The sequence below is a fragment of the Lissotriton helveticus genome, chromosome 5_1 (assembly GCF_964261635.1).
Source record: "Lissotriton helveticus chromosome 5_1, aLisHel1.1, whole genome shotgun sequence".
NCBI classification, from domain to species: Eukaryota; Metazoa; Chordata; class Amphibia; order Caudata; family Salamandridae; genus Lissotriton; species Lissotriton helveticus.
The window spans coordinates 1,093,900,838-1,094,045,016 of record NC_136065.1 but is presented as its reverse complement, the minus strand read 5'-3'; the positions used below and the strand labels follow the sequence as shown (position 1 = coordinate 1,094,045,016).

General features: G+C 44.6%; 1 protein-coding gene across 1 annotated transcript; it reads left to right on the top strand.

Moving 5' to 3' along the window:
* Window positions 1-41,049: 41,049 nt before the first annotated feature.
* On the top strand, window positions 41,050-128,520 carry LOC144753509 (calcium homeostasis modulator protein 3-like). Its single transcript, XM_078641174.1, has 4 exons — window positions 41,050-41,295; window positions 44,646-44,929; window positions 74,558-74,813; window positions 127,858-128,520. Exons 2-4 carry the CDS (start codon window positions 44,652-44,654, stop codon window positions 128,287-128,289), a joined length of 966 nt encoding a protein of 321 aa, XP_078497300.1. The 5' UTR covers window positions 41,050-41,295; window positions 44,646-44,651; the 3' UTR covers window positions 128,290-128,520.
* Window positions 128,521-144,179: the final 15,659 nt, after the last annotated feature.

Genomic DNA, 144,179 nt, shown 5'->3' with positions numbered 1-144,179 from the left:
TCCATCGGTGGTGACCGACAATTCATCGCAGACATGCCGGAATGCTTGTATCTCTTGCCGGACTGTGGGGTCTATGTCTTCTTCTTGTGGGTCATGTCTCCACCGATTGGTTTGAATCCGGCGGAGTACTATCTGCAAGACGGCGTCTTGGGCGGTGACCTCCCGGATGACGTTCATGGGAATGGCAGGTGGCAGTGCTTGATCAGCCACAAAGTGGATATACTCCTCAGCAATCGATGGTTTGGATTCTGATGATGGCTGAGGATGACGGGACATGTAGTCAGCCGGGTTCTCCGCCTTCCCCGGTTTATGAACAATGGTGAACGTGTACTCTTGAAGTCTGAGAACCCATCTCTCAATTCTCTGAGGCATCTTGGATCCTTGGTTGCCATAGATGGTGACCAGCGCCTGATGATCGGTGATCAAGGTAAAGTGCTTGCCATATACAAAAACATGAAAGTGTTCACATGCCCAGACCACCGCAAGACTTTCCTTTTCCGGCTGCAAATACTTCTTCTCGGGATCAGACAGGCTGCGACTTGCATAGGCAACAATCCGTCTCTGGTCAGAGTCATTCTCATATTGCGCCAAGATGGCCCCCAAGCCAACGGGGCTGGCGTCTACGGTGATCTCAGTCTTCCGTTGAGGGTTGAAGTATGAGAGGCTGTCGGCCGACCCTACAGCGCGCTTGAAGTCTTTGAACGCTTGTTCGCATTGAGGGGTCCAGTCGAACGGTTGACCCAGCTTGGTGAGGATCCGAAGGGGGTGACTGATGGTCGCATAGTCACGGATGTAGCGGGCACAGTAGCTGGCCATCCCCAAGAACGATCTCAAGTCGTTGACGTCCTGCGGGCTCTTGGTATTGTTCAGGGTTGCAATCTTGTCCGGATTAGGCTTCATGCCCTCATCTGAGAAAATATGGCCAAAGATTTTTAGAGTAGCCTGGTGAAACTCACATTTCTCCTTGTTCAACGTCAGATTTGCATCCAATAGGGCATGACAAACACGATCAAGAGCGATGTCGTGCTCACGAACATCGGACCCAAAGACCAGGATGTCATCGCTGTAGTTTAAGGTGTTGGGGATGTGTTGAATGAGTTGCCGGATCGCCTCCTGAAAAATTTCTGCGACAGAGGAGACACCAAAGCTCAGCCTTTTGTACCTAAAAAGTCCTAGGTGGGTTGCAAACGTTGTGATGTAGCGAGATTTGGTGTCTAATTCGAGCTGGTGATAGCCTTTGTTTAAGTCCAGCTTCGAGAATACCCTTGCACCATTCAGTGCAGCGATCATGTCGCTCAGATGCGGTCCAGGGTGTCGCTCCCTTTCAATCGCAGTGTTGGGTAGGCGCATGTCAACGCACAGTCTCACCTTGTTGGGAGTCCCTTTCTTAGGTACGATGACCACTGGCGACACCCATGGGGTTGGGCCATCCGTGCGCTCTATGATGTCCGCAGATAGGAGTTCTTGAAGTTCGTCCTCGGCGGCACTTTGAAGATGAAATGGAACACGTCGTGGGTGCTGAGCAACGGGTTTGATCTGTTCGTTAATGTGCAGATGAATTTGACACCCTTTCAGCTTACCCAGGCCCTGAAATAGCTTGGGGAACTTGCTGACACAGTTCTGGTCGTCATTGACTTTGAATAAGATAGCCACCAGACGAAGACGCTCTGCAGTGGGGAGACTGAGTAGGCAGTCGACTTCAGGTTCTTTGATGACATGGATGACCGCTGGTATGGTAATGGAGTCATGAGTGAGTGTCGTGTGGAATTTGCCCAGACAAGGGAGTGGCTTTTTGGACATCCACGTGAAGACACGGACTGGTGCAAAAGTGAATGGGGGCTTCGGGGTCATTTTCTCGTATTCCGTAACAGGAATGTAGTTTAGCGAAGCTCCGCTGTCCTCTACAAATTTGGTGTCGTGATTCCCCACTTTAATGTCCAGGCGTGGATACCTTTTGAGTTGATCAGGATCTGCAATCATGTTTAAGTATTCAACGGTGTACGCCGAGTCCCTGGATGATGATGATCTCGAGTCCCTAGACGGGGATCTGCGTTCCCATCGTGACCTGCGTGATTCTCGGCTGGAATGTGATGAGCCTGGGGACCGCATGGACTCACCTTGAACAGCTCGTATGTGATGTTTTCTTGTGTCTGAGCGAGACGATCTCGTTGTTTCACTTCACCTCTCCTTGTGATAGTCTCCACACATTGCTTCAAAGTGGTTCAACCGCCCACATTTCCTGCATCGCTGACCCGTGGCAGGGCAGGTGTCTACATGGGGATAGTCATATCCACATCGGTAACATCGTTTAGTCCCTTCTGGCTTTCGGTCCCTTCGCCCGGGTTCTCTCTTCCTGTATTCCGGGCGTTGTTGGCGAGAGGACGGTCTCGGTCTCCTTTGTTTCTCTTGAGAGTACTTTCGTCTGTTACTGGGTTGTTCTTGAACACGGTGCGCTTTCTCATGACTTACACTGTGTCCTGTTTCAATGGTGGCAGCGTGTTCTTCAGCTTGGTCATAGACACAAGTCATTTCTTCGATCTCTTCTAGTTCATGGGGTTTTCTCAGCAGCCACCTTCTGGGTGCTTCTGAGTGACAGCCGGTAATGATTTGCGATTTGATGGCAGCGTCAGGCGAAAAGGTTTCAAATTCACAGTGTCTCGACAGCCGCCGTAACCGGGTGATGAATGCACTCATCGCTTCCTCTTTTCCTTGACGCGCTTGATGAAATGCATGGCGCACGTAGTCCACATTTCTTTTATGGAGGAATTTCTTGTTTAATGCCTCACGTACTTTGTCATAGGTTCCAGCATCTGCAGGTGGAAGGTTCTTGATTATTTTGCTTATTTCTCGGCCTGCTAGGGCAATTAACTTTTCTTTGTCTACCGTCACTTTGGACCCCTCAATATAATCCTTGAAGTCTTCTAGCCATTCTTGCCACTTGGGGCTCATGCTCCCTCCCGTGGTCAGGGTCAGGGGTTCTGGGGCTCGCAGGTGTGATCCTCCCGCAATGATGGGCTTGGCTTCATTACGCTGCGGTGAAGTGGTGGGGGTCACCATTGCGTCGTTGTTTGCTTCTCACTCTTTCTTTTGCATGTGCTTGTTTTCTTGCTACACTGCTTCCGTTTGTCAATGTTAGTTTTTGTAGTTCACTCACATTTATTACTGTTTGTTGATTTGATTTTGTCAATGCTTGTTTTATTTGCTCTTGTCAATGCTTGTTTGTTTTTTCTTCGTCAATGCTTGTTTAATTGCTTCTGCCAATGCTTCTTGATATTGCTGTGTGCCTGACTTCAAAATGGCCGCTCCACAAAGATCAAGGGGTCTGTCTTCAAAGTTGCCTGACTCCAAGATGGCCGCCGCTGCTACATGCACACGAGGCTTTCTCTCTCTCTGCTCACTCGGTCCCAGTTCACTCAGGACTCACCGGCAGGCGACTTCAGGAGGCAGCATACCTCCGGATTCACTTCTCCCCAGCCACTGCTACCACCAGGTGAGGTTGGGGTGGGCTCCCGCCTTGCTTTGCGAGGTCCCGCGCTTCTTCGGCGACAGCGTGCCGAAGCTCACGCATCGGGCGTGAGATTTTCCGACGTCGAAGGGCACTCGAGCTCCGACGTCCACGCGCTCGGCGGCGCTTGCCAGCGGACCTTCGGGGGACAGCGTCCTCCACGCCGGGGCACTTCTTCTTCGCTCTTGGGGGCTAGGCAGGGTCGGAGTGGGCTCCCGACTTCTGCGCTTACAGCACTCACCCAATGCACACGCTTCCAGCGTGAGTCGCGCTTCGACGCGACCAGCTTCCTTTTCCTCGAGCGGTTCAGCGCTCGTTCCTTCGGCCCCTCTTGGCTCCCTCACGGTCTCTGGAGGGGCAGGGTCACCTGCTGGCCACTCTGCTCAGGCGGCAGCTCGGCTTCACTCGGCAGCGTTCTCCTCGACGCTGCCTGGGACAGGGTGCTCTCGTGGGGTTATGTGGACAGTGGGCTTAGTCATCCCACCCTCGTCGCCAGTTGTAGCATCGCGCTACTAATAATCACAGACACAGCTTGTGGTTTGAATGGAGCTTTATTCCTCACATCCAGTGTCAACCCTGTCCCTACTCTAACTGCCCCATCCTGTCCTGACTCCTCCTCTTCCCCTCAACCCGACTAGCTCTGCCCCCAACTACTAGACTGTCAACTACATTACATGCCTGTGCAGGGGAATCATACCACACAGATATGCAAGCTTGACTCATCCCCAAGTCTAACTGCGGCCTGAGGTGCTTCATAAACTCCCTATCTAATGCAAAGGTGTTTGACGGTGTCGGTGCCCTTGAGTTCAGGGGATATGTATGTTCGCCGGCTGCCCTCGCGAACTGTGTCAAACTTGGTGAAGGGAGAGTTCATGCCACAAAAGTAGTAATTATTGCAGCCATGTAGCTAGGGCGTGCCACAACACAGGGCCTTCTTAGGATAACGGATGGTCGGACTGCCGCCCGCCATCACGTCAGTCAGGGGACCGACCGAGAAGCAGGCGGTGGTCTGACTATTCAATTATGATGCGACCGCTGGGCTGGCAGTCTGAAAGGTGCTCTTTAACACTGGGGTTTATGCACTGCGGCCTCTTATGCACAAGCCGCAGTGTAAAAGAGCACTGTGCACATTTATGCACTGTGTGCCATGCGCCATATAGTACACAGTGCATGGGTGTGCATGGGCCCCTGGGCCACTTTGCAGTGGCTTACGAGGGATGGGGGCCCTGTGTGTGACCCCCAAGTCCCATTCAGTGAGACCGCCAGGAAAAGGCTGTCAGAAAGCACCATCATAATCCCGACAGTGGTGCCTGCCTCAGCACCTCTTCTTGTCAGGTCTATGATTCCAACCGCCACCCCGTTGGGATCAGATGATCCTGTCGGAGGTGGTGACCTTTCCCCCCCACCTCTGCGGTCGGACCCCCCCCCACATTGTAATGCGAGGGTCGGATCGCCACCAATGAGCCATCCACCTGAAATCGTAATTAGACCCACAGCGAGCGTGGCGGATAATTAACTAAAGCACACAATCGCATCTGGTCTGGTGCGGAACTGCTGAACTCCGGCCCTGCCCATTTATTTAATGGCTTGGGTCACGTAAACCACTGCTCATTCTGAGGCTGGGGGCACTCACGGAACACCCCTTTGCCTGTAAAATTACATTCTTCCATTACCTACATCAAAACAAAACAGATAACATGAAACACTAGACTCAAACACATAACTCCACTTATTTGCATCTCCGGGAGGAGTATAGGGCAAAAACACTGTCTCTGTGAGCTGAAGGATACTAGCTGTCCTAATCAGTAGCAGCTCCGATCTGGCCTCTTGTATCACAGGTCCATCACATAGACCCAGAATTTCTGGGCCGGAGTGGTTTTCCTCCATAGATTGTACCAGGGTAAATCACGCCCTTACCCACCTGCCTGGTAGTGGGATCCCCAGTGTCTTCTACTGCTTCTGAGTGGGTAGCCTGTGTTCTTAGTCGGGGACCAGAAGTGAGGTGCTGGGGTGAAAATGGGCATTCGGGGTCAAGTATGGGTAGATTGGCCTCACCCTTCAGGCCGTCAAGGCTCTGATGAGGTTTCTTGTACGCAAGGTCAAAGTTCTTGTGTTTTGGTTGGTCCCAATGGCTATGGCGTTTGAAACAAGAACCATTCTTGGTGAAAGTCTTTCAACCTCGTGTTGCTGACACTATGGTTCCCTGGATCTTCATGACTTGCCACGGTTGTCGTTCGAAAGGAAGTGAGAACTGGTGCCTATCTTTTACCAGCACCCAGTCCCCTACACAGATGCTTGCGGTCTTGGCTCTCATGCGTTGCAACGTCCTTCGGTTCTGTGCTTGCCGTTGGAAATGTACTTGGCTACTTAGAACCAGGGCCTTTTCTTCCCATGTAGGGTGATGTGGAGTGGCATCTTCAACCGTTCATTCAAAACTGAGGATGCTGGGTGCTACCCCCAGGGTGCTGTGATGGGTCAGGCAACAGTCCCCTAGATATGCATAGATGGCTTTTTCAACACACTGCTGTTCTGCTTGTTCTATGTGGATTGGTTTGGTGATGGTCCTCATGAATCTCTCAACTTTCCTGTTGGCTTGAGGTCATACTAGTTGGATCTTGTGGTGCTTGGTCTTTCAGGAAGAGAGATAGTTGGTGAGGTACTGATCATTGAAGGGGGGGCTACTGTCCATATGGAGCTCTTGTATTAGGCCGTGAGTGGCCATGATCTTCTCTAGTTTTGTTATGGTCTCCTCTGCGGAGGTGGACTTCACTATCTCCACATCGGTATACTTAGAGAAATTGTCCATGACCACGAACAAATGCTCGCCGTCTGGGAGACTGCAGAAATCTGCACTGGTGCGGTGCCACAGAACCTCTGGAATTGGTTCAGTGATGATGGGCGACGGGGCGTCTGGGTCTCTGGTGGCTTGACATAGACCACACAGTCTGTCGGTCTGCTTAATTTGATCATCTAGCCCAAGAAACGACACTCTGCTGCACAGTCTATTTCTCTTGACGATCCCTTGATGGGACCCGTGGGCAAGGTCTACCATCTGTTTGGTCAGGTTGGTGTTAATGATAAGTCTGACCCCCTTAGCAGACACCCATCCACTGTGACTGTCATTTCAACCCCATGTTGTGCAGGGATACAAGCATGCTTCGGACTTCTGAGGCTTCTTGGCTAGCTCAACGGTGATGGCATTCCACTTTCCCAAATGGGTCGCTGCAATGGCGTGTTCGAGGCAGTAGTCCGCTTTGGTGGCTTCTGTGATGTGGGTCAAAGATACAGGGATTGGGAACAATTGTTCTATGACCATCTTCATGAACTCTTCTGTGTCGGCTGCTTCCTGTTTTTAAGGCGTGATTAGTCTGGCATGTCGAGACAGCTAGACTGTGGGCTCCTAGTTTATACTCAACTGAGCAGTGGTATTCTTGTAACGGGAGTATCCACCTTTCAATTCATGGTGGAAACTTTGATGCAGACCCCTTAAACAGAGGGATCAGTAGTTTGTGATCAGTGCTTACAGTGAATGGATGGCAGTACAGGTAAATGTGGGAATGCAGACACCCTCAATGAATCGTAATGGTGATGTATTCAGAAAGATGATATATACTTCATATAGATTATTTAAGTTACTTTATTGAGTTAAGTTGTTAAGTTATAAAGATAAGCCCCATCAGGAGCAGTTGTCCTGCTGCTCAGCCCTCACCCAACTGACATTCACAAACCACTAACATTCCATTCATCCAACATTCTACATCACATGCATTCTAGCTGAGCAGCAGGAAGACTCAAGATACAACAAATGGCTTCTTTTTTGATGTGAGAATATTGTTGCTTGGTAGGAGTCAGTGCTTGGCTAGCATACGAGATGATGGCCAATTCTCTGCTTTGCAGTTTTTGGGACAGGACTGCCCCAGGTTGGTAGGCTGGCATCTACTACCAGCTCAGTGCCTTTGTGCGGGTCTAAGTATGCAAGCGTGATATTCTCTGACAGTGCACTCTAGGTGTTCTGAAAAGATTGCTGTTGCTTGGCACCCTATTGCCATGGGGCCGACACCTTTGTGTGATCACACAGCGGTCTGGTGAGGTGGGTGAGGTTTGGCATGAAGCAGCTGCAGTTGGAGACCATACCTAGAAAACTTCTAACACCAGTGAGGGTGATAGGTGCTGGTGCTGAGTGAATCTTGCGGACCTTGACCATGTTTGGAGTTATCCCTTTGGCAGAGAAACTGTAGCTGAATAAGCATATTTCTACTTTGAGAAACTCACATTTCTCTTTGTTAGGATAAGCCAGCAGTCTTGGAGGCATATGAATATAGATCACAGTCTGTGGAGGTGTTCATCAAGAGTGGGTGCATGGACCAGGATGTTATCACTAACATTTAGGACTCCCTGGAGTACGGCCAACACTCCCTGACAATGTCCTGAACTACCTTGGAGGCACTGGAAATGCTGGAATATCACTTCAAACCAAGGTGGGTGGAGAAGGTTGTCACATGACGGGACTCAGGCACTAGGAGGATCTAATGGTAGCCCTACCTCAGGTCTATTTTTGAGAACTTGTGGGAGCCAGAGAGTTCCCCTACAATGTTCTCCACAGTCAGGGTTATGCATATTCTGACTTTATGACTGTGCTCGGGGGCCTCATGTTGACACATATTCTTACTTCTACAAGCTGCTTCGGCTTTCTGGATACCACAATGGGTGAGACCCAGGGGGCTGGCCCCTCTACTTTTTCAATTATGTCTGCCATCTTGAGCTTCATAGTTCCACCTTTACCTTTGGTCAGAGGTGAAATGCCACTCACCAGTGATGCAGAGCGATGGGTCGCACATACTGGTCGATGTGCAGGTGAACTACTCAGTCTTTCAGATAGCTGATCCCTTTGAAGATGTGTTTGAATTTATTGAGGATGAGAGTCCACTGGGCTGGCATGTATGTCAAATGCAAATTGAGCTAGTCTCAGGCATTCAGCCGTGTGACAGCTGATGAGCATATCTGACCCATCTCAAGTGGCATATACTGTCGCCCATGTGGACTGGTGTCGGTGTCCAATTGTGGTTGTGAAGACTCCACTGTGAGGGAGGTATGTGGTGGTGCCAAATGTATACACACTGGTGGTAGGGGGCAAAGTTCTGGTAGGGTGCCCGTCTTCTGATGTAGCATTAGAAGCAGTATGCTGATTGATACTACTGTGTCCACGAGGGCCATGAGCGGTTGTCCTTCTACCATAAAAATGCCAGAGGGGGGCATGTGGTGCTCGATTTTGGGTCTGTTTGAATGCATGGATGATTTTTACAGTTCCCTCCGACGTCTCAGCATCCATGTCATCGTCATCTGCAAGTACTGATTCCGTTTCCACTCGGTTAGCTGCTTTTTTCTTGAAACCAATCGTCAGGAGTGCAGAACGACATACTTTGGAAACATGGTTAATCTTCTGACACCTGGAGCATTTCTTCCCTTTTACCGGCCAGTCCTCATGTGTGGTGTGGTGTAGTTTGTGATGTCCTCAGGCAGTCATGTTTACCGTGAGGCGATGTGGCACTGGCAACTTAGTTGACTGGCTCTGATTTGCCGTAAGCGATGTTGTGTATTAGTTATAACACTAATCACGACCCTACTTCCTATACAGTGCCCTACCCTACAGTGGAGGCTCTATTGGTTCTATTACTGGGACTTGGTAAGCTATCTAATTGGCATCCACAATGTTTGGGAATCTTGTGGCCCTTGGTATTTAATATGGTCACCTTTTAATCACTAACCTTTCTGATACAGGCTTTCCGAATTATTCAGGCTATCGGCTTGTATACTAGATTTGCAGGTACACTTACGCCCTTGCCATTCTTGTCCGTCTATGGTGATGGTTGTATTTTATTGTTGGTGGACTTCCCGGTGTTGGGCATAACCACTGTTCCTTTGTGCACTGTGTCATGCGAATTTGAATTCACGGTGGTCTATTATCGGTTTTAGGTCACCTTGGACACGGTTTTCACATTGTCTATTTTTAATGAAGAAATTTTGGTTGGTCAGTAATGATTATTAAATCGTTTAATAATACTAAATGTGTGATACCAACATGTTTTGGAAAATGCCCTAATCCTTGTATTTTGTTTTGTTTTCTTCCTTCTTCCCTTGAATTCTTCCTTGGTGTAATGAATATGTGTTATGGCAATAGTGCTCATATCATGGGCAAAGAAAGTTAAACTGTGACTCTTTCTGATAAAAAGACAAGGCATAGAATTGATGTCCTGAAGATGAACCTTTAAGTTACTATAGGTTCGAAACGTCGTCGACTGTGTCACACTATATGTGTTTGAATTTTGCTACTGTATGCCAACAATAGTGTGTAATCAATATTGTCTGATTGTGAATTGTACTACACAGTCTGTTTATATTGCCTGAAACTCTTGTTTGTCTTTTTCTTAGTGTGTTAGTCGGACATCGGCTGGTGTCCTGCTGTCATTTTTTGCAATTTGTTATAATCTTTATTATTCAAATAAAAACTGTCCGGCTGGACAAGGAATATAGTACTCATTCGGTCTATATTTATCATTCATAAATTATGTTTGTCTAGGGACCATTGTCCTGTGTAAAAATAATGGCTCTGATTTGATGGCGCACTGGTGAGTTGCTTCCATATGGGCTGGGCATGACTTTGAAAGTTCTTTCAATCTTCCCAGCGTGAGGATGTCCACCATAGTCATTAGGGGAACTTGAAGTATCTGCTCTCGTAGCTTGCTAGAGGAACAGCCCCATATGAACTAAGCTTGGGTTTCATCTTGCTCATCTGGGAGTAAGTGCTTGCGAGTTCTCAGAGAGTGGTATAGAACTCATCTATGGATTCTTCTAGTATTTGACGGGTCTTACGTAGGAAGAAACACTAGTAATCCGGGTTGGCCAGGGACTCACAATGGACTGTCATGGCGGCTTTGATCGTAGCATACGTATAGAGTGGGCCATCTTTGCCCACTGTCTGGGAGAGTTTATGTATGGTTGCACCACCTAGATGTAGGAGCATAGACCGGCGCCTGTATGCCTCCAGTCACCACTGCTGTGAAGTATGTTTCATCTACCCAAGTTGCCTACTTTGCTGCTTGAGATGAGGCAGCGCCGGATACAACAAAATGTTCTATGGTCTGTATAGACGCCATGTTGCTGCCTCTCAGTCTGCAAACATGATGTCTGCTGGGAGGGACAACTGGATGTGCCCTCACACTTGGGGCAGGTGGTGGGAGCAGGCTGTGTCGTGGCAGTGTCTTTCACACTATTGTTCACCAGTGCGTGGGAGAGCAGAGCAACAAGAGCCATACTGGATGGGGATCAGGAGTCTTAGGTGGGACGCCTCGCCCACATGCTGCAGCAGGTGCATGACAGATGGACCCTCCTGCTGGTGATGCAGAATTTAGGGTCCATGTATGCCAAACCTGTTGCCCAATGGGATCACACTGAGGAAGCCTATATGAGGTCCGTGAAGTGGGGCTTAACAAGGGGCCAGGGTGCAGCCTTGAAGTGGGCTTCACTCTGAGAGTCAATCAATCAATCAATTCTTTCTTTATTCGGGTATTGAACATGAATATCCATAAAAGCACAATTAAAAATACAAAAATATATAGTCATATAAAAAAGAAGAACAATCAGTAAAAACCACAAATATATGTACACAAACATCATTATCTTTCTTCTATTATATTAAACAGTATTAAGAATTGATTTACGCAGTCTAAAAACATTCTTAAAAAAGACAGAAACTGAAGCAACAGTTAAGACATTGTCTAGTTTCTGAATTTCTAAAAAAGCTGGGTGACACTGATTAAAACCCATTATCCTTAATAGTGGCAAAATCCATCTTTTCCTAAGGGCAGCATAATTTTTACAAAATAGCAAGATATGCATATCCGATTGTATGGACAGGTCATCACAGGGGCATTTATAAAGGTCCTTTGTCCAATCATTCATTTTAGGATAGCTAAAAAATCTAAATAAGATTTTCATTCTGAAGCGTATTAATAAGAACTTTTCTGAGAGTCAATCTGTCCACTAACTGGCGTGGAGGAGAGGGCACTTCCCCATGCCAGGGCAGGGGGCACTGTAAGTAGCCTGGGACTCATGTACCAAAATGGTACACAGAGGGGGCAGGAACTGAAGGGAGGCGCAGGCAGCCGACAGTGCAGGGAAGGAGCCTGCCTGGAGCTGGGAGGTGTGGGCCGGGCATCACTGCGCACCTTGGGCGCTCAGCCGGAGCAGGTGTGGAGCTGAGTTGTGGCGTCTGTCAGCACTGCAGGCAGGTGAGGAGGGTGCAGGAGAGCCATCCTTGTTTCCAGTTGTTGTAGAGCTGGGTTGCGGCCATGTAACTAGGTCGCTCCAGAACACGGTGTGCAGGGCGAGCGCTGATAAGTAACTGAAGCACACACTCACTCTCTTTCTGATGCAGGACTGCCGAACTCTGACCCACTCAGTAATTTAATGGCTCAAGTCGGGTGACCCTTGAATAAACCATTGCTCACTTAGAGGTCGGGGGCACTCACAGAACACCCCAGGATTATAGCATCAGTCATGCGGCTATAGCAAATGTTATCTCAAGAGAGGTGTGTAAGCAGGGAATTGGTTTTGTCTGCCCCCCAGAACTCGTGCTCATGGCTTTTTGTAATTTGTTCACCTTCTTCAAACCCTATGGGTCATCTCATTGCATGGGGGAAATGTACCCTTGTGTGGGGGGCATTGTTTTGAATGACGGTAGTTGTTTGCCTTTTAGAACTTTGGTGCCACCATCTACAAGTGAAGAGGCAATCTCCATTGCTCTCTCTCCCCCACTTTGATGGAATCCTAGAAAAAAGCAGATGATCAAAAAATGACACTTTTCTTTTTAAAGAATAGATTTCTGAGTTGACCTGAATTGGTAGCACTGCTCCAGATTTTCAAAAACTAGGCGATTAACCCCTTGGGCGCTGCGCACATTTTCGCCCTGTGCGGGCGATTTAAATAGTGGGCGGGATTCGGACGGCCCCCGGCCGTCCTCCCCACACGCCCACCATGACGCATGATGGCCGGGGGCCGTCATGCGCACCGAAGGGGTTTAGGATTCCACCAGGTCCTACAACCATCCAGTAATAAATGAAGAGAGAAAGGAATCTATACCCAATTAATTAAAGTTCGAGATGATCCAAAAATTAAGCTAATTTTATTCATTCGATAATATATGACATAGTACAACAGAATGTGTTTCACTCTGCTGACCAACCAAGAAAGGGTGATCGAAACCCAAATGTGATTATTATTCCTGGGAACATCTAAGAGGGACTACAATGACTTTATATAATGTGGCACAATATGTTATATGTGTTGCATCTTGATAGCCTTGAAAAAGCTCCATGGTGAACCACCAGAGTCAGCTGTGAATGGTGTTTGGACAAAAATAGGGAATAAAAAATATTGTGAAACCAAAATATCATGCCAAGAATATCGGAATGTCAAAAATATTGTGGATAGTAATATTGAGGATAGGATCATCATCGTAAGTGTTGTTTTTAATATTGTTGTAAAAATATTTTTAGATAAAGTACCATTGTATAGAATACCATTCTCATATGTTATTTTGTGGGTATTTCGTTTTATTTTAGTTGCTTTTTATTTTTTTAGTGTGTTTGATAAAAAAAAAAAAATTGTGACTTTTAAAGATTTATTAATGTGTGTAATTCATTTTTATGTTGTTGTTAGATAATAGCATGATTTGGTTTTTTTTGTGGATAATGGTGGTGATTTTTGTAAAAGTGTGCACATTATATTTTGATTTCATGTATAATTTTTATTAATATGCAAATTAATAATTTAACATTTTGGAAATTGTTGTTTTTATTTGAAATATGTTAAGAATTTAATAAATATGTTCTTAATTTAAAAGTATTGATAATTTTTAAAAAAACACAAAATGTGCATTTAATTAATATTTTATAATAATTCTCACTTAATAATAAACATACAATTACAATATTTTTATTTTAAATTATATAAAGTAAATATTTATGTAAACTTTATTTTATTAAATATGTTAACATATAAAGGTGATAATTGTAATTTTATAAAATGAAGTGTATTATATTTGTCTTGCTTTTTCTTTTGAAATTGGGGGAACATGGCGTTGAGCTGAAACCGGTCATGGGAGATCTCGCGCCGCGGAAGGCTCGTAATTTGGCCTTCAATTTGGCCACATTACGAGTTGCTTAATCATGCATAACAGTGTAAAAAAATAAACATGGACAAGTCCAAGTGACTTTTCTCACCTTTTGACGGCTGTTTCAGTGGTGTTTGGATTCCTGGTGAGGCTGGGCATCGGCCTACTGCGACGCTCAGGTGCTGCTGCCGCCCAGGCTGGCTACCGGGTGGACTCTGGCAGAGTCAGCACAGTTGGGGGCACAGCAGGCGGTCAGCAGCTCCTTGCAGAGGTGGAGCAGAAGGGAAGCTGTGTGTTTTCGGAGGAGCGCAGGAGCTGCTTGATGCAATTCAGTCCTAGGAGGCATAGGAACGTGTGTGAGAAGTGCATTGGCAGTGTACTGGAGCAGCAAACATCAATGGAAAGGGATGTTTCTCCACAGGTACTATTAGTCTCTCAGGAGCATTCTGTGGTGGCTGAAGGGGAAGGAAGCAGTGTGGGAGGAGGTGCTTTTCAGCAATGCTCTGAGCGTGTAGTAAAAAGGGTTATCCGCAACGGATGCACTACCCCCATCACAAGCAAAAAACAGATGCCAATTAAGATCTGCACCTGAGAAGAAGGTAAAGAGTCCAAGGCCTAAAGAGCGGCTTGCGAATGAAGCGGTCGCAGAGGTTCCTATCAAAAAGTAATTTAAAAAAGTTCTGGAAGACGCAAACGCTGTGGGCCAAGAGAAGGTTCTGCTTTTCTCAAACCCACACCTTTGCTTAATTCTTATTTTAAAATCACGGAGAAGGCTAAATCTGCTGTAGAGAACCATGCTAAAACTGCTGTAGAGATGTGATGGGACAGGAGGACAAGACCAAGATGCCTTCCTGGGGACTAGACCGCCCTCTATTTCTATCAGTAATCGTTTTACTCCACTGGTAAACCTAGATGTAGGGGGGGGCAGGAACCAGGTAGGCCAAATGGAGGGTGCTGTTGCCACAGATGCCCCATTGAGGAAAGCCCGCGTCCCTAGGAGGCTAGCCCTCACACCTGCGAGAGAGCTGAAGCTCCATTGGAATAAATAATTCTGAACTTAAGGTCGGACATCCTTAAGACATTTTAGATTTCAGAGGTAAACCAGAAAAGCATACAGGAGAAATGTGTTGTGTTAGAGGAAAAACTTGATAGTTTTGCCAAGCGTACTGCAACCTTAGAGAAGGATGTGAAAGATCTGCTAGCCTTGAAGGTGCAAAATAAGATATTGCAAGATGACCTTGAAAGATTGGAAACCCATTCTAGGCAAAACAATCTGAGGTTACTAAATACCCCAGAAGGGACAGAAAAAGGAGATATGAAGGACTTTGTTTGTAAAATGTTAAGAAAGGGGGTCTTGCTAGACAGGACGGATGTCAATCTCAAAAAGGAGATCCAAATAGTGCAGAGAGATCCTTTCAAGTAAACTGCCAATAGAAAGTCTCCTAGGAAAATTCTCATTAATTTTCTAACCTATGCAGTTAAAGAATTGATTCTAGGTCATGCACTGAAAGAGAAAACCTTGAAGTAGGAAGATTTTACCTATCATGTGAGGTCCGACATAGGTAAGAGGATGGCGCAGAGACAATGGGAGCTTGGCACTAGAAGAAACGGCCTACAGAGAAAAGGAGCTCAGGTCCAGATGAAATTCCCTGGGATGCTAAGGATTTGTGGAGGAATAAGATGTATAACATGCGTGACCCAGAGGAGGTGCATATTTTCTTGGCTCAAATGGAGGGAACCACAGCTGTTGCATTTAGTTCTGAGGAGCCCATCTTCGAAAAAAGCACAAAAGTAATATAGATTTGAAATGTTATATATAGGGCTAGTTTGATTTAAGTATGTGTGATAGATTTTCTGTATATGCTTCCACAGGGGGAGTTCGCCAATGGTGGAATATATCGCCTAAGAATAGGAGGGGGGTTCCCCAATGGAAAAGGGAAAGGGGGTGCACAGGGTGTTGAGCACATATGGGGGAAACATAAAAAAAATGTCCTCATCTCAAAAGTTTGTAGTAACAGCATAACTTTTCCAGGAAAGCTCCCACCATATAAGGCTATGCAAGACAGCTTGCGGCGAGGTTTTGCGTGGCTACAAGACAATGAATAAGGAAAGAAAAGTCCAAATTATAACCTGGAATGTGAATTGACTGAGATCTAGGAGAAAGCAGGCAATGGTGGCAGAGTATCTCAGGGACAGCAGGGAACACATTATAATGCTTCAGGAGACTCATTTGGAGCAGGAAGAGAGTAGATCCTGTTTTTATAAATTACGATGGGTGCAGGATGAATTGTGTGTTCGGATCAGAGAGGTAGCACTAGAAGGGTGGCCTTAGTCATAAGAAAAAAATCAAGAATAAAACTAATGAAGTGTGACTCGGATAGCACTGGTATATGGTTGGTGACCAACCTGGGTTTTCGAGACAGGCAGGTTGCGTGTGCAACTTATTATGGTTCAAATAGCGATCATTCAGATGCGCTGGAGAAGATGCAATCCTGCCTCTTGGAGGTTAAGATTCCCATCATCCTTGGAGTACATTTTAATATCATTTTAAATAAAGATCTGAATAGAACATCAATGGCAAAATGCATAAGCTCCCCCAAGATATCTCATATGTTAAAAAACATGATGGTCAAATTGAAATTACTAGACATCTGGCGCAGGAGGATGGGTGTAGCCAGATGTCTTACCTTCTATAGCAAAAAGTAAGGCCATCATTCACGCTTAGACTGCTTTTTGTTTGACCAAGCTCTATGCGATGAGGTGGAGTCAGTCGTTCATGTCCCTGCGGTGTTGTCAGACCACTCTCCCATGGCCTTACATTTAAAGGTTCGCAAACAGCAGGGGCAGAGAAGGTGGACCCTTGATAGAACCATATTGCTCGATTAGGAGGTGGTAGTCGGCCTGGCAGATAAGACTGCTGACTTCTTTCATTTTAATAAAGATTCTGCTAAATTACAAGTAATCAGTGATTCAAACAAGGCGTATGTAAGGGCAGTAATAAGCGCTATAATGATAGGTACAAGGTGTGTTACGCGGGTGAGGGATGAGGGGCTTTTAGCAGAAATTAAGATGAAAGAAACAGATCTCCAGAAGGCCTTATTAGAGGGATCATCTAGGATAACAAACCTCCGAGGAGAACTGGAGAATCTGCAGGCTCAGCTCGCAAAGAGAATCCAGGAAAGATGGAAAGTCAGTAAGCTGCAGCATTTCTCCTATGGTGAGAGGTGTGGCTTGCTATTGGCTTGGAAAGTTAAGGTAGATGGAGCCAGGAAGTCGATACTGGGTCTGATGGATATCAAGACCGGGGTGTGCTTAAAGACGAATGCAGATATAAGAGCAGAAGCTTGAAGATAAATGAGCAACCTATATGAAGAAAATGTGCAGCCAGGAAAGGAGTGTATAGTGGCCTGGTTAAGGGAGGTAGATCTTTCAAAAATAACAAGGGCGTAAGTGGACCTATTAGGGTCGGAGATCAATGAGGAGGAGATAATGGCTCAGTGTTGGAATATGAGCGGCGGGAAAGCTGAAGGCCCAGATGGTCTTCCAGTAGAGTTATATAAACTAATCATAGAGAAGCAAACCCCCTTTGTAAAGGGAGTGTTTAATGCTATATATATATATAAAGGGAGAAGATGCACCAGCATCTTGGTAAGAGGCAACTGTGGTCCTCATTCTGAAACTGGATAAAGACCCTGCAAAAAGAGAATCCAATATTCCTATTGAATTTGGATTATAAGATCTTTTCTGGGATATTGGCCTCAAGGGTGGCCCGGGTTATCAAGAGAATTATCCCTACTGATCAGAGGGGTTTTATCCCGGGGTGGCAGTTAAACAAACTTACTAATTTGATAATGGGGGCCATTGACATGCCGTAAGCTCAGAAATCTCCTTTCATGGTAGCGGCATAGATGCGGCTAAAGACTTTGACAGGGTTAATTGGGAATACCTTTGGGAAGCGCTTAAGAGCTTTGGATTTGCGCAAAACATAATAAGTTCAATACAAAATATGGCAAGTATCTTTTTCCACATTACATGCGGTGGTGAAACCTGCCTCACATAAGAGAAATCATTTGTTTAACACACACAGGGTGTACTAGTCACCAAGCAAGCTCTCTAAAGTCACTGGGAGAGAAATCGGATGTCCGAAGTGTAAGTTCCTAGCGGCGGATGACATACATATGTTTATGCAATGCCCGATGATTGCCCCTTTTGGTATGCAATTTTATCAATGAGTTGACAGGATACCAGATAGAGGTAAGCCTTCAAATTATATTTGTTGGGCTTAACCCTGATGCGGGTCTGGGGGTGAGCTCTCCTATAAAAAAGTGTATTTTATGTGGTTTTGCTGGCACGTAAAAAGAGATATGTAGGCTCTGGAAATCTGCAAAGGCCCATATTCTTACTTACTGTGTTAAAAACATCAAGCATACAAGCCAAATGGAAACGGATTCTGGGGGCCCCAAAAAGGGCCCATTCCTAAATGGGCCACTGTAAAGTGGCCCAGGGGGCACATGTAGTGCCCTCAAGCACCTCAATGCACTGTGTGCCATGCATCACATAGTGCATGGCACAAGGTGCATGGAGGAGCAGGAAGTGCTACTTACACTGTGGCTTGTGCTGCAGCCCTTTCTCTGAGCCGCAGTGTAAGGAACCGTGTTAAAGACACCTTTGTGACCACCAGTCCGGCAGTTGCATCATAATCGGGCGGTCAGACTGCCAGATGCTTGTTGAGCTGTCTCCTGACCGCCGCGATAGCAGTCGGCGGTCCGACCAACCAATATCGTCATCAGGGCAATAGTGTAATTGATTGGTTAGACAAAAGGACCAAAGCAGCAGACCTGGTCATGCACAACAATTCATTTGTTTCCCAATTAATGGTGGTGCAAACACTTCTAACATCCGCTGCCGTAGGATGCGTAATTTACAAGAATATTGAAACAGAAAAAGAAGGTGCACTCTAAGAAAAATCAATATCCGAAGTTGCTATTTTTGTATAAATTCTTCTTTATTTTGGATTTCTTTCAAACATCAAAGGCACAGCCAACGCGTTTCGTTCCACTCTTTGCCTTTTGGAACTTCGTCAGGGCTGTAATAATTATAAACATATATACACACATAAATATTCAATTGGCAAAACCAACAAAAAGATAAAAGTACAAAAAAAATTTTTACAAAAAGAAAAAGATAACATTTATACAAATGTATTACACATACAACAAACCCAAGGAGATACAAACTCAAAATAATACACCATATTTAAAAAAAGGGGAGCTAAAATCGGTTATACCATTTCTAATGTTGCCATAACATCTTTACAGTATAGCCAGAACAAGTGACTGCCATGATTGCATTGATATAATTTTTAGAAAGCATCATATATGTTGAAAAGACTGTCATGGTTTAATGCCTTTCTACTGATGTTAATTGAAAGGAAAGAACGGACAAGTGTCATAATAACCGTTTACAAAACCTGAAATTTCTTTTTAATATAAGACATACATAATATATACAAGGTATATACAATAGAGCAAGTCAAGACAAAGTCATGATTACATTGAGTTAATGTGAACAAAAATAAATACATAAAGGAGAACAGTCTTCGGAGAACGGACTTCGGAGAACGGACTTAAACAAACAGAGGGTTTGGATATTCCGTCCTAGGTCTTAGAGCGCCAAAGTCACAAGAAGTGACGTGTTGCCCTAATTGGATCCCCTTTGCCCAAAATGTGATTTAGGAGTACTAGGTTAGGGGAGCCCCAACACAACATTAGTGAGAAGTGGGGGAAGATCAATGTAGGTCTGCCTACGACCACCAAGATGTAAAGGATAAAAAAGCCAATTCAGCTTACCAATAGACAATAAACTTGCGACTTCAAAGCAGTGAAATTCGGACTGCCACATAGGTCCACATATTGCGCTGTGTAGGCCGAAAGTGCGTTCTAAACAGAAAGGAGCGAAATTGTATAGTGATTAATTCATAGAAAAATCAACCCATTAGCGGCTCGTAAAGATAAAACCATGAGCCAGGGGATCTCGCGTCCATGTGACAATAAATGTTAGTGACCATCCTTTTCGGACATTATATTTGAACACCCGTCCCTAGTCCGCACTTAAGGTAAATTAGCTGTTTTACGGCTCCATGGTCCTACACCGGGAATCATATAGCGACTATACAGTACTAATGCTCCCGCTCAATGTTTATGTACCTCATAAGTAAGGATAGCGTTAGTCAGTCTGTGGTTCCTGAGATGATCATATATTTTACGCAGGAAAAATGGGGAACCTATAAGAATCGCAGAAAACTCAAATCAATATAAAGTTAAACAAACAAACACCTTTAATTTTCAGGACGTGGAAGAGGCGGAAATTTAAATAACCAAGGATTCCACCGATTGTTATTATTAGTTTTAAGGAGCCTACTACGAGGAGTTTATGCTGTAATAAGTAAAAACTCACAATGAGAGACTGCAACGCCGGAACCTGGTGAATAGTTTTTATAGTATGTATTTAATGGCTCCGTACTCTAGATATACCGAATTTAGCATAGGGAGTTTGATAACAGCAAGTAAAGTGCAACTGTACCCGTTTGCAAATAGTGCCAGCCTCTGTTCGTTTTAACAGCTGTCGAGGTTCTCCCGAGATAAAAACACAGACCAGATACTTGTGAGCAGTTAGCGAAATTTGATATATAACGTACCGAACCTAGAAAAACAATTAAAACCCCCGTTAAGGAATATAGTCAGAATGGTTAAACTATGAAGACCAAAAAAAAAAATAAAAAAAAATAAATGCAACCGTACCCGTTTTTCAAATAGTGACAGCTTGTATTTGTTTTGCAAGCGTCGAGGTTCCCCGAAGTAAAGTCACCGACCAAGTGCTTATCAGCAGTTCAAAAACTTTCAGTACAGCATGCCGAACCTAGGATAACCATTAAAAAACCCCATATAGTTAAAATATCAATATATAACGAGGCGTTCCCTCCCATGTCCATGTCTTTAGAACATACCTGTAATAGGGTGTCGGCTCTCAGACCTTCGGCGTGTGCGGCGTTCAGCGAAGCAAACGTGTGAGCCCTTTGTTTATAAAGGGATATATTAATTGCACACACCTGTGCACCTAGTGGCGGACGACCTCCGCACGTGATAGGGTCCTGGTCGGAATCAAGACGGCGAGTGGGCGACATCTTAGAGTGGTGATTCTAACCATAGGCCCAATGCCAGAAAAGTAAAGTTGTTTATGGAAATTAAAAAAAGATACATTGAAGAGTTCGCGGGACGCACTAGTGCCGGGAAGTTCACTTAAGTCGTTCACTAAGTTCAATCGGTTATAAAATGCTCGTTTCCGCCCATGACAGAGTCCATGTCGGATTTAGAGTTTATAAAAGCGCCATCTTGAGGTGGTGTTAATAATCTAAACATACCGCCGAAACGAGAGAATTACTCTTAGGGAATAAGATATGGTACATTCCAGAATTCTTATTATTTAATACCACAAGCAAGGCAATTTTGTTAAGAAAGTTCCCGGGACACACTAATGCTAAGGATATTTTTATAATACATGTATAATACCTGTAACGATTTGTTAAGGCAATTCCCGGGGTACTCTGATGCTAGAAATATTCGTATAATACATGTAGCAGATCGCATTCGTTGTAAAAAATGCTCACCAATTATTCCCTAAGTATGGGGAATATTTAAAGGGTATGCAGAAAGTGTTCCTTTTAAGTATTTCAAGAATAGATATAGCAAACTTAAAAGGATGAGCTTAACATAACACAAGCTATTGTAGCTCCCAGAATTTTAAGGGAAAGGCATATCCGATCCCACCAAATATTTCTATTATTGTTATTTTTATTATTATTAAGGCCATCCTACTACAGTAAGTGAGAAGAGCCTAGAAACTGCCCCATGACAAAGACAATAACTTTATCACAACACATGAATTGAAAACATAAAAAAGATACAACTGTCACATGATAAAGACAATGACATATTATCACAACACATAAATTAACGAACAACATATGGGCGTATCATAACATATATGGTGGGTTGCCATCCAGTATCTATATTAAGAATGGCACCATTTTACAGTTTAGGTGGTATCTATATATGTTAATCATATGAAACCTTTCCGGTACAAACAGCACTATTCCAGAAAGAAATGAAGTTCCCTGTCCGTATTATGCCCCATCTGAGTGGCCCTAAGACGACAAATCCATTTTGCCTCCCTTTGTCGTAGTGCCAACTCACGGTCCCCACCTCGGTTATCCTGTGGGATGTGATCGATTCCCAAAAACCAGAAAGTTGAGTCTTCTGGGTGGTAATCTTTGTAGTGCATACTGACCGGGTAGCGGCTGTCCTTATTGATAATCGCCCTACGATGTTCCTGGATTCTGATCTTTAATGGGCGTGCTGTGCTACCCACATATATTTTGTCGCAACTGCAACCTAAAATGTATACTACGTAGGGTGTGTTGCAATTGATGAAGGCATCAATCTTATATTTCTTAGATGAAATATGTGAAAACTCACTGGTTCTGTGTCGACCAAAGGGACATATGTTGCAAGTCCCACAGGTGAAAAAGCCCGGAGGCTTCGGTGGGAACCATACTTTCTTATCACTTGTGACATAACTTTTGCATAAGGTATCCCTTAGTGATCTACCCTTGCGGTATGTTATCTGCGGCTGATTCGTGATGACACCAGATAAGCTATTGATGTTCTTTAGAGTACCCCAATTTTTTCTGAGAATGTTGTGCACCTTCTTACTGTTGGTATTAAACTGGGTCACAAATCTAACCGGACCATCCTTTTTGCTGGATGACTTTGGATTTCTGTTTTTAGTGCGAAGGGTGTCTTCCCTATCAAGTTTGATTGCTCTTTCAACTGCTGTCTGCACTGTTTTCTTTTTATACCCCCTTCTGAGGAATCTGTTGTTTGCTTCCTTGATGTTAGTGATAAACTTATCCTCCTGGCTACAATTTCTACGTATCCTTACCATCTCGCCATAGGGGATATTGTTAATCACTGACTGCGGATGAGCACTGTCAGCTTGCAACACAGCATTACAAGCTGTCTCCTTCCTGAACAGTGTGCTCTGGACACTGTTGTTGTCGATGTAAACATTAATGTCCAAAAAGTCAATACTGTCCTTTACGTGTTTCATTGTCAGTTTGACATTACAGTTGTTGTCATTAAGATAACCATGAAACGCCTGCAGTTGTTCATCTGTACCAGACCATATGACTATAATGCCATCTATATACCTCCCCCAGAACACGATATGATCGGTCCAGGGGGAGGCATAGTTGCACCATACATGCGACCGCTCATACCAGCCCATGAATAAGCAGGCATACGAATTTAGAACCCATGGCTGTCCCACGGGTCAGGTGGTACCAGGTACCATCGTGCAAAAAGTAGTTGTTCTCCAAAATGATATTTATCATTTCGAGGAGCATTTCATTGAAATCATGTAGTTCTGCTCTCTCTTTATCGAGAAAAGATCGTACCGCAGTTATGCCAAATTTGCTATGGATGCACGTGTACAAGCTTTCCACGTCAAAAGTGACAAAAGACAATTCTTCCGACCATTGTAGGCCATTGAATTTTGCTAGAATGTCAGAGCTGTCGCGAATATAGGATGGAAGGTTAGTGACGTACTTCTGTAGATTAAGGTCAACGAATTCTGAAATTTTTTCAGTCACCGAGCCAATGCCAGAGATTATGGGGCGCCCTGGTGGGAAGGCGCCCCCCTACCCGTAAGTATCTAAATTCATCCTCCGAAATGAGGCAAGTCTCTCGCCACTTGGTGAGCTTGCCAATGATCAAACTGCTGATCTTATTGACAGGATTCGCAGGGATGCGTCGGTAGCAGCTGGTATCATTAAGTTGCCTGAGGATTTCAGCCATATAATCTTGATGGTCCATCACCACCACATTACCGCCTTTATCGGCTTCTTTGATGACGATAGTGGTGTCAGTTCTCAGACTCTCGAGGGCAATTCTCTCCCTAGTAGTGATATTATGTGCAATAGTATTATTACGCTGCACTGAGGTTTCCAGTTTGTATAGATCACTTGTCACTTGATCGTAAAAGGTATCAATGCTAGGATGGTAGTTGTATGAAGGGGTGAATTTTGATCTTGGTTTTAAATCGCTATTGGTTCCAAGATCTTGTTGTATACCCAATTCATTCAGTAACGCCCCCATATCACATGGATCCTCATCATCTAAGTTAAGCAACAAATGTATGCCTCTGATGTCGGCTACTGTATGTGTCCCCGCACTTCCCGTTATGGTATTGTCTTGGGCCTTTGGTGTCTGGCGTGAGAAAAAGTCCTTCAGTTTTAACACTTTTACAAACTTGTACAAGTCTATGTGTACATTCACGAGATCCCCTCCCTGGGTAGGACAAAAATTGAGGCCCTTACTCAAGACAGACATCTCATCATTGTTCAGCATTTTATTAGACAGATTGATGACCTTTAAATCAGAAGCACAATGCATTTCACAATTAGACATTTCAGTACATACAGCATTCATTGTTTTGGTTTCGTCCCCATATTGGGTTTGTTTACTGGATTGTTCACCTGGTTCTTTCCTGTGCCTGTACCTGTACCTACCCTTGCCCCTCCTCCCCCCCCTCCTTGTTTTGTTTGGTTTCCCTGGGGGCGAGTCGTTTCTCTTTTTTGTTGCAGTCTGTTGCTCATACGTAACGTGGCCAACTCCTTCTGAAAAGGAGTGGCTGCTTCGGCTAAAGGGATCTCCCGTGTTATGTTAGAGGTTGTACTGCAGGAAGAGGCAGAAGTTATACTGCTTCCAGATCTTGCATCATCATTATCATCCCTCTCTTCCCGTTGTCTTTTTTTATCCTCATTACCCTGGATATTATCGAATTTCTTGGCGAATGTGTATATTCGGCCATCCTGATAGTCTCTATCGTCTCTTCTTATTTTCCTCATTTTTTTCTCTTTTAGATATACTTGATGTTCATTTATTACTTTTTTAAGAATGACAAAGTTTTTATCAATCAGGTCTTTCTGTTCCATCCCGTTAATTTCCAAAATGAGGGCCTCAATCTCCTCTCGTAATTTATCACCCTTTTCCCGGGCATGTTTGATCAATATTTGCATCATGATCTTCGATGCATGCTCCAGATTGCCCTCCCATTCAGTAAGAAGGACATCACTTAGGTCCTCAAATGTTGGAAAGATCAGGATTCTGAGTCCCCTCGGTACCTTCTTATTATTGAGATATTGTTCTAAAGTAACCCCATCCCACCATCGGGTTAGCTCAAGTTTTTTGAGGCGCTCTAGTTTTAGAAGCAGAGCCTTTAGGCTAAGTTTTCCAGTGTCAGTTTGCGGTATTGGGTCCTTGGGTTTGTTAGAGCCAAATAAATTGAGGGCCAACTCCTCCCTCCCATCATCGAATGAAGCCATATCTTTTAGTATGTACAAGTAAAGGAAAGAACCGGTGCAAGACGGTCGAATTTAAACAGTTAGACAAAAGGACCAAAGCAGCAGACCTGGTCATGCACAACAATTCATTTGTTTCCCAATTAATGGTGGTGCAAACACTTCTAACATCCGCTGCCGTAGGATGCGTAATTTACAAGAATATTGAAACAGAAAAAGAAGGTGCACTTTACTTGCTGTTATCAAACTCCCTATGCTAAATTCGGTATATCTAGAGTACGGAGCCATTAAATACATACTATAAAAACTATTCACCAGGTTCCGGCGTTGCAGTCTCTCATTGTGAGTTTTTACTTATTACAGCATAAACTCCTCGTAGTAGGCTCCTTAAAACTAATAATAACAATCGGTGGAATCCATGGTTATTTAAATTTCCGCCTCTTCCACGTCCTGAAAATTAAAGGTGTTTGTTCGTTTAACTTTATATTGATTTGAGTTTTCTGCGATTCTTATAGGTTCCCCATTTTTCCTGCGTAAAATATATGATCATCTCAGGAACCACAGACTGACTAACGCTATCCTTACTTATGAGGTACATAAACATTGAGCGGGAGCATTAGTACTGTATAGTCGCTATATGATTCCCGGTGTAGGACCATGGAGCCGTAAAACAGCTAATTTACCTTAAGTGCGGACTAGGGACGGGTGTTCAAATATAATGTCCGAAAAGGATGGTCACTAACATTTATTGTCACATGGACGCGAGATCCCCTGGCTCATGGTTTTATCTTTACGAGCCGCTAATGGGTTGATTTTTCTATGAATTAATCACTATACAATTTCGCTCCTTTCTGTTTAGAACGCACTTTCGGCCTACACAGCGCAATATGTGGACCTATGTGGCAGTCCGAATTTCACTGCTTTGAAGTCGCAAGTTTATTGTCTATTGGTAAGCTGAATTGGCTTTTTTATCCTTTACATCTTGGTGGTCGTAGGCAGACCTACATTGATCTTCCCCCACTTCTCACTAATGTTGTGTTGGGGCTCCCCTAACCTAGTACTCCTAAATCACATTTTGGGCAAAGGGGATCCAATTAGGGCAACACGTCACTTCTTGTGACTTTGGCGCTCTAAGACCTAGGACGGAATATCCAAACCCTCTGTTTGTTTAAGTCCGTTCTCCGAAGTCCGTTCTCCGAAGACTGTTCTCCTTTATGTATTTATTTTTGTTCACATTAACTCAATGTAATCATGACTTTGTCTTGACTTGCTCTATTGTATATACCTTGTATATATTATGTATGTCTTATATTAAAAAGAAATTTCAGGTTTTGTAATTGGTTTTAACAGGTACCCACTAGCAGGGTATCATCTACGGTTATTATGACACTTGTCCGTTCTTTCCTTTCAATTAACATCAGTAGAAAGGCATTAAACCATGACAGTCTTTTCAACATATATGATGCTTTCTAAAAATTATATCAATGCAATCATGGCAGTCACTTGTTCTGGCTACACTGTAAAGATGTTATGGCAACATTAGAAATGGTATAACCGATTTTAGCTCCCCTTTTTTTAAATATGGTGTATTATTTTGAGTTTGTATCTCCTTGGGTTTGTTGTATGTGTAATACATTTGTATAAATGTTATCTTTTTCTTTTTGTAAAAATTTTTTTTTAACTTTTATCTTTTTGTTGGTTTTGCCAATTGAATATTTATGTGTGTATATATGTTTATAATTATTACAGCCCTGACGAAGTTCCAAAAGACAAAGAGTGGAACGAAACGCGTTGGCTGTGCCTTTGATGTTTGAAAGAAATCCAAAATAAAGAAGAATTTATACAAAAAAAGCAACTTCGGATATTGATTTTTCTTAGAGTGCACCTTCTTTTTCTGTTTCAAAAATAGTGTAATTGATCCTGGTGAATGTGTCAGTAGATGGCAATAAGTGCATGGTGCATGTGTTGTACGGATGCATCATGACAGCTCTGTGAATGCATAAACATTTATTAGTGCATGGGGCAAACCAAATGAGAGAGGTATTATGAGAGTTCTGCAGATGTCTGAGAACTAAGACGTTCAATCATTTTAAACACAGAGCAGCGAGCTATGAGAGCTCAGTGGCTATTTTAGTTGAAGACTATTGAAGGTCACAGTACAGGGGCTTTGTAAGAGAGTTGCAGATATGCTAATACTTACACAGTGGTGTGTGGCATGTCTAGATAGGCTTCTGGATAGAGATGCAATTTCAAAGCTCTTATGATATCACAGTCCTGAGGTGGAAGTGCATGATTATGATGAAGTCCTATTAGTGACTGTCTCTCAGCTGTATATACGTATAATACCTCCACCTTCAAAAAAGAAGCCAAATATTTTCTAATGACTATGTTTTTACCCTAAGACAATATATTGTCGACATTGAAAATGTATAGCTACCAAACTCTTATGGGGATTGACCTTCCTATTACTGACTTTATTCAAGAGCAATCCGTGTTATCCTATTTTACTTTCTGATTTGTTTGGTTCTCATGCAGGGCAGCAGAAATCTCTAAATACGGTGAGCGGAGTACCATCGCCATGACGGAAGTTAAGTACTCTATAATGGGGACAGTAATTTTACCTCCTCTTTCTCAGTCTTGATTTGTAGTACAAAATAAAATCCCAGAAAAGAAAGAAAAAACTTCACTGCATGTTTTTATGCATTTAGGTGTCTGAAGAATTACAATACAGAACACTCTCCTCAAGAAGAGTAGTCACCAACACCGAAGTTAGGGGGTCATTACGATAGCGGGTGGACTTGAGTCCGCCTGCCATCGATGCGGAGACTGGGACCGCCCGCCTGTAAAGAGGCGGTCCCGCAACCCTGATTACGATGCGACCGCCACCTTGGTGGTCGCATCCTACAAACTTAATGTTGCTGTGGGTGCTGCTGGCTGCAGCACCCGCCTCAATGTCAAAAACCCATGTTGCTTGTTTCCCTGCTCTACGTGGCAGGCACCAAGCAGTGCCTGCCACCTGGTGCAGAGAAATGATCCCCCCAGTGCACAACCACCTCCCCCCAACACAAGGAGGGCCCTCAACGGGCCCCAAATCCAATCCTCACCAGCCTTTCTATGGCAGATTCACCGTCATGGAAAGGCTGGTTTTCAGCAGCATCGTAATTTGGAGGACAGTGCCTGCTAGGCACTGCCACCATTCTACGCATGCTGACCGCTCTGCCAGGCAATCAGTACAATTGCCTGTGGCGGAACTGTGGCAGGCGGTCTTTGCGACTTCCACGGTATTAGAACACTTCCCCCCACCATCGTAATTTGGGGGGGGGGGGGTTGCTGTCAGATGGTGGAGGGCCCGCCACCGCACGTCTGGCGGTGTCGGGCCTTCCACTATCGTAATTAAATTAAATTAAATTAAATGTCCAAACAGGATCTTCCCACTAGAGGGAACTGAGTTTTCTGCGCCAACCAATGGTTGAACATGCATGAGCGATGGCCAATACTTTCTTTTCACATCTGGTTTTTACAGTCCACTCGGGTTCAAATAGTCAAGAAGCTTTATAACAGTTGATAAAGTAACGTGGTTGCTTGTAGCTGGGCCTAGAGACATCTACCTTTAACCTGAAAGTTAAAGATGTTTTGAGGCACTAAATGGTGGCAGATTCAGACTTTCATAAAGTCAAAGTTCATAAAATGGCTACGGTTAATTTAGGTAACACTAACTGCTGATATCTCAAACACCTAATTTCTGTGCCTTCATTCAGGCAAAAACACTCTAGCCAGCAACAGAAAAGTGCTGAGATGCATACATTGGTTCATAAAACAAAAAAAAACACTTCGCCCTCACAGTTCATTAAATTTATAGAGGCAAATTGCCAAGTTAAGCGTTAAATCTCCCTGAACACTGGTTTTCGATGCCTAAATGGCCGACAAACTGGTGCTCATGTTAAATGAAATCCTTAACACTCCTTGCTCAAGTTGCAGAGCGCGGTATCAAGACCTTGCTGAGGGGATAAGAAGGATGACGCAGGAAGCTATAATTAAAATATAAATGATGCCCGCTCGATTATTAAATCTTCTTTCAAATACACATATACGCTCAAATACACAAATAACAGAGACATGTTCTGACAGTTGGTTATGCCCACAGGTTTATCTTATTTGATGCACGAGTTGTCTCGTGCGCCAGGGGCACCCTCTGTGGTGGCTTTAATGCTGCCTGAAGCTGCCGTGTGAGCCTCTCAAGCATGTTTTCAAATCACACGGCATTATTAAAGTTATTTTATTAGCGTAACATGGAAGCAAATACAATGTGCAAGAACACTATTGATCGTGTTTATTTCAACCTTCTGGGATGTTTTAGGCACCTGTGGCATTTGGCACATTTATGTCTCTGCAACAATTTACACAGACTTGATGTCTTAAAAAAAGTACCATATGGAATGTTATGGTTACCTTAAAATGGCATTCGTAATGTCAATGCAGGAGTCTGCAAATTCGAAAGTGCACAATTTCCACCCAATATAGGTGGGAATGGGAAATACCTCCTCTAATGGCTGGTGGAAGACCACATTCCAACGTATGTAAACATCACACGTGCGCCATTTGCTCCTATAATTTGTGCCACAAATTGAGGGCACACGCAGACATACTTTGCGCACACTGGTTTGTACATACAACGGGATTAGTGACCTGATTCTGACTGGGACCACACATTGCTTAAAACAGGGTACTAAACTGTCTCTTAAGGAGACAAGAGGCAACGCCCAGTGCGAGATCCGGGGGTGGAGGGGGGCTGGGGGGGGCGAGGAACAGGGTGAAGAACCGGAGTAACCCTGAGAGCTTGGAGCAGGACCGACATTACACACTTCTCCCGGTGAACGCTGTAACTAAATGTGCAGATTATTCCCCACTAATCTTCCCAATACTCCCTCCCCTTACCCTGACTCCTCCTTCTATCCAAGAAGTCCTTAAAGGGGGCTCTTCCCATTAGGAGGATCTAAGGCAAATTATTACCTAGGAGGGATGGAGCGATGCAAGCATTGGGAACAGGAAAAGGAATAAGGAAGAATGTTTGTGGCACACTACCTCCATTGTTTTCCCTAAATATAGACTCAAAACTATCATTTGACCTTAATATGGTGGTCATGATATAATGGCTAATATATTGTGGACAAAAATATTGGTGATAACTATAGCATTTCATTACTTTTTTTACAATTACATTGAAGTTTAAAATATATTTTACTATTATATTGTTTTTTATTATATTTTATTGAATTTCATTTTAATGTAATTACTTAAGTTAGTGTGCAAGTTATATTTAATTATTTGGAAACACTATTATAGTAATGGATAATTTTGTTTTCTGGTTGCTGGGCGTATTGGTGGATTGAGTGGACAGTGGTTTTTGTAAGTATATATTTATTTATGTTTAATTGATTAATATGATATTTTAATTGGTTTACATGTTTAATACAGTTTTTAATTGTTTATTAAATTTTCATTTGGGGCTGTGTAGTTTAGTGAGGGTTTGGATGGGTTGTTTTTTGTGTAATTATTTATTAATTATTTTAATTTATTAAGGTTTTTAATTGTTATTTCTTTGTTTACTTGTTTAATAAATGTTAAATCATGTAATAGATTTTAATTTCATGTTATAGGGTTGGGGAATTAGGTTGGGAGTGTTTAAATAAAATATGTTTCAATTGGTAAGAGCTGATTAATGCATTAATCATGCAAATAAGGTTTGCATGTGTTTGTAAACTGCTATTTTATGTATTTTTATGGCTAATGTGTTTTGGGCTTGTTTGAGTATCGTTATTTTGATGACTATATTAATTATTGTTACTTGTTTAATATTTCACAATTTTAATGTTTTTATATATATTAACATTTCAGATATATTCTGTTCTGTGGTTTATATTGGTGAATGAGTGCTTTGTGGGTCCTATTCACAAACTGAATTTTGAAGTACATTAGCAGTACAACAGTAGTGCTACAAAATGCTATTCATAAACTTCCGCCTCCCATCTTTTTCTGCGTCGATATCTTTGCCCCCAACAGCGGAGTCTCCAGGAACGTAAGTATACATGTTAGTAGTATATGTGGGAGGGGCTAAAATATGAGGAATACTTACTACAAAATGGGAGCCGTTAAGGGAGAAGTAATGAGGGATTTAGAGAGGGACGTGCATTCAAACACAAAAGAGTGCATCCATTCCTCTTCATCATCAGCAAAATAAATGTATTTTGATCTAATCATAGGCTGTTGGAAGTTGGGTTATTGGAATAAAACCCCACAGAAGCGGCAACCGCAATTTCTACTAGAGCGAAGTCAGAGTAACCCCAAATTAGACTATTAGACTATTGAATGTCACAGTACAGGGGCTTTGTAAGAGCGTTGCAGATATGCTAATACTTATACAGCGGTGTGTGGCATGACAAGATAGGCTTCAGGATAGAGATGCAATTTCAAAGCTCTTATGATATCTCAGTCCTGAGGTGGAAGTGCATGATTATGATGAAGTCCTATTAGTGACTGTCTCTCAGCAGTATATACGTATAATACCTCCGCCTTCAAAAAAGAAGCCAAATATTTTCTTCTGACTATGTTTTTACCCTAAGACAATATATTGTCGACATTGAAAATGTTTAGCTACCAAACTCTTATTGGGATTGACCTTCCTATTACTGACTTTATTCAAGACCAATCCGTGTTATCCTATTTTACTTTCTGATATGTTTGGTTCTCATGCAGGGCAGCAGAAATCTCTAAATACGGCGAGCGGAGTAACATCGCCGTGACGGAAGTTAAGTACTCTACCATGGGGACAGTAATTTAACCTCCTCTTTCTCAGTCTCGATTTGTAGTACAAAATAAAATCTCAGAAAAGAAAAAAAAACTTCACTGCATGTCTTTATGCATTTAGGTGTCTGAAGAATTAGAACACAGAAACTCTCCTCAAAAAGAGCAGGGCCGGACTGGCTGCCGGGCATTTTAGCATTCTGCAGAGCTCAGGGCTGATGTCACTGCGGTGGGGTCTAATTTCGTAGATGGAGACCTGCGTGTGCTTCGAAATCAACAATGCAAAACGAATTTCGTTTTGCACACGCAGGTCCCCATCAACGAAATCGGCCCCTAGCTCTGCAGAATGCTAAAATGCCCGGTAGCCAGTCCGGCCCTGAAAAAGAGTAGTCACCAACACCGAAGTTAGGGGGTCATTACAATGGCGGGCAGACTTGAGACCGCCTGCCATCGATGCGGGGACTGGGACCACCCGCCTGTAAAGAGGCGGTCCTGCAACCCTGATTACGATGGGACCGCCACCTTGGTGGTCGCATCCTACAACCTTAATGTTGCTGTGGGTGCTTCAATGTCAAAAACGCATGTGGTGTGTTTCCCTGCACTACGTGGCAGGCACCATGCGCTGTCTGCCACCTGGTGCAGGGAAATGATCCCCCAGTGCACAACCACCTCCCCCTCAACGGGCCCCGAATCCAATCCCCATCAGCCTTTCCATGGCAGATTCACTGTCCTGGAAAGGCTGTTTTTCAGCAGCATCGTAATTTGGAGGACAGTGCCTGCTAGGCACCGCCACCATTCTACGCATGCTGACCGCTCTGCCAGGCAATCAGTACAATTGCCTGTGGCGGAACTGTGGCAGGCGGTCTTTGCGACTGCCACGGTACTAGGACGATTCCCCCCGCCATTGTAATTTGGCAGGGGGGAAATTGCTGTCAGCTGGAGGAGGGCTCCCACCGCACGGCTGGCGTAATGACTCCCTTAGTGTTTGTAAAACTTCAGACTTGTGAGAAGTCCAAGTAAGGATTAAAAGCAGGTCCAAAGTGGTCACCAATGACTTACATAAGAATACTGACCATTTCCAAAGTTTTAAAATGCTAGTGTCTCTTTAATGTCCAAACAGGATCTTTCCGCTAGAGGCTGTTGGAAATTGGGTTATTGGTATGAAACCCCACAGAAGAGGCAACCGCAATTTCTATTAGAGTGAAGTCAGAGTAACCCCAAATTAACCTGTGCTTAAACCTCTGGTACCTTGGCAGTCAGGCTTAAGTAAGAGGTAACATACAGAGTATTTATGCATCACTTCAAGCAGTAAAAAAGTGAACACACTCTACAAGAAAAAATCCTAGCCAATTTTGAAAGGTAGAGAAAAATGTAATAAATTATTTGAGACCAAAACAACAGAAATCCAATCAGTAGAACAGGAGAAATGTAATGTCATACATTTAGAGAAAAAAGCTGTTCCTTGAAGCACAAAGCACAAAGTGTGGTTATCTGGTTGTGCTGGACAGGGTCAAACTCACAATTTCTGGTCAACCACGATGGAGCATGGGCTGGATACTGGGACCATGTTAGGCCCGCTAAACAACATTTAAAAAATTCGGGTTGAGGCATGTTGTGAGATCCCGTGTCAAGGATGTGTCACAAAGTCACTGTATTGAGGAGCAGCGATGCGAGGTCCTGCGTCATCATCGAGGATGCCATAAATGAGGGGGTTGTAATGCAAATTCTTGTGTCGAAGTTGTGTTGTGCACCAGCGGATCCGAGATATCTGCAAGGCTGAAAAGCATTGTCCTGCTTCGTCAATGGGTTCTTCTAGGCCCATAATCATGCCCTTCAAGGTCCGGTTCAACCAGTCAACCAGACCATTACATTGGGGGTGATAAGGAGTGGGGAACTTATAAGTTACCCCACACTCCTCCCACAGAGACTTCATATACTGGGAGATGAAGTTGGTCCCCCTGTCAGGCACCACCTTTCTGGGGAACCCCACACGGGAGAAAATCCCCATCAGTGCAGGACCCACCCCAGGGGCCGTCACTGTCCTGGACGGAACGGCTTCAGGGTACCAGGTGGCATGGTCCACCAAGACCAGGATGAACCTGTTGCCCATGGCTGTCTTGGGATCCAGAGGCCCCACAATGTCAATGCCCACTCGCTCAAATGGGGTACTGACAACTGGAAAGGGCTGGAGTGGGGCCTTGATCTTCTCACTTGCCTGGCAAGTCTCACATGTCCTGCAATGAGCGTCTGAGCTCTTGCGCATCTGGGGCCAATAAAAGTGTCTTGGTCTGGCCCAGATGTCCTGCCAATGGAATGTCATGAGCCAACCCCAGCAGGAAGGCTCTGAAACACTCGGGTACCACCAGCACACGGGCTGACCCCGGCTCAGTAGCCTTAGGCTCGCTATACAGGAGACTGGTCTCCCAATATATCAGATGTGAACCAGACTTGTCACCTGCTGCCTGGGCTGCAGCCTGTCGCCGCATACCCTCAAGAGAAGGGCAAACTCTTTGCTGCTCACAAAACTCCTACCTGGTGGGCCCCCCTTCCTGCTGCCAATGGGTCAGCTCAGGCAGGTCCCTCAGTTCGGAGACCTGCTCCCCGGTAGGCTCCAGGGCACCCCCCTCCGATTCCGCTCCATCCTGGGCCATGGGAACCAAGGGGGCCGGCTTCCCACGCCCCTGTCCCTTCTCTCTAAGGCAGGGATCTGGGCCATACTCTCAGGCTCCAGGTCCTTCTCATCACCCTCCTTGGCTGCCATGGACCGAGTGGTAGCACACGCCCACTCAGGCAGACCCAACATCTCCAAGTGAGATCTCCTCTCCACCGTAGCCCACGGGGAGTTCTCCAAATCATTGCCCAACAGACAGTCTAGAGGCATGGCAGGCCTCACAGCCACCTGAAGAGTTGGTGAGACCCCCCACTCAAAGGGAACCTGAGCCACCTCACATTGGCTCTCTGAGTGGTCTGCGGACACTACTGAGCAGAATGCATTGGGGACAACCTGCTCTTTGGACACCAACTGGGAGCTGACAGCAGTTATACTGCCTCCTGTGTCTCTTAGAGCCTCCATCCTATAGCCATTGATGGTCACCCACTGCCTGTACTTTTTAGTGAATCAGGCAGTGTAGGCTTAGGGACCACCTCAAAGTCTCCTAATGAGACCAGGTCAACTCTACGGGATCCCACCCACCTTGGGCACCCATCTCCTCCCCTCCCAGGGCTACACTAGAAAGCTGACGGGGTGGTGCATTAGCATCCCTTTGAGGACACTGGGGATCAAAGTATCTGTGGCCCACCTGACCACACTTAAAACACGTAAGGGGCCCCCTTTGAACAGGCCTACCTGTCGGTGGCACTGGCTTCTTCTCCGCGGGAGGCTGGGACACCACTGCTTGGTACCCATGGGAATTACTTTGGGACCCTCTTTGGAACTCCCTCGATTTACCCCTGTCCCCCCACTTCTCTGCTGGGGACCCTGCCCATCTTTGGCCAAGTCTCCCACTGGACCCTTGCAAACCCGGATGCTTACCCAGTGATCCGCCTCCTCAGCAAGCTTCCTAGGGTTAGTCAGCTTGCAATCAATCAGGTGCTGGCTTAGCTCAGGGAAACAGTTACTAGATAAATGCTCCCATGCAATCAAATCATAAAGCTGCTCAAAAGATTCTACTTTGCTACCTTTTACCCAGCGTTCCATTGCTCTGTAAACAAAGACACATATTCAACCCAAGTGGTACCCTCTAACTTCTTGCAGGTCCTAAACCTCTGCCTATACATCTCAAGGGTCAAACCATAGCGGGTCATCAAAGTTTCCTTCATGTGGGCTTAAACCATCCTACTTTCCTGGGGCAGGTCCAACAAGGTATCCCTCCCCTCACTCACAAAGCGTTCCCACAACCCGCTCCCCAATCCTTCTAAGGGACCCGATGGGACACCATGGCTAATTCGTAGGCTGCAAACCATTGCCCAATATCTTCACTCTTGTGGAAGTCCTTAATGTCCTCCTTGGGTATATACACTCTACTCTCAGTATGCACTATAGGTGTGCTGCCACCAGAGGGGGAGATCGCTACACTCTTTGCTTTAATCTCCAACTCTCTCACTATTCTCTCATGCTCAAGTTTCATTGTCATTATCTCAAACTCTAACTTCTTGTTCTCTAAATCCATTTGACCATCCATTTTAAGCTTAGCCATCTCCATGTTATGCCGCCTAACTCTCTCCCTGTCCTCCAGCTCCTCTGGAGACAGGCCTTTTGAGGACACACTAGTGCCCGGTTTGGCAACTGCTTTACCTCCCACCAAATCTACTACTTCCACCTGCTGCTCTCCTGCATCCTGTTCCCTCTTCACAGACTCTCCCAAATCCTTAGGGGCATCCCTGGCTTCTAGCCAGGCCTTCAGCGCCTTTTCATAGTCCTCCTTTTTAGAGAGACCTGTAATAGGGACAGTGAATTGATTGCAGAAATATTTGAGCTGCTTGGCATTGTAGGTTTCTAATTCCTCTTCTTCCCAGGAGAGATCCTCCGAGGCATTGGATCTGGGCTTGCCCATTGTAGCAATAACTGGCGATATCAATCGAAAATAGAGAAACCCTCAAAAAACGTATGCAGTTGCGTTATGGTCTGCACTCACTAGTAGTGTACACTATAATTACTGTATGTGGATCACAAATGCAAGTCCAGTTCCTCACCGCTGACCACCAATGTTAGAAATGGGGGTCTCTAGTTGGCAATGGCTGGTCACTGTCCAAGTAGGGACCCTTCTTCCCAAGTCAAAGTAAGGGGGCTACACCCTTTGATAACCCCTGCATAACCCTGTGGTAACGTAGCACGAGCAGTTAGGCTTATCTCAGAGGCAGTGTGTGAATTTATGACCGTAAACAGTAACACAGTGAAAAACACTACAAAGGGACACCACACAAGTAGTTATAGAAAATAAGTATCTTTATATATAGACTTAACACAAGACAAATAACGGTAAAAAGCCACAATACTGTAAAATAGGATTATTCTTGAAATGCTGCAAAAATAGTTCAAAGTGTGCAAAAAGGAGTTCAGTTCATAGCAGTGGTCCCTGCGACCCTCTTACTTACAAAGTACCTGGATTTCAGAGCAAAACGAACAAAATGTCGCAATGGAGCTGTAGCAATGGTTTTCTGCACACGAGGCCGGTGATGCGATGAATCCTTGCCGCGAGGGACGAGACAATGCGCCGATCTGCTGATGCGTGCGAGGACTAGGCGACAACTTCTTCACGCTAGGCCGTTGCTGCGATGAATCCTTGCCGCGAGGGAGGAAACAAGGCTATGATCCTGTTGCGTGTGCGAGTAGGTTGCGATGCAAAGAAATGGCGCTGCGCCGGGGAGTGACGATCCTGGTGCGATGCGATGGAACTGATGTTGCGAGCACTCAGCGGCAGCAGCGCGATGGTCCTTGGTGGCGCTCTCAGCTGCAGCGGCACGCAAGTGTGCGTTAGCGATGATCTCAATGTTGCGAGCACTTGGCGGCAGCAGGGCGATTCCCAAAACGGCGTTCTCGGCTGCCGCGGCTCGCAAGCGCGCGTTAGCGACGATTTCAGCACTCTCTTCTCTGTAGTAGAACTAGAGGTCCTGGAACTCACAGGAGCCGCACCTGCAGATAGGAATCCTCGCTGGGAGGAATCAGGAGGCTGTTGGTGAAGTCTGATGTGCCTTAGACTTCAACAAGAGGCTAGCTCGCTTCTAGCCCTTGGGTGATTGCGTTGCAAGATCTGTGAAAGTTTTCTCCAAACTCCTTTCCCCTCTTCTTCCAGTCCACTGGTAACCACTGCAGGCCAACCCAAGAAACAGTACAGAAGCACAAGGGCAGTCCAACTCCTGCAGATTCCTTAGTTACACGGACATAGGTTTGTCTTGACACTCAGGAGCAATACAAATTGTGGGGGCATTGGGCACAGGTATTTATACCCCAAAAGTCTTTGTTCTAAAGAGTCACAAGTCACTAAACCCAGCCAGAACCAGTCTGCTCAATCCTGGAGCACTTTGTTTACCAGGCTGCATCCTTCCTTTCAGAAAGAGGGGGTCTGCCATCAGACGCACAGTAGGAGGTGGTGGTAGCATTCACCTTGCCAGGCACAGCCCTATTCAGGTCAAGGAGCTACCCCTCCCCATACTCCAAATGCAGATCTCTCTATTCAACCTAGGTCTGACTCAACCTGTACTGTCCCTCCAAAACCAGACAGCCATTACACATAACAGCAGATCACACTGGAAGGCTTAGGCAAGAAAATACCTACTTTCTGAAAGGGGTATTTTCAAACACAGAATAGAAAAATAAACTTTACTAAAATATGTATTTTAATATTCTGAGCTCAGGCATACTAGATTCGTCTTTCTAAAATGTTCCTTGGGTCAGTTAGGATTATAGAATGTAATAATCAAACTGCCCATACTGGCCTATGGAGAACAGATAGCCTTGCAGTAGTGAAAAACGGAATTGGGTGTAATTCACTACCAGGACATGCTACACACACCAAGGTATGTCCAACCTTACACATACAATGCACCCTTCCATAGGGGTGACTTACATGATGCCATGGGAAGGTTCAGGGGCTGGGCAGTGTGTGCACTTCACAGCCAAGATGGCAGTTGTGGACTGCACGCAGACTCCACAGTGGCAGGTCTGAGACACGCTTTACAGCTGCATCTGTGGGTGGCGCAAAACAGCGCTGCAGGTCCACAAGCAGTATTTGGTTTACCAGACGTGGGCACACACAGGCCCCACTACTAGGGACTAACGGACAAACCAAATGAGCCAATCATGGGCATACCAATTCACATAGACATATTCACACAGTTAGCATTCACACTGTGGCACTGAATGGCAGTGGCACAACGCCCAGAGAATCTAACACCAGCAAAAACAGAGGACGCAAAAGCGAAAAATGGAAGGGAGACCCACGCCAATGGTGCCATATCTAACAATACCTAATTGTCATGGTCTTACACTCTTGGATTAAGTGCGTTCTCTGGAAACATAATTTTTTTTTAATTTATTCATTAATATTTGTGCAACTGTGTTGTATATAGGGGCCCTATCATCTCCACTTCCCAATGCAACTTCTTGCTTTGTAGCCACAAAACTCGAATTTACACTTAAATATAGGATAAAGTACCTGAGCAGTATATTATATGCAAATTGCAAGTCACTGTGGAGTTCCATGACCATTTAGAGGAACGAGGCCTAAGCCTGAGTTTTTATACAATGTGATGGAACTCTGAGATGATTTGAAATATAATTTTAATATTCAGCAAAAGGTATGTTATCCCTTATAATCCATGATCACTCTATCACCTTTCCCACAAACCGCTTAATTCTTAATGTCTTTCTTTTTCATGCTCATTCCAAATACCAATCTGAAAATCAGAAACGTAACACTCCAAAAATAAATTCGCAATTTTTGACAAAACATATCAGGATCAGTTTCACATAAATCTGATTTAAAAAATGGTCTGTTAAAACATGCAGAGATGTTAACTTTCCTGTACTGACCTATAGCATAGAAAACATAAATGTGTTTCCATAAACATCTCATTTCTGCTGATCATTTTTTATTTTAGAAAAACATGTCAGAGAATGCAGTGTGTGTTTTCCTTGTTTAGACTACAGCTGTAGTGATGCTCCTTGGCCTGCCTTTAGCCCTGGATGCTGGGTGTGGCAGCAGGCATTGTGATATCAGAACTCAACTGCAATAACTTATTACAGGTGAACAGATACGTCGTTTATTACAGGCGACTAGATGCATCACACGTCGTCTGTAATAAAGAATTTATAAATGGGCTTTTATATAAAGATTACAGGCTTTAATTGATTTCAAAGGATTGTACCCACATATAATATTACACTAATATTGTGTTATTTTACATCTGAGCAAATCTGGTCACAGGTGTGTGTTGTGAGGATCTTAGGGGGAATGCCTACCTAGGTATGTGTGCACAGCAAACACGAATTTTTGAGTCTTCACAAATTCTCAGCCACGGCCGCTGCAGGTAAAAGCGGTAGGGTGTTAGGGCCGGCTGGGGGGGATTTCGAGAGACGACCACGAGGGAAAATGTATTATTTATTTAATTTTCCCTTGTGGTCGTCTCTCGAAATCCCCCCCAGCCGGCCCCACCGCTCTTCTTGCAGTCACCAGTAGCGTTCTGTGCAGGGAGTTCTGTGGGACGGTGAGGCGGGCGGGGGAGGGACAGGGTGGGGGGTAGTAAACACTGGAATATGGGTGCACGGAGGTAAGTAAACATTTAAATGAATAAAACTAATTTTGATGCGCGCGCTGCATTGCAAAATACTGGCAGACACATTCTTTTCATGAAAGCAAATTGGTATTTCCTTATTTGAAGGGCAGAAGTAAAGTTGTATTGAGCATGGGAATAGAGGAAAAAATGTCTAATATTGGTGGTTTGTGCCAAGAAATTCCTCCACAGGAAAAAATATTTTCCAGCAGTAAGAAAAAAGTTAGCAAGAACACTTTCATTTTGGCATTTAGTTCATGTAGGAACAAAGTATCATTTGCTACATCAAAACATGAACATTCTCATTTGATCCACTTTGAATCCAGAATACACTCCAGAACTACTTATGGGAATCTGCAACTTTCACAGCCTTCCTGAAGAACTCCTGGAATTATGTGTGAATTCCAAAAATGTCATATAAGCAGACTTTGTTCCAACAAGGTGTCCACTGGTAATAGTTTCAGTGGAAACATTATTGATTAGGTTTAAATCATAGGATTACAATGGCGAGGTACAGATTAGATTTCAAGAAATCTAAACATTTGTGCTAAAGGTTCGAATGCTTATAAGAAGCTAATAATGAACTGTATATTTGAGATGTTACGCTTTCCAAAATATGAAAGGTGGCGGGTGCTACTCTTTAATTTTTAACCAAATATAGGGTGTAATGGTAAGAATAGCTGTGTAGGAAAAACGTGACACGAAGCTTAATATTTATCCAGTCAAAAAAGCAAACAAAAACTTTTGAATTGTAGATTACATATACGGCACACTGTAAAATGCTTCTTAAATTCCTCCTTTTGTGCTTCTGACAGCTTCACTTGAGAAAGAAAACCTGTTAGACCTATAAGAAAAGGGTGGGACTGAGGCTCGCCTGACAGGAACGTCTTCACACTGAACCGGCCTGGGTTCTCGCGCCTCAGAACTCTCGACTATCAGCCTCTCGTGAAGGATCACGGAACAAAGGAACGCCTAACACGGTTTTCTTCACTAATGTGGAGAGCAATCGAGTTCTACAACCGACCCTGGCCCGTGTCGCGGTAAAGAGGAAATAGAACTTTCGGAGTTGGGAGTTGAAAGCCTTCTGCGCAGTGTAACCGTCGACGTTTTCCATCCGGATTGCACAGGGTAATGTACCACGTTTTATATTTTACGAATAAATCGGCAGAGGCACATTCATTAGCTAAAATACATTAATATAAGCATTTATCATGGAGAGAAACAGTACCTGGGTTTAGCCAAATTGAACAGAGACCAATGTACTTAAGCAATCAAACAAATACGAACATATGCACTCTCTAAGGTCAATTTCTTGTGCATGTTTGGATATTGTTATTGCAATGTTTTCAAAAAACGTAGTTTGAAGGAGTGGCGTCATTCATGTGAATTATGATTTTCTAGAGAATGTGACCATATGTGCCTATGTGGTACAGTTGGTGATAGTGACTCTGTCAGGTTAAATCCGTTAGTTCAGGAGAATGGTGTTTTGGGGTAATGATAACTATGGCTATTTGGTTAAACACATTTACATTATCCAGAAGTAATGTTTGTTCACTTAAGTTTGATCTTGGCATGTTTAGTGAAGGTTGGTCAGGGGGGCAAATATACAATGCGTATGGAGAGTTCCAAATGTTGGGGCATATTTACAACAAATTGGCGAAGCGTGTCGCTAAGCCAAAAAGGCTAACAACACGCTTAATCACTTTAGAAACGCAGGACTGCACCAGATTTACTAGATTATGGTGAGTTTCCCCCTGCGCTGGCACTAACTTTAGCTGCATAGCGACAACGCAGGCACCCTTGCACCATAGTACAAGGGGGCCTGTGTTAAGGGGCACATAAACAATCTTTAAATGCTGTTTTCTAACTTCTAAGTATGCTGCTTAATGCAGCACACATAAAAGTTATAAAACAGAATTATTTTTTTTAATGATTGTCTATGTACAGGAAGGGGGACCTTCCTGCACATTCACAATCATAGACAATTTTAATTTCTCCTCATTTCGCCTGTTTAAGACCGGGTTTTCCCTTGTCTTATTTTGGCCATGCCTCCGATTTACGCTGCCCTAGTAAATAGGAGGCCGCGTCAAAATCAATAGGTGTTGCGGTTGAAAGCCCAACACAACACCCACTGTCCTCCCCTTTCATGCTAAATTCAGCGTCAAAGGGTGCCTTATTTACAAGGCAGTGTGAAGCCACGTTAAGTGGCTTAATGCTGCCTTGTAAATAAGCTGAGGCGCCTATCGCCATCACAACGTCACTAAAAGTGACGTTGTGGTGGCGATAGGGGCTTGTTAATATGCCCCGTAGGGTTTTAGCCTTCTAAAGGGAACATGTTATCAAGAAGAGCACAATGCACTCTGATCTGGAGGCAGACATGAATCTAGAAAGTCTGCTAACTTTGGGTTGGTGTAAATCTACTCAAGGGATTATTGAGCTATCTTAATTTTACACATACATTATTGATGATTGTCTGCCGACATGACTGTGAACCTAAAATGAGCTTGAACTTGTGCTCTGGTTCCCTAAAGTTAGATGAAACTTTTAACTTCAGCCACCACGTCGGGCCATCGTACTTCAATGGGAAATTATGCATATTAGAAAATTGGAATGTTGAGTGCTCCTTTGAAGACAATAGAGTGCTCCATGTTTCTAATGGTCGGTAGAAGCCCGGAGCATCAACATTCCAATGTCTGCCCACAGCTGTTGCTTTGAATAAAGGCCTCACGGAGCCCGAGGGGATTTCAACATGTGAGGCCTTTGTTTTACTATTTAGAACATTCTGCCCTCTAGGGGCAGAATGTTCTAACAGCCTTAGAGCCCTCCATAGTGGGCTCTACCAGCCATTAAAGGCCCACTCCTGTGTTAAAGTCCGGAGCCAAAGGCTGGAGCGGTCTTTTAACGACCGGTAGTGCCCGCTACAACGGGCTCTAATGTTATATTGAAGGGGAAACATCCATTATAACGCAGTCATTACATCGCACGGCTATTACAACGCAAGTGCCTCTACATTGCATGCCATTACAACGCATGCCATTACAACGCATATCACTACAATGCATGCCATTACAACGCATATCACTACAACGCATGCCATTACAACGCATACCATTACACTGCATGCCTTTACAACGCATTATAAGGTAAGTAATGGAGATTTTTTAGTTTCGGGTGGGTATGGAAATTGGGGTGGATGGGAATAGTAATTTTTACCCCTACACTATCCAACACTTACCCTAGTGTTGCACTCACTGGAATGGGAATAGTAATTTTTACTCCTACACTATCCAACACTTACTCTACCGTTGCCCTAAAAGTATTGTGCGTTGCAATGGTATGGGTTGTAATGGTATTCGTTGTAATGAATTGCGCTGTAATGGTAGTTTTTAAAAATCTGTTGTAATGGCATGCGCTGTAAAATCATGCGATGTGATGTAGTTGCGATGTAAAAACTGTGTTGTAAAAGCATGCGTTGGAATTATTTGTGTTGTAACATCATATATTCATATTGAAGCACAGTAGACACCACATACTAGGGTGGCCATGTATTCCCAAAATTTGTTTGTGGGGTCAACGCAAACTTGGGAATGTAGGTCCTTAGAATAGGGGTCATTTACATTTTAGATTGTTTTATAACTCATTAGCACCTTCAAACTACTCCAGTTAAACCGACAAACGTAGGTCCCGGTCCACGAAAACAGACTAAAGTCCACCAACCCAAAATGCAAGGTACAGGCATGGTGTAATATGCATATAGCGTCTGTAAAGCTCATAGTACACAGCATCAGCCCAGGCCCTGTGCTCCGTACTGTAACCTGGTGAAATGAGCACAGGACATGGCCGAAGGATATCTCTCTGCTTATACCTTACAAATTATGGTCAGAGGGAATGCCCTGTTTGTACTAGACTCATTATGCATTACACATAGGACAAGGCCAGCAGCCATGCAACAAGCTGCAGAATGTATTCATTTAACTATTACATTGCTCTGCATCATGCTGGTATGGCACCTAATGGCCTCTTTGTAACACTAATACTACTTGAAGACTAGTACCAGTAGGTGTTGTGCAAAATGCAGGACTATTGTGCAAAGGTTCGAGCATCTACTATGTGCTGGGAAAGCACTATGAAAACAAATGCAGGCATGGTATTTGGCCATGCACTATGGGTACCCCACTCAGTCTGTGTTGTGTACATGGTATTGCCCAACGTATTTCGTGCACAAACTTGAGTTATTGGTATCTTAAGGTTCTGTGGGTTACAAAACCTAAGAAGATCCTAAATTCCCCGGTTAAGATTAGCTATACAACGTTAACTCCTCAAAGCATTGGTCATGGAGCCACACATAACATCAGAGTTGACTTCATAAATTGTATCATTGATGACATCACTGGTATTTTCAAGAGAACTCTCATATCGTTTAATAAAATGATGCTTCATTCTTGTTCTTATTGCATGTCTGTTTACCTTTTTCACAGTAAAACATGGAGCGAGTCTTGAAATATTTGCAGTCCACGTCAGAGGCCACCATGAACGTAATTTGTGGGATTATCATACTAATAAGTATGAGGATATTTGTGATCTTTGAATTCCACTGTCCCTGCATACCAGGCTATAACAAGATCTATGCTCTGGGAGTCATGTTTTTTCCACCACTGGTGTTCTTCCTTATTGGGGTCCTTGTTAACAAATACACCATAATGATCCTGGAGGAGATGGCCAGACCCAGTGGCGGACGAGAGAAAAACAAGGACATTACAAAGTAAGACAGTTTATAGTTAGATTTTGTGTCAGTAATAATTTTTATGTTCATGACTTAACTGCATTAAAATACAATTCGACCTACCTTTTGGATATGGTGGATAAAGAAGGTAAAGTATTTGGGAAAATATATCTGTAACATAATATGGTATGTGTTAAGCTAATCACTAGGTGCGCAGTTGGTTAGAAAATGTTGCATGCACCTTGTGGTGTATATTAGATGTCCTTAACATGGATAAACATTTGGATGGTTTCATTGGGAGAATTTGAGAACAGTTGTTGAAAAAAGGAAAAGGTAACATCAGTAACAAAGGGAGTTTGTGTTACAATGCTACACAGCACTGATGAAGCCTCATCAGAAACCCTGTAGGGTTCTCAATATCAATCATTCAATCAATCAATCAGGGGTTTGTTAAGTGCAGCTACTCACCCGGAAGGGTCTCAAGACGCTGGAGGGGGAGAAGAGGCCGCACAGCTCCTAGGCACTTACAGAGTTTTTTCGAAGGCCAAGTGGGTCCAGAAGTCTTTCAAGGCCCATCAGGGTACGTGCGGTACCGGACGTTCATGGTGATTCCTTGAAGAGCCAGGTCTTGAGGTCCTTCAGGAACTTGGAGAGTGTTGGTGTCTGGCGGAGGTGGAGAGGGAGGCTGTTCCATGCCTTGGCTGCGAGTAAGGAGAAGGAAAGGCCTCCTGTTCTGGTCTTCTTGATGTGCGGTACCGTGGCGAGGGAAAGCTGGGCCGAGCGGAGGGATCTTTGAGTTGAATGGAACAAGAGGCTGTGGTTTATGAAGGCAGGGCCGGTGTTGTGGAGGGCTTTGTGGGCATGGTATCGCATCTCTAGAGCGGTGATGCCAAAGTGGAGACAACCTGCTAAATTATGCAAGGTTTAAATCACATTTCCCATTGGACATTTAACTGTATACTATGTTGGGAAGGGAAATGTGTGCCAATATCTCATTAGCTTTAAAAAGCTAGTAAACCCTCAGAAAGATGATACTCAGCATCAGACATCGAATAGCTTTTTGCATGCCCATAAACAAAGACGGCTGTCTAGAAAATACTGAGCACAGTGAACTGGTGATGTGGGCAAAAAGTAGCGTTGTGATATACTTAGGGATAAAGGGATAGTATTATCAAATGGTCAGCATAAAATACATGTATTTTGTAAGGGCAGCAAAGGATGTTATGATTCAGATAAAAGAGAACATTGTATTCGGATGAAGTTAAGACCTGGAGCTGATGAGAGAAGCGAATGAGGCGCTTTAAGAATAAAACTTTACATTACTATTAAGGGGGCGTGGCCAAGATGGCGACGGAGCTGATCTCCAAGACCCTCAGCTCCCTGCACCCCTCCCAAGCCCTGCAAAAAATTGATCTGGATAGATGCGCCAAGTCGACCCTTTTGAAGACTGTGAGACTGGCAGGTACCCCCGGGGCAGAGAGGAGGCTGAACAGCGCACTGCTGCTTCATGAGCTGCCTTTAAGGCAGACCCGACCTCATTCTATGGGCCAGGGGGATATGCAGCCTGGAACAAGCACAGTTTGATCATCATCAGAATGGTGATATACAAGAAAGGCTTTCGGGCACCAAAGTGGCCACAAGGAAGCAGTACCGGGTTTCTGGCACGAGCCTGGGGCGAGCTGCAGTGCACCCCACTAAGTGGCAGAGGAAGCATTGGCATACTGACAAGAATCTATGGTGGTGGTGACATTGGAAAGTGAAGCTACACCACAAGCCCTGCACTAGTGTCCAGACCTTCCATGTGGCCCACAAGATAAGGTGATCACAGTGGGGTTCTGGGGAGAGTAAACATTTTAAGAGACTGTTGCGTGGTGGCACCTGGAACCGCATCAATTTGCACTCTCTGAGAAGTCTGACACTTATATGGGGGACTCCTGGACTTTATAACAGGGGTTGAGGCTTCCTCCCTACGATTTTCAATTGGGTGGCATCCTTGCCATATTTTGAGATGCTGCATCATAGACGTGTAATTGAACCCATCCCTGTAGGAAGTTGCCCTTCTTTCACAAAGTAACCATGCACTGAAGGACTGCATAGGTATTTGGAAAGTGCATTGTAAGGTGGGCCTGTGCTAAATCTGATCCATCACTGAGTGGAAGATAAAGAAAGTTTCAAGGCTGCACTTTTGGCCTCAGGGACACACCCTGGTGTTAAGGTCCTATCCCCTGGCACAAGCTGACCTATCGCTGCCACCTACTGGTTAAACCTATTGCAAGACTTTCCATGGGACACCCACATCCTATGGAACACTCCCTTAAAGCACAATACACCATGCACTGTGCCTGCATCAAAGCTACTGATGGAAGACTTGCACCCTTCGCCACAGCACTAGTTAATTCTAAAAGTGTACAGCTCATAGCGACTGAGGGACTGTTTGATGTGATGACTCAGTCCGCTAACATGAAGGACCCCATATCACAAGTGGCTCAACATTGAGAGACGAACATTTGAGGAAATTTAAGCAGATGCTCCAGTTGAGATGGATTGTAAAACTATGCTTTAAACCAATATTGTCTTGATGGTGCTGGATAGAAAACTGGTCGACAGAGTGGAAAATAACGAGTCTACACTTACACCAATGCACATGACTGTTAAGGAACCACAAACTCAAATGGCGGACCTAAAATAAACGGTCCGTACCCTTAAGACCAGAGCTGAGGATGTAGAAGGGCGTTCTGGATGCAAAAACATACAAATTATTGGCATGCATGAACTAGTAGAAATTCCCAGCATGGAACTTTTCCTGGAGAAGTGGCCATTCGATACAGCACTGAGTGGCGAACCCCAAATTTCCTCTCTTTCGAGAGGGCACACTGAGTATCGGGACACTTCTCTGAGGCCAGTGGTAGCACGCCTTTCCACCACTGGGACAGTCCAAGATCCTTTCCATGCACACCCTGTTGGTCTCAATTCCGCAATGCAGCTTTCTATCAAACCAATTTTTAGTATGAGGAGGGGCCATTTATAAAAAAAGAAAAAAATAGAAAGAGGACTTTCCAAACTGTGTTTTCAAGGAGGCCCTCCTCATATAGTATGGACTGGGATGGGAAGGACTGAGGTTTCAGGTAATGAAGATTACCGGTAAGTAATGTATTCATTATCAATGCGCCTATTAGGTCCGGAAGTTTTTAATCACTTGACAAAGTTATCTAAGGAAGAAGCACAGTGATATAAAGAATTTAAAATGTGCTGAAAAAAACGTGATATACACTAACTAGTAGGCACCATCGTTAAAAGGTTTCATTTTGGTGAAAGGGCTCAAAGAGAAGGAGTAATTATTGAAGAGTTTCTAGGGATTAATCCCTTGGCAACCATATTCATCCATACATAGTTCACAAATCTCTTATATATGCATTCCAATATATATGTGGCTCACAACAATATAAAGAATAAAATATATTTTATTTGATATTTTTCCTTTTTCTTTTCATCATTTATTTATCCGAAATTTCAAAGATTCACTCAACAATTGTTTATGAAATCCATAATTTTAAGCAATATTAAAGAAAATATACACATAACTTGTTCACTCATAAACACTTAGGGCCCGATTATGAGTTTGGCAGTGTGGGAGCGGACCGCCATGCCGGCGGCCCTATCCCGCACCGCCAAACCCATGGTTGCCTGGTGTCTTCATGTCTGGCAGGCTATTTTTGGTGGTCCCACAGCATGTATTTGAAAATGGGAACCACCATGGAAACATCAAATACAGTTCCTGCACGGCACATACTATAAAGTCCATGCCGTTCAGGAACTTGGGTGCATCATCCCCATGCACATGGGCTACGTTTCAGGACCACAGGCCTTTTCATGGCAGAAAGACCTCCATGACACTGCTGGTGGTCCTGAAAATCATAATATGCATAGCGGTGCCGCAGTGGCACCATCAGCATATTACTGAGGCCTTGACTGTCATGCCAGCACCAGGGAACAGCGGCTCCCTGGCGGTTGTGGCGGTGCAATGGCGGCCTGACTGCCCAACTTGTAATGGGGTTGTCGGACCGCTGGTGCCTGAACCACCATCACTGCGCCCTCCCGTGAGTCTGGCGGTCCTCAAACTGCCAGACTCATAATGAGGTCCTTTGCGTAGGTCTAAATTGAGAAGTAACATAAATTCATTTTGTTTAAAAAATAACCCCCTATTTATTCATACATATCCTCGTCAATCATACTTCATTTGCTCCGCATGCAACTGAATGCATGCTTCCAGTTCATATAAAATATTGGCCCTTGACAATTCAGAAAAAGGTCTTGAAAAGTCACATTAATTTCTACAGTTTGTATGCACTTCTTGTTTACTTTCTTTTCATGAGTCCACTAATAGGGAATCCAATTATTTCTCCTATTACAAACATTCTATCTTCCTTGTTATTCCTTTTGCGTCAATTTATAAATATGGACTGGGAGTTTGGATTCGGTTGCATGTGGAGCAAATGAAGTATGAGTGAAGAGGATATGTATGAATGAAAAGGGGGTTATGTTCAATTTAGCAGTATGCATTTCCACAAGCTTATAAATACATTTTATTCAAATATACATTTTAAAAGTAACAATTATCAAATTAAGGTAAGGTAACTTATGAAGTTTTTTCCATAATTCCAATACAGAACGTTTTTCTCTTTTTTTAATCATTTTATCGATCTGCCCTAAAATGGAAAGGGGAGCCCGCATGAGTGCTCTATAGTTACTAGTTCCTGCGGTGAAATCACGGTGGATCCGCGGATTCGACAAACCATGTAAAAAATATAAATGTAATACACAAGCTCCTCAAATTTTAACATTGACATCAGAGAAATCATAACTGTTAGATCTGGGGGTCTCTAGTTGGCAATGGTATTCACCTTTGTCCAAATGGGGACCCTTACTTCTAAGTCAGGATAAGGGGATTACACTCCTTAATAACCCCTGCTCAAACCCTTGGTAGCTTGACACTAGCAGACAGGCTTATCTCAGAGGCAGTGTGTTAGGCATTTGTGAATATACACAGTAATACAGTGAAAACACTACAGATGGACACAACACAGATTTTATAAAAATAAGTATTCTTTATATAGACTTAACACAAGGCCACAAACGACAAAAATCCACTATACTATACTTAAGATTACTTAAAAGATGATTAAAGTTGCTTAGTTCAAGTTGTTGGTAAACGCGACAAAGTTCTCAACAAAGTACCTGGATGCGCAACGCAAAGTAAACAAAAGGCTCACAAAAGGAGAGATGCGTCGGTTTCGTGATCCGGGGGAACGGTTGCGTCCTTCCTCAATGCTTGCGCAGAGTAGGGGATGCGACGTGCTCCTTACCGGTGCGGAGGTGATGCGTAGATTCTCGGCCTGCGGGCCCGTTGCGGTGTGCAAACTGGCACCTTGATGCGATGCGATGATCCGGTTGCGATGCGAGAAGATGGTGCCCTTGATGCGGCGATGCAATGACGATGCTATGACGTCCTGGCAGCCTTGCGACGACTCTGTACTTTGGAGCCGCGACAGGCCCTGCGACGCGCTTCTCCGGTGATGCGATTGCAACTCTCACAATGGCGTCACGCTTCTCCAGTGATGCGGCAGCAGGCAGCTTTGATGAACACACACTTCCAGGGAGATGTGGCGAAGACTCGCTTCTCCGGCGATGCGACGATTTCAGCTGTGGCGGCGACATGCTTCCTCTCGATGCGTCGCGCTTCCAGCTCCCAGCGGCACGCAAGTGTCTGGAGTCAGAATTCCCAGCAAGGAAATTCAGTGGGGAGCTGGAGGTGAGGTCTTTTGTCCCTGAGACTTCAGCAGGAGGCAAGCACAGTTGAAGCCCTTGGAGAATATTCTGTAGACGAAAGTCCTTACAAAGTTCCTTCTCCTTTCCCTTGGCAATGAAGCAACCACTGCAGGCCAACCCAGCAAACAGCACACTGGCAGAGGGGCAGTACAACTCCTGCAGCTTCCTTGGTTCTTCTCCTTGGCAGAAAGATTTCTTGTCCAGAAGTGATCTAATTTCTTGGAATTAGGGTCCCAATATTTATGCCCCTAGTACAGTGCACATGGTGCACTGTACTAGGGGCTGACAGATACATCAAATAACCCAATCATGGAATAACCAATTAGTACCCCAATTTAACATAGGGAGCACTTGCACTGTGGCACTGATTAGCAATGGCACAGTACCCAAAGCATAAAACCAGCAAAAACATATCAAAACAGAGGAGGCAATCCGTCAAAATGGAAGGGAGACTCACGCCAATGATGCCAAGTCTAACAATAAACATACATTAATATTTGGAAGCCTATCTGTTTTACAACACACTTATTTATTATACGAGCTCATCGAATCTGCAGACCTTCACGCCCTCCACAAGCCTTCAGATGGCCCAGGGAACCCACCCCTGGGACCGAAATCATTAAATAAATTGGGCAGGGGGCTGCACACCCCCTCCGAGCCTCTAAAGGCCTGGGGAGCCCATCTCCGGGCTAATTAGTTCAAATGAGGAGGTGCACACATCACTCCTTCCTGAGCCATTATTGGTCCTGGGGACCTCATACCCCGTGCCGGATCAGATGCTATGTCACTGGTTGTCCACCCTTGAAACATAGAAGTTTTCCTGCTCACAGCGGACGGGAAACCTGCGTTTGCTCTCACTTGGTGGGAACATTTTCAAAACTCCCACCAAGCGGGAGCTAACATCAAGTCCATTCCCAGCCCACGGAAGCTTCAAAAGTGCTCCAGCCCGCTGGGAGCGGACTTTTGATCTACAGGCAGGGAAACAGATCAAATTATTGCTCATAGTAGCTGCTCCATGCAGGCAGGAGAGGCTCCTGCAGTTTGCAGGGAGCCGGCTGAGGCCCACTGTGGCCACCAATGAGACTATGGTAGGAGCCCTGGATGGGCACCCTCCTTTTATTGTGCAAGGCCCCGGGGATGGGGTCTCCGGGGCTGAAATCAGCCTGGAGAGGTGGGCTGCATGCTCCTCTCCTCCAAAGAATGACACCAGACTCCAGGAGATGGGGTCCCTAGGTCAAAATCAGCCTGGGGAGGGGGATCACAGCTCCTCTCCCCTAATAATTTTGGGTCCTGGGAGTGTGCCCTCCTCCCCATGGAAATTGCACTGTGCTCCGGGGAATGGGTTCCCAGGAGACAGAACCAGCCGGGGTGGGTGTCCCGTACCCCCTGCACCTGATAATCATGTCCGGCCCCGGGGAATGGGTCCCCAGGGCTGGAATTGGCCTGGGCAGGGGGGCTTCAGTGTCCCATCCCCCTGATAATACGTTCAGACCCAGGGAATGGGGTCCCCAGGGCTGAAGTCAGCTGGGGAGAAGGATTGCATGCCCCCCTCCCCCTGTTAAACACATCGGGCCTGGGGGAGGGCGTCCCAAGGAGGGGGGGCACATGACCCCCTTTCCCTGATAATCTCATCATGCCCTAGGGGATGAGGTTCCAGGGCCCAAAATCGACCTGTGGAGGGAGGCCACACGCACCCCCAACAATTTAATAAAAAAAGACCAGCACTGGGGGATGAGGTCCCCAGGGCCTAATTAGGCTCCAGGAGGGTGGCCACGTGGCAAGTAGTATGGTCTTTAGCACTTTCAGATCTTTGTTGTTTTTACCACAAAATGTCTTTGTTGACAACTGTTGCATAGAATGTGCACTGTTCTTAGTAGATTTTTTTTAATACTCTGTGGTGTTTCTCATGAGAGTTTCACTGTTTTCAAACAGGAATTAATTCCTCTTCAATTCTGAGGGTCCCTGGGGGTGAAATAGCCCACCAGGAACCTCCAGTATGCGCCAGGGGGCTGCGTTGCAGAGAGGTGTTTTGAGGTCACGCCCCTTTGTACACCTCTCTGCAACGCAGCTCTGTGGCGCTTAATGGAGGTAGATGGTGGGCTAGTTACACCCCAAGGACCTTCAGGATTCAAGGAGACTTAATCCCCCAACTTAAAATGCGCCACCGGGTGCGTTTGCACAGTGGTGAAGGGAGGGGGCGGGGCCTGAGGTGACATGTGTGCAAACACGCCCTGTGGCGCGTTTTAAGTTGGGGAATTAATTCCTCTTCAATCCTGAAGTCCCTTGGGGGTCAACTAGCCCACCAGGTACCTCCAATAAGCGCCACAGAGCTGTCTTGCAGAGTGTTGTAAAAAGGGGCATGGCCTCTGAACATCTCTCTGCAACACAGCTCCCTGGCGCATATTGGAGGTACCTGGTGGGCTTGTTGGCCCCCAGGGACCCTCAGAATCAAAGAGGAATTAATTCCTCAACTTGAAATGCGCCACAGGGTGTATTTGCGCATATGTCACCCCCTCTCTTCACCACTGTGCAAACGCACCCCGTGGCATGTTTTAAGTTGGGGTATTAACTCCACTTGAATCCTGAGGGTCCCTGGGGGCCAACTAGCCCAACACTAGGAAGTGTTGGCCGCCATTTTGTGATTCTGTTGAAGCGAGAAAGGGGGAAAAAGGGAGAAACAAATGGGAAAGAGGAGGGTAGGAGCGCTGTGAGGTTTGTAGGGTGGTTAGGGTGTGCTATAGAGGGAGTGTGAAGTGAAGTATTTACCCCCACTGGTGTGAAAGTGCTGTTTTGCCCACTGTGAGATGGTGTTGAGGTGAGGTGCTGGTACACTCAGTGATGAAACTGTGGGCCTAAACTGTGAGCTGAGTGGTCTGTAGCATACTGGCAGAACCGAAGTATTTACCCTTACCGGTGTGAAAGTTCTGTTTTGTCAAGAGTGAGGTGGTGCAGAGGTGAGGTGCCGCTAAACTTGGGGATGAAACTGTGTGCCTAAACCGTGAGCTAAGTGCTGTAAACCGATGTGCTCTGGGCGGTGTAGCATACAGGCTGAAGTGAAGTATTTATCCCTACAGGTGTGAAAGTGCTGTTTTGCCCACTGTGAGATGCGGAGGTGAGGTACCGGTACACTCGGGGATGAAAGTGTGTGCCTAAATTGTGAGTTGAGTGCTCTGTAGTATACTGGCAGAAGCAAAGTATTTACTCTTACCGGTGTGAAAGTGCTGTTTTGTCTAGAGTTAGATGGTGCAGAGGTGAGGTACAGCTTAACTCGGGGATGAAACCGTGCGCCTAAACTGTGAGCTGAGTGCTGTAAACTGATGTGCTCTGGGAGGTTTAGTATAGTGGGTGTTGTAGCATATGTGTGCAGGTGGTGTTAGTATGTGTTTAGAGTATAGCGGGAGTGGGAAGCAAACTACTCAGTGGTACCTGTCTGAAGACTCTGGGATGAAACTGTGAGTGTAAGTCGTGAGTTTATTGCTGTGAAGTGATGTGCTGTGGATGCTGTAGGATACTGGCTGCTGTAGCATACCTGTGTAAGTAGTGTTAGTGTGCAATTATTCTATACAGGGAGTGGGAAACAAACTACTCATCCCTATTGGTCTGAAGACTCGAATGAAGTGTTTTAGGAAGCAGGAATAAAGAAATCATCATGAAGAATATAATGCAGAATGTTGCAATGTCAGAGAAGGAAAATGGTAAAATGTGGTTGTGTGTAATAAAGGGATGGAGTTTGAAAATGATATACAAAGTGTCTTTATTTAAGTGCCATAATTGGACCCACTGGTGCAGGAGCTAGGGCATCCAGCTGATGCAAAGTTGAACCACTTTGGCTGTATTCAAACGTAAGCTCCTGCATCGGTGAATTGCATATTACATGTTACAGTTGCATGTGAAATAAACAATAGCTATTACACTTGAATGACTCTACATTCTATAAGGAAAATAAAGGTAGGCCACAATTCCCACATGTATCCTTTAAGAAAAGAAAGAAAGAAAGAAAAAAGAAATTGCAAAATGCAATCATCAAACTTTTTAGGTACCTTGGCAGTGCTTTTTTAACAGAAAATTATCAACAGTAGAATAGTTAGCAATCTGTTGTACAGTAGATTCAATGTGGTGCATGTCAGAATTGGTACTAGTTCTACCCACATTGGAACTTTGAGGATGAATATAAACATTGCGCTTCTGAGAAGCACATTCGGTACCTTTGTAGTCAAACCGTACATTATTGTCTTTAGCTAAGGCATCGGGCTGAGACAAACCCCAACCGCTTCTGCTGTAGTCAAAGCGAAGCTCCTGCATCAGTGAATTGCACATTATATGTTACAGTTCTATGTGACCTACACAATAGCTATTAGACATGAATGAATAAATTGTATAATGAAAATAAAGGTAGTTTACGATTACCACACTGTGCCAACCAGTTCCTAAATAATGTCGTCTTTTTACATTTTTATCGTGAGGTTCTGAGCAGAGGCTGAATTTGAGTAAAATTGTGTGAAAGGGCTTTGTGAATAACAGGCAGGCAGAGAGGCGTGGGCGCAAAGAGAAGACGTGGTTTCTAAATGGGTGTCGGGTTTAGGCTAATTTAGGAAGTAAATAGCATATTTGCATAGGCCATACATCACCGATTCCTGGTTAGAGTGGAGACGTAAAGGGCAATAATGAAGATAGAGTTCAAATGTCTGAGTATACCTTTAAAGTTATTATAACAAAGTAGTAGGATTGAAGTGTATTATAAAAAATTTAAAGGAAAAAGTAAAAAAAGATGGAAAAAAATCCATTCAAGAATAACGTGTGTTTCTTACAAGTCTTGGAGATTCCAGTCCAGAAGTTTTTCAGCTGCTTGAGATGCGTAATGTTCCAAGAGGCTATTGTTGCCATTATGTGAGGAAAGCGAAGCAATCCAATTCATATCGTTGAAGGGACAGTGATGTTCTGTGAATGTTGGAGCGGCAATTTGAATGGGCAGGCAATCTGCGATGTTATGAAAGGTCGCACGTTGCAGGAGATCTTTAGCAACTGCGCAGAAATCCCATTCCGCTGCGATTCGTTTTTGCATTGCATTCGCCATTGCTCCACTGCCAGAACATTCATGTTCAGGGTTTTCAAGATACTGCATTACCTGCTGGATATTGGGAGCGATTGTTGGGATGTTGGCAAGGCATACATCCATTCGCCAGTCAAATGCAAGTTTTGCAATCAAACGATGGTTGTACGCATATTGCCACTTTGTAGATAAGTGTAGATAAGTGTAGATAAATGTTATGTTGTAGCTAGCTCCGATAATAGATAGAGGCAGGTAGGCGAAAAGTTTTTCTGGTTTTTTACAGTATTGATGTAGCTTGGCGTAGAGGCGTATTCTGTCGAACATAGTTGTTACCATAGAGAGCGTAGCCATTTCTAGATGTAGAATTAGTAGTAGGATGGCCGCAAAGAGGGCGAGAATTATGGGCACTGTTCCTGCTATTCCAGAGATAATCGAATGAATCTCAGAATGTAGTCTGGTATTAAAAGAAGAACAGTTTGAAAGTGTGTTAAAAGGCTGTAGGAGACCGTGTTAAAAAAGTGTGCCAGATCTTAAGTGTGACATGTGTTGAAAATTGTGTAACAATTCACAAAGTGTAATTGGCGGTTCGTATTTAAAAGGGAGTGTATTTTATTTGAAGTTTGTGGTATCTGCAGTCGATACATTTCTTTTGCAGAAGTGAGGGAGACAAAGGTGCTTTTAGTTTGGTTTGTTTCTTGAAATGTGTTTTCAAACTAGGAATTGAAGGCCAAGTTGAAGTTTGGGAGTTAGTTTGTGTGGGTGGGAATAGATATTGCCACAGGAAGGTACTGTGTTTGAAACAGTAAGGACATGCGGTATGCCAGCTCACATTCCGTAGGAGTGCATGTTATTGAGAAGCAGATAACTGTCATTAGAAAGCTGTGTGAATGTTGGTGTGATTGTAGGAGTTGGTGTCCTTTTAAGAAAGGACGCAAGATTGGGGGCTTTAAGCTTAGAAGCGCCGTGTAGTTGGATATTCTTGGATAGTAATGAATGACTGCCATTGTGGTCGCACTATTCACCTGTGAGAAAAACTTCTGTATGCTCTTTAAGACAGTGATATGTAAATGGGATAAACCACTGCTCGTGAATAAATGCGCTACCTTATATAATCACATTAAACATGACAAACATGTGCACGTAGCAGACACAATGACACTACATACTGTGGGAACCGTGGCTAGCCATATACACAAACTAAACATGGCATGGCATCTCTGCCTCACAATGCAGAATGCAGGGAGAGATGGGAGCAAAGTATGTGCGAAGGTGGCAAGTAATTATCGATTATAAAAGTATATAATGCAAATTGTTGAGTATGCAGGGCACAGACATGTACATGTCAACATACACTGATGGTCTACTGAGTGAAGTGGACACAGACACACAGCGCCCAGCCTGAGGCCCAGGAGCGTGGAGTGCTTTGTATACTACTAACACAGTAGTCTGACAGGTACCAACAGTGGAAGAGTGTTTTTGATACCATAGTTGGCGATGCTGGAACTTTATCTGAGAGTGGAGATGAAGGTTACTCCTTTCGACCAGTTGCAACCAACTCTAGGTCCCAATAGTGGAACAGTGCCTTGATCCCACAATGGAAAGCAAGAAGAATTCCCCTGGACTTAAGTTTACAAATATATATTCACAACAGCTATATCTTGCATCTCACAACTTTATCAAATGAAACATTCATTCTTCCCCCATTCAGATGCCCCTCTAAGGATTCACCAAGTGTGGCATAAATCTAAGACCAAACTGAAAAGTAGTGCTAGTATATGTTTATTTTATAAAAATACAAAACATGTACTTGCTTCTGTACAGATTTTAAAAAGCTCCTTCATGAATTTTCTTGGAGGATACCATTAAAGTTAAAAACATTCAGTGTATATACAGAAAACATTCATTAAAGACATTTATAATTAAAACACAAGACCCTATGACCTCAACAACACAAGCATAATATACAGTTGTGGTCAAAATGTGATCCAAATCAAATGTGTAATATAAGGAGAATTTCGGTAAAAAGTATATTTTCTTTCATCCTGAAATCCCTTAAGGTTTGGATTCTTTAAAAAGTGCGTCAACACGTTTTCGGTGGTGTCAGAACTCATTACCCAACCACCTTCTTCAGGACTAGCAATTAATATATATAATACTAGCAGCCCGTCCCGACGTTGCCCGGGTATGATATAGAATGTGTGTAACGTGTGTATTTGGCAAGGGAAACTTATTTTAAAATCTTGCGGTAGACAACATTTTTTGTTTCATTAGAATAGGGACGGAGAAGGGCCAGCTGCAGCCCTGGTTGATGTTAGCAGGCACGTGTAATGTCGTTGAATGAGAGAGTTATCAGCCGCGGGTAAATCCGTTTAATGAGAGAGTTCAGTGACAGCGAGTAGGAGAGGCTGCAGTAATTGTCCCCGCAGACACGCTCATTTGCGTGTTCCCCCGCTTGAGGCCCAGATGCAGGCCTGTTTGATGTTAGCAGGCGTGTGTTCCCCCGCTTGAGGCCCAACTGCAGCCCTGGTTGATGTTATCAGGCGCGTGTAATTAGTGTACTGATCCGCCGCCTGAGCCCGGCTAGAGCCCTGGTTGATGGTAGCAGGCGCGTCTAATTTCGTTGAATGAGAGAGTTCAGTAACAGCGCGCCGGAGAGGCTGCAGTAATGTTACTTACCAGGCCTCCATCTGAACGCGTTTGTCATGCCCCCAGCACACAGCCTCAGCAGACGATCTTCGGATTAATGTACGACCCACATGGCATGAAGGGCCAAATGTAACACACGCCCCCAGCATTTCTCACGCCCCCGTCGTGCCCCTTAATGCGGCGCAATTGCGTTCACATGGCATGAAGGCCGGACACACGCCCCCCACGTGTCACACTCCCAGCGTGCCCTTTGATGCTGCGCAGCAACGTAATTGGCGCTTGTATGTACGACTCACATGGCATGAAGGGCGGACACACGCCCCCAGCGTTTGTCACGACCCCAGCGTTTGTCACGCCCCCAGCACACGCCCACAGCCCACGATGTGATAGCCGTACCACACGCCCCCAGCGTTAGTCACGCCCCCAGCCCACGCCCACAGCACAACGCAGACAGGCCCACAAGGGACTACTTTGCTGGCACGGTTCTTTTACCTTTTAAATGTATATGGTGTCCTACGGTACAATTGTATGTCTTGCACTGTATGAATGTGATGAACACCACTGTTTCTTGAAAAGTTAATAAAAACAATTTAAAAAAAAAAACATGTATATGGTGGCCGTCTGCCCTTTCCAACGCTGTATTGGGTGTTGTGATTGGTGCTGTGGTTACTGAGATTATCTGCCTCAAAGGTTTGGGCTCTCTCTTTATAATATTGGTATATATATATATATATATATATATATATATATATATATATATATATATATATATATATATATATATATATATATATATATATATATGCATGAAACCTCCAGCGAAGCAGAAGGAAGAGGCCACATGGGGTCACCGGAGAAAGCCTTTAATTGGAAAGCGGAATAAGCATAATGCATTTCGACATCACTGTCTTCCTCAGATGCTACCGCCACACTGAAGCATCCCCACGCCTCCGCTTTTGAATAAGTCTGCAGTCCTCCCGTGATGGAAGGTCACACCTCCCCTATCATGTGATCGATCACCTGCTGCAATTCGGTAAGTCCTACAGCTCCCAGAATACATCATCCCTGGGTCGATGGTACGAGGGGAAGTTTGATGAAATTAAGTCCTTGTGGCAATGGTGTACTGCAGAACAGGGCGCGCTTTTTCCGGTGCAAATAATTTCCTCAGGCCACCTCGAGTCCCCACAGACTTTCTAACTTCAGTGGCACAGCTCAGCTGGGCCGTGGGCTGAATTCAATGAAACACACTTCCTTGTGAAGTCACGAGCTGCCTGCTGACACGTCCCTTGCTTGATCAGTACCGGAGAAGTGGGCTGGACCAATCCGATACCTCGGGAGAAAACCAACTGCTTGCGCAGACACCGGTAATGTCTCCAGAACGGGGCCCCTTAAACGCGTCTCCGGCTGATGCAAATATATGCACGAAACCTCCAGCGAAGAAGAAGGAAGAGGCCACATGGGGTCACAGGAGACAGCCTTTAGTTGGAAAGCGGAATAAGCATAATGCATTTTGATATCACTGTCTTCCTCAGATGCCACCACCACACTGAAGCTGCCTCACGCCTCCGCTTTTGAATAAGTCTGCAGTCCTCCAGTGATTTTATATATATATATATATATATATATATATATATATATATATATATATATATATATATATATATATATATATATATATATATATATATATATATATATATATATGTATATGTATATATATCTATATATATCTATATATATCTATATATATATTCACTGAAAAAACCATAGGTTATAGACCATATATAGTTAGGAATTAGCATTTAAAAAACCTTATTTTACTCACACAAAACCATTGAAATTCCATATATAGTTAGTTGCACTAACTATATATCGCGCACCCGCAATCCACTGCTGATCGTGTCACATATTACATCATTCATGACATGGTCAGTGACATCACTGATGACATCACTGATGACATCTCAAATGACATCACTGATGACATCACTGATGACAACATCCAGTGACTGTATGTTTCTGTAAAGTTAAAATATGTCTTACATATTGAAGAATGAGTGGATGTATAAGTGTCTGGATGAAGGATTTAGTAGGTGCGTGACTGACTGTATGAGTGAGTGATTAAATGTGTCTCACTGAATGCATGGGTTAGTGACTAAACTGTCTTAATTTGTGCATCATTATGTCTGTTGTTCTGTAAACTGCTGCATGTGTTGATCATTAGCTATACGAGAGGCTATATGTGTTATTAATTGGTTGCCCAAGTATTTCTATGGGAGATTGAGTTTGTGTGGGGGTGGCTGGAAGGTGTGTGACTCTATGCATAGATGTGTGAGCAGTTTATTCACTAGGTGTATGAGTTCAAGAGTGCATGTGGAAACAGCTACATGGGCAGTTGACTATGTGCATGAGTGTATTAATGAGTGAATGGATATCTGAATGCTACATGTCATAGTAAGTACATATGTAAAACACAGTACATGTGAGAGTTGGCATATATAAATAACTGTGCATGAGAGCCACTGAATGAGTGAGTGGTTGTATCGATCATTGTGAACTTGTATCAGGGATTGTATAAGAGAGTAAATATGTGTTAGTATATGTTTCAATAAGTAAGGTGTGTTTAACTGTATAGTTGAAGAAATGGAGGTGAGATTGTTTCTTTGCATGACTGACTGGGTGTGTGAGTAACTCCATGGATGAGTGGCAGTGTGTGAGTGTCTGTATACACTGAGTGTATCTAAGGTTATATTAGAGTCTGAAGAGGTTTATCGTATTAGCACAAGAATGATGTCAAATGAGATGTCATCAGTGATGTCATCAGTGATGTCATTTAAGATGTCATCAGTGATGTCATCAGTGATGTCACTGACCATGTCATGAATGATGTAATATGTGACATGATCAGCAGTGGATTGCGGGTGCGCGATATATAGTTAGTGCAACTAACTATATATGGAATTTCAATGGTTTTGTGTGAGTAAAATAAGGTTTTTTAAATGCTAATTCCTAACTATATATGGTCTATAACCTATGGTTTTTTCAGTGAATTTTCAAGGTTTTGTAAATGCTAATTCCTAACTATATATGGTCTATAACCTATGGTTTTTTCAGTGAATTTCAATGGTTTTTTAATAGCAAATATCATAAGCTGTCGAATGTCAAGTACGTGGTAAGTGAAAACATTTTCGTGTTTATGCACACTGATCTGCTTTGAATGGTGCCCCCCCCCTCATTTCTATTAGGAGTACTCTCTCTTTGCAGATAGTGAAAGGTAGTTAACGCAGGCCTTTGCCCCCGTTGTAATCCGTCGTGCCTGCTTCTCTCTCCATTTCATTGATTGTTATCCAAGTATTTACTGTTTTAGAATTAGTTCTCTTTGGTTCATTCTCTATTTACAAACAAACACAGAGTCGCAATACTCTGTTTAGTCTTTGCAGATAACGAAAGATCGTGTAAAAAAAAAGAAAAGGAATCGAGCAAAATCAGTAGGCCACTAATGGGATCTCTTTTTGACCTCGCTAAAATAGAAACATTAGGAACAACCCCTCATGACAAATACAAAACTAGTGAGATGAACTGAACTCCACACAATGATGGCTGCAAAACAGCTCGGCTCCGCCACCCACCCCGCCCAAAATAACGATAAAGAACGGCTGCCATGATTGGTTGCGGAATGACCACGACGGAGCTACGAAATGGTGCTGCTCTCATGCTAACCCCAGCTTCAGTCTGAAACATCCAGAAACACTGTAGACTACCAATTCGATCAGTTCCGGTAGCGCCCCAATGTAACCCGGTAGAGAAGAACTAGCCCTCCCCTCTTTGACTGATGGTTCTTGTTGCCTGTCCCTTCTGTTGTCATTTAACAGAACTATTTAGCCTGCTGAAAGGGGTTGTGTTCCGACCGCTGGTTGGTGGAGACATTTTGACTATATTCTGTACCTGCGTTGTCGCGTAATGCGTCATATGACGCGCCGCGTTAGCGCATCCGGAAGTCATCCGGGGCGCGCAGCGCGTAACGTAAGCATAACAAGTCATGTGACTTGTTAATAAAACTTTTCATTGGTTCATTTTACTTTTCTTATTGTAATGATGAAAGGCTTGGTCATATGACCTAAAAATTACGCTTTTCATTACTTCCGAACATTATTTTTTCTTAAATATATGTTATAATGTTCCAGGCTAATGTACTTTCCCGGAAATTTTACAACTGTCCTGCAAGTAAAATATATTCTTTTTTCGAGAAAAAGAGCGTTTCTTCGTCCCATGACGGAGCCGTTGAGCAAAAGAGGGTCGACCTGCTGTCTTAGTCGCCGATACGCCTGAATATGAGATTCTTATCGATCACTTTATGTTGCAGGAATAGAAAACACAACAGCCCTTGACCATTTATCTTTACTGCGTTCCTTCGTATTATACCTTTTACCCTTCATGTAATTGGTCTGCTTTATTTCACTTGCCTTTTAATGATTCTAAAACAGTCACTATTATTAAAAACTTTACCAATGTATATACTACTACCATGTTTTCTTTTAAAAACCTTTATTGTGAAAATTTCATTATACAAATACGAGCCTATAACCACGTGGGCCTGCCACAGAGCAAACTGTAATCGTATATGATGAATAGACATTTACACTGTAGAGGAACGTAACGGGCGGGCCATTAGGTTGCAAGAACTAAGGTGTCTAACAGTTACGGAATCGGTGGACGTACATTTTATAATTAAAATACGACAGGGCCAGTTACAATAAAATTATCTAGATATACATTTGCGGGCAAGTACCATGGGTGACGTTAATTCGAACTTTCAACAGTACAGTAATCAATAACACATCAGAACTTAATATCAATAGGGATGTCGAAATAGTCAATCAATTCTCGTCCCCGCCCGCCATGTGCTTCAAAACTGCATACGTATCTCGTGATTTCAAGGTTCTGCAACCAGTACACAACAAGGAGTTACGAGTCCCATTTATTCCGGCGCCATTTTGGGCGAGGACGGGCAGGTCCAGGATATAGTCAAAATGTCTCTACCAACCATCGACTATGATGATGTTCATATGCTGTATTTATTAGAGTAACACTCATCTGTCCACATGAAATTAATTTGCCACAATCTAAACATGTCATTTTAATCTTTCCAAAGTTCTTCTAAATATTTGGGACCGTTTCCCTTGCCTCTGAAGCTCTCAGTGCCACTTCTTTGATGAATGTACTAGCAGGTCAGGGGTTCTCCTCCAAATCTCTCTTTTATGCAGCACTATAATTAATTGGTGCCACCTCTCCATATGACGATGCATGGTATAGTTACCACAACTATATTTTTTTTCGGTTCCTCTGGAGAGTTCATCGTGGCAGATGAAGCGTGTAACGTACCGGGCATTTACCTTTTTTTGCATGTACAGGAAAGGAAAAAAAAAACGAGCGTCCGAGTTCTAAGGTGTCCCAGGGCCATTTTAGTGGACCAGGCCCAAATCCAAAGGACAGGCCGCCATTTTGAGAGTCCTCTTGCAGCCGCCTGTCGCTGTAGCATCAAGAGCAGCCGAAACTCAGCTGAATGGCAACTGAAACGGTAAAGGGGCGCCCCACTACAGCAGACGAGCCTCCACCTAGGAAGGCCCATTCACGCCGGCTCCCCCCCCCTTCGGGCACCCCACGCCGTTATTCGGAGCAGTATTGTAGGATGGCCACACCAGTGCGGCAACTTGCTAGACATCACCTCGGTGGTAACCGAATCTCAACGCCTTGTGGTGTCTTCTATTCAAAAAACATTGTTATGCTGCCTTCGACCTATTCGCCGCAAGTGCGCACACAACTCAACTGCATAGCTTGCTAGACACCACCTCGGTGCCATCCGGATCTTGGAATGTCAGCACCTTTTGGTGTCTTCTCTTCAGAAAATATTGTTGCGCTGCCTTTGGCCCCATTTGCACATCAGTCCGCTACTGACGCCATCTCACAGGCTAATGGGGCGCCCCACGCCGACTTTCAGCATTGTAGAATGACCACACCAGTACAGCAACTTGCTAGACATCACCTCGGTGCCATCCGGATCTCGGCGCCCCACTGCAGATGAAGTGCCTCTCAACTATGAAACCACCACGGTGACATCCGGATCTTGGCGCGTTGTGCTGCCTTCGGCCTATTCGCACATCGGTCCGCTACTGACGCCATCTCACAGGCTAATGGGGCGACCCACGCCGAGTTTCAGCATTGTAGGATGACCACACCAGTACAGCAACTTGCTAGACATCACCTCGGTGCCATCCGAATCTTGGCATCTCAACGCCTAGTGGTATCTTCCATACAAAAAATATTGTTACGCTGCCTTTGGCCCCATTCGCACATCAGTCCGCAACTTAGACATCACCTCGGTGCCATCCGGATCTTGGCATCTCAGCGCCTTGTGGTGTCAGTCAGAAAATATTGTTGCGCTGCCTTTGGCCCCATTCGCACATCGGTCCGCTACTGACGCCATCTCACAGGCCAACGGGCCGCCCCACGCCGACTTTCAACATTGTAGGATGGCCACAGAAGTGCGACAACTTACTAGACACCACCTCGGTGCCATCCGGATCTTGGCGCGTTGTGCTGCCTTCGGCCTATTCGCACATCGGTCCGCTACTGACGCCATCTCACAGGCCAACGGGGCGCCCCACGCCGACTTTCAGCATTGTTGGATGGCCACACCAGTGCGGCAACTTACTAGACACCACCTCGGTGCCATCCGGATCTTGGCGCGTTGTGCTGCCTTCGGCCTATTCGCACATCGGTCCGCTACTGACGCAAACTCACAGGCCAACGGGGCGCCCCACGCCGACTTTCAGCATTGTAGGATGGCCACACCAGTGCTGCAACTTGCTGGACACCACCTCGGTGACATCCGGATCTTGGCGCGTTGTATTGCCTTCGGCCTATTCGCACATCGGTCCGCTACTGACGCCGCCTCACGTGCCAACGTATTTTCTCCGCATTTTATACCCTATGCCGCATAACAGGTCATGTGACTTGTTTATAAAACTTTTCATTGGTTCATTTTACTTTTGGTTTCCTAATGATGGAAGGCTTGATCATATGACCTAAAAACAACACTTTTCATTGGATGAAAACTTTTTTTTTTCCCAAACGATGAAAGCCCCACCTTGTTTCTGGATGTTTCAGACTAAACTGGCGTCAGCATGAGAGCACCACCATCTCGTAGCTCCGTCGTGGTCATTCCGCGAGCAATCATGGCAGCCGCTCCCCACCAGAAGCCTGCAGGAGTCGGGGCCCCCAAAACTTTTGATGAATTCTCAAGGCGGAGGGGACGCTTTCGAGAATGGGGTCCAAGACCTAGCAGACAAGCGTCCGATTTCCAAGGTGTCCCAGGGCCATTTCAGTGGACCAGGCCCAAAAAGGAAAGAGCCTGCTGCCATTTTGAGAGTCCTGTGACAGCCGCCTATCGCTGCACCGCAAGAGTGGGCGCAACTCAGCTGAATTGCGGCTTTTGACACAGTGGACCAAAAACGGACGGAATGGCAACTGAAACGGTAAAGGGGCGCCCCACTACAACAGATGACACTCCACCTGGAGAGGCCCGTTCACGCCGCCTCCCCCGGGGCGCCCCACGCCGTTATTCGGAGCAGCATTGTAGGATACCAAAACCAGTGCGGCAACTTACTGGACATCACCTTGGTGCCATCGTTCTGCTGCCTTGGAACTATTCGCACAACAGTTTGCTACTGATGACCCACCCCCCGCGACGCCCCACGCCGTTATTTGCTGGGTGGCAACTTACTAGACATCACTTTCGTGTCATCTAGATTTCGGCGCGTTCTGCTGCCTTGGAACTATTCGCACAACAGTTTGCTACTGATGACCCACCCCCCGCGACGCCCCACACCGGAAATCTGGACGTTGTGCTGCGTTGGGACTATTCGCACAGCCGACCGCTACTTCGTTGTTTTCCCCTAAAAATGTTTATATGTTATTACTATTTTTGTTTTCTTGTATATATTTATAAATTATTAAAGTTTTATAATCTTACTACTTTGTCGGAGTGCTATATATTTTTAATGTGACACATAATTGTAAAAACTTTGATGTACAAAGAGTCATCCCTAGAATCTTCCGCTTCACGCTCGGTCCCCTCCCCAATCACAATACAGGATGGTTTTCAGATAATAGCAACGCTTCTGCTGTGACGGATCTCATCGAGTGTGGGCCTTGATCTACTATAACTCCTTTGAAGAGGGGTGATTCTTTACAGCTGTGGCCATAAACTACATCTGCAGGGCTAGCTGATAGCCTAGGACCGGCCTGGACAATCGGACACAGAGGAAAAGGAGTGTCAGAGGGTGCGGTAGTGAATAGGGCGAAAGGGAGGTGTCGGGCGGGCACAGGGTGTGATTCTCAGGGAAGAGCAGCGCAGATGGGGGGAGGTTTATTACCCATGCATAAGACAGAGAGCGGGGGTGACCACTGCCTGGGTGAGATGCTTGCGAGGGTGGGGAGCCATGCTAAGGATCGACAGCGTGCACAGAGTGGGTCTGGTCAAGGCATCTAAAATGGCTGCCGTGCACGACAAAAGTGTGGCATTTGAAAAAAGACAAGATGGCGCAGACAATGTTTTTCAACACTTCCTGATTTCCTTCGAATCGAACGTTAACAGACGTTGGGGCATATTACCAAAGTTAAGCGATATTTATCCCTAACGATGCATTGCAAAGATTTTTTTACCGTCAGAAATTATCGCAGATAAACCTTGCTATTATCAAGGTTTATCGCAAATACGATAAAAAACGACCGCAATGCATTAATATCGCTGAAAACTCAGCGATATTCATGCATTACCGAGCTAATGCTCTTAGCCATGTTATCCACCTCCCATTGGATAACATGGCTAAGAACTGCTATGGGCAGCTGTTACTTTTTGGAGATATTCGCGCTTATCTCGAATATTTCCAAAAGTTGATAATAGGAGATAGCCGCTACGTACTGTTTGGAATGTTTACAGACACCGGAGAGCCAATCAGCTTCGCTTCGCAAAGCTCCGTAACGCGAAAAGTACGCGAAGCGGTGCGCTGTTACAGATATATATCTTTTTTTGAACGTTAATTTCTCAAAATCCACTGAAGCACATATATTGAGACCTAGCAAAGGCACATCGGGCTACCAGTCCCTACAATTTTGCCAAGTTTCGTGCAAATCCATTCAGCCGTTCGATTATTATTATTTTTATTTTTTTTTGCCCCGCGGGGCCCTTTTAAAACCTCCACATCAAACCTAGGGGGTCAGCGAGGATCTACTATTCCCCCTTATGGTCATTTGCCCCTTCGCTTTGGCCTCCTCTTGTCTCTCGATCCTACCGAGAGACAAGATGGCGGCCGCTACGGACTGTTTGGAATGTTGACAGACGCCGGAGAACCAATCAGCTTCGCTTCACAAAGCTCCGTTGCGCGAAAAGTACGCGTCCTGGAGCGCTGCCCAGTCCGCTGTTACAGATATATATCTTTTTTTAAACGTTAATTTCTCAAAATCCACTGTAGCACATATATTGAGACCTACAAAAGGCACATCGGGCTACCAGTCCCTACAATTTTGCCAAGTTTCGTGCAAATCCATTCAGCCGTTCGGGCTAAAAGTGAGGCCAACCGCCCTATGGAAAACTCAATGTTAAAAACACGTTTTGGGACCCCCCTTTTTTCTCGACCCCCCCTGGACGAACCCCCCCCCAATTTTCAGGGGCTGCTCAGAAACAAAATGTGCCATTTTCCTGAAAATTTCAGCCAATTCCGTCCACAAACGCCAAAGTTATTAGACATAGAATTTTCAAAAAACCCATAGAGAAAAAATCCTAACTATATATACCTACTGGCGACCGCCAGTAGGTAATATATATATATATATATATATATATATATATATATATATATATATATATATATATATATATGCGTAGGTAGTTATAATTAGGATCATGTTTCCATAGGAAGAGCGTTTTTTGACATGCCTATATCTTTGGCGTCAGTAGACTAATCTTCACAAAATCTTCCCAAAAAAGTGCACTGCTAATTTTAGTTGCACATGTAAAGTCTCAGGGTGATTCGCCGAGAAAAGAAGGGGTCAAATATGTATAATAATAGCAAAAATACATTTTTCATAAATGAATATGTCGACAGACTGGGGGGCGTATATATGAATTAAGGCATTGGTGCTTTACTAATATGTACAATGATAGTCACTAAATACACTTCCCACATTGAATGTAAAATGTATATTGTTACATTTATGTCGACTGTTTAGATGTATGACTTCACTCGATTCATCTATATGTTTTTACCACTACAAAATGGCGCACAAAAATGTTTGAGTTAAGTGTCTCATGAGTCGCGATAGTCCTACTATTATGTTTAGTTGGTTTGAAATTTTGGCGCCAATTTGCCTAGTTTAAATGATTGTTGTTTGCTCAGTAATTTATCAGTGAGCAAGGGCACGGACGTGCCCGAAACGCGTCTGATGACTTTTACCCACCTTATGCAATAAAAAGAAGCGTACCTTATATCTTTGCCTTGAGTGCTGATTTGGGTTGTCCGCGAACTTTTCCGTGCAGGAGGCACTAAGTGGAAAGTTGGAGTTTGGTATATATATATATATATATATATATATATATATATGCGTAGGTAGTTATAATTAGGATCATGTTTCCATAGGAAGAGCGTTTTTTGACATGCCTATATCTTTGGCGTCAGTAGACTAATCTTCACAAAATCTTCCCAAAAAAGTGCACTGCTAATTTTAGTTGCACATGTAAAGTCTCAGGGTGATTCGCCGAGAAAAGAAGGGGTCAAAAAAATGGCATTTACACTGCTAATTCCCATAGGAAACTGCAAGTGGGTCTATTGTGTGGCTATACCATGTAATCTGTTTACGCCTTGTACGTGTTTTGTTATTCTTTCTTAGCAAATCGCATATTTTACAGTTCTGCAATCAAATACTCTTGTTTCTGTTCTCTACCTTAGCTGCATATCAGGCCATGTGCTGACTCTGTACTGCATTTCAGCTCTACATGTCCAGTTGCTCATCTCAAATAAATGAATAAAGTTGTGAGTTAGAATTATAACTGAGCAGACAACACACTGCTGAGAGGGCAAGAGTCCTAAGGTAGTACGCATATAAGGTGGAGTGCCAAGAGAAAGCAAGGAACGAGGTAGATCTCATCGTGTAATATCCCGCGAGAAATGTACCAGCTGTCATAGCCAATACTCTGATAAGGTATTTTATTTTTCTTTGTTCAATAAAATAAATCTTGATTGAACATGTCTGGTGGATCTTACTCTTCATACTGTCAGAAACTATTATTCCAGAATTGTGCATTTATTTGTAATGTTCCCGTTTGATTAGCATCTTCAGCAAAAGTGTTATAGAGTCTGTTCTAAGATAGTAGATTAGGCCTTTTCTGTGATTTGTATACAAATCTGGATTTTAGAATCTTTAATCAAGTCAAATACCTCAACTACCCGGTGGTACAAAATGTCCCCCACCCTCTGGGTAGGGAACATTCTGCATCTCTCGTGATGTGATTCCACTGGCTCATGACCTGCAGTGGGATATACTGGTCTAAGCTCACATTTCATCATTGCTGAATGGATCTCGTAGGTCTCTCTGTAATACTCCATTGTGGTTGTAGCGTAAAACACAGGACAGAGGACTGTCCTGCTTTCTGTGCCATCCACAGCTTATGTAATTGGACAACATGGCATGCCCCTACAAATTGCTTGACAAACTGCTCTGACTCCCTCCTTTCGCCCCACGCACCCACTCCGTTTCCTCCTTATGGATATGGCTTTGGGCTTGGTCCCACCAACTTTCACTAGTTATACAGATTTCAGCTGTGGCAATCTTTTTTCCATTTAACACAAATAACATAGACATGCATTGATTTTCGTCTAACCTACATCAATGAGAAAGTGGGATTGGGTGAATGAACAATAACATTTCATTGTTATAATGGCCCTGACAGCAGGTATTGCAAACCCTTGGCTGCTAGCTATGTGAACTTAGTTGTTCGAGTTTATGACCTACATTGCTCACATTGATTTGTATGCAGTCAGGTGATCCCATTTTGCTGTCCAAAATATAAATGCGCACATTCTGATCTGATAGTAAAGGGTCTCTCTCTCTCCTTTGAGTGGTTTCATTCATTTGAGGGTGCTGCAAATTCATCTTGAATCAATCTCTGTAAAAAATGGGTTATTAGTTGAAGGTGCTAAGTGCCAACCTCAAGTTATAGTCACAACCCTTGTCAGGGACAGCGATTAAAGTAAATAAACATGAGCCTAACACCCTGCTAGCTACGGCACAGAATGTAACAGACAGGCTTCACTTAGAGGCAATATATAAAGTATGTATGCAATAGTAACGTTAAAGTTGAAATGCAAAACAATAAAAATTCCAAAATGAAACAGAAGAATTGAGTAAAATGTAATAAACAAAAGGACACCACCAGAACCGTGATATGAGTTTTTAAAGTTTTAGGTGGAAATAGCACCAAGAAGCACAAAGTGCCAATGATATTCAGTGGTCGTGGAAGAACAGGGCTCAATTTGATGCTGACCATTATGGAGTTCAATCTGCATATGCTAACCAGATTCTTCCTAATCAAAGATTTTACTTTCTGATTCTCGTCCTTTTAGGTCTCAATTTACGACAGGAGTACACTTTTTCCCCCCTCAGGGGAGGCACTTAGAGACTCACACGGAGGTGGCTGAAGCCAACAAGAGAGTCGAGTCAGGTCCAGTTGCCAATGGCCACATAGCTAGTTGTAGGAGGCCAGCCTTATGACGCGTCTTTGTCTTGGGTACAAGACGGTGAGCAGGTACAGTCTTCTAGGCTTCTCTCAGAAAGCGGGTTCAGTCTTCTTCTGATCTTCCACAGGTCCAAGAGTGTCTGGAATTGCCAAGTTTATACTTTGCATGGGCTAATGAGTGGGAATGACCCCTGGGTATAAGGTAAAGGGGCTAAACCTACACACTTGGGGCATTTTCAGGATGGCTGAACTCTTGGACCACACTCAACATGGGCTCTGAGGGCTAGGTGTGTGTGTGTGGGGAGTGTACAATGGTAATCCTAGTGTCTTCTCACATCAAACACTAAATTCCAGTTTGAGGCATGTCCTGGACCCACAACAACCTCAGAGACAGAAGTAAGATAGAACAAACCTGAGATTTCCCCCCCTCCTTTGAAGTGCATCCCAAATGTGATATTTAAACCCGGCAGGCTTGTCAAACAGGCTTTGACACTGTAATGTCAAAAAGAGGCCCAAGAGCCAGCTAACATGTGCCTATAACAGGTGGGGCCTCTTTCAAGTGCCCCCAAAGTGTCATATGAAAACCCCAGCAGACCTCCCAAGCAGAATATGACATTCAAGCAGGAATTGACACTTTAATGTCAAAAAGGATCCTCACAGCCACACCTTACATATTCTGTCACATTCAGATGGGCCGTCTTTGACCCAATTGCAAAGGTCTGCATACATTATATCCATGTCATTCGGTGATTAATTTGTAAAAATATAAGCGTAGGGGCTCTCGTCAGGAGGCAACTTTCACCAGCCTATTTCTCCTGTTAGCGCCGCCTAAAACAGAACCAACTACTGACCATGAAAGTGGCCAGTGGATGTGGTGTAATGGCCAGAGCTGGCGAATTCAGAGCTGGGGAACCAGTTTCAAATTTCGGCATCAGCTCAAGATTCTGTGATTCTGGGCAAAACACTTAATCTCCCTGTAGATTAATGTATCCTTAACTGGTGCTCATGAAAAGCACCGGTGTCAATGAATAAGTGCCAGTGCTGAGCACCGGAAACCACTGGCTCAAATTAAGAACTGCTGATCAAATTTACTATAAAAAATCTCACTAGGGCCTCAACAACCACTTCTGATGGTGAGGCAGCTAGGAGCTGAAACAATACCAATAAAAGTCAATTCCTCAAGACATTGACTAACACAGTCCCGCCTGTCCAACCATCTATTAATCATAGTGAGGAAAACTTATCATCTTGGTTACTAGCAGCCAGTAACAAACATGCACCCCTTAGAAAAATACATCAAGCCCGACACCACGTGGCTCAGAAATGGTTCTCCTCCAACATAAAAACCTTAAAACTAGCCCTTCTACCATCCGAAAGAAGGTGGAGAAGTAAATACCTACCTGAGGGAAAAAGCATCTACTTAGCTGCACTAAAAGACTACAAAAAAACCATCCTGACCACAAAAGCATCATATTTCTCCTTCAAAATTGTGACCTCCACAAATCGGTCCAAAGAAATCTTCTCAATAGTTAATGAACTGTTTAATCCCGACAGAGTGACACTAAAACCCACACCTTTCCAAACCTTATGCGACTCTCTAAACAATTTTTTTATAGACAAAATTAAGGCTATTAAGGCTAGTATCCCCATATGCTCCACCCCTGTATGCCCGACCGCGCTAAAGAACTCTTTCACTTTTGAACAGATCACAGTAATAAGTCATGAAGTATTTCTGGTCCTGTTGACCAAAGTAAAATCGGGCTCACCCCGGGATTGCTGCCCCCCCGCCCCCCTGGATCTTAAGGAAGCCTTCTCTGCTCGCCCTGGCCCAGCCAGGTCCGTCTTGAATGAGTTATTGTCCCAAGGCTATGTTCCCGACACCTTAAAGGAGGCTATTGTCATTCCCCTCCTGAAGAAGCCAGGGACTGACCCTAAAACTCTGACAAATTACAACCCTATCTCCTTGTTGCCTTATCTGGCCTAGGTACTTGAAGCCCATGTGGCAGATGTCTCTCTGCCTTTTTGGAACAGTCTGAATAATCTGGATCCCCATCAAGCAAGGTTTCATCCAGCACGTTCCACTTAAGCGGTCATACTGACAGTACCCGACACTCTTTGGAAGGAGGCCGATAGGGGCTCTCCACAGGCTCTGGTGCGTCTGGGTCTATCCTCAGCATTCGACATGGTCGACCACGACATACTGGTTGATCATGTCAGAAGCTCTGGCATTCAGGGTTCAGCTCTCGAATGGATCCGCTTCTTTCTAGGAAACCGATCTCAAGCGGTCCGCATAGGCCAGTTCACAGCCCCCAAGATGAGAACAACTTGCGGTGTCCCGCAGGGTTCCCCACTCTCCCCTCACCTCTTCAACCTATACCTCCTTGCTGTGATACATGCCCTGAAAGAAAGAAAAGTGCGTACCTTTAACTATGCCGACGACTTTCAACTCATGTTTTCCATCAATAACGCCCCTGAATCCATCCACGAATTTCAGACTACTATGCTACTCATCAGCGACTGGATGAATAGCAATCATTTAAAACTTAAACTAGGCAAGATGGAAGTGATCCTAGCGGGGGATCACTGAACACTTGGAGTCCTCTCTTTGGAAAAAGGAATTTGGACAGCCTCCCGCCCCTTCCTTCTCTGCCAAACCTTTGGGGGTAACAATTAACAGCGATCTCACAATGAAGACCCACATTGGCTCTGTGATCTCAACGTGCTTCTTCCAGTTGAGAAACATAAGAAAAATCAGTAGATTCCTCGCACAGGAAGCTAAAATACAGGTAGTCTTAGCTATGGTAATATCCCACATAGACTACGTTAATTCTCTATACTTCGGCATTCCAGCCTACGTAATCTACAGACTACAACTGGTACAGGACCAGGCAGTAAGACTGATTTTCCAGCAACACAGGTGTCAACATGTCATGCCCCTTATGAGGAAGTTGCACTGTCTCCCTAAAACTCAGAGATGCGCCTTCAAGGTGGGATGTATCATCTTTAAATCCCTGAATGGCAGGAGCCCTAAATTTGTTGAGGCCCAATCCTATGAGCAAATCTGCGATCTGCTCACATGCATCTTTTATCTACTTCCCCCTTCAAACTGAAGCGCTTTGGTTTTATTATTGTTCAATATATGTATTTACAAGGAGATTTGCTGAAACTATACTTGTAATTAACCTCATACAGACAAACTAGTACACATTCTGTGGTTGAAAGTCATCAGGCTTTATGAAGCATATTCTGTGCAATAAGCAATAATTATTTATTTTAACAGACTAAAATACAGTTATTAAAATGTTACAGAATTTTTAAAAAGTGTTCAAATTGGTTTTCTCTCCAAATGTAGACGTTTTTTGATATCTATGTTGCTGCGGGCTCTGGCACCTCCAATCATGTGGATTATAATTTCCCTATTGGATGGGAAGTTCATTGTTTGTGCCTTCAGTGAGTCTGTTGATCCAGAACCTTTTTGGGGATTGTCTAATTCAACAGGGATAGACGTTGCACAGCTGCTTGCCAAGATACCTTGCAAAGACATGGAGCTGCTGAGGAACGCTACGTCCAGGAAAGCTGCAGCAAGGTTCCTCAAGTTCTTATCACAGGTAAGCTGCTTATATTAATGCATTTTCAACATTACGAGCAAAGCCATACCATCTTGCTGTGGATTTTGGTGAATTCTTCTGCTTCTGGGGTCCTAATGTTGCAAAGGAAGAACTTGTCCATGTTTTTAGGGCATAATAGCAGATTAGATTGTCACAGAGGACTGTGTGGCCTTTTGGAGTGGATCTGGGGCAAATTGGAGATCCTATCACTGTGGTAACCCATCAGAGACAATATTCCTACTTCATTAGAATCATTATGAAGTTTAACAAAGTCTTAAAGTAATTCCCATACCTTTGCGTAAAGGGCCTGCCCCACCCAAATAAACACCATACACACAGATGCACACAGAGACAGCAGTGCTCATTGTAGGAATGTCCTTGAGTAGTCCACGTCCCATTTATTTATCCCCTTGGCCGCCCCCTTCCCAGGGCTATTTGTGACATCACAGTGTGGCAGTACTGACCAGGTTGTCCACTACATTTCTCCCCAACTTGATTGGTGAGCATGCCTTCCTCGCGAGATCTGTTAATCTCTTAGGCTAGATGGTCCACAGGTAGTCCCACAGAAACTGTCTCAAAGCAGGACTAGGTGGCATATTGTATCAGTAGCTTCATGGCTGACCTTCCGACCCATCTCTCCTAGTACCACAGATTACCTTCACAGGATCCTGTGTCCTGCTCAAGGGTGGCGGGGGTCCCAGAGACAGGGTTCTTTGCCAGATTTATTTTTTAGGAGTGTGCCCTGACCCGCATGGCCCTCATGTCTAGTTTCCAGCTCCCCAGTGGCTCCTTTTCAATTGGTTGGCCAAGATTTTCCACTCTCTTAAACCAGGAGTTGCTTGGGGGTCACAGTTTGCCTCCCTTTCTTGGCTGCGACCTGCCTTAGATCTTGGTTAAAAGCTACGGGGCTCTCTCTAAAGGCGTCCTGAATGTTCTGCTTCTTCTTTGGCTAAGGCCACTACAGCATGATCTTCTTATGTTGGATCCCGAGACTATTGAATCGGAGGTCCATTGTCTGTTTTGACTTCCGACAACAAGCCCTACATAGACATCACCTTCTACAAGATATGAATGCTTTTATAGATGACAGTTCGACCACCGGACACTTGGAATGACTGTCCACAATTACAACAGTGATCTGGCCGCCAGGGAAGGTTCTGAAGTCCATGCTCACTTTTGTCCGCAAGCTGAGGCAACTGGGACTATAATTTGGCAGGACATGCACGTTTTCACCTTGTATTCCACTAAGCAGTACATGTTCAGGAACCAGAGCCTGGACCTCAGTCTTGCTTTTGTTTTAGCAGCCCAGGGGCCAACCACACCGGCTTGGGAACTACGATAAAGCTGACTCTCATTATACACCCTTCAGGTGTGGCACTCAGTTTGTCATGGACTTTAGTATAGTTGGGCCAATTTGAGTTTCTCAGGCCGGTTCCACATCTTCGCCCCATCCAGGAACTTCTTACACTGGTGCAGCTACATGGCTTCTGCTGCTTTCTGCTGACTGTTGTCTCTATCATCCTGATTTCCTCCACTGTCATGGCTGGGGGACATGCTTCTTGAGCATTACTTCTGACAAATTCATCAGCTAGCTTGTGCGCAACGCTTATCTTCCTAGTTTCTGGGAAAGTTAGATGGTGGGCTTTTCTGTTCCTGGTAGATGACAATAATGATTGTAGAGTTGTAAAAGATATGTCCCATTTCTGTATCCACAACGGTAGGTGTTGTGATGTGACGTGCCGGCTGGATCAGTGGTTTTTGGTCAGTAACCACCCCGGTGTTCCAGCTGTACAGGTAGTGGTGAAAATGGTGACAGCATCACTGAATCACCAGTACCACCCTCTTAGTCTGTGCTTTCAGTGTCTCCGCATCCGTTAATGCTTTACTGACATATGCAATAGTGACCCACACCCCATAGGTTTTCTCGTATATTAATGCCCTCATAGACTGACCGTGCTAGCATCCATGGACAGTTCCATTTGTCGTTGGGGATCAACAAACGTTTTTGTGGCACCCTCAAGCTGCACTGTCTTAATTTCCTAGAACGCTGAGTCAGCCCGACTGTCCCAGTTCCAGGCTGTGTCTGCTTTCATGAGTGCTCTGAGAGATTTTGACAAGGTGCCGAAGTTGGGAATAAATCAGCAACAATATATGGTCATCCCAGGGAAGTTTCTGACTTGCTGTCTGAGGCTTTGGGGCACTTTGGATGGTGCTGGCTTTCCTGGGGTCTACTTTTATCCCTTTATTTGTGAACGCAAATGAGAAGAACTCAATGAGCAATTCAAGGAGGAGCATTTCTGCTGATGTAATGTTAGTCCTTGACTGGCCAACCTTGTCAAAGTGACTCTTAGTGTGGTGCTTCTCCAGTGTGGTTGAATATATTAGAACATTGTCACTGATATTCAGTACTCATCCAGTCCTAACAGCGTTTCTCTAGTTGTGTTTTAGAACACATATGCGGCTAGCAAAATGCCAAAGTTGAGTGTTTGTAGCATTGCAGCCATAGATGGGTTGAGGAGGTGGTTGTGTAGCCACTGTAGGAAGTCAAGTTCCAGTTGGTCCAGCTGGATGAACCACTGGGCTCCATTCAGGTCTGCAATCACGTCATCCATGGTTGTCATCAGGTGCCACTCCCGCCTGTTGCCTTAGTTGGGGAGTCTCATATCGATGCATAGGTTTCAATTTCAGAACAACAAACATGGTGACCCATAATGTGTGGGTCCAGACACTTTCTGGATTAAAGCTTTCTGTTCAAGCTCGTGGAGCTCTTCCTCTACAAGTGGCTGATGGTGGAGCGTGACCCACCTGTGTCAGAGTGCTATAGGGCGTACAGCAGGACGATATGCAGCTAGATTTGTGTGCCTCTGAAACATCCTAGGCCCTCAAAAAGTTGGTGGAAATCTTTCATGATTTCATCGGGTTGGTTCTCATGGATGTGTCTCTTGAAGAAGGATTGGACGGTCCTCCCACCCACCATAATAGCACATATTGGTGGTGATCTCCTTTCTCTGCTATGCTGTGCAGAATACAAGATCAAGAATATTTCATCATCTTCACTCTCTCCAGCCTTTATTTTGAGCCTTCACCACCCTGTGGCCATTCGCTGGTGGGTAATCCTCCAATGTATACTGCCTCAGAATGCGACCTCCCCGCGGTCGGGTTCGCATTCTGCACCCTCTGTTGCTGCTCTGACAGACACGAGTAAACTGGTTGGAGCACAACTTTTCTTGTGCCAAGCATGCATTGAGTGCAAGGAAATTCCAGTCCGCAATTATGACATTTGCTTTGGTTTGGCGACTGTGGTCTCACTGGTTGAAGATTTGTTGGTTTTTTGCATTCCGCATCAATGGTTTCTCCTATTAATTTGGTCACTGTTGTTTCAGGGGCTGGAGCTGCTACATTCACTAGCAAAGGTCTAGCTCCTCCACCCAGCTGTTGGCTAATTCATGCAACTGTGCCAAGATAAGGATATCTTCAATTTGATGCCAGGTTGGCGGAGGTTCAGGTGTGTTAGAAAGGAAGCGCAGCGCCCTTGAATCAACTTGGTGCAAACCTCCTTCTTCTGGTTTGTGCATGTGCTGGCTAGTGCCCTCAGTCTGGCATAAAACCCATCAATAATTTGACTTCTCATTGATGGGCTTGCAGAAGCTTGATGTGTTTGAAAGCTGGGTTCAGCTTTGTGTCAAAGTGAGTGTTTAGATCCACCACCGCAGCATCATAATCATCGTCTGCCTACGTTGTGGGGAGGTTCACAAATAGTTTGTAGATTTCCTCACCTATGAAGTGCAGGCGTAGGAATCATTTCACCAAGCCATCGCTTTCGCAGGTGGTGCGGAAGTAGTTGTTCAGCCTCCCTATCCATATCTTCTACTGAGGAGCGGCTGTTGCAGTGCCGATGAGTTTGATAATTCATGGCAGAACGGTCATCAGTGTGTACACACCGGTGTCTTTGGGCTGTGGTGCCTATGGTGCTGGCTGTTGCTGTTGATCATCAGCCATGGTTAGTTCTTTGGTATATATTTTTATCTTTGCAGGTATGCTATCTGCTGGCTCTCCAGCATATGCTTGTTCTTCCACTGTCTGTGTTTCTGTTTTCTTTCTTTTTGTTGTTTGGTTGGTGCTCCTATATGTTGTGTGTCTGTCTACTGCTTGCTCACTGTATGACCACATTTCTATGCTTACAGTCTTATCTTTGAAGAGGCTAGAGTGGCTATGGGGTGAGCACATGGTGCTAGTAGGGATGAGCACCTCCCTGGCTTTTTAGTGCCCACCCCTTGCTCTGGGAGCGCCACGCTCTGACTGGGCTGAGGCCTGTCAGCTAGAAGGCAGTGTTGTTTCCAGAAAACGGAGCAATCTTGCTTACTTTAATTATGAGCAGGTAGCGAGTGACTCACTGCGACTTCTGAGCAGCATGTCAGCCGCGCTACGGTCCTCAGCCGAAAACGGCAAGGGAGTAGGCAGCCTGGGGACACCTTGGCCACCTCAAATATGATGGCAGCTGTAATGTGGCGGGTTGAAGCAGTGCTGTTGGATGTGAGTGAAGTTTTGCTCATATGTGGTGGCATGTATGACGATACACACTGGCATCATTGCCAGTGTAAAGGGCCAGCCCCACCTGAATAAACACCAGAAGCCATATCACAGATACAGTGCATTTTCCTTGTTTGCGCTTGTCGTTTCGTGTTTCACAGTGCAGGCGGGAATCCGCCTGCACTTTGAAGGAGGATTAGAGATCCCCTTACAGGCGGGTGCAGTGAGTGACTGCACCCGCCTGCAGGTAAATGTCTGGGGGTCAGTGAGACCCCCTTTACTCCCTCAAGAGGGCTGCCATCAGCGGGCACACTGACAGTGCGCCGCCTTTTAGGTGGCGCACTATCAGTGCACCTCCTGACAGCTTCTTTGCCTCTGCACCTGTCCCTATAATACGGTGAGGGTGCAAATCATTTGCATGGGGCCACACTCCCATGAATATGAAGGAATGCCCTCTCATGATAGCGCTGGCTCTTTATGTGCACCAGCACAATCGGTATTATAGAAGGGGACGCACAAGCATCAGAGGCCCCTTCTTTAATACCAAAGTGCCCCGGGGCATGCAAAGCAGGCGCAAACGTCTATTGCGACCCAGGGAACATCCGTAATACAGCCACAGGCACACAAACACACACAGAGACATCAGTGATGAGATAGCTCTAATTCACCCTCTGAGGCGGAAACCGGAGGTTCTCTGCTCTGCCTTTTCTTATTTGTCTCATTTTAGCTCGTTTTTAAACTGTGTGTGCAAATTACCTCCGCTTCACTTAGAAAGCGTTTCCACCGGACTAGACTCTTCCATCATCCCACTGCCGCATGGGCCACTCTCAGCTGAGAATTGACGCTGAGAGTTGGTCCCGGGGAGGTGAAGGCGTCACAGCGGCCATATTGCGTGTGGTTGCGCCCTGACGTGCTCTAGCTCTATACAAAAGGGGCTTCCGTTCCTGGCGCGCATCATAGCTCTAATTCACTCTCTGAGGCGGAAGCCGGAGGTTCTCTGCTCTGCCTTTTCTTATTTGTCTCATTTATGCTTGATTAAATAAGCATTTTTAGCTCGTTTTTAAACTGTGTGTGCAAATTACCTCCGCTTCACTTAGAAAGCGTTTCCACCGGACTAGACTCTACCATCATCCCACCGCCGCCTGGGCCACTCTCAGCTGAGTAGTGACGCTGAGAGTTGGTCCCGGGGAGGTGAAGGCGTCACAGCGGCCATATTGCGTGTGGTTGCGCCCTGACGCGCTCTAGTACTCTACAAAAGGGGCTTCCGTTCCTGCCGTGCATCATTGCTCTAATTCACCCTCAGAGCCGGAAGCTGGAGGTTCTCTGCTCTGCCTTTTCTTATTTGTCTCATTTATGCTTGATTAAATAAGCATTTTTAGCTCGTTTTTAAACTGTGTGTGCAAATTACCTCCGCTTCACTTAGAAAGCATTTCCACCGGACTAGACTCTTCCATCATCCCACCGCCGCCCGGGCCACTCTCAGCTGAGTATTGACGCTGAGAATTGGTCCCGGGGAGGTGAAGGCGTCACAGCGGCCATATTGCGTGTGGGTGCGCCCTGACGCGCTCTAGCTCTCTACAAAAGGGGACGGGCCTACTCCGCGTAGCAGACGCATTTTGCGGACGTGCCGGACTCACGCCGGAGTCATGCCAGAGTCCTGCCCGTCTGTGCCCGTCCGGGCCAGGACGGGCCCAGGGTCCAGGCACCCTGTCTGTTCAAATCTTATTTGCCCCCTTAAAATTTATAGTCGTGACGATCTACTTGCACTAAGGAGGAGGGAAAGTTTTCTTTGTACTAAGCTCAACACACACTTAAGGACTTTTAAACCTTGCACAGGATGCAATTATAAATTTAACTCGGGCAATCCCTGTGGGACAGAGGATACACCTCATCTGTTCCGCCTCGCATTACTGAATTGCAGATCACTGCCAAAACATGCGATCGAGCTCCACATGCTCCTGGAGGAACGAGACCTTGATGTGCTCTTCCTGTCGGAGACATGGATGGATGATAGCTCGGAGCCTGACATTATCTGGGCTCTACCCCCCAACTTTGCTATACTGAGGCAAGATCGCCCAGAAGGCCGGGGGGAGGTATTGCTATTATCTATAGGAACATTTTGACCTGTAGAACAGAAGAGATTACAATCTCAGGGGCTGAAAGCCTAAAGTTTGCAATTTCTTTTTCCCCTACCTGCACGTTATCTGGATTTATGCTCTATAGACCCCCAGGCCCCTATGGCCAATTCTGTGAGGACCTTTCTATTAATGCAATAAATTGTGCAAGCTCTACCCCCAACTTCACCATTTTAGGTGATTTTAATATCTATTTCGATGAGCCTGACTCTCCAGCTTGTCGTAATGTGACCTCCAATTTGGAAGTGCTCCAATTGAAGCAAATAGTTACAGGTCCAACGCATAAAGCAGGACACATCTTAGATCACTGCTATACCAATCTAGATACCCTTAGTTTTGACAATTCGATTAGAGTTCCCTGGTCTGATCATTCACTATTACTTTTTTCCCTGACCCCGGAGGAACAGCATGAACCGGCAAATATTACCAAGAGGACAACCCGAGTCTGATCTAAACTCCCACCCGACAGTTGGAATATGAACCTTAAGAAAACGCTACCCGATTTAACAAATGATCCTCTGGAGGCTGATGCGCGGTTTAACCAATGGGTGGAGGCTTCTTTGGATCTCACCCTTCCTAAGAGCAATCTATCCCACAGAAGTGGCGGAAACAAAAAACCCTGGTACACCCCGGAGCTGAAAGCTCTCAAGTTGCTGTGCAAACAACAGGAGAGAAGCTGGAGGAAAGATTACACTGCAGCCAGGAAGGAGAGCCAACTACTTCCAGATAAAAATTAGCTCAGCGGCCAATGCGCCTAGAGAAATTTTTAAAATATTCAAATCTCTTGTTGCCCCCCCTGTTCCTACAGCTGACCCTGTAAAATGTAAATTGATACTTGTATAGTGCACTACTCACCCGCAAGGGTCTCAAAGCGCTTGTACGAATACCGCTGTGAACACATCCTGGCTTTCCCTGTGAGGTGTCCACTCCTGGGCACCCCCAAGGTAGAAGCCAGGCATCCTTTGCATTGTGGGGGCTGTTGTGGAGATTAAGCAAGCTATTGCCCAGAGTTGCAGAGTGGGACTCCATGATTGGAATAGGCACCGAGGCGAGAATTATCAGGTCCGTGGAATTTTGAGCCCAAGTTATGCCGAGCCGGGGAATTGGACCCTGGTCCCGGGATAGACCTCTGCATCAGGGTCTGCTGCTCTAACCATTGAGCCACACTTCTCCTGGACAAGCAATTACACGCTGTAATGAACTTGCTAACTTCTTTTCCACAAAGGTGGCTAGTATATTTCCATCCTTTCAACACCCTCTCACCGAATCTACCTTATTCCCTTATGTGGGCGTAACTGAGCTCAAGCAATTTGCCCCTCTAGACGGCCCAACTACCAAGATGCTTCTAAAAAATCAAAAATCTGGTTCTCCTTTAGATCCTGCACCTCCAACCATACTGAACCTGGTGTCCGATACTGTGAGCCCAGTGATTCAGGAGGTGATTAACTCCTCCTTAGCATCAGGCATCGTGCCTCCTTCCTGGAAACAGGCAAGAGTTAGGGCCTTGCTAAAGAAGCCCAATCTTAATCCGGAAGACTGGGCAAACTACCGACCTATATCTCTTTTGTCAACTATTAGCAAACTTCTTAGAGGATAGTAACTCCCTACACCCCACACAGACAGGTTTCAGAAGCAAGCAGGGTACTGAAACAGCCTTGATCACAGTGGTGGAAGAAACAAGGAAGATCATGGACAGTGGAAGTTGTGCGGCCATACTACTTTTAGATCTCAGCGCGGCCTTTGACACCGTGAATCATTCCATTCTGATTCAGAGGCTAAGAGAAGTAGGTGTCACGGGTCAGGCGCTTAATTGGCTGTGCTCCTTCCTGTCTGACAGGTCGTTTGCGGTGGTTGAGGACAATGTATCCTCCCCCCAAATGCGTCTACAGTGTGGTGCTCCCCAAGGTTCATCCCTCAGCCCCACCTTATTTAACATATATATGAGGCTGAGGTGGTATTGCCCTGGGGGGTACAACTGGTGACGTATGCAGAAAATTCCCAGCTCATCATCTCCTTGACCACTCAAGCCGCCCCGTATGATAATCTTTCCACCTGCCTTCACAATATCCATGAATTTATTTATTTTATTTATTTTAGAAATTTTTAAAGCGCGAACGTTTGCCCAAGGGCGTCTTGGCGCTGAAAACTGAGCTGGTGTTTCATACAATGTAAGACCACGATGATTTTTGCGAAACGTGTAAAGGGAATGACTTAATCTGATAGGGAGCGGGAGAGCATTCCACAATCTGGCAGCCGTGACTGAGAAACGTCTGACACCCCAAGAAAGAATCTTAGTACGGGGTATTGTTAATTGGTGCAAAGTCACTGATCGCAATTGCCTAGCTGGGAGATATGGTATAAGCTGGTTTCCCAGAAACTGAGGTCCACAATGATGCAGTGCTTGAAATACCAGACAGAGCGTTTTGAACTCTATCCGCTTTTTTATTGGTAGCCAATGGTATTTGCGGATGGTATGGGCAACTGGTTTAAATTTGGGGGTGTTTGATAGTAATCTGGCCGCGGCATTCTGTACCAATTGCATTTTATTAATGACCCGAGCTTGGGCATTGGCCAGAATGCCGTTGCAGTAGTCTAGAGAAGAGAGAATAAGCTTGCTAACCAGAGTCTTGCCTGCAGTATCAGGTAGAAACGGAAGAATTTTTTCTTTTTTTTTTTAATCAGTTTTAGTTTGAAAAAAGCTGATGCAGCTATCTGATTAGCCTGCGCTGCAAAATTAAGATGATCATCAAACACTACTCCCAGATTTCTAACCTTTGTAACCGGCTTAGGCACATTTCCAAATGAAGTTGGCCACCATAATGATGACCACAAAGGTGAGATTTTTCCAAAGATGACCACCTCGGTCTTCTCGGAGTTTAGCTTAAGGCAGCTCGAGGACATCCAGTCTCCAATTGCTTGCATGCCCTCTTGGAAACGCCTCACTACCTCATCTCCGTTGTTGTTAATGGCGAGGACTAGCTGGGTGTCATCTGCGTAGGAGGTAAGGCCCATCCCATATTGCTTGATGACTCTGGCAAGGTCCGACACGTAGATATTGAAAAGTGTTGGACTCAGGGATGAGCCTTGAGGAACCCCACAAGGTAGAGAAAGCTGTGCTGATTGAAATGGGCCCAGAGTAACTGTCTGAGTTCTGTCAGACAGAAAAGAGGCTAGAAGATTTTTCGCTCTCTGTTGTACGCCCATCCGTTCGACACGGTCGATCAAGATGGAGTGATCGACCGTGTCGAAAGCCGCAGAGAGGTCCAGCAGTATAAGCACTGCTGTGCCCCCTTGATCTTTGATGAGCCTAATGTCATCCGCGGCCTTTATGAGGGCGGTTTCGGTACCGTGGAATTTGCGGAAACCGAACTGAGTACTCTCCAACAGATGATGATCCTCTAAGTACTCAGACAGCTGCTGGTTCATGGCTTTTTCTACCACCTTAGCCAAAAAAGGAAGACTGGCTATTGGTCGAAAGTTTTTCGGATCAGTCATAGTCAGATGCTGTTTCTTGAGGAGAGGTTTTAAGAGAGTACTCTTTAGAGCATTAGGGTATAACCCTGATGTGAACATGGCGTTGCATAATTGCATAACTACTGGTGCAATTAAGTCTAGAACCGACTGAAGAGTTTTTGGCGGACAGGGATCTAGAGCCGATCCCGTTTTTATACTATTGATTATGTCCCTAGTTTGTTGCTCAGTGATATGATTAAAATGAAGAAAAGAAATTTCAGAGGAAGGGTCATGAGTAGGAGATGTGGAGGAGTTATCTTTGGCGGAGAAAGCTGTGTAAATGTCGTTGACTTTGGAATAAAAGAAATTAGCTAACGCATCACAGAATGCTTGGGAGGGTGGTGGAGTCAAGGCAGGTGTATTTCCCGCTAATTGTTTAACTACCTCATATAACTGTTTGTTCGAGTTTTTAGCATTCTCAATTTGAGTGCTAAAATACAATCTTTTTGCCTCAATAATCATTTTTTTATAGATTACCAGAGCCTCCTTATAACGAGATTTATTTTCAACATCATAAAATCTACGCCAGGTCCTTTCCCTGTTCCTGCAAATTTGTTTCTGTGTTCTTAATTTTTCCGAGAACCACGGAGCGGACGGAGTGGACCTGTTTCTGGATGGATAAATCCTTCTTAAAGCTAAACGGTGCGAAAACGGAGGTGATGATGCTGGGATACAACTCACCCACCACTGTTGAAAATTGGTGGCCTGCCAGCCTTGGCCAGCCGCCCCCACTAAAGGAGCAAATCAAGAGCCTGGGGGTCTGGCTAGACCCAGCTCTGAACTTTGCGTTATAGGCCTGGAAGGTAGCAGGTACCTGCTTCGCTCTGATCAGGCTACTGAGAAAAATTGTTAAGCTCCTTCCTTTTGAAGCTAGGAAGATCATGGTGCAAGCGCTGATCTTATCACGCCTAGATTATGCTAACGCACTATACCTCGGGACTCCTCTAGGGACAGTTAAAATTCTTCAGACAGTACAGAATTGTGCAGCACGAAGGCTGTTGAATGTCCCACGAAGGTCATCCGCTAAGCCTGGATTGCGCCAGCTTCACTGGCTCCCAGTGCAACAGAGAGTGGAATTTAAAGCCTTGACTATGGTACACAAGGCAGTCAATAAAGTCGGACCAGCACTTATTCAATCAATGTTCTGCCCATATAACCCCAAGCGGACTCTGAGATCCAATAACAAAAATTTGCTAGTGGTTCCCAAAACAAGGAGAGTGCGTACAGGGGGAGACGTTTTTCCTTACAAGCCACAAATTTATGGAACAACCTCCCCGAATCAATCAGAATGGAAGTAAACCATTTAAGATTTAGAAAGTTGCTAAAAACCTTCTTGTTCGCTTAAACCTCAGAGAATTGAATGAGTTTAAAGCGCTGGGATGTCTCCGGGTAGCCATGCGCTATACAAATGCGTAATTCATTCATTCATTCATCCTTGGGTGGTCCAAGTCCCATTTATTTATCCCCTTGCCTGTGCCCCTCCCATGAGTGCATGTGAATTCACAGCGTAACAGTAGTGGCCAGGTCGTCCAATACACTTTGCAGGTTAACAGTGAACAATGTTCAGGGGCATGTTTACCAAAATAATGTTTAGTGACCTCAGTTTTGAATTCCTTTCATCAAGCAATGATCATTCTGCATTCCCACACTTATATAAGCTTGTAAAATTGGCTTAATCTCCATAGGGGTTCTCATTACCCATTAGTTTGTGAACTGAGGTGAATTGGTTAACTGTTTGGGAGAGAAGATGTGTTCCAGTAGCAAATGATCAACATTTCCCAGAAAACACTAACCATATTATTGGGATTCCTTAACATATGGACTTATGGGGGATCTGTTGCTTCTGGGCTTTGCGACAATATGCACATGAACATCGGTCATAGTGTCAAAGACCCCCCAAGGCTAAGCACACACATTACAAAGGGTCTGCCAGCTGTGCAGAGAACAGCTCTCTACTTGCTTTTAAGTGAGAGGACATGGAAAATGGACACATGGTATAAATGCAGCAACAAGACTCTACAATGCAATAACTTAATGCAAGCTTATTCTTCTTTTTAGGTCTTGACTAGACAATGCATGCTGGGTCTAGAAGAGGTGTGTTGTGTTCTATCTGTGGGCTTACAGGCCGCCCATCTCCAACCATTACTTTGATGCCATTTGTCATGGCATGTGAATGTCGGGCCCTCTTGTTTTTGGCCCTCCTATAGCGCATTGACCAAGTACATGTCTCCTTACACTGCTCCTGATATGCGAAGCAATTTTTTAATTGTTTTCAAGCACTCCATAGGAGTACTTTTGTTTTTGGGCCATCTTCCTTGTACAAATACAAACATACCACTAAAATTCATGCACGTGTACATAAACTATTGCCTGTATTAAAAAATTGTTAAAACACGAACAGCACTTGTTTATTTCTTTTTGCATGATCCGATGGTATTAGAGCGCTTACTCTGTCGTCCTTCTTGCCATAAGCACGAACACAAGCCGATTCCAGTTATATTACACAATGACACATTCATGGTTGTCACTGATGCTGCTTCATTTAAGTTTTTTTTCCCCAGATGTTGCATGCCCACCTCCCCATTCCCTCCTGCTTCGCTGCTTGACCCGTCACCCCAATACCTCCGTCATCTCTGATGCTCTTTTTTTCCGTCCTCCATCTTGCTATAGTGCTAACACCAGCCAATGATATTGGAGTGCGTTCAGTGCTCACCAGTGTAATTGCACAATGACACATTCATTGTCGTAGGCAGGGGGAAGCGCAAGTGATTTGACCATAATCACAAATTGTTCAGCCAACCCAGAGGTTCGAACCTGGTTTCCCAGTTCCTCTGTAGGCAGCTCTGGCTATTATGCCTCATCCTCACTTCACTTCAAAACTCCTCAACTGTTTCTCACTATCACTTCCACATCTGTTCAGCAAGACCCGTCAACGCCGAACAAGCATTGGCAAAGTCAATAGATCTCAGCAATGCCTGAGCTGTTGACCTTTGTAAATGTGAATGTCTTCTAGCCATGTTGTCTAGCAGCACAACTGCTGTTCAGCATGGCCGAAAATCACTGAAAAAAGTGCTAGGATGTGACTCGCTCAGGCTAGTCATAGCGCTTTTTGTGATAGAAGGGCCAGGACAATAAATTCAACCTGGGGGGTGAAGTGACTGGGCGTCGGCTCAGCATTCTGTGATTCTGGGCTTTCAGTAACGTTCATCCATGCTGAACAGCAAATGTGCTGCTGGACAACATGGCTAAAAGACATTCACGGTGACTAGGCCAATTAATAGATTGTGCATTGCTGAGACCTATTTGGCTTTGCCAATGCTTGTTTCCTACTGCCTCCTTAAGGTGTTTGGGCTTACGGCACACCCTTCCTCCATCTTCAAAATATTTCCCTGCACCACCTTCTAGTTTACCCCACCAGACCTACACTGGCCCTCACCATTTTCCTGCACTGGGATTGCTCCATCAGTATAGCCCTGATAGCCCAAGAGACCTTTACATTCAAAACAAGCACTGACAACATCAATCATTTTATTTATTTATTTATTTTATTTTATTTTATTTTTAGTGTTTGTATAGCGCCAGAATCGACTCCATGGAGTTTCTCTGCGCTTTTGTGGAGGCATATCAACTGTACAGCGGAGGCTATGGGGTATATTTATTAAAAGCAAAACAGAGTGGTTTTAAGTAATTTCCTAAAAGCTAGATGATTTGAGCATTCTCTTAGAGAAAGGGGAAGTTTGTTCCAGTATTTTGGTCCGAGGTATAATAAAGATTTTCCTCCTAATCTCACTCTCTTGACTTTTCTGTTTTGAAAAGAGATTTTCAAGCCTGAATAATATTAGTATCATATTCTTTATTTGGCAAATGCTGCCATAAAAATACACAAAGATACAATTCACATAAGAACTTTCAAACAATAAAATCGTCAAAACCATGATAAAATCATTGATGGACATTTCTTATATAGCAACTTGATGAAAAAACATTATTAGTCATGGAATTTCACAGTGTGGCTGGGCCATTGGCGTGTTCTTCTGGGTTCCAGTAGCAACCCATTATGCAAGGTCAATAAATTAGAGGGTTGAGCACAAAATGTTATACTGTTCAAGTTACTAACAACAGCAGACAATGCAGTGCAGTTCTCAGGGCCGAACGCTACCCTGTATGAATCTCCATACTCTGATTAAAAAGCAGGACAGAGCGAACACGGTCAAGCCTGTCGTGTTGGATATGAGGATTCTGGAGATAACCCTAAAGTCCCTAATCCCCATACTCCGATAGAGTGGGAGTATTCACTTCTTTCTGTTGTTTGAATAGCACTGACAGAAAAATAATATGTGGTTAATACTTTCTTTCGCCTGGGGATAAAAGGGGTAGGTCAGGTTTGGATCGCTGTCATGAAACCTCAGTTAGCAGTGAAAGTGCACAGTGGTAAAATCCTGAAACAAAATTTGATGTACAGGGTTTTTGCCAATGGGGCTTCAATGGAGTCCTTGTATTCTTTAATACAGAAGTTATCTTTGAATTCAAAGAAGGCTAGTGTCAAAGTGCCCAAACTCCTGATCTTACTCAATTCTCCATCTATATTCCTCCAGTACATCCCCTTGAATGCAGCCAGGGTTAGTCCACAGATGTTCACACCCCGTCTTAACCAGGAAGGTCTTAATATGCCCTAACCAGGGGATCCTGGAGACCCCAGGCTCCAGAAGGAGCTCCTCCAATCCTGTCCGATACGTAACGAGGTCCACTGAGGCCTAAATCTATCTCCAGTACAGCAAAGTTCTAAGGGCTGCTTAATGGGCAATGGACCTTTGGCCTAGATCCAGCCGTAATGGCAGTAGTGGGGTACTGGTAGGCAGGCTCGCTAAGGATCGTATAAATTGGTTCTCGCCCACCACTAATGCAGTGATCTTCTCATGTCCCCACAGTTCTCACCCATAGAGAGACCCACCCAATGCTTGCAAGTTGAAAATGTGGATGGCCAGAGAAATGGGTCGAAAGCTGGAGCCCTAAAAAAAAACTTAAAATGCCCCCTGCATTGTGTTCAAGCTTCACCTTGCTCTTGCAGATCTGAGCAGACCAGCCAACATTCTCAATCAGAGTGAGACCAAGATACTCAAAGGTGCAGACTCTCTCAATGGAGGACGGGTTTGGGAGGGTCAGATGACTGGGGTTGAAAACATGTACTTTTTTTTGTAGTTTGATATCAAGCCCTCTCTGCCGGGACAGTTTCAATACCCATAGCGGGTTTGGATACCAGTAAGGTGTCGTTGGTGGAACAGGAGGGCTGGGATCTTCATACCTGCTAGGTTCAGGCATCATGATTGCACTTCTCTAATTGGGCTAACAGATCATGAATATATGATAGGAACAGGGTTGGGGTAAGATCACAGCCCTGTCTTACCCCCTCGCGACTGATATCGTTTTGTCAACTCCCCATGTTTGTCATATCTCACATGCACATAATTCTTTTCATGCAGCCTCCTGATGACATTAACTAGATAACTTAGGGCGCCCTGTAAGATTAAGATTTTCCGCAGGGCCTCCCTTGAGACAAAGTCGAAGGCAGTACGGAGGTCAACAACAAAGACTATTTAAAGTCTAGCACCTCCCACAATGACATACTTCCAGTATGTAAGCTGTACTCAAAATACTTGGTTGACGGTACTGGTCCTGATCTAAACCCTGCTTGTATGTTGAACCCTCAACCCTCTCACATAACCTGTCCAACAGTATACAACAGAAAAGCTTTTAAGAACTGTCAATAAGGCTGATTGGCTGTGGAGGCTAGTGACATTTAAAAGTGGTGAGGCGTAAAAGTTAGGTGTGACTTTTATATAGTGAGCAACAGGAGCAAGCTTAATGGACAAATATTCCTGTGAAAAAAGTGAAAGAAGACTGGCAAATGGTGCATTTTAAATCAAATTAATTTAGTGATAAAGCAAGGCTTTTAAAGCAGTGGGAATCCTGAGTCTTGAAATATTAAACACATTAAAAACTGCCGAATATCTTACTGCATTATATGTTCAACAGTTACTGTAATGTGCAAGGCACGTTGAGTCACAATCTAAGTACAGGAGGGAAGCAAAATCAACTCACCTCACCTGAAGTGATATGGAGTATGCCATGCGATATAAGCAGATTTGACAGTAGAATACCAGATACTGTATGATAATGCCCCATTTATTAATGCATACAAGCCGTATAAGAGGCACGATGTAGTTTCTTCTAAATATTAAACCAAATATCCCTGTGTCACATCAATCGGAGCAGTACAATCGTGCACCAGCCTTTCCAGATTACATACATTGCCCTGTTGTCATGGCGATTTTGTGCTAACATTTCCAGATTATGTAAATTGCGCCGGTGCTGGGGCAACTTTATACCAGCATTATCTTGCCTGGAAAGTTCACCGATGCAAAAGCAACATTTGCACAAGTAGGCCTGTCCTAGTGTCAGTGGGAATTTGTCCATGCTTACACCAGTGAAATATATGTATTCTTGCCCAACTCTGACAAAACAGACACTTCACAAGAAAGCATTTTATACCCCAAAGCACAGGTAAGCCAGGTCAGAAGTAGACCTCTTTGATCGCATCTTGCCAAAACCCCCAAACTCACCTCACTGTTCTTCCCCCTATTAGAAACCCACTTAAAGAGTAGGTCTCAGGAAACTAATGTGACCTTGGGTCCACCGTGCATCCTCTGTAAGAAATGGATGAGAGCTTACGAATGATTCTTGTAGAAGCCCAGCAACATTCTAGGATAACTCAGTGAGTTATAAGCTTAACGCTGTGATAGCATGTCACTAGTTCAACTCACAAGAAGCCAGGTCCATATCAGTCGTTCATGCTGCTGAGGCAAATAGTACCACTAACTTGGCTGATAGTTGTACTCGTGTAACGTACAATTACAAAATTGTAAATCTCAGGTTGCAGGTGTTATACAGAAAGCAAATTATTATCATCAGATGGGGTCTATCTCTTCTCCATGAGTATCCTACCATGACTTCATGGAACTATAGATCCGTTAAGATATGCAGCTGTCTGCCATGCGTTATAGCCATTAAAAACTGCTCGACTTTTTACTTGTTTTTATTAAACTAATTCATGATTTAGGATTTTCGGGAAGCCTGTGACCTGGAGCATGAGCCCTGCTTTCTTTTATTTGGGTTTCAGCAATTTTCACAGTGCAAATACACGAGTGGAAGCAGGCAATATATACAGTTTTGCGTTAAAGAGCTTAGAGGTGTGAACCTTCCCACCATTTACACTATTTCTTAGTGAACATCGGCCTTGATTAGTAGACAGATCAGAACCTCCATATGGGATTTAAGCCATTTAACAAAAAAGATCTGCTCCAAAGAAAAGTGTATCTGCTTTAACTTCTTCCTGACAGAATAGTAGCCTGACTTTGGTGCCCTCCTCAGCTTCGTGTGAAGACTTCTGGCTTGGGCATTTGTTTGCTGAAGGCAGGGAGCTATTTACAAACACAGTAAAGAATGCATACCATAGTGCGCTCATAACGTGCAACTCGCTGCCCACCACTGAAACAACTTCCGCGGAGATAGCCAATTGCAATTAATGTGGTTTAACCAAGGGCGTAGCCTTTTATTCACATAGTCACATCGCATCAGTGAAGAATAACCGTAGTTAAACATACATAATTGTGATGAAAATACAGTAAGATCGGCCACACACTGTTATGAGAATACAGGACATAAGATTAGCAAAATTGCTCAACGATTGTGCAAGCAATATAATAGTTGTCTCCACCCAATACAGCGCAATACTTCATAATGCACAAGTAAGATTGGTCCAAGGCATTATAGTTCTGAGAATATAGTACATAAGATCAGCAGAAACATCTCAAAGATTGTGCAAGCAATAAAAACAGTTGGCAACACTTCGGAATGCAAAAGAACCAGCAGGACCTTTTTCCATATCCATCGCCCACTCTCTCAACCCAGGGTATCCTGGGCATAACTTTGTGGCAACTTTCCCTCCATCACTCAGAGGGATGGGTAATACCCCCAGTTCCACATACACCAGGGCACCGCATAGCGCTCAGTCTCTGCCAGGGTACCTTTCACCAGGCAAAACCCTAAAAAGTTCAACTCTGGGCACCTCAGAGTAGAGCAGAAAGATCCAGGTCCACCAACAGATCAGCCCCCCCCCCCCGACTGCCCAGTTCCCGCACAAAACACCCCTCCAAGGGGTACGTTCATTATATCAGTACAAAATTTGGGTAGCCCCCTTTTTCTGCTGCAAGAAATTCTGCCACAGGCCAAAGATGTTACTGGTGATCTTGCCCTCCCCCCAGTTACCGCCGGAGGGACTCAGTAATAGCCCCTAAGATAGTGCAACTGCTGATGCATCCAACATCCGAACTGAGGGGCATATTACCAACGTTAAGCGATATTTATCGCTAACGATGCTTAGCAACGAATTTTTTAACGCTAAGCATCGTCAGAAATTATCGCAGATAAACCTTGCTATTATCAAGGTTTATCGCAAATGCGATAAAAACGGCCGCAATGCATGAATATCGCTGAAAAGTCAGCGATATTCATGCATTACCGAGCTAATGCTCTTAGCCATGTTATCCACCTCCTATTGGATAACATGGCTAAGAACTGCTCAGGGCAGGTGTTAGTTTTTGGAGATATTCACGCTTAGCGCGAATATCTCCAAAAGTTGGTAATAGGAGATAGCGATGTTAGCGACTGTTTCCAGTCGCTAACATCTTGGCACGCCCACTTTGCATGTCATCAGTGATAAATATCACTGACATGCAAAGTGGGGCCCAAGATGGTCGCTATCTCCTACTAGCTGTCGCTAACTGGTGTTAGCGACAGCTAGGTAATAGGGAGATCATTTTATCTCCGCTTTCTTGGCTTTTAAAGCCAAAAAAGCGGAGATAAACCCCCTTGATAATATGCCCCTGAGTGACTTGCCATGGGTTGCAGTCTACCCTTTTGGGTAGCCCTCTTTTTCTACTGCAAGAAATTCCACCATCCTCCTTCCACCAGGTGTGGGTTTGTGAGTGTTTGCTGAGGTATGCTGGCTGGTGCGCGGTGGAGAGAAAAAGAGGCCGGTCTCTTACCTTGTGATGCCTTATATGCTTTTCTGGCGCCCCCACCCATGACATCACTGGTGACCCTCTCCTCTTCCTGAGAAACAGACAAGAGACTCCGACTTTTGGCTTCATGCCTGTGGAGTGACTAAGGGCGCCCCTCTGCTAGTTGCAGGGGTGCCTGGTCATTCATACATAAAATTTCAAGTCTCTAGTTAACTCCCGCACTCCCCTTACCTGTTCGCCCACCTTAACATCAGTGCTACGCGTGACAGTGAAGTGTGGACATGGAATATGTATTCCAACAACAAGAGAGGTAGGGGTAAAGGACACTCCTCTTCCCCAAATACTAGCTTTAGAACAACATAGGAGAGACGAAAAGTGCAAAAATGACAACCCAAGGTGGTGTTGCTAGGATTTCCAGCTTCCAAATAAAAAGAAGGGAGGTACACAATACAAGGGTGTGTGAAGAAGTGGAAAGTAACCTTTGTTAAAAAGTAGAACCCTCACTCACCAACATAGTTGATGACATGCTTCATCATAGGGTTCCACCAAGGAGACCGAATGTCTCCCTGGTGTGCTGCCACGCCTGGATTACAGCGGAGCTGGTATGTAGAGGACGTGTGAGATGGTGCTCAAAAGGATAAGTGAATTAAAAGATGGTGGACTGAACTCCATAGAAACTTTAATGAAGGGTCAGACCACGATAGTTAAAATCAAGTGATTCGGACACTAAAGGCTATAAATTCGAGCCAAATGTATCCTATGGCGTGAATAGGTCGACATGTTTCTGCTTTTAAACGCTAGCCAAGCAAAGCTTTCTTCAGGTCCAGAATAGAAATGAAAATAAAAACTCCCCAGGCGGTATACGCACCCTAAGGCGTACCCTAACCTTGGGGATGTGTGTGCATGTAGAGGTAAACTCACGGTTCTACCCGATGTAGGTACTCTCAGAATTTCCACGGTCTACAGCTCTGAAAGAAAAAACGTATCTTCAAACAGACAACAAAAACAACATTTCTTGACATTATTGTGAGCACGTGCAATTTGCCAAGTGTACAACATCCAAATACCCAAACACCCTTGTGTACTTCCTTATTTTTTATGGGGTACAAGGCTGGTTTTCTCCAAGGTGATTTCTGAAAAAACCATACTACGGGCCTTTAATGGACCCGTCTCTATACAACCATTATTAGTGTAGTGGAATTATCATTTACCCACTGCATCTGAATCTCCGGTATGCATTAATTATAACTTGTTCTTAAACATTATACCAGAACAATGTGGCCCGCCCCTTCCTGAGAGGACACCAAAAAGTTGGGAAATATTTTACCCTGAACTGAATGCTCCATCTCTCCACAACTAGGAAAGAAAAACCCCTGTCATAGCAACATGCAAGATCATGGTGCTGAGGTGCTACACTTACTTTTAACGTTAGATTACGGTGCTACAGGGGCACAGCGGCAGGGGATCTCTTCACGTCAAGGGTAATCTGTCAAGCGAAGAGAACTCTGAGTGAAAATCCCTGAAATCGCTTTAAATGCTAAAGGCGTCAGAGCCATTGGCATAGTTGCAAAATGATTCTAAGGATTAAACAGAAGCTTACTTGTTCCTCGACGGCTCCCCACAGGCAACCTAATTGTGGCACTTCCGCGGCCCGAACGATGGTGCTAGGGCTCAGCGCGGAAGTAAATATGCCTCAGTATCAGGTCATGTGATCGTCGTTACGGAGCCGGATTTGCGCAATAGCTGTCACAGAACGGCAGCGTGTGTTACTTAAAGGGCCCTGCTCCGTAAAATTTTTCAAATACAAAGTAACTTTATTTACTCTCCCGAAATTGACAGTGAAGAACATAGCAAAAAAATATATATCCTGGCCAGTTATGTTAAACCCTTATGAAGAAAAAGGTGACAATTAGAAGGAAATACACTTCTCACAATGTAAATAGATTAAAAGAATTTGTTCAATGATCTATTTTATCATGACTACGCAATCGATCACGTGAACCCGCATTTGTGTGCAATCTTGCTAGAATCGACATGATAGTAGACCCAGGAACAAAATTATGAAAGAAAAGGATATTGTAGGCCCGAGGGATGTTGGGCACCCCCGCATTTTACCTCGTTGGGGACTTCATGTTGGTAAGGTGAAAGACTACCTCACTGGGGACCTCATGATGGTAAAATGAAAGTCTACCTGCAAATTCTTAAGGGTAGGGGTCTAATATCATAGAATGGACTCAGTAATAGTCCATCAATCGTTGGAGACTACATGATGGCAAATTGATGAGTCTTAGGATTGGGGGTCTGATATCAGTAAACTGGAAAATTCATGTCACCCCAATAATGTATACACAAAGGGCCACCAGATGATCATCTTTTCATTGCTAAACCCCAAGGAATATCATCATTGAGCCCTAGACGGTTGGTGGAAAGACGGTAAATCCACCGTTTCTCCTTCTCAAATAGGCCTCCTTGTGGTCCGCTATTCACATGAAATTGTTCTATAATAGTCCATCTTATATCATTAGGCGTGTGATTGTGTTGTAGGAAATGCGCCGTCAACTTCATGGTATTCCTCTGGCATCTTATATTACTGCGATGCTCACAGATACGTTGTTTGACCCGTCTTGTAGTCATGCCTACGTATTTGTGATCACAGGGGCAAATGATTAAGTACACAACATTGCTAGAGTTACAATTGGCATGACTACGCTGTTGCCATTGTATCCCTGGTTCTATGCTGAAAGTTTTCGTACTGGTGGTTAAGTGGCACACACTGCACCCCCCACATGGATAATGTCCCGTGTCAGGCCGTTCTGTGACGGCTATTGCGCAAAGCCGGCTCCGTAACGGCGATCACATGACCTGATACTGAGGCATATTTACTTCCGCGCTGAGCCCTAGCACCATCGTTCGGGCCGCGGAAGTGCCATAAATAGGTTGCCTGTGGGGAGCCGTCGGGGAACAAGTAAGCTTCTGTTTAATCCTTAGAATCATTTTGCAACTATGCCAATGGCTCTGACGCCTTTAGCATTTAAAGCGATTTCAGGGATTTTCACTCGGAGTTCTCTTCGCTTGACAGATTACCCTTGACCTGAAGATCTCATGCCGCTGAGCCCATGTAGCACCGTAATCCAACGTCAAAAGTAAGTGTAGCACCTCAGCGCCATGATCTTGCATGTTGCTATGACGGGGGGGGGGGGGTTCTTTCCTAGTTGTGGAGAGATGGAGCATTCAGTTCAGGGTAAAATATTTCCCAACTTTTTGGTGACCTCTCAGATAGGGGCGAGCCACATTGTTCTGGTATAATGTTTAAGAACAAGTTATAATAAATGCATACCGGAGATTCAGATGCAGTGGGTAAATTATAATTCCACTTTACTAATAATGGTTGTATAGAGACGGGTCCATTAAAGTCCTGTAGTATGGTTTATTTCAGAAATAACCTTGGAGAAAACCAGGCTTGTACCCCATAAAAAATAAGGAAGTACACAAGGGTGTTTGGGTATTTGGACGTTGTACACTTGGGAAATTGCACGTGCTCACAATAATGTCAAGAAATGTTGTTTTTGTTGTCTGTTTGAAGATAAGTTTTTTTCTTTCAGAGCTGTAGGCCTTGGAAATTCTGAGAGTACCTACATCGGCTAGAACCGTGAGTTTACCTCTACATGCACATACATCCCCAAGGTTAGGGTACGCCTTAGGGTGCGTATAACGCCTGGGGAGTTTTTATTTTCATTTCTATTCTGGACCTGAAGAAAGCTTTGCTGGGCTAGCGTTTAAAAGCAGAAACATGTCAACCTATTCACTCTATAGAATACATTTGGCTCGAATTCATAGCCATTAGTGTCCGAATCACTTGGTTTTAACGATCGTGGTCTGACCCTTCATTAAAGTTTCTTTGGAGTTCAGTCCTCCATCTTTTAATTCACTTATCCTTTTGAGCACCATCTCACACGTCCACGCTCCGCTGTAATCCAGGCGTGGCAGCACACCAGGGAGACATTCGGTCTCCTTGGTGGAACCCTATGATGAAGCATGTCATCAACTATGTTGGTGAGTGAGGGTTCTACTTTTTAACAAAGGTTACTTTCCACTTCTTCACACACCCTTGTATTGTGTACCTCCCTTCTTTTTCTTTGGAAGCTGGAAATCCTAGCAACACCACCTTGGGTTGTCATTTTTGCACTTTTCGTCTCTCCTATGTTGTTCTAAAGCTAGTATTTGGGGAAGAGGAGTGTCCTTTACCCCTACCTCTCTTGTTGTTGGAATACATATTCCATGTCCACACTTCACTGTCACGCGTAGCACTGATGTTAAGGTGGGCGAACAGGTAAGGGGAGTGTGGCAGCACACCAGGGAGATATTCGGTCTCCTTGGTGGAACCCTATGATGAAGCATGTCATCAACTATGTTGGTGAGTGAGGGTTCTACTTTTTAACAAAGGTTACTTTCCACTCCTTCACACACCCTTGTATTGTCTTCCTCCCTTCTTTTTATTTGGAAGCTGCAAATCCTAGCAACACCACCGTGGGTTGTCATTTTTGCACTTTTCGTCACTCCTATGTTGTTCTAGACATGGAATATGTGACAATACCCAGTTACCCCCACCCCGCTTACCCTCCAGCCGTGACATTCATATCAGCGACAGGAAGCAAGTGGCGTCACGCTTGGTTTTTGCAGGCTCCTGTCTGTGTATATTTTTATCCCTGGTGTACACGTAGAAAGTGAAACCCACGAGGAATCTATGGTGCTTGGGGCACACAACGTAGGCGTAGCACAGCTTTTTTACGGTATTTGTGAAGGTGTATGGATATTTTCACAACTTCAAGTTTACACACTTTTTTGGTTTGCCGTTTTGCACATACTTTTATAAGCTACCAAATAATGGAGCAGAAAATATAATTTGTAAAAATGTGTGCTTTTCCTACAAGTTCCACTTTAAGTGGTTCTAGAAAACGGTGGGCTTGTAGGGTATTGCCCAGACAGTTCCCTCTGTGCATAGAAAAGATTTCAAAAAAGGTACATTACAGAAAATATCTGTCATTTATTTATGTGTGGTGAAAACGGTCACACTCTACAGAAGCAACACACACATTGTAAGCCATCAAGCGCTTAGAAGCAAACAGACATACATTGTGCTTACATTTTTTTACAGCTAATGCAGTTAATGTCGTGTTACTACTGTGCCCTCGGGTCACATAGGCGATTAGTTTGGAATGTATATGGAGAGAAGGCAGGGAGAGAGTGTGGGGCCTTTCAGGCGGCTCACAGAACATAAATATGCAGCAGCTCCCTATAGAGAGTTGTCAGACAAGACTTTTTGAGTGGACAGGTGGTGACTATTATGACAAATATAAACAGAAGTGAATGTGATGGGTAGCTTACCACATAGACGCCAAGGACAACCCCTAACTTGGTTCCAGTCCTCTGGGCAACAAATTCTTAGGTTGTTCCCAGCACGCCACTAGAGTCAGCCTCATGTTTCTGCACAAAAATGTCCATGTGTGAGGGGAAAACATTGTGTCACCGTCTCCCTTAAAGAAACATATCCAATAACCCTGTGGCTTGATAATAAAGCTACTCTATGATTGGTTATGTTCTTTAATCATCCGTCATAAACATTGACTCAATGCGCGGTACCAAGGAGATATTCTAACTTCACCACGACCAATCCTGAGTTTACTCTCATGCAGTTTCAAGTAGAAAAAGCATGACAGCAATGTCAGGATTGGTGTGAGCGCGGGAGTCCAGCACTCCGAGGTAGACTGACGGCCTGTGCTGTGTTTCTCAAACACTGAAAAGGAGTGTGGGTTTGAGAAGTCCAAGGTGCGTATGTCTGGTTGGACACAGTCAGAACCCTGTCCAACCCAACTGGACCTCAGCTGGATGCCATTTCCATTTGCCAATCATCAGGATTAGCTGGCCCTGGCCCCACCCCTGATGAACAAACATCAGCAACGTGATCCCAGTCCTTTAAAGAGTCCGGAGGCTGGACTTTTTTGACGAATTTTCATATAATATGCTTGTGGCATAGAGGATCAACTCCCCTGCGCTCGAGGAGAAACAGCCGCTGCTGATTGGCCGATAATCAGATGGCAGCGACCGTTGGCCTTTCTTGTAAATTGGTACTATCTTGGCCCCTGCCCAGGTAGGGGGAGTGGGAAAGCCTTTCAGAATACAATTAAAATACTTAGTATGGGCCCCAAATTGCCTTATCTGCCTTAAACAGGTCCCTAAGCACCTTGTCTAACCCTGGTGCTTTTCCTTGAGTGATCTGATTCGATCGAATCGATAATCGAATCGATTGATTTGATTTGATTAATTTTATTATGATTTGGAATTCCGCAGAATTCCACATAAAAGTACATCTTAAAAGCACGTTTCATTCCACAAAAGATATCAACATAAATTCATATTGTCATTACATCTAAAAACCCGTATAATCCTAACTGAAGCAATGGGACTAGTCGTATACCTGTGCAAGAGGGCCTGAATTTTGCGTAATCATGTTGACATACATGAATTCTAATGGATTTATAATCAAGCGCTATCCTAAAACATTCGATATTAAAACTTATCAATAAACAAATGTAAAATTTGCTATACAGTACTAGATCGTGAACACAAGAACCATGTAAAAAGATAATTTATCTATTCACTAAACTGTACTGTATAACCAACGCATAATAACAGAACCAAGAAGTTCAATACCATAAACTCGCTTCTTTTAGTGTGTAATCTACAATAGATTAGCAGCAAACAGGAGTTTAGGTGGTACTGGGAACCCTAGAGGATAAGAAACTAGAAGTTTATAATAGTTCCCATACTTAATTCCAAAACTAATCAATCAGACCATAATCGTCTAATATATAATAGTCTAGCAGCAGAACGGTTTTGGTAAAGTGCTTGAAATCCAATAATTAGTAACTAGCAACGAAAACGGTTTATAAAGTCCACATGCTTAATTGTAAACATGAGAAAAAAGTGCAAGTGCTATGTACAAACATATTGAGAAGATCTTTACGCCCTTAATAAATATTTAAAAATTGTTTAAAAAAGCTAAAAAATGTATCAGTTCGGATGGGGGATAACAGACAATTTTGGGCCTCTTCTGCAGTAAAAATATTGACTGCAATGCGGGACAAACAAATAAAACATGATTCAAGTCTTGTATACAGGAGTTACATAAATGACAATACCTTTCCTATCTAGGGATACCCTCCCAGATTCCTTTTACGATTCAGAGGGGGAGTAAATTCAATCTTAGTATCAAAATCACCCTACGCACTCCATGTTTAAGATTCCATAAAACATAAGGTTGGGGATTTTTGACAATACTACTCCCAACTATACAATCCATATTCCATTCTTTGAACACAGTTCAATATCTCTTTCACGAGAGACCCCGTAGATTGTTTACTTTATTATAATTTTCAATGCCCTCTTAGGGAGAACCACTACCCCTTCCATATCTAAACCAAACATTGATAGTGCTTTTAAATTATTCCTAAAAATAGCACTTTGTTCCTTCATATTTACAAATATTTCTCTGTACAATGCTTCCCGGAGCCAATTTTCTGAGCTATTTAACAGTGCATTCCTCCATCGTAAGCACGCGGCCATTGAAACCACATATGTAGAAAGGAGACCAAATTGGAGCATAAGCGCTGCAATGGTGCCGTATAATTCAGATTACATATTTGGCTCCAAATTTGTCCTTCCACTCGCTCGAATTTGGCCCACTGTTGTGCATCTATTGTTTCACTGGCGTAGGTCAGAGTTGGCGGAATCTTTATTTAATAAACCGAAATAATATGTGAGAAATGTCTTTTCCCACAGTGTGTGTACAGACGATTGATTGCTAAGGCTTGTGAAATAGCTTTGCCTTTGCAATGGTCCATATGTTTATTATTCGCTGAACACCTATTTGTAAATATTTTTCCTAAATATGGATAAAATGTTACTTCTTCCAATTTCTCTTTTACCAGGAACCAATTTAAATTTCTTCTGACCTTACATCCTTTATCACTAAAAATCATGATTTTGCTTTTCATAATATTTATTTTTAGATAATAATCCTCTGTGTACCTAATTAGTTTACCAAGTCATCTTTGTAGTCCAATTGGGGTTAAATCCATTATTATGGCATCATCTGCATATAGCAGACAGCTCAACTCTAAGTATCCTAATTTAGGGGGATCCCCTTTACTAAGCCCCATTCTTCTTGGCAAATCATTAATATAGATAGAAAAAAGTAAAGGGGCCAGCAGGCACCCCTGCTTCAATCCATTGTTGGTTACTATTTTCTTCGAAAGGGCTTGTGTTCCCCCTAATAATACTTGAGTCCAGGTAGAAGAGTGGAGAGCAATTATTAATCCTAAAAGATTCCCTGGTATCCCCATGGTGACCAATTTCCTCCACAGCTTTCTCCGATCTACCCTATCGAATGCTGTGGAGAAATCTATCAAAGCCGAATATAATGGCATGCCCAGACTTACTGGATATTTTTCAGTTAGCGTTTGCAGAATGAAGATATTATCCACTGTGCCACTATTCTTGTGGTATACTGTTTGTTCCAATGGGATATAATTATTTCTAAATGCCCACTCTTGGGGATAAGTGAGAATACTCTTTGCAAACAGTTTACCCGTTGCATCCAGGAGAGAAATCTGTCTAAAACTGGCCGGGTAATTTTTTGGACCCTTTTTATATAGCGGGATCAGAATACTTCCCTTCCAGGATTGTGGAATATCGCCGTAGGTATAACAATGGGCAAACAACAGGTGCAATAATTTTGCCCATTCTTCACAATCCTGTTTTATTATAGCTACTGGTACGTCATCTGGGCCCATTGCGCTGGAATATCTTGCCCCTTTGATGTAACCCTCAATCTCCGTGCATGATGGCGGCCCATAGTCGCCCCCAATAGATAGGGTGATATTAACCTCTTGGTTCTGTCCAACTATGGGATTTAAAGCATAGAGTTGGGAAATATACATAGACCATTCTGCTTCTGGGATTAAAATAGGTTTTGACTTCTCTCTCCCATCACAAAATTTTGCTATCAGTGCCCAATACTTTCTAGAGTCTCCAGAAAGAGCCACCTCTCGGAGTCTAACCCATTTTTTGTCTTCACCCCTCCTTTGGTCAGCAGTTATTTTCCTTTTCCGTACCTGTTTCAGCCTACTTATTTCTCTCTGCCTTTATATCGTGGGCAACCTAAATTGGTCTCCAATTAAACCATTAATTTCCCGATTCATTTTTTTTATTTCCCTTGGTATTATTACTAATCGAGTAGAACTAAAAACTTGCTTCTTTTTTCCAAAGGATCTAATTACGGCCAAGATTCTCTCGAACCTCTGAACCGGTGTTTCTTGAGAGGGAATGAAGGCGATATTTTCAAAAACCATCTTAAAATTTGGAATCACGTTCTTTGACCAGCAATTGCGCCCATTGTTTCGATTATAAGAGACCTTTTTCTTCCTCTGATTTCAAAGTTCAGGATTCACTGTTTCCGTGTACACTTTTACAACTAAAATATTATGATCACTCATGTTTGTGGCCGATACCTTAATTTGTGTACATACATTAAATAGTTGAAAAGAAACTGCCATGTAGTCAATTAAAGAGTGACCATGTGGCCCTCGGAAGGTATAGGCTGCGGGGGAATCCTCCGGGAATCTACCATTTAACATTACCAGGTCTGAGCTTCTAAAATTTTTCAGCAGTAACAAGCCTCGTTTATCTGACCTTATGTGGACCGGCAATACAGAATCTGTAATAGCCCAAACCTCCTCCAGTTCCGGGTTAGAAAAGGACATAATTGCACTATTGGATAATTTGGCGTTAAAATCACCCAGAATCATTATACGTGAACATTCTTCTTAGTTAATTAACCCTTGTACAAAAGTACAGACAGAATCGACCAATGTGTTTTACACTCTCCCTGGGGTAATATACACATTTACTAGAAAAAGAAAAATTGCTTGCCCCCGGTTACTTACACCCATCCACAGTTTTGCTACAATACAACATTTTGATGGATGCTTATAAATCACAGGATTCCATACTATATCACAGCTAAGCAAGATAGGTAAACCTCCGCTTGCGTGCCCTTTTTTACAGATTTTTTTACTGCACTACAGTGCACATAAAAGTTTTCGAACTGAAACTCCTCCTCCATCCACGTTTCCTGGAGGCAAATAATTTTTGGGTCTAATTCTAATAATGATTTAAGTTTATAACTTGATTTTCCTACCCCCGTCACATTCCAGGATAGAATATTTCCCAATTTGCTACCCCCGCACTATGGGTTTTATGGTAGATGTTTTTGACCCATTCAGGGTACCTGCAACCCAACTCCACTTTGCTACCTCATCCTCTCTGTTAGGGTTAGTGGGCCATCGGACTTCTGGTTCTAAAATGTTAATTTCTCTAACTCCTGAGTTTCTCCCTACTGTTATTTCAATATCTTTTAGATTTATGGGGATATTTACACCGCTATTATTAGAGCACCCGTACTCTTGCGACTGATAAATCATTCCTAAGCTTTCTACTGGAACTCAGCTAGGAGATACAGAAGGGATCACATCTATACCACTTTTCCTAAAGCAGTCCGCATTATCCATAACCAGTGCTGACACTATCCCTGAAGTAAATGTAGCACTAGTGCTTGGGGGAGTGCTTTTCCAGTCTAAATAGACTGTCTCAATATCTTTACTGGTTATTAACCCCAAGTCCTTTATTTCTGTTAACATCTGTAGGAGGGCACTTCTATTCAGTAACATTGGTTCTGTTTTAAACAGGGAGACAAAAATCAAAGTCCTGCTCACTTGCCCGACTCCAGGTTCTGTACTCATTATTGTTCTAAACCCGGGCTTCCTGGGCTTCCCTATGGCTGTGTCTCTATCTGACTTCCCCCTTTTGTTATTAAGAACTGTAAACCGGTCCCCCACCCCAGCTGTCCCCTGGCCAAGGTCAAACCTTGCAAGAAGAGTATCCTGCCCACATCGGTGGAATACATCACCACTTAAATTCACCGAATGGTCTATGACCGGCTCACAAAACATTTCCATTACCTTTCCTAATATGGGGTCACTACTTTTCTCATGGTATATCCCACTTTCTTCCTGGCCCTCTTGACACTGTGCGGCTATCCACACCTGGTTCGCACAAAACAACTGATTATTATTTTCATGCACAGTCTTTTGACCCGTATTCAATATGGATTTGGATTGCCCCAAAGTCCCTGTGTCCATTCTACTTGGAGGAAGATTTATACTATTTATTTCCTCGCTTACTGAAAGAAACCGCAGTTTTTTTTGTTTTCATTTAGGGATACGTCGGTTCCTGGTCTTCCTCTTACCCCCTCGACCAATTCTGACATTGCCTTCATTCAGTACTGGGATCTCCCCTAAAGGTACACTGTCTAGGGTATTTACTAATTCTTCAGTTGGCTTCGGGCTTCAGTTGATTGGGTTACTTTTTTTTTAAATATAGTAAAGTCGTAATGGGGGAGTTACTGGGGATCCTTTAAAATTAGATTTCTCCCCTTGACTAGTAAACTGTGCGCTCTCCTGAGGTTTAACTGAGGGTAAACTAACAGTTGGGTTACCTCTAAAGGAGACGCTTTTAGATCCCACATTTGCTTCTTTCTTTTCCCCATCCATCAATTTAGTACCACTCTTTGGCATCCTGTTACATATTTGACATGCATGACTGGGTACTTCAGAACCCTTTTCCAAATTCTTTATGGCTTGCTTGGTCTGATTAAGTTCTTGAACCCCTGTTAGTATGTGCGTGAGGACATCCAATATATGATCTGTATTTACTGTGCTTTTTTCTAGCAAAGATAAAATTGCAGATACAATTCTCTCTAGAGCGTAAAAAATCTCCAACGTACCCCCCATCCGCACCTTCTCAAATGAATTCATGTTATTATCTGCCTCTTGTCCATTGATAAGCCTGAAATCCCTTCAACGGAAAGTTTTGGTAAATCAACAGCATTGGACGAACTAGTAGGTGTACTACTATACAGAGCAGGCATATGTGGTTGACCAGGTGTTAAAACCGGAGACAGCTCTGGATCCATCTCTAAGGTGCCTGCCTTTTGCTGCTGTGCGTTAGTTCTTTGTTCTTTTCCATTTGCTTGGCTATATCCGGTAGAGTATAATCCTCCATTTTCACCTGCCCAGAGCCAATGCTACGTTCTATACACTGTCACTTTTAATGACAAATCACTCTGATTGGGTAGCAAAACACCAGGCTCACATTTGTTCTTACCTCTTGAACAAACTTGGGGTTTGTCAAAAAGGGATACCAATCCTGCCAATGGTGATAATGGGGTGTGTCCTTTTCTTGCCACATTCTTATTGGGGGGTCTTTTACTTTGTCCACCGACAAATCCACTTCCATTTCCGATTTACTACCCCCCCTTAATTGTGAAGCAGCTGTTTCACCTGGTGGCTGTACAGATTGTCCACCAGTATTGTTCTGTTGAATAATTACAGCAGGGTAAAGAGCTGCCATAAGTTCTGGATTAGTGGGTAGGATACCCTTCTCATTCTCTGATGTTACATGTGTGTCCATCACCTCAACTTCCTGGACCTCGTTTATCTCTGCATTCAGGCCCTTCCTGAACACCTCACACCTTTTGTAAACATTGACATTACCGATGTATAAGATTTCAAATGAGAAAGGTGATCCCTATTTCTCCTGCGCCGAATGGTTTTCTGAAGCTTAAGAGGACTCGGGAGACTACACTCAGAGACTACTCCTATTTTCACTTTTACACTTGAGCGCAGACACCTAGATGGCATTACCACGTAATTCAGTCCTCTTACTGCTTATTCCCTGCTACCTGCTACGGCTTCAGTCTCTCAAGTTCCGCCGCTCAATCCGCACAGCATCACTGCGGAAATAGGTGGTTAGAATTTGGGGGCAGGTAGACAAGCAGGTGACTCCAATGCAGCTCCAGCACAACATAGGCTTCCAGCACTACTTGGCCCTCTTGGTTCCAAACAGCATCAGCCATTTTCAATAGCACACGACAAACAGCGCACCGGAACCTGAGTTGGAACCGTAGAATTGTTGATCACACAGCTTTCATCCAAGTGTTCTATGTATACTAGTTATGCCTGCTCCACTCCAACTCCAGCTCCAGCTCCAGCTCCTTGTTGTCACTCTGATTACCACACCTCTTGGTCCCTACCTGACGCTTGCTGTCTGTCTGACACCGAGAAGAGGACAAAGGGCGTACAGCGTAGAGCTGCAGGCACTGGAGGCTCAATCTGCACTGCTTGTTATCCTTTGCCTTGGTGAAGCACTGAAGAAAGAAAATGAAGGAAACTGCCAGTTCAACTCGGCAGCTCAATTCCACGCTTCCTCAGCTCACTTACTGCACCCCCACAGGATCACCCAGCTGCCACAGCTGCCACAGAGCGGCGAAATCACCACAACTAGAAGGCAGCGGCACTAGCACTGGGGCACTGGGGCACTGGGGCACTGGGGCACTGTGGGAGAACAGGTGAGAGCACGTACACAGTCAGTCGGAGGCAGGAGGCAGAATTGGAGGAGATGGAGGAGGAGGAGAGAATTGCTGGGCCTTCTGCTGCTCTGCTGCTCCTTCCTTCGCTCCTTAGGCCCTCCAAAGGTGAGCGGTGAAAGAGAAAATGCTCAGACTGTCATCGTGCCCCCAGGCATCAAGCCTCGAGCCACAGGGGGGTCACAGGAGTTGTGGGCTGCTACACACTGCTACACCACACTCTGTGACCCCACATCGTGCCTCAGCCCATGACCCCCCGCCAACCGCTAATGAGGGCGGGAATCAGGGCTAAAGGGAACTGGGCACAGAGCGATGCTCACAGGTGGGAGCGGGAGTGCAAACTGCGGGCCGGGACAGCAATCCTTGCTCGTCGTCCTCGGCTGGGCTGGGCGGGCGGGCGGGCCTGCTCAGGGCAATTCCAGGATGCCGCAAGCAGGGACCGCGGATCGGGAGAGCGAAACATCCACGCCTGCTGCCAGCTGCTACTGCTTACTTGCTACTGCTCCAGTCTATGGCTTAAGTAACATCACGCACAGTAATTAGGGGATATTTGCACCCGTTTGGTTCAGACGGAGTGTTACGTTCCCCACACTGTGGGACTTCACTGTCATAGCAGTGGGGCCCTCAGTACTGTCAGAACAGGTCCTTGCCTTGTCCATGACCCCCCATTGAACAGCACCGAAAAATAGTTGATCCATGCTGCGGCCAAGATGTTAGAGTTCAGCAAAGCGGCTGAATTCGAAGTCCTATCGACCAGAGTGTGCTAAAACAGCTGATGATCTTTCAGTGTCGTGGCATTCAGGAGGAGTTCCCATTTCTCTACCTCATACTAGGGTTTAGCCCTGCCTAGCAAGGCTTTATAAAAGGCCATTGCTTCCTTAACTGAATCCCTCTTGCCTAATGGCATCTGAAAGTGTTTTGGGCGCAGCCCTGCAAGTTTTGGTGTACCATGGAGCCACTTTAGCCTTTCTAGGGAGGGACCTGGATTCCACCATAAAACGTCTTTAAATGTGCAAAACATAGAATAGTGAATTATATCATGGTCACCCTATGCGGCAGCTGCCAAGACATACCCCCAGCGATAGGACTGCTTCCAGGGCCATGACAAGAGCCACATAAATCTGCTTTTGGGTTGAGCCGATAACACTCCCCCTCAGCCTTCGGCGGTTACCTGAGGAGACAAGCCTCCTATCAAATATTTTTCTGGCACTAGAGAAGGCATTAAGCCCCAGTTAACGAAGAATGAGGTCAAAAGCTGTATGGTCACTATATTGTCACTGTACCACTTCCATGTCGACAACTATGGGCCATAACCTAATATCCAACAGAATATAATCTATTTGGCTCGAACTGCCCTGCTGATTAAATGTATCCCTACCGTACTTATCTGATGAAGTTCTCCCATTGCATGCCCTCAGACTATTCAAGGACAAAAGCATTCAGCTGAATAATAGTAAGCAGACCACCTCCTATTCTGTGGTAGAGTAAAAGAAGGTATAGCCCATAGTTTATCCTCTTCTCCGCTAATGGGACCAGACCCTGCAACAATTGGTTTAAAGCAACAATTAAAATTCCCCATCACTATTCTAAATGCGTCAGGTGGGAGAGATGCCAGATGGCCGCCAACTAGGTCAATAACTGCTGGTTGGCCTTGTGATTATCATTCCTACAATACGCATCATATGGCCACAAAGAAGCCCCTTTAAAAAACTTTAAATTCACAACACAAAATATCAGGGAAACCTAGGTCGATTATTCTGGAAGAAAATGCAAGTGTGACATTGATTCATGTCGCCAAGCCCTCTGACAGTCGGCTCTCTTGCCTGAAAGGGCAGGTTGATCAAAAAAGACAAACCCAGTTTGAAATAAGGAACCTGTTGCCCAGGTCTCCTGTAAAGCACAGATTTCAAATTGGTTCACAAAATTGACTCATTCCGGATAACCAATCCTGTTCTTCAAACCTGCAATGTTCCAGAAGAAAAGTTTGTTATTTTCCACTGGAGCAATGTAGAAGATGCTAGCCTGTAAGGCACTAGTGTCATCATGGACCAGTAGATCGGGATCTTTGGCTGCAGCGGGATCAATAATTCTTCCCCCTACTAGGTGCAGCAAGCATCATTAGGGGCCAATGATATGACTGCAACAGTACTTTACCCGGTGTCCATGCCCTTATCCTTAAAGTTGCCCATTACCTTACCCGTCGCTTGGACCGGTACAAGTCAGTCGTTGGCATCCAAACCTGATAAAGGCATGAAACTGTTATAGGTTGCGACAGGGAGGCATCCCCCACGTTCTCTCTTTGTTGCTGGGCCCTCCTATCACTGGGCTGAGTAGGTCTATAAAAAAGCCGAAAGGAACAATGCCAGTGGCTGACTTTGTAGCCCAATGTCTGTGACCTAATCGTGCCATGCTTGGATGCCTGTCATTTATGACCACACAGTCTCATTCTGTGGTTTTGGATAAGCGGCCTATCCATCCGATCTTCCGCACCAACAGTATGTCCTCAATTACATGCATAAAAAGTCAGCATTACTGACAAGCCAGTGGCAGACTTTGATCTTGAGCTCTGTTTGGGTCTCTTCTATGTTGTGTACTAAGGGAGGTACTCTGACTAGGACTGCCCCATAAGGACAGCAGTCAGGTGGAAGGGACAGATAGGACTGGTAACCCCTTCTAGGTGGGTGCAGCTTTTGTTCTTGCAGGGATGGCTTACCCCTGCCCAAACTCCTTCCTCTCCAAATCCTCAACCACTCTGCACCGCAACTTTCTGAGGACAGTGTTCTATCCCTTGGGGCCAAAGTTGAAGGGATAACATCACTGACACAGGACACTACTGGCAGCATATGGCTGGGCTTGGTTTGGTCAGTCGAGTTAGCGATGTGACGAGTGCAAGGTAAGTAATTTTCTTTTTTTTAAATTAATTTCCCCTCATCATCATCTGTCAACTACCTCCACACCCCGCCGCTCTTACTTGCACAGGCCTCTTCTGCTTTTTACCCCCCCTGGTCTGACTGGAGCCGCCACCTTCACCCCCACAGCTCAGGTCAATAATGGCGTGAAGCAAGTCGGAGAGGCAAACTGGAGATTTATCGGAGAACTATATGCAACACAGGGACCTCTGCACCACTCAATGCCACAGAAGCTGCCCTACCCGCCCACCGTCCTGTAGCCCCACTACCTGTCCTTACCATGTATCCACCCACCTGCATGATCGGTTCGGGTGCGTTGATGGGGACAAGCAGACAAACAAACAGCCAGCAATGGTGCCACCCGCAAGGCAACTGTGGCATTAGCTGAATCACACTGCCCTCAATGGCGCCCAGGGGAAAACTTGGAATGCAGTGCGGTAAGACTAATGACCATAACAGTCTGTGCGGGGGTAGAAGCAACCATTCCACTATGAACCCTGTCAGCCGTCCGTGAGGCTCCGCTCTCTCCTCTCACCTCATGCTCTAGCTCCCGGCTATGGAATCTCGCACTGCTGCAGCACCCGTTGAACCTACTGTGTGTACAAGCACGTACATACTGCTGCCACCTGTTCTCTGAATTAAGGAAGATTGCAATGCTGATGTCATGACACAATACAAATGTAGTCATATTTGAAGGGGTTTATGGGTGAGGGGCAAAAGAATGAATAGCAGGGTGCTGGTGCATAAGATAAGGTGGTGGGGTAGAACACATAGGGATAGTGCGGAAGCAATTGGAGGGCGCTGGATGCAAAAGAAGGGTGCAAGGGTGAGAGGACAGGCTGTAAGGGAAAGAGGACTGAGTGGAAAAGAAGAAGCACACAGTGCGATTGGAGTAAGCTTTGCTTTTGCATTGCTGCCCGCATCTACCGGTCCCAAAACCTTATCTTCTCGCTGCCAACATCCATGTACTGTAGCTGTGCCAGGTTAAGGAACATAATAATCCTACTGTAAGCCGTGACCCAGAATACTGCTCTACTACCAGCAACGTGCAAGAGATACTACTCTGCTAACAGGATTTTAATTTGAACACAACTGTCTTCACTATTCAGAAACTAACAAGAAATCAGCCTCATAATATCTGCATGATCCGCGTCACTCTCCATTTAGATGCATTGATCGACCTCCCATCAACTTCTCAGGAGGCAAAAGGTGGCACTGAACCTAAAGGCGGCCTTTCTACTGAAAGTATACTCCCTAGATGCAGCCTTAAACAAATAATCCCAGATTGACAGATACATTGTAACTTGCAGCACGATTTGCAACTAAGAGTCCTTAAATGCTAAATACAAACGAAAGTTGGAATGTCTCCCTCATGCAGCTGCCAAACATTAAGGTATCCTTCCAAAGCCAAAGAGCAGAGGATGGGCGCAACTTCCTTTAACCCCCATCTGTCTAATCATTAGATTAATAAAAGTAGACAACTGGCACCAGTTCCGAGCCCTATGATTCAAAGACATCCACCTCCCTGTTGCAATAAACCCCATAAAATGTTAAAGTATTGATACTAACAAACACTCAAAAGCATGACAAACCCCAATCGTCTGAAGTAGACCAACCCGACCATTTCCCCGTTGACATTATCCATCAGCATTAGCCCCAGATCTTACCCACAGAGCCTAAGGCAGCTATCATCCAATAGACATCCTACAATGACAACTGGTGATTTAACCAACCACTAAAAAACCTGCCAATCGCCAATACAATGTCAGAACTACACCAGTTGACCCAAGCCCTTCTCACTACCACCCAACATCCTTGGTGCGCTCTTTTGAAAAGGTCAAGCTGTATTTAACATCTCCCTTCTTTCCTCCAACATTATATAAACCATCCCTTAAACTTAATCCAAAGTGTCACTCTTTCCAAAAATCTCACTCTTTTAAAATTGGAATAATTCCAAATAGCTGCATGGTCTATTCCTACGAAATACTAAATCATGTGTCCAAGCCATCCCTGCAGCGGTTACAATGTGATTACCATTTATCTAGGTTACCCTGCAATTTCATGTCATAAAATCGGTTTCCTTATCCCCTTATGTACTTGTACTTTAATACTTTATTCGATATATACATATCAAAAAGTACAAACATTTCAGACATAAAATACTTAAAGAAAATATTGAATTCATTTCATAGAATAAAAGGATAAAAACTATATACATTTAAAAAGTACAGTTACAGGGTAATAAAATGCAGTCACGTTGATATACATGTAATACTGGATTTGCAGGCATGGTCTAGGTTTTATTAACATTTAGCAGCCTTGTACGTATGAACCAAGCACTTGCAAGATACTTTGCGACCCCACATACGATATACAGAGATGTAGTGTCTGTTGAAAGAATACGTAGGGCAATCCTAAAATCTCTAACTCCCAGTTCCCATACTGGCTTTAGCCATCTTGTTCTAGGTCTCTTGTAAGCTTTACAAGCAAACAGGAAGTGAGGTAGGGATTCATTCGTACATGGGCAACCTGGGCAGGTGAGCTAATGAGCCCTCATTCCTTTCCAACCCTCAGTAAATTTGTTAAGAGGAAGCGTCCCATATCTCATTTTCAAAAACAGAGATCTATCTCTTGGGATTTGAATGTAATCTAGGAAGGGTTCCAGCTTTCTAGTGGGCTTATGTTCCAGAAATTGGCTAGTTAGCACTTTTTAATTCCTCAGCCTGCACCCACTCCCAATAGATTTTTTTTACAATTTGCTTATGGGGTGGGGACTGGGAGGTCCAAAATTCGGCCATTCCTAGATCCATAACCAACTGCCTCAGTTTGTTGAGCCACTGAATCTTGTTCGAGCTATTCAAAGAAATCAATTCATCCAGCACCAAGGCGTAATCTGCCAGTTCTGGTGCCCTTCTCAGGCGCACCCAGAACAGCAAAGGTCGGAGGCGCACTATGTCTGCAATTGAGTGTTGGCCCATGTCATTGAAAAGGGGTTTCAAGGGGGTCGAGAGCGGGAGGGAAACTAAATCCCTCACAAATTTGTTCTCAGCTCTTACCAAGTCCGCGATGTTCTCACAGCCCCACAGCTCTGAGCCATAGACTGCAGAGACCAAGGCCTTGCCATCATAGACTGCCAAGGCCGGAGCTATGGGCCTACTGATAGACATACGCTGATTCCTCAGAATTACTCCAGATACTCTTTTAAGGTTTAGGAGCATTTTGGCCACATGTGAGTCCCATTTCATACTGTTGTTAATCCTGACACCCAGGTAGTCAAATTCCTCCAGCGGGTCCCTTTAAGGGTTATATGTACTCTCCTTGATTTTTTTGATAAGGACAGCACCATCAACTTAGTTTTAGTGGTGTTTACAATGAGCCCCCGCTCATCACAGAACAGAGTAAATCTATCCAGCAATTTCTGGAGACCAGAGGGGCTTTTGGACATCAGGAGGGTGTCGTCTGCAAAGAGGAGGGTAGGTGTTTTCTCCCCCGCCAGGACTGGGGCATCCGCAGGGTCCTCCCTCAAATGGGCTACCACCCCATTAATAAAGAGGGAGAACAATGTCGGAGCCATCACACAGCCCTGGCGGACCCCCCTGTTCACAGGCACCCTCCCTGTTAATTGTCCTTGGCTCCCCCACCTAATTCTAGCATAATTGTATTGGTGAAGTTTTACAATAAGCTCCAAGAGATAACACGGGAACCCCATTTCCAGCAGCACCTTCCAAAGTTTATCACGAGGGACCAAATCAAAACCAGTTTTTTAAGTCTATAAAGTCCAAATATAGACTACCCTTCGCGACAGACACAGTTTTCCAGTATATAGCACAAAACCTGAAAACCTGGTCTATCGTTCCCACATTTTGCCTGAAACCCGTCTGGAAGTGGGACAGAATGTTACCTTCATCCAGCCAAGTCCCCATTCTAGTAACAATGACCCTGCCAACTACTTTCTGAATTGTATCAATTAAACTTATTGGTCTGTAGTTGGCAGGGTCCTCCCTATTACCCTTCTCGTATATGGTTACTACTCCAGCACCCTTCCATGAATCAGGGACAGAATGTCCATGAAGAATCAAATTCATTAGGAGGGCGATGAATTCAGACCACAGTTTGGGTGCATGCAAAAGTAGGTCGCCCGGTATCCCATCCGGGCCTGCTGCTTTGTCGGAGGATATGTTCATAATAGCATCATGCACTTCCTTGGCAACAAAGGGTTCAGCATGGCTATAATTCTCTATTACAAGCTCGGTTGATGCCACCATGGCTTGTCCCATAACTGATTCGCCACAGTACAATTGTGAGAAGTGGGAATGCCACTGCTGCTCAGTTATGTGATTCGGTATAGGCTCTGCTCCCCTTCGATCAAGTTTGTTTGCCAGATTCCAGAACATAGTTGAGTCTTTCGAGCAGGCCGCGTGCTTAAGTTGCTGCCAATGCTCTTCCTCCCATTCCCTCTTAGCCATTTTAATGCTAAAGTTATACTCCTTTCTAGCTGCCCTCACTGCTATTGCATCCTTCCTCCTGATAAAAGTCGATATGGCCTTTCTCTTTGACCTACAATCGGCCGTATACCATGGAGTGCCCTTCTTGTATCGTTTAATCTTCGTTGGCCCTCTAATCTCCCCCACAATAAAAAAAGTACCAATTTTCTCTATTAAATTTTTGTAAGAGTCGGTTAATTTTAAAACTTTGAGCGTTCGCCTGTGCAGACATGAAGGCTAAGAGATGTCTAGTCTCTTGTTTTACAAGCTCTTTAATGCTGGACAGTTTATCCTCTTCACACATTACTCTATTCCATTTTAACTTGCGATTGCAATTGGAGGGGATTATTTCTTTTGCAATCATTAGTGAGCCACTCGTAGCTTCAATCTCATTCCCCCCCTCTAATTTTCATACAGAGCGGGTTATGATCACTGTCCTGCGATTGTATAACCTCCATGTCCACTAATCTGCCCCATGATCGGGTATCAAATAGAATATAATCAATGCGCGACGGGCAACTAAGTCTATTATACGTCATTGCCCCGTTAGGGTCTGAAATAGTCCTCCCATTTAATGCGCGCAGATTGTATTCTAGTGTTAAAGCATTTATTTGAATCGCTCTAGATGACCATTTCTTAATTGGTGACAAATTTAGGGGAGGGATAGACTGCCTCAAGTCCTCCGCACTAAATCCTAACAGGTCTTCTTCAGCTAAGGGTTCATATGTGCAGTTAAAGTCCTCCCTACAATGATATTAGACAATGGGGGAACTCCTGCTAGTGCTACTTCAAGTAATGCTCTCGTGGGAGAAGTTTGACCACCCAGGGCACCTCTAGCATATACACAGAACAGTTCCATAGTGATTACAGCATGGGGCCCTTTAAGGGATATATATAATAAATCTTCTGAGGGTAAATTGTGCATAGTAACAGCCCAGTTTAGTGCCACACTAATCCATATGTTCAGGCCACCAGATGGGCGCCCTCTCCCTACTGAAGTTGCTGGAATAAAATAAGTGGCATACCCACTTTTATAAAGTGGGGTCATACTCCATGTTTCTTGGAACAAGCAAATCTCAAACATGTCGATAAATTTATTCCATTCTGTAATGGCCAGTTTTTTTTGGAGACCCGCTATGTTCCATGAAAGAAGGTTGATTATATTGGAGTTTACCACTATTCCCATAGAAGCTACTATGAGAGCAGATCCCTCATCCACTACACTTGGGTGGCTTAACTCTGTGCCACTACACTTCTCCAACGAACCAGAGGGCTCTTTGGTGATAAGCACCACCTCCTCCATCTCAATATGGCTTTCACAGATATTAATCTGGTGCTCAATCATATGTATATTGTCTATATTTGACACATTATTTGGCTGGTTACCCTTCTCTAGTCAGTCTATTTTATTGAGACCTGAATCGTCATGACATCTGGCTTTAGACCAAGCTGGAGACCGTATAATTTGTATATTTGAATACGCCGGAGGGGATGTTCTGTACTCAAGGGTCACTAGATTCTCCGCCATTGCCATATTACCTAATTGTATTTCGATACAATTTGTGGCTGAACTGAACAGGGACAGTCTTTTCACTTTGGTCATGTCTTCCCTAATAACTGATCTGCACCCTCTCACATGGCGCAGCCAGTGAATTGCTTTATTACAGATAGAGTTACTGCTCTCATATACATTAGGGCTAAGTGTAGGTACCCCAGTCATATAAACAGTTGCATTCAGGGGTCTATAAGGTGTGTTACTCTGGATACTAGGACATTTGTCCCTCAAAGTTACCATTTTATTTGGCTCTATTGGGTCACTCGGAGAGTTTTTGCTCCCATGGCGATAGCTTTTTCCTTGATTTAGGCCCCGCAGTTTCGCTGCCTCTGCGTAAGAGTTGGTGATATTACGCCCAGATGTCGCCCTGCCTAACGCTGTTTGGGTTGCAATTTTAACTGCCGGCCCTCTTGCTGTTTTGGGGCCAGTTGCTGGAGCTGCCCATGTGTTGGGGGGTTTTATCAATTTGGGCGCTACTACTGTTTGGGAGCCACTTGAAGCACCCAGCACTCCAATAGTTTTAGGACCAATTGCTGGTACTACTCGTGTGTTTAAGACTTTTGCCAATGTGGGTGGAACTACTGTTTGAGGAACATTAGAGGCATGAATTTCCCCCTGTTTAATTAATTCCACCAGCATTTTTTTGATTTGAGCTACTTCTGTTTCTAAGCATCCCATTTCCTTTATAAAGCTCCCTTAAAAATTCTGGCAACTAGGGCATTCTGCTGTACTATCTAGGGTCACCTCCAGAACTCTTGGTCCTTGTGTTAGTACCTCGCTTAATTCTCTAGATTCCCCTTCCAACACAGCATATCTATTAGAACAGACGATCTCCTTTGAACAAGAGTTCTCACACCCAGCCGGGACAGCATTCTCTATTATTTTGTCCGGGACCTCCACTTCACTATTCGAATTACACCCCTTTGGGGTTTGTATCTCATTGGCCACAATAGGGGATATGGGCACAGAGTGAATTTCAACGACAGGACGGGTGGACTGTGGTTTCTTTAGGAATATAGGCGGGATTACTTTACTCCTTATCTGTGTTGTTCCCTTACTTGGAAGATCTAATTTTCCCAGCTCTTCTGGGGTTGGGGCCCCCAACAAAATCCCCTCGCATTCTTCCACGATTAATTCAATACTTGACAAAACACAATTAGCTGCTGCATGTTGTGACTTTGACTTTTTTGCTCTCTTCCCCTTTTTCGTATTTATAGAATCTGGGCCCCCTTCTATTGCCTTTCTTTTGCCCATTCCTATGATAAACCCTCTAGGCTTGGTTGGAGTATAGCCCTACGCTTTCTAGCGTTTCAAAATGGACAAAAGCAGGTTACAAATAACACAACCAATGATCCCACAGTACCTTGTTGTTTCTCGGGCTCTACTGCCGATAGACTGCTACTCCAAACATACGGGGGTGGCCCAGCCCTGCCCCTACCAGTCCCGGACTGTCACAGACTGTCCCGCCCTTGTCCCGGGCTTCTCCCGGGAGCGTTCTCGCACACGCTCCGCGCTGAGGTTCCTACACACTGTTTAATAGGGGTTCTGATAGGAGGGTGGGCGGGCCTCGGGCACAGGTGGATGATGCACGGACTCCTGGGAATTGGAGTCCCGTGCTGGCGTTCTCCTTCTGCCCCCACAGCTGCCTCTGTCCAAGTTAGGCTGACGGCACTCCCTGCGATGTGCTCCTGGTGAGAGAGACCCCCTGATGTTGGTAGGAGTGCTCCGATGGTGATTCGAAGCGGGACCCCCTTATGAATATTTGCTCCAAACTGCTTAAGGTGCACAAACCACAACTTCTGAAGGTCCAACCCTTATACCCCAAAATATAACCATATGTGCTAACCCTTTCTGCAAAATGAATCAATCAATCAAGTATTACACTCTTTAGCAATCATCCTAAGTCATGGAAATATGTCTACCAGTTACATACAGCACTGATGTTATCCAGGACTTCTAATATGATGCCAATTCGAGCTTCACCCATCTGGGTGCTCCTCAAATGCATCAATCATTCACAGAACTTTCACCACATGATTTCTCTGAACATCTTATTCAGACAAGAGGGGCTTGGCTAAGCTTGATGGCGGAGTAGACATGTGTTAAGAGAGCTCCATAATTACCCCGTTCATGATAGAGCGTAACCTATCACATAAATAAGTGGGGGACATACCTCTCCTACCGCGATGTGTTTTTGGAATCGGGGCTCTATGGTAACTCACAGCCGGTGGAGCCGAGGGGAGGAGGACAGAATCGTGCGGCCATCTTGAGGTTTGCAGTGGAGGATCAGGCTGCGGCCATCTTGAGGTGTTCAGCGGAGGACCCGGCTGCGGCAAACAGTCCCGGAAAGTAGCCGGAGATCACATTCCCACTGGGGGGAGGGGGGGTGGGAATACTGGGCTCCGTCTATGGCCTGCGGTGTTTGTTCCGCTCGTTGGACGATGCCGCATTGAAAAAAAAGGTGTGGTCGTTGGCTGTGTCAGTGTGGGAATAACTACAGTAAGGCCTGTAGCCAGGGACGAGAGTGAGACCTTGCACCGGGCCTCCGAGGCGCATGAGCTGTGTCAGACGGAGGACACGCGACACAAGCCTCTCTCTACGCACATCAGGTGGCTGCAAAGAAATTCGCAGAACGACCCTGCTGATGACATATACGGCCTGGGAGGACTGCCAGGGGAGTGAGGATCCCAATTCATAAGCATTGCAACAGATTGCATTCCACGCCATTGCCTCGGAGGGCATATTACGCTGTTTTGCCACACTGGGGCCACAGCTGGTGGGGCCCTGGATTGCCCATGCGAATAACGTAGTGGGCGTGTCGCTGCATGACAGGAGGCACCTTCCCTTGGGGGTTCGATACACATGGGCAGCAATAACAGTGAGACGAGCTCAGGACGCCTCAGGAGTGGCACCGTTATGAGGATTACATAATGACCCCAGATTAGATACCAAGAACACCCCACGACATACATTGTGTGGTGTAGGGGAGGCTCAAGGACACGAGCTACTGCTAAAACTCATACTGTGAGCATAAGTGGGGTAATTCTCAGCGCAACATCACTGTTTTAGCATACCAAGTGCAGATATAAAAGACTGTATGCACTGAATGAGGAACCTAACAAGTGGTGAGCGGACACCCTTGTAAACCGGACCCGGAGGGGACTTGAGGCTAACTAAACTCAGGTGACATAACGAGTGACGATTGCATAAATAAATCTGAATGTGTGCCCCAACTCGTTTACACCCTTTCCAGGGCACACATACAGCATTAACTATGGTGAAAGACAAAGGCGGCAAGGCAGCCCAGGTGAACACAATTTCCAATTATGCACAGCCGCTCCCCCCAGGTCAAAGGGCGCCGAATCCGGCTCTGGCCACTAATACGGTGAGCAGGACTCTGATCAACCACCCTAAATATTGTGTATGATACTTCCACACGGGGGTAATTGGTCGGCGCTCAACCAATGTAGCGACCTGGGCCTGACAGCGTTAGGCGATCTGTATGACTATAATGCCCTTTTACCGTTCGAGACTCTGAGGGATCGACACAATCTGCCTTGCGGGGATTATCTGCTCAATTTGGCACGAATAGCGGCCATTCAAAAACACTGGGGGGAGTGTCTTTGTGAACCGCAGACTTCCATGGTTTGTCAATATGTAGTATTAGCGGCAGGTACCATCAAGGCAGTCACGTCTTTACATTGGCGGATGATGCAAGAGAGACTCACTCCACTGGTGGAGCAGAAGCAGAAATGGGAGGAGGACTTGGGCGGAGAGATCCCTGAGAAGGTGTGGACTGAGTTGATCGAACGACCTTGGAAATGCACTAGAAATAATCAATTCCAGCTGGTTAAATTTTTTACTCTGCATAGGGTGTACCTGACTCCAGCAAAAATGAACACATATTTTAATGTGACCACAGCGCTCTGCCAGAGATGCAGCAAGGAAGGGATTGTCCCAAGTTGACTACTTATTGGGGAGAGCTAGCTTGGATGAAGAAGGGTGATATACCCTGAAACCGGTCCCAGGATGCTTGTTTCCGGTCCATGGAGGACCTCGCCTAACAGTTCGGTCTGGACTATTCCCATGGGGCCCAGAGTCAAGACTGATTTGCATATGGCTGGGCCCAAACTGGGGTGGCGTAGTGGACAAAAGAACAATGGATTTAACCAAGATCTTTTGACTGGGGTAGAATTTTTGCATTGTCAGGATTCTATCCATCATTTGTTTGCTGTAACATGAAAATATTAAGCAGTATTATGGTGGATCAACTCCTCCCGATGGTGTCGCAATTAATCCACTCCGACCAGGTGGGCTTTATCCCTGGCAGGAACACGACCTGTAACCTGAGACATACATATGGCAGGCCCCTCGATTAATGGAGATGGACAGTACTGCAGTGCTCTTAAATGTCGAGCAAGCGTCCGACTCTGTGGAGTGGACGTATTTGTGGCAAGTCCTTCAGCGAATGGGCGTGGGTGACACCTATCTTCAATGGATTCAACTACTTTACGCAGCCCCCACGACTAGACTATGGATGGAAGAATGGTATCAAAACAATTAGCACAACGACGTGGCACCCAACAAGGAGGCCCGCTCTCACCCTACTTTTCGCATTAGCGATGGAGCCAATGGCCATTCGACTAAGAGATTCGATGGAGCCATGGGGTGTACAGTTTGGGAACACCACTAGTTATATGCAGACAACACTCTAGTCTACCTGACACAGCCGGATCGATCCATTCCAGTACTACTATCAGAAATACAAAGGTTTGGGATGATCTCAGGGCTCCATATTAATCATACAAAGTCCAGGGTGGTCCCACTGGGTAGGACGGCTCAGATTTCACCACATTGCGACCGTCTATTGAGTTACCTTGGGCAGAAGAAGGAGAGCGATATTTGGATATTCATCTGGCACATACGGCCAAGACATATCATGAGCTTAATATTAGTCGTGTAATAGAGGGTTTGAGGGGGTCAGTTCAATTCTGGACGGAGTTGTCGTTATCCCTAATGGGATGCATTGCAATCATTAAAATGATTGTGTTGCCCCGTTGTCTGTATACATTGCAACATGCCCTCTATCTAATTCCTCGATCTCACTTCCTCACACTGGAGAGTCTCATCGGGGACCTGCTATGGGGGAAAAAACGCAGACGAGTGCGGTTAGCGACCCTAAAGAGAACGTGGGAGCAGGGAGTTCCGGAGGTACCCCGGCTTGAATTTTATTACATGGCTTCCCACCTGCAACATGCAATCCACTGGTTAGATAACGATGAAAACTGGGTGAAATCACTATTAGCCGGCAGTTATGGTGGTAATTCGTTGGCCGAGCTGTTAATGCTAGGAGGGCGAGTTTCTGAGAAATATCCTTATATATTACGACATGTGGCGATAGCGTGGGAGGATGTGGTCAGGAAAGTCATGCAACGTGCACTGTACGCACCTGACATGCCCTTATGGGTGATCCGACCCTTTAAGGCCATAGCAGACTCTATGTCTGTTCGTCGCTGGAAATATGGCGGCTGCCAGTTGTTGGGAGATCTCTATGCAAATGGACAGTTCCTGTCCCGGAAGGAGGCACGGTACACCTTTGACCTAGGGATAGGCCAGTTTCTCCAATATGGTAAAATATCCAGTGTAGCGCGAGAGCTATTGCAGGACTTCCCAGAGGAACCCCCCGCCACCAACATACTACAAACTTTACTCTCCATGTCACGGGGATGGCACGGGGTAGACTAGTCGCATATATTTACCGGGCGCTCCGTGAGGACCTGCCCATAACACTATTACCATTTCAGCAGAAATGCTAATGGACGAACCCTTGACTGCAGGTGAATGGAAAAGGGTGTATGAAGGGGTGCAGAAGGTCAGTGCAAATGTACAATTTAAACTCCTCCAATATAATTTAGTGCATCAAATTATTTCACTCCATGTACATTACACGCAAAGTATCAAACCCGTTCAGATTGCTGTCCTAGATGTGGAGCCAGAGGGGTAGATTTCCTCCACATGATTTGGCACTGTTCATTGTTACACCCCTACTGGGAGAAGGTATTGAGTCGTCTAGAAGCGGCAGGTTCAACTTCGTGTCACATATAACTGTCCCCACCCACTCTCACGGGCACACACTCGACCAGGTCTGGTCTCTCAATCTTCCATTGGCCTCGGTGGCTGTCTCCCCATGCCCCTGGTCCGATCATGCCCTCATCTCCTTCTCCATTCTTCACAACCCAATTTCCAAAACCCCGCGTGCCAAAAACACCTGGGCGCGGAACTGGAACAGACTGGATCTCCCCTCCCTGACTTCCCTGCTCCGCAATTCCATTCCCCCCCTCTCTGGCCTATCATCTGCCTCTCAAGCCAAGGCCATAAACACCTGGCTGGCTGGAGGTTGCGACTCAGTGGCTCCCCTACGTCGCATTTCCATCCGCCGACTCAAGGACTCCAATAGATGGTTTAACGACCACCTAAAAGAACTCAAACTGAGCGCCCGACGGGCGGAGAGGCAGTGGAGGAAAGATTATAGCCTTTCATCTAAAACCCATTTCCTGGCATCACTGGCTAAATATAAATCAGCAATCCTGGCTGCAAAAACCGACTACTTCTCCACGAAAATAACGTCTGCCGACAACAAACCCAGGGTAATCTTTGGCATTGTGAATGACCTGGCATTCTCTGACCGAACTTCGTCCCAAATCCCTCCCTCCCAGCCCCTCTGTGATCAACTCAATCACTACTTTTTGGACAAAATCACAACTATCAAGGCTAATATCCCATTACCCTCATCTGCTTTTGTTGATCCCTCCCCCCCCACCGTCCAAAACCCTCTCACCCTCATCCCTCCCCTCACTCAGGAATCCTTTCTGGCAATACTCCCCAAAGTTAAGTCAGGGTCTCCGGCGGACGTCTGCCCCGCACGCATCCTACAGCAAATCTACTCTAGCTGCCCTGATCCCCCTATCGCCTTCCTTAATAGCTCCTTGGCTAAGGGTGTTGTGACCCCTGCACTAAAGGCCGCCACCATAGTGCCTCTGTTGAAGAAACCCGGCGCGGACCCTTCCATCTCGGCTAACTTTCGCCCCATCTCCCTGCTGCCCTTTCTGGGCAAGGTGATGGAACGCCATGTCACCGCGGTACTGAGCGCTCACATCGAGGCGAATGGGGGGCTGGCCTCTCGCCAGGCAGGATTCCGCCCCAGGCATTCGACCGAATCGGTCGTAGTTTCAGTCCTAGACAACCTCAGAAAGGGTATGGATGACAACAACCACCAGGCACTGGTCCTCCTTGATCTCTCCGCCGCCTTTGACACGGTGGACCATACCATCCTACTTGCCCGTGTCAAGGCGGCTGGTATCGGGGGATCAGCTCTGGTCTGGCTCTCCTCCTTTCTGAGGGACCGCACTCAGGCGGTCCGACTGGGCGATTTCACCTCCACCCCTCTCCCTGTCACCTGCGGTGTTCCCCAGGGCTCCTCCCTCTCTCCCTTACTCTTTAATCTCTATATCTTTCCTCTTATTTATGCACTTCAGCAGCTGGAGGTCACCGTTTACAACTATGCGGATGACCTCCAGCTCATCTTTGATCTGTCCCCTTCTCCTCTCTCTGTCGCTAATTTCCAGTCAACTATGACATTTATCAGGGACTGGATGAACCACAACCATCTTAAATTGAACCCCGATAAGACCGAGCTGGTTCTCACTGGTGGTTCATCCAGCCCCTGGAACTCTCTTTTCTGGCCCCCCTCTCTTGGCCCGGCACCGTCCCCCTCCACCGTGGTCAAAACACTGGGTGTTAAAATGAATTATCAGCTCACTCTTCACTCACAAATCGGTTCCGTGGTTTCCTCCTGTTTCCTCACTCTCCGAACTATCCGCTCTGTCTCCCGCTTCTTCTCTCCCCAGGCACTTAAGATCATCATAGCCGCCCTGGTAATCTCACGTTTGGACTACGCCAACGCCCTCTATCATGGCATTCCAGCATATAGCCTGCGTAGACTCCAAACCATCCAGAACCAGGCGGCCAGACTGATATACGGCCTTCCACGCTATCACCACTCTACCCCCCTTCTAAAAGAGCTCCACTGGCTCCCCGTGAAACAACGCTCCCTTTTTAAGATTGGTTGCATGGTTTTTCAGGCCCGCCAGGGCACTGCCCCCGCTTTCATCGCCTCACTTATTAAACCCTATGTCCCCGCTAGAAATCTCCGGTCTTCCTCCAAGTCCCTTCTCCAGATCCCCCGCTTTTCACGCAAAAAGTGGGGCGGTTCTAACTTCTCAACTCTGGCTCCTATTTTCTGGAACTCACTTCCAGACAATCTCCGTTCTGCAACTCAGTATCTCTCCTTCCGTAGAGACCTGAAAACTTTCCTCTTCAGCCAGGCTTTCCCCGCTTAATATTGACTCCACCCTTCCATGGTCTTTCTCCCTCAGTTCTGAACCTCCAGCGCCAAGAAACCGCAAGGTGTACGCCGCGCTCTACAAGTGTTTTAAATTAGAAATTAAATTAGAAATTAGGTTGGACCATGCTAAAAAAAGGTTAAACAGTTCCTGCTTGGACTATTGCCCACGCCCAAAAACAAAAAACTAAGCAGACACTTTGTTAATCTGGTGTTGGTTTTAGCCACAAGATGTATAGAATAACATGGATGCACCCACAACCACCGAAATTTACAAATTGGATGAGAGATATGAGTGAATGGGCAACCGTAGCGGTAGTACAAATGAGATTTGTAAGAAAGGATGGAAAAGTTGAAGAGGACCGACTGGCATCGACCACGATGTTGATGGATCTACAGTAAGGCCAGGAGTCGATTTCTCAAGAGAACACAGGAAGGGAAGGCCTGTAACTACACTGGACAAATTGTGTGGCACGTGAATAATCCAACAATCCAGAACAAACTGAAATAAATTGGTATAGGGTTGGGCCTCCGGACCGATACTGAACAGGTTGGGATGGGGGGTGGTTCAGGGGGGATCTTGTTAATGGTTTGTTATGTTTATTAGTGATTCACTGTACGAGGAGACTCAAAAGATATGTAATGAAATGAAAATGTTAGATAATAGAATCTCTGGATCTACTAAATAGAACGGCCTGAGAACAGACCACAATACAAATAGTTGATGAAAAGTACACTTTGTATGCTGACATTGTTGTTCCAGGATATATTTCAAGATAAGATGTATAAGTGTGAAATGCCAATAAACAAATAAAAAAATAAAATTCTTATTCAGACAAATTCACAATTTTCATTACACATTTACGTCAGGACCCTCAACTTTTCAAAATTCTTAGGTGCGAGTCACAATTTAGCTGAATCAGTGATTTCACTGGAATTAATATTGCATTACCTTCCTTCTCCAATGACATCACAGGAAGTGACATCAGCAAAAGTAGTACAATTCTGACCTCCTACTGAATTTAACACATTGTCAAAAAGTCACCAAATGGATAACACATGAAGGTGTTATTGCTAGATGTACACAACAGACCATCACTTAAAAGGCAAATGTCACCCTAATGCAGCATGAGTAACAATGGTCTCAGAAAAGATATCCATCAAAATCCTCTAACTGCATATGGAATAATGGTGGAGAGAATGAATACATTATTGGCTCTAGGCATTATTTTCACAAGTGGCACAAGGGAGTACATGCATCATTGTCTGTGGGCAGTGATGAGGATTTCCAACCACAGTATTATGTCTCAATGTGCAAAGACCTTTTATGCACCTATTAACCCAGACTGTAATAAACATTTATGTACTCAGGCAGTAGTGTGTTTCCGTGTCCCCTTATAGCACTGTACACAGATGACCAAGTCAGTAATATGCCTGTAACCCCACACATTATATGGATCTGTGGACCTAGGCTATATATGAATCCATTACCCTAGACATTTATGTGTCAATATTCCGGCAGTATACACATAAATGGCCACAGAAAGGAATATGCATCAATCGGCTTAACCAGTAATGTGCCTCAATGGATATAGGCAATAATCTTCACCAATGCCAATAGAAAATAAGATTGTGAATGGCAACAGGCTGTAACACTTATCAGTGGACCCCATTTGCAACAAGTATCAGTAGGCTCAGTAACGAGCATCAATGGTACCAGACTGTAAAATGCATCAATTGTGCCAGTCTGTACCATGCACAAATGACCCCACAGAGTGCATGTATGAATGGCTGTTAAATACAGTTAGGTAGCTGTGACAATAACAACATATGTCTCACAGTACTGAAACTAGTCAGGGTAGAATGTATACAGAAAGGATACTTGTTCAAAGACTGATGCTACCACAACACATGCCCCTGCTACCTGTAGAGGAAATGATGGTGTTACTTCAAAGACGAAGAGCCACAATATCTTAAAACTATATACCGTAGCACTCCAACAATTTGTATACGTAACAATGTTTGAGGACGAATAACCAGAAAAGTCAATCCACAAGTCCAAGGTTGTGATATATTTTCATTGTCTTTAGTGTGTTTACATGCTTCCAACTAAGTACATGATCATCAGCCAATACATGTTTCATCCCCCATGGGACTTTTTCACTGCATGTTCGCCCCAAAGAGTTGGCGATTTCTTGCATGAAATCTTGAACATCTGGGGCTGTATTAAATGTAAGGCACATTTTCATTGTTTGTGCCAGGCACACCTTTTAAAAGGTGCACCTGGTGCAAATAATGAAAATGCACCATAATAGCATGAATACCCTGTCCCCCAGGGCAGCCGCGAACTCGCCCTGCCCTGTGGGCAGGGCATTCATTTGAAAAATGGAGAGGCTGCTTTGAAGCCACTCCGTCTTTCACTGTGCAGACGGCAACCCACAAGCACTTTTAGAGGGGTTAGAGATCCCCTTGCAGGAGGTTGCAAATGAGGGAACGCCCTCTGATGATAACACTGGCACTTTATGTGCCCCAGCACTATCGATATTACAAGAGGGGATGCACAAGCGTCTGTGGCCCCTTCTGTAATACCAAAGTGCCCCAGGGGTGTGCAAAGTGGGCGTAAATGCGCATTGTGCCCATTGGGCAATCCGGTAATACGTCCCCTGAAGTTCTTAAATTAGTGGGAAAAGTCAATACAATGGACCAAGATAAAGTTCACCTTATGGACTTCTGAGCGTGCATGAGTCTATTTATCCTGATAATTGTTTTCTCTATTGATATATTTGTTGCTTTGAGATTATTTGATATTTGTTGTGGTGTAAGTAAATCGTTGTCAGCATACCCTCAGCAGCCACATTGATAATACTTGTGTTTGTTTCCTATTTCATCCTTAGGCCCTTGGATGGAGCCTGGTTCTGTTCTTCATCTTCCTTGGCGCCCTGGCACGCCTCCTAGGGCCCTTGTTCACCAGCACAGAGAGTATTCAAGCGCGTTACTGGGCTTGTTATACTGACCTGGAAGAAAAGTTCTTCGAAGAGGCCTGTATAAAGCAGAACCATTCATTCGCCAAAAAGTACATGAAGCATTTCTTTGAATCCTTTGGCAAACCCCGGATGAAAAGTGATAATGACTCTAAGAAGGCAATGGAATTCTTGGCCGAGAAAGAGAACTTCTGCACAACACCATATCCAGACCACCTAATGGGGATATTGGAAACGTGGTATAACTGTAAGCCACCTGTGTCCATCAGAAGCCACAACACGCCTGCACAGAATAAAACTCATGCTCCTTCCTGTGGCAAGGACTTTGTGGATAAAGTCGCTTAGTGGTGGACAATATTCTGCCATTGTTGAACCTGTACTGAATCACGGAGATTCCACTCGCCTGGGGCAGAGGACAGTCTGAAGGGAAATGACTATATTTACTATTTACAAAGCTTGTCCTACTATTTCCCACTGGCACATGGGCATTGGAGATCAGAGACGATATAATTAGCATGTATTAAATTTTAAAATGTTGCCATCTGTCATCGCTGTGTTCTTAAATAAAAATAATTAGCAAAAGTGTACTTTGCGAGTGAAGCCTGTTCAAGCAGTGTCTGCCAAATGAGCCCTAAGCACAGATAGAGTTGTATACCCTTTCCCAGCAATTAAAAATTACTGAGCAGTTTGGTTCCTAAGTAGGTATTGGGGGCTGCAACCTTTTCTTTCATGTTGCAGTCTGCCAATCAGATCCTTTTGGATCCATGGCTCCAGCTGAGGATCCACAGACCTGAAATAGCCAAGAAGAGAAAAAGCTCCCTCGGCCAATAGGATTAGAAGTTTTTTTGATTTCCTGTATTCAAGGACATCCGCGGTTCCTTAACCATACAGCTATCTCTAGAAATTTCTGAAGTTTAGCGCCAATGCCCAACCTAAGCCCCTCTTTAAATGCTAATTTCTCAAAAATTGATTTAGCACTCAAATATCAGCTTTACATATATTTAGCAAATTCAAACACTTTCTCCAAACATCAGCTTCTGAAAAAAGGTCTGAAAATGCACACACTTTCATCTTGAATACCTAATTATCGGTTTTGGTATTCATATATTGACTAAACAAAGCATACGTTTGTAATTAAGTAGGCTGGGCTGCACACAAGAAAGCTACTCACAGGTAGCTGGAGAGCTACTTGTAGGTTGGTCATGAGCTGCTTGTCAGAGACACCTGCTTTGAAGCCAGACCTGTTGGCATTGCCAATGTTTGTTTCTTTAAATAATCACATGTTTATTGGAATTTATGCAATCAGCAAAACACATAATAGAAGTGGATCACTGACATAATATCGAGGGACATAATATCGACTATCAAAAATATCGGCGACAAAATATCGACAGACAGAATATCGAATTTGTATCTACAAACAGGTAAGTACAAAAATATCGAGTAAAAAATATCGTTTACAAAAATGTAGTTTAAAAAAATATCGACTTTATTAAAAACAATGTTAAATGAAATTAATATTAAAAATTAATTACTGAAATATACTTAAAAATACTTAAATTACCTTATAAGAATTAAATAATTAATGAAAGTTATAAAAAAAAAATTACAATCATATTTATTAAAACATATATATATAGTAACATAATATAATTAAATAATATACAATATTATTACCGTACGATAGCAGAAATGTTAAAATTACTATTCCCACTCCAGGGAATGCAACAGTAGGGAAAGCGTTGGATAGCGTAGGGATAAAAATTACTATTCCCACTCCAAAGAGTGCAACAGTAGGGAAACCGTTGGATAGCGTAGGGGTAAAAATTACTATTCCCACGCCAGAGAGTGCAACAGTAGGGAAAACGTTGGATAGCGTAGGGGTAAAAATTACTATTCCCACTCCAGAGAGTGCAACAGTAGGGAAAGCGTTGGATAGCGTAGGGGTACAAATTACTATTCCCACTCCAGAGAGTGCAACAGTAGGGAAAGGGTTGGATAGCGTAGGGGTAAAAATTACTATTCCCAATCCAGAGAGTGCAACAGTAGGAAAAGCGTTGGATAGCGTAGGGGTACAAATTACTATTCCCACTCCAGAGAGTGCAACAGCAGGGAAAGGGTTGGATAGCGTAGGGGTACAAATTACTATTACCACTCCGGAGAGTGCAATAGTAGGGAAAGGGTTGGATAGCTTAGGGGTAAGAATTACTATTCCCACTCCAGAGAGTGCAACAGTAGGGAAAGCGTTGGATAGCGTAGGGGTAAAAATTACTATTCCCACTCCAGAGAGTGCAACAGTAGGGAAAGGGTTGGATAGTGGGGGTACAAATTACTATTCCCACTCCAGAGAGTGCAACAGTAGGGAAAGGGTTGGATAGAGTAGGGGTAAAAATTACTATTCCCACTCCAGAGAGTGCAACAGTAGGGAAAGCGTTGGATAGCGTAGGGGTAAAAATTACTATTCCAACTCCAGAGAGTGCAACAGTATGGAAAGCGTTGGATAGCGTAGGGGTAAAAATTACTATTCCCACTCCAGAGAGTGCAACAGTAGGGAAAGGGTTGGATAGCGTAGGGGTAAAAATTACTACTCCCACTCCAGTGAGTGCAACAGTAGGGAAAGTAGATATTTATCAATTAATCAATTTAATAAAATTAATTCTCAATTAAAAGTTAATTAATTACCATTTAACAATTATATAACTATTAATTATTAATAAATAACACTACATTAATTAACATATTTAATAAATTATAATTAAATTACTTCCCACCCTATTCCCCTAGAAACCCACAAACCGCTACAAACATTAAATTAGTTAAATTAACATAATTATCAATTAATCAATTAAATAAAATTAATTGACAATTAAAATTTAAAAAATTACTAACAAAAAATTAATTAACAATTAATTAGAAACAAATACCAATAAATAAATTAACATAATTATCAATTAATCAATTACATCAAATTAATTGGCAATTAAAATTTAATTAATTACAAATTAAAAACTAATTAACAATTATAAACAAATACCAACAAATTAATTAACTTATTTATTTCATTATAATTAAATTACTTCCCACCCTATTCCCCTATAAACCCACAACCCACTACAGAATTAAATTACGCAAAATTTAATTAACTATAAATTCATTAATTTAACTACATTATAACATAAATAAACACTTTTAACAGCTAAAATACACTATAAAAAATTCGATATTATTACATTTTCGATATTTATATTAACCTATATTATGTACTTCGATATTTTGGCTATCTATATTTTAAAATTCGATATTACATTACTTACCTTCAAAACGATATTTTTGATGTCTATATTCTCTCCATTCGATATTTTGTCCAGCCTTATTTTGAACTCGATATTATGTTCATTCGATATTTTGTAGTCAATATTATGTCTGTTTACCTAAGAGCAGTAGTGGCAATTTTACAGAAACAGTGAGCATCAACTATGAGCCCCGCCACCCACGCTGGATTTTATTGGACAGATTGTGTGGTTCAGGGTGGAGCTGTGAAGTTCAATGTCACGCCCAGATCTGTCACCAAGGATAGCAAATGTGGTGTTAACACCAGTCTGAGTATTAGGTAATGCCAGGTTGAGAAAATTCCCTTCAAGTGCCCCAGATCCAAGAGGGCTTTTGTGGGCAGTACCAGGCCGTGTACTCTTCTTTCTCCAGGGTAGCACAGCGAACCAACCCCATCCTCCATGACATAGGGCCAGTTCCTCTCTCACCCATCAGTGTATGAGCACTTCTAGGTCCTCCTTGTATTCCTAATACTTAATTTTGAGTGTGAGGTCTATAGATCTATCACACTCCTAAGTGCGCTGCACATATCTCCAGAATGGTTGGTTTCAGCGTGTACAGATTAAGGAGTATATTGACCTCATCTTCCATTATATTTGAGGAATGTAATACATCTTTGTAAGTATTTGACCTGGATTAGACGGAGTCTGGATGATATTGCTAGACAACTTGGCGCCATTTTAGCTTCCGTCTATTCCATGTCATCAAGGAAGCTGAGTGTAAGGCAAACGGGCCCCCTGCTATAGAATGAGAGTTCCTTTAGGCAGGGGTCAGTAAATAAGTGCAAAGTCCTAAGGCAACTCAATTAACACTTGATAACAACGATACTAAATAAACTGAAGGACCAATTAACACAATCAATGATAATTAATTAAAGTAATCCACATGCTCACTCCAGTCATGTGCACATCTACTCAAACATCCACCCATCTGAAAACACAATAGAAATATTCGATGCATATGATTAACTCTGCAGTAGCTAGTAGGTCTCCTTTATACAAATGTAGATGGTTAAAAAGTAAATTCGGCACTACAGCAATGGATAAACACAACTGAAAAACAATAGGTGTCTGGGTTGAGACAACAAACAGGATGAAGCGTGGCTCGAGACCAGATGGTATCTACGCGCGTTTCAGGAGAAGCCACAAGCTTATACTCTTGATACCTGTAAATGCAAAAACTATACATGTGGTTCCTTTTGAAAATGATGTAAGATTCAATGATAAATTGTAATAATTAATTGCTTCGCATCTGTTCGTGGTGAAATCTAAAGTCCCAAATACCAATAATTTCATGCCACCAGAGATTTCAAAAGATAGTGTCACAAACTTAGCTGCCATCAATACCATGCTATAGGTAAACCAGATTAAGAAGATGTGCCCAAATGAGAAAAAAGAATCCTTACATGCCTAAGGCAAATGTTTCAAACACCCAATGTGCTAAAATATGTAGTGGGTTAGACTAACAATACCCTGAATGATGCAGGAGTCTACGAGATATGATGCAGGGATTCATCCTCTCCAATGGAACAGTAATTTAAAAGACAGAAGGTATCTGAATATGGAAAGAATTTTAAAAGAGAGAATTACAAAAGTGACAAGACAATGCATATTTCAACAAGGGCTCTTGAATTGAACATAACTACCCACCTAGGGGGATAGCCGAGAGTACAGCATCTAAATCACTCACAAACTGCTGATTCCAAAAAGGGGCTGCCCGATAGATTTACACTGGCGCCCCGTGTCAAGAAAATGTCTCTAAAATAATCCAAAAGGCATATGTTAGCCCGTCCATGAAGCCAAAATAACAAGGACAAGCAGTACTACCCCAGAGCAGACTCAAACCATGATTAATAAAATACCACATCCTTCCCCCAACTTGGACAAGAAGGAATTGAATGCTCTATGTGATCTAGGGGCAATTCAGATGTTACTATTAAAAACTGCGATAAAGGTGACGGTATTGTGGTGTTGGATACTGAAGACTATGTAAATAAAACGCAGGCCCTGTTAAATAATATGGAGCATTATCTATCAGTGAAACTAGACCCGACCTCGAGAGTGAAAAGAAAGATACATAATCTCACTAAGACAGCCTTGGAACAAGGCACTATTTATCAAAATGAATTTGAGTTTCTTAATATCGATCATCCTAGGATGGCGAGCATATATGAAGTACCAAAGATTCATAAGAACAGTTCTGACCACCATATCGCCCCATAGTTACCTCGATAGGCTCTGTCACTGAACTTGTTTCCAAATATGTGAATCGCATTCTACGTCCACATATATCCAAAACTGCCTCGCACATCAAAGACACCAAAGCCGTGATCCAAACTGTTGAAGGTCTTCCTTTCAATGCCATGAGAGAAAACCTTGTCTCGTTGGACATTGAGTCTCTATAGAGCAACATAGCTCAGGGAGATGCCTTAAAGGCAGTACAGTGGTTGATTAAACAATATCGAATAGACTGCTGTGCTGTCTTCATTATAGATATCCTAGAGGTAGTATTTGAGGAGAACACCTATGAATTCAATGGAAGTCTCTACAGACAAACAAAGGGAGTCAGCATGGGAGCCTCTTGCGCTCCCTCAGTAGCAAACATCTACATGGCTCATTTTGAGAATACCTTCATATATAACAAAATAGCACCCGTTTATGAATCCATCAATCACTGAGTACGTTATATTGATAGCATCTTTTTTATTTGGCGTGGAGAACTAGACTCTCTTAATTAATTTCTGACATAGATCAATCAGTGTAATTCCAATCTTAAATTTACAGCAAACACCAGTAATCAGAAAACGGAATTTCTAGACATACAAATTAAGGAGCAGAACCGCACTTTAGAAGTTGACCTTTATGTAAAACCAACAGCCAGAAATACAATATTAGGCTTTAATAGTTACGATCCTAAGACTCAGAAGGAAAGTATTCCATTTGGGCAGTTTCTCCGGTAGCTGCGAAATTGTACCAACCTAGCAGACTATGATACAAGATCTATCATGATGAAACCTAAGTTAATATCTAGAGTATATCCTAGAAGATTGGTATGCAAGGCGTACAAATGTGCCAGTTTCTATGCTAGAGATTATCTGCTGGGAAACCATCCACCCAAAGGGGAGCCCAAATTGGTCTGTGTAACCAGACATTCAACTCTCATGAGAGAGTTCGCCAGATTAAATGTGCCAACTGGCATATTTTGAATGTCAATGTGGACAAGAGTGACATACTGCCACAGCCCATGTTTGCCCATAGGCGCAACAAAATCTGAAAGGCCATGTAGTCCAGTCTCGTATGAACACAAAGACTCCCTACATTCAGAAAACAATGAATGGCCAACATGCAGTAGTTGGGAATTACAAGTGCTTACAGTGCAAAGCGTGTGACAACGCCATGACTACAGTAACGTTTGAACACAATGCACATCATTTTGTCATGAAATGATTGACTAATTGGAAGACTAAGAACATTGTATATCTTTTATTGTGCCCATGCAAATTAGGATATGTAGGGGAAACATCTAGATCTTTAGCTACACGACTCACGGAACATTGATCCGATATCCGTACCAAAAAAAAAATCATGGCGACCCTTGTGAAGCATTATCTAGAACTACGGAACCGACCTGAGGAAATTGATTGGATTATATTAGAAGAAATAAACCACAAACCAGGCTGTAATCCCTAAACTATCAGAAAAAGCTGAGAAGTATATTGGATTTTCACTTTAGACACGGTGTCCTGTGGTTTAAATCTGGAAATTCCATGGGAGCAAGCCATACATTATAGTGCTGGTTGAGTTTCAGGATACTCGCCATAACATCAGCTGAGTTATAGGTCAATCGTTATCATTTTGATTTCAGAATTAATATTTCTGAAATCCTGGTACAGGGCTCTATACCACTTTAACACTATTCAGGTACATCTATTCTCTGGATATAGCTATGCAATTGTGTTCCCGTTATTATCGACCCTTTGGGAAGACCATGTACAGCAAGTAAAGTTCCTTATGTTTTAATTTTTTATTGCCACTTACCTTGCAGGCAGGTTGTACTAATAGTGATGTATGGCAACCTTACGCCCATAATATTTGGCTACTGTGGCTGTGGTAGTGATTACTTTTTCATTCTTTCTTCTTTATCTATTTACTTCTGTAGTCAGGTTGGCATCAATAGCAATAGGGATATTTACGTCTTCCCTCTTTTACTCATGGCTGCCGTGTTTGTGATACATTTCTCCAATCCTTTGTAAATCAATTGAGAGGTCACATTACCGCACCTGATGGTGCATGCTGTACGTTTCCCGAATGGTACGTCACAGATCATGTGACCACGGTCACAGGTTTATAAACATTCATTCGTGTGGCATCTGGCTTTATCCAGGATGGCGTCCGGCTGCAGAAGATTTTGCATATCAATAATCTAGCCGGTAAAATAAATATCGGTAAGATATTACTTTATTTTGTGCTTACCTCTTGTCGGCTGTTGCAAATCTTTCAATACATATCCAAGAGTGTCCATTATCGTTCTAGGTCCACAGAATTCATGGTTACAACAGCAGGCACAAAGGTCTTCACCGGTCTTGCTGTACGCCATTTGACAGTACTGTTTTGCCACATTATCTTGCCTTCAAGGTTGGTCTGACGCATACCTTTTGGATTGTTTGAGAGACATTATCTTGACTCGGAGCGCCTGTGTAAATCAGCAGTTTTGCGAGTGACTTGAATATTTTAGAGACATTATCTTGACACGGGGCGCCAGTGTGAATTTATCAGGCAGCCCCTTTTTGGAATCAGCAGCTTGCAAGTGATTTAGATGCTGTACTCTCGGCCATCCCCCTAGCTGGTTAGTTGTGTTCAATTCAAGAGCCCTTGTTGTGATCTGCATTGTCATGTCACTTTACTAATTCTCTCTTTTAAAATTATTTCCATATTCAGATATCTTCTGTCTTTTAAATTACTGTTCCATTGGAGAGGATCAATCCCTGCATCATATCTCGTCGACTCCTGCATCATTTAGAGTATTGTTAGTCTGACCCACTAGATATTTTAGCACATTGGGTTTTTGAAACATTTTCCTTAGGCAGGTAAGGATTCTTCTTTCTCGTTTGGGCAGATCTTTTTAATCTGGTTCACCTATAGCATGGTATTGATGGCAGCTAAGTTTGTGACACTATCTTTTGAAATCTCTGGTGGCATGAAATTCTTGGTATTTGGGACTATATATTTCACTGCAAACAGATGTGAAGCAATTAATTATTACAATGTATCCTTGAATCAAACACCATTTTCTGTAGGAACCACATAAATTGTTTTTGCATTTACAGGTATCAAGAGTATAAGCTTGTGGCTTCTCCTGATGAAGGCACTTTGGGTGCACTTTGGGTGCCAAAACACGTGTAGATACCACCTGGCCTCGAGCCACGCTTTATCCTGTTTGTTGTCTCAACCCAGACACCTATTGGTTTTCAGTCGTGTTTATTGATTGGTGTAGTGCTGAATTTACCATTGAACCATCGATATTTGTATAAGGGAGACTGACTAGCTTTTGCAGAGTTAATCATACGCATTGAATATTTCTATTGTGTTTTCAGATGTGTGGATATTTGAGTGGATGTGGACATGACTGGAGTGAGCATGTGGATTACATTAATTATTTATCATTGGTTTTGTATTGTCTCAAGATAATAAAATATATTTTGTACATTTGTAATATTTGGTTCTTTCATTTTGTTTAGTATTGTTGTTCCTTTGAGTGTTAATTGAGTTGACTGAGGACTTTGGACTTATCAAGGAAGCTGAGGTCAGACTCCTACTGGGAAATGCAGGGGTATAGTGAAGTCGGGCCTTTTAACACCAATAAGCGATAACGTTTAGATATGCCATCTCTACCCAATGTTCCTGTCATCATCTTGGCCTCAAGATTGTTGGATTCTGGATAGTTGGCCACTTCCAGTCGGTACTATCTCAAAGAATGCCTTAGTTGGAGGAATTGAAAAATGGTGATAGAGCAGGGAGTATTCAGTCCTGAGTTTTTGAAAGAAGCACATATACTAATGCTCCACCCATTAGAGTCACTTCGGCTACCATGGAATCAGTTATTTATGTTGACCAGGTGAGCTGCCCAATAGTGTAGCTGCAAGTCAGCAGCACCGATCTCCCTGCCATAGACTGATAGGGTACATTTGAGGAAGGAGATGCTAGACTGCTTTCCAGCCCACAGAAAATCTCTCTCCTTGGAATTGAGTCTTGAGGTTTTTTTTTATAATGTAGTGGCAGTTTGTTTTCCAATATAACGAGCCACCTAAGTAGGATTTTCATTTTGTAGACAGCGTTTCTGTATATTATCAAAAAAGACACTCTAGTCCATCGTTTTAGGTCCTCACCAGTTCTGATGAGCAGGGGAAGAATATTGAGGTTCCAGTTTTCCAGGAGGGGCGTGGGAGGGACAACGTCACTACTTACGTATTAAAGTTTACAAGTATTGCAGGACCACAACTGCCCTGTCTGTATGTCCCCCCAGTGGTATCAGAGCTATCTTGCTTTGGTTAACAACTAGGGCAGATGCATATATTCATATCATTTTAGTTCTTATGAATCGGTCCCTAGTAATTTGGTGGTTCTGCATGAAAATGAGGACATCCTCCACATAGAGAGAAATACAGTCCTACACAGGTCTATCCATTGGAATCCTCTCAGAAGTGCATCTTTTCTGATCAGGTCGACCAGTGGCTGCATGAGTAAGACAAACAGTAGGGGCGACAGAAGGCCCCCTTCTGACCTGCGCAATCTCAAAGTGCGTCGATAGAGTCCTCCCTGTCTTCACCTGTGCCCATGTGTCACTATATAACATCCTGATGCACTGTATACAGTGATAGAAGTGGGCGGGGACAGAAGGGCACGGCGTGCACCTACTTCTAAAAAATTGTTCAGTCCGTTCCCCTACTTCTTGCTTTCAAAAAAGCATCCCGGGACGGATAGAATAGTCCAACTTTAAAATGATAACTTTTTTCTTTCCGCTTCCAGGGGCTGCTCGCACTTCTCTGTTGTACTCCAGAGGCTTCAGCAGCCCCCGCCCCCCTGAGCTCTCACAGGCTGATGGCAGGCCCATTGTCATTCCGATTGAGGCAGATTAGGCCCTTTAGAATGACAATGCGCCCGCCCTCTGCCTTTAACATATCAAGTGCCCCTGAGATCGGAGTTGGTGATTAGAGAGGAGCTTTCCCCAAGCAGAGTACTGTGGGGAACTTGACACCTTTGTCAATGTTGTACACGGAGTGAAGTGAACTGGGCAGGAGCAGTGACCACAGTGACCGGACAGAAGAGGCGACAGGAAAGGAGAGGTACTAGGGCAGGAGAGGTGTCGGGGCAGGAGAATTGACAGGGCAGGAGAGGTGACGGGGCAGGGGAGGTGACGGGGCAGGGGAGGTGACGAGCACGAGAGGTGACGGGCAGGAGAGGTGACGGGCAGGAGAGGTGACGGGGCAGGGGAGGTGACGGGGCAGGGGAGGTGACAGGGCACGGGAGGTGACGGGGCAGGGGAGGTGACGGGGCAGGGGAGGTGACGGGGCAGGGGAGGTGACGGTGCATGAGCTAGAGCAGTAACCCGGCGTGAGCGGTGAAAGGACAGGAGCGGTGAAAGGACAGGAGCGGTGAAAGGACCAGGAGCGGTGAAAGGACCAGGAGCGGTGAACAGGACAGAAGCGGTGAACGGGGCAGGAGCAGGGAACAGGACAGGAGCAGGAAACAGGACAGGAGCAGGGGACAGGAGCAGGGAACAGGACAGGAGCAGGGAACAGGACAGGAGCAGGGAACGGGACAGGAGCAGGGAACGGGACAATAGCAGGGAACGCGACAGGAGCAGGGAACGGGACAGGAGCAGGGAACGGGGCAGGAGCAGTGAACAGGGCAGGAGCAGTGAACGGGGCAGGAGCAGGGAACGGGGCAGGAGCAGTGAAGAGGGCAGGAGCAGTGCGGGGCAGGAGCAGTGACTGGGCAGGAGCAGTGACTGGGCAGGAGCAGTGATGGGGCAGGAGAGGCGACAGGGCAGGAGAGGAGACAGGGCAGGAGAGGAGACGGGGAAGGAGAGGCAACAGGGCAGGAGAGGTGACCGGGCACAAGAAGTGACGGGCAGGTGACATGACAGGCAGGAGACATGACGGGCAGGAGAGGTGACGGGCAGGAGAGGTGACGGGGAGGAGAGGTGACGGGGAGGAGAGGTGACGGGGCAGGAGAGGTGACGGGGCAGGAGAGGTGACGGGGCAGGAGAAGTGACGGGGCATGAGCTAGAGCAGTAACCAGGCATGAGCGGTGACAGGAGCGGTGAAAGGACAGGAGCGGTGAAAGGAAAGGAGCGGACTTTGGCCTAGAACTCAGGAGGAAGACCTTTAACAATCTGAGCACCAGGCTATATTAGAACATTGGAATATTGAGGGCTCCATTAAAACCACAACTATCAACTGGGTCGGCTGCTTGAGAGTGCCACAAGATTGCGGGGCAGGAGAGGTGACGGGGCAGGGGAGGTGACGGGGCAGGAGAGGTGACGGGGCAGGGGAGGTGACGGGCACGAGAGGTGACGGGGCAGGAGAGGTGACCGGGCTGGAGAGGTGACGGGGCAGGGGAGGTGACGGGGCAGGAGAGGTGACGGGGCAGGAGAGGTGACGGGGCAGGGGAGGTGACGGGGCAGGGGAGGTGACGGGGCAGGAGAGGTGACGGGGCAGGGGAGGTGACGGGGCAGGGGTGGTGACGGGCTCGAGTGGTGACGGGGCAGGAGAGGTGACGGGGCAGGGGAGGTGACGGGGCACGAGAGGTGACGGGGCACAGGATGTGACGGGCAGGGGAGGTGACGGGGCAGGGGAGGTGACGGGGCAGGGGAGGTGAGGGGGCATGAGCTAGAGCAGTAACCGGGCGTTAGCGGTGAAAGGACAGGAGCGGTGAAAGGACAGGAGCGGTGAAAGGACCAGGAGCGGTGAAAGGACCAGGACCGGTGAACAGGACAGAAGCGGTGAACGGGGCAGGAGCAGGGAACAGTACAGGAGCAGGGAACAGGACAGGAGCAGGGAACAGGACAAGAGCAGGGAACAGGTCAGGAGCAGGGAACAGGACAGGAGCAGGGAACGGGACAGGAGCAGGGAACGGGACAGGAGCAGGGAACGGGGCAGGAGCAGGGAACGGGGCAGGAGCAGTGAACGGGGCAGGAGCAGTGAACGGGGCAGGAGCCGTGAACGGGGCAGGAGCAGTGAACGGGGCAGGAGCAGTGACTGGGCAGGAGCAGTGACTGGGCAGGAGCAGTGATGGGGCAGGAGAGGCGACAGGGCAGGAGAAGGGAACAGGGCAGGGGAAGGGAACAGGCCAGTAGAAGTGACGGGCCAGGAGAAGTGACGGGTGAGGAGAAGTGACGGGCCAGGAGAAGGGAGGGGCCAGGAGAAGGGAGGGGGCAGGGGAATTGACGAAGCAGGAGTGTTGATCGAGCATGAGCAGGAGTACTGACTGGACTGGAGCAGTGAAAGGGCAGGAGCAGGCGTTTCCCAGGGCGACTGATAAGCCCCAGCCTCTGGAAACTAATTGGGACGCTTTGCTGCTACCTACTTGACAATGCTGGGACTCTGTGCTTTTGGTTCCTCCTTGACACCCAGGCTACCTCTCGCGGAACCCGCTTCGCGGGTCCCGCTTCGCGGGTCCCGCTTCGTGGGGGGTTTCTTTTTCATCATCTACGGACTTTGCCTGTGGTGAATTGACACGGACGGTGGGTGGAAGTGTAGCGAGCAGGGCTGCAAGCGAGCTGCGGGTCCGGGACTACTATTGCCAGGAGCGCCCACCAGCCCGTATTGTCAGCACCTGGGCCGCGCTCCCTGCCTGCTCCTCCCCACATTTGCAGTCCCAATAATTGTATTCCCCCAGTCCAGCTGCGCGGGAACGACCGGGAGAAGCCCGGGACAAGGGCGGGGCCGTCTGTGGCCGTCCGAGGCCGATTGAGGTCGGTTTGGGCCACCCCCCCTTCTTTTCTATTTTTGACCGGTCTAGGAAGATTGTTGGGTAAATAGTGTCTGTTTGTTTTCATCTGATATTGTCTCATTATTTTTTGTTTGCTAGAAGGGTGGGCTAGTATACATTAATAAAATGCCCCTACGCTCTGGAAAGGAAAGACAGGTCCAGGTATCTACTTCAAATGGAGTTTTCACAGGCACTATTGACCAATTTTTTAAACGTACCACCTGTATTATAAAAAAAGAAATTGCACTCGCAGAAAAACGCTTATCGCTTGACTTGGTCACGGGTAAGCGCTCTTCCCTAGGGAAAATTTGCGAGGCTGTTTCCCCGGTTCCCCTAACACAACTGGCTGGTACTGCTACTAATGTTACAGATATAGATTCTGTATCCGTTTGCCAAGAGGTGGAGATGGAGGGGGGTGTTATTGATATTGCCCTAGATTCCACATCGGAAGGTAGTTCTTTATACCACAACCTAGAATACATTGAGACCGATCATTCGGCTTCCCCTAGCATTGTTCTAAGCCCAGAGCACGATTCCCGATCTCCAAACTTGGGGCACACGTCTACACACAAATCTAGTAAAAGGAAACGGAAAGATTCTTCACAGAAGGGGGGCAACAAAAAAGTTCTGAGAACCAACAATATAGCCCCTACCCTAATTACCACATCAGCCCTGCCTTCAAACCCCCCAGTAAATCACAAAACCATAGAAAATGATGTAGAAGGTATTTTTCTGGATAAAATCGAGCTGCTGATTAAATCTCTTCTTTTGCCCTTATTTGAACGGACTAGGCTATTAAATGATAAAATGGACCTCATGGAAACATTAGTAAGAGAAAATGTGGGCATATCGAAAAAGATACAACAATCCACTGCCCCCACGGGGTCAGAACTAATGTGTACACAGCAAAAGCTGTGGAGCAATGGGGATAAGGGGAAAACGTCCAATTCTGTATCTTCTTCCTTGAGAGCCCCCGAGCAGAAGTCTGCCACTGACAAAAATAAGCAGACATCTGCGGTTACCATACCACATAAGGTAGATCTAGTTAACAATCCACAGCCCACCTCCAGAGGATTATCCAAACCTACCCGTCTAATAGATCAAAACAACCAGACTAGGAAAACAGTTCCACCTAGAAAACAATGTGTGAATCTCCCCCCTGAGTCACTACCCTATACTATAATTCTAACTGAAGTGGCCCCATTGGGAGAGGGAAAGGTGGAAACTTATAGAGATTTATATAATAAAGTAAACTTTTGGTTAAACAAGAACCGACCTCTTCCACCAATGTCCAAAACAGAAATCCCTAATGTCAGGAGGGTGGACTGGGTGGGATATAGTAAAAAAGATCTTGAGGGGGATTGTGTCGTTATTAGTTTTAGGGAGCCATGGGTAGCGGATTATATCTGCAGAGAACCAAGATTTGGAAGATTGGGTGACGTCCAAACTCTGTCCCTGCACTATTTCTAACCTAAACTTAATTTAGCGAGAGATTATCCCCGTCAAATCCATTCCAACCAAAGCAATAGATTTAGAGGCCGATATCCTCCAGAAGCGGCTACCTATCCAATGTTTTTGCCCCACCTCTCAAATAGTTTTGCACCATTAAGTGGGCTGGACGGAGTTGATTGACTCAATAGTGGGTTAGTGGAACAAAGCAATAGGGTGCCCAGACTGTCCATTGGAGTAACGTCCCCCCATTCCTCATGCATACAGGTGTTAGATAGTAGTACCGAAATACCAAGAATCAACGCAGAAGTTATATCGGAGGATCAATTGGGAAATGGCCCCACTGGTATAAAAATGCTGGATGAATGCAAAAGGAGCTCCCCAACACAAGAGAGAAGTGGGGGGGTTGTTGATTCACTTGGTAAGGCACCAGTAGATCCTGTTAATATACTTAGGATATTATCTTGGAACATTGCGGGGCTGAAGGGGAAAATGGACGAGACAGAATGGGGGGCCTTTGTAGAGCAATATGATATTGTTGTATTCCAAGAAAGTTGGTCAACCGATGCACTATTTCGTTTAGGTTATTTGAATTTTTTCAAACCAGCACACAAAGGACCAAAGGGACGCCCGTCTGGGGGCTTGTTATCTGGATTAGACAATCAATGTGTTATAGGACCCATGAGTTGTCTATCCCAAATGATGATATACAGGGGTTAAAACTTAGTAGAGCAAACTATCGGGATTTTTATTTAATCAATATATATGCAAGGGGGCGACCAGGAGGGAAGAGTCCCGAAATTATTGAGGATCTAGATCTCCTATTGAATAACATTGGTAGAGACAAGTGTGTAACAGTGGCAGGGGATCTCAACTGTACGTTTGAACCACTACCGACTTTGGAAGATGGGTGCTATGGTGAGGTTGATCAGTTATGGAATATTCCCAGCCTGGCCATATCACCAGTTAAAAAGGTTACTGAGGCCGCTTTGCAGTGGCTTGGTTTATGTTTGGAGTGGGACTTAAGGGCAGCAAATGGGAGGTCTATGTCCGATTTGGCAGGAAATGCCACTTTCGATAACGGCTACAGTACCAGCCGCATAGATTACTTTTTAATCAAAATAGAGTTTTGGAGCCTACTAGAGGATATGGAAATAATCGTAAGACCAGAAAGTGACCACAATCCTCTATCAATAAATCTGAAAGTGGACGGTGGCTTGTTCAGAAATAACGCAACAAATTATACCACAGCCGGGGCAGTCCTTACAAACGACTGTCGTAGGGTACGCTGGGGAAGGGTTCTGGAAGATCCTGGTACCATTGAAAAAATATCACTAGAAGTATCAGCAGCGACTAAGAAAGTGAAGTCACTACTGGATGACGCGGGGTCACTGGAGCAAATTGGTTCAATCCACGAGTCCCTTTTTGCAAAACTTAAATCTTTCTTTATAAAAACGGGTAGCT

What these genes read in the sequence shown, in the direction of transcription:
- LOC144753509 (XM_078641174.1), top strand. Translation starts at nt 44,652, where the DNA reads ATGGAGCGAGTCTTGAAATATTTGCAGTCCACGTCAGAGGCCACCATG. An exon ending in AAAAACAAGGACATTACAAA is followed by an intron (nt 44,930 to 74,557) that starts GTAAGACAGTTT and finishes CTCCAAATGTAG; the next exon opens with ACGTTTTTTGATATCTATGT. An exon ending in TCCTCAAGTTCTTATCACAG is followed by an intron (nt 74,814 to 127,857) that starts GTAAGCTGCTTA and finishes TTTCATCCTTAG; the next exon opens with GCCCTTGGATGGAGCCTGGT.